Source organism: Rhinatrema bivittatum, chromosome 4 (assembly GCF_901001135.1).
Source record: "Rhinatrema bivittatum chromosome 4, aRhiBiv1.1, whole genome shotgun sequence".
NCBI classification, from domain to species: domain Eukaryota; kingdom Metazoa; phylum Chordata; class Amphibia; order Gymnophiona; family Rhinatrematidae; genus Rhinatrema; species Rhinatrema bivittatum.
Window position 1 is genome coordinate 41,729,523 of NC_042618.1, and position 135,556 is coordinate 41,865,078.

General features: G+C 48.8%; 1 protein-coding gene across 2 annotated transcripts; it reads right to left on the reverse strand.

Annotated features, from left to right (window-relative positions):
• Window positions 1-10,068: 10,068 nt before the first annotated feature.
• CKB (creatine kinase B) lies at window positions 10,069-109,497 on the reverse strand. Of its 2 annotated transcripts, none has more exons than XM_029598017.1 (8): window positions 109,411-109,497; window positions 107,759-107,972; window positions 78,250-78,404; window positions 77,787-77,919; window positions 43,125-43,296; window positions 18,895-19,018; window positions 11,030-11,219; window positions 10,069-10,431 (listed from the first exon to the last, which is right to left on the reverse strand). In XM_029598017.1, exons 2-8 carry the CDS (start codon window positions 107,949-107,951, stop codon window positions 10,253-10,255), a joined length of 1,146 nt encoding a protein of 381 aa, XP_029453877.1. In that variant the 5' UTR covers window positions 107,952-107,972; window positions 109,411-109,497; the 3' UTR covers window positions 10,069-10,252. The 2 variants fall into 2 exon arrangements, with proteins under 2 accessions (XP_029453877.1, XP_029453878.1); XM_029598018.1 differs by lacking the exon at window positions 109,411-109,497 and adding an exon at window positions 109,027-109,047.
• Window positions 109,498-135,556: the final 26,059 nt, after the last annotated feature.

Sequence of the window (135,556 nt, forward strand, 5' to 3'; positions counted from 1 at the left end):
CGACGACTGCAAGGCATTTCGTAAATAGCTGGGGTGCGGAAGCTAGTCCAAATGGTAGCACCTGGTACTGGTAATGATGGTGGCCTACTGCAACCCTTAGATATTTCTGATGAGGAGAGTATATGGCGATGTAGGCAAAGGCCTCCTGAAGATCTAGAAAGCAGAGCTAGTCGCCCTGTTGTAGGAGAGGAAGCATGGTGCCCAGGGTTACCATTCTGAACTATTCCTTGCAGAAATGCTTGTTTAGGGCATGGAGATCTAGAATGGGAAGAATGCCTCCTGATTTTTTTTGGTATTAGAAAAGAGACTAGAACCCCTGACCCCACTGCAGTCGAGGCACCGGTTCTATGGCATTTGAATGCAGAAGAGTCAAGAGCTCAGTCTGTCTCGAGAAGCAGAGAGTGAGTGATGGAAGCTACCACCGGACAAGGAGAGGTGTTCGGTGGTAGGGTGAGAAAGTTTAAACAATAACCCTGGTTGACCACAGAAAGGACCCATTGGGTCTGTAGTAATTGTGTACCATATGTTGTGGAAAAAGCACAAGCAGCCTCCTACAGGAATGGTTGAAATTGAAGGTTGGCTTCTGCTCTGTAGGAAAGAGTCAGAAACCCGATGCTGGCCGCACCTGTGGGGCTGGGCACTCTTGGGAGGTCCTGTTTGCCAAGCATGGGACAGGAGGAGGATAGTACCAATGTGGTTTATAGTAAAAATTGCTAAGATCACATCTGAAAGACCTCTTGGCAGTAGCTGGAAATTCCAAAGGAAGAGAGGAGAGCTGACGTAATGTGTCATGGTTGTCTCTTGTTTATTTTATTTATTTATGTTTTTTATATACCGGCATTCATGATAAGATCACATCATGCCGGTTTACATTTGAACAAGGAGTGCAGGATAATAAAACTGAAAACTAGTGCATTGGAAATGAAGTTACAATGAACAGGGGTAATGGAAATAGGAGAAGAGAGAGAAAGACATGAGTAGGTTAACATCATAGTTAATTATTTACAGTGCCGGAGTGGAAACATTCTTTGAGTAGATGAGGTGAGATTTAAGAGTGTTCTGGGAAGACTTGTTTAAATAGCCAGGTTTTAAGTCTTTTTCGGAATGTAAGGAGGCAAGGTTCATGGCGAATTGTGTAACAGTCTCCTGGATTTTGTCGCCAAACAAATTATCTCTGGTACATGGAAAATCTGATAGCCTCTCTTGGACCTCCTGGTGTAGAGCCAATGACTTAAGTCATGCCCAGCACCTGGCACTTATCCCTGCTGCTGACTCTCTTGAGGCAGTGTCAAAGACATTACATGCTGCCCTTACTTCATGCTTTCCAGTATCTAATCCTTTCTGAAGGATGGAATTAAGGCCTTCTTGATACTCATCTGGTAGGCTTTCAGAAAATTCCTGGACTTTTTCCAAAGATTCCTGGAATATTACATCATATAAAGCTGATAAGCTACAATCCATGCCATCAGCATGAAGCCATGGAAGACTCTGCATCCAAAGACTTTTGTTCTTTAGCTGGAGGAGCAGAATTAAGAGGTCTAGATCTTTTGAACCTTTTCTGAGCAGACTCAGATTGGTGGGGAAGTTGGCTTTTTTGAAATCCAGGAGCTGCTTGGACTCTGTAAGTGACATCAGTTTTTCTATTTACTGGTGGAACTATGGCAGGGTGTTCCCAGTTGCATGATAGCACATCAAGGAGCACCTTATATTGGAACTGCCATAATCGCTTTAGGTGCAGCCATATTGTAATACTTCTAACATTGTGCCTTGCATCCTCCTCCGTTTAACTTAAAAGGGATGGTTTCAGCCATCTCCTTGATGAAGTTTGCAAATGTAAGATCTTAAAGAGGGGAGCAGTGGCATTCTTCTGGGCGTGAAGGCTCTGACAGGATCTCATCTGAGTTTTGAGTGTCTGAGGAATCATCACCCTATGGATCATAAGGTGCAGCTCCAGCACCTTGGAGGTTATTTAGATGGAGGTATTAGTCCAAAACTGGTCAGATCTGGAGGTGGCACCGATGGAGGCACCACTGGAAGTAGTAAAGGCATCAATGGCATCTGTGCTTTCGATGGATGCCAGGGGGATAGAGACTCCATAGTCCTGGAATCTGCTCCAGCATTGGTAAATTCTGTTCGTTGTTGGATAAGTATTGTATCTGTGTCTTCAGAGGTGCCGATGGCAGAGCACCAATCAGGACATCGAGAGGGTCAAGCAGTGGAGCCAGCATGGTAGGCATTGCATCAGGTGCTGGTGGAGATTGGAAGCCTTAAAGTGCCTGGAGAACTGCCTTTTGGACAATGCTGTCCAATTTGTCCCGAGAAGCTGGTATCTGTGGCACAGCTATTGGGGGTGAAGGCTCAGAAGGTGTTGCCAGAGGGTCCATATGTATTAATAGTCTCTGCTCCCAGCACCGATACCAATGGGGGAATGCCTCAATGGACCGAGGAGATGAGGCCCCCTTCTCCCAGGGACTTCTTAGATGGTGGTTCCTTCGATGCCGATGGCTTGCTGGTGGAGGAATCAACCAAAACGTCGCAACAGTGACTGTGCTTCTCGATGCTCTGTCCATATCTCCTCTGGCATGGAGGAAGAAGATGTCGATGTCTTCGAACGAACCGCTGACAGTGAAGGACGGTCATCGTTGACTTGATGTCAGACTTCGAGGACAACGATAAGGACTTACAACTGCATTGCTTTAGCTGGATTAGATGGAGCTTCTCTTTAAACAAGTATCTCCATCTTTTCCAAGCAGGTCCTGCAGCCTTTATGCGTCATTTGGGCAGTTAGTGCACTGTTGGACATTGTGAACAGGGCCTAAACATAAAACACACACGTCGTGAGGGTCCGTAATGGACATTATCCTCAGGCACTCGGGGCACTTACAGAACCCGGTTGCCATAATTGTTTTAAAAATATAGGTGGCGGGTGGTCAGTGGCAGTCTGGCACCAATGAAAAAAAACTACCACCGGGAACCGACCACGAGAGAAGGTAAACTTACTGGCGTTAACTGGTATTGGTTGTGATAGGGGACCCTGGGATGGGGTAAAGGTTTTAAATTTTTAAAGTTAATTTCTGTGAGGAAAACGTGAGAAATTCTCAGAGCTCCAAGATCCGCAAGGCTTCTGCTGCGTGGAAAAAAAAAATTAAGAGGGACCCCTGCTGGAAGCAGGGTATGCTCTGTATGTCAGTCTTCTGTGATTGGACTCCATCCTGATGTCACTCACATGTGAGGACTACTATCCTGCTTGTCCTGGGAGGAAAAAAAACAAACAAACCCAAACTCATCCAAATAGCTTAACCAAGATTAGAGCAAGAAAAAAAATTAAGCAATCAGAGCTGAGTGGGTGACTTTCCACTCAAGACTGGCTAGGTTCTGGACTGATCCATGGTAATACAGGAATGAAAATTAGTAGGTAAGAACCAAAATTCTTTCCCTGTGTATACCAGGATCAGTCCAGACTCCTGGGATGTACCAAAGCTCCCAACTTAGGATGGGACCTGGAGGATCCTGGTTGCAAGACACTCACCAAGAGACCAAGACTGGCTCCCTGACATCTAGGCAGTAGTGTCTCACAAAAGTACTCACAAAACTTCCAGGTCGCTGCCTTACAAAGCTCCTAGGTGAAACCAACTGGGTGCCTCTGCCCACCAGGCAGCTTGAGACTGAGTAGAGTGAATCCTCAAACCTTCAGGCACCTGATTGCCTTTGAGCATGTATAGCAACCCAGTAGCCTCCTTAACCTGCCTCAATGGTAGCTTTGAAAGCCTGGGTACCTTTCTTTGCACCACTCCACAACTTGAATAGGTGGTCCAATCTCCTAAAATCATTAGTTACCTTGAGATACCTTATTCAAGGGTTGGACGTCCAAACACCTAAGCTCCCATGCATGAGGCACAGAAGCATCCAACTCCAGAAAAGATGGAAGCTCCACCATCTGATTAATATGAAAAGCTAAGATCGCCTTATGAAAGAAAGAGGGAACCATCCATAAGGACACACCTGAATCTGAAGGAATGGATTATGACAAGCTAAAGCCTGCAATTCAGATTCTTTTCTTGGCAACAGTAATCATATGATCAAATTTGAATTAATGAGTGGAAGGGGGACAGTAGACAAATCCATGGCTCTAGTGCTAAACTTTCACAAAGGAAATTTTGTAGCTGCTCCTTTCAGTTTTTTTCTATTTCTCTCATTTTATCAAAGGTAAAAAGTGTGCAAGAGGTGTGGACATTATTAAAAAATATCCTAGAAACAGTCCAGCTGTATACCACACATTAAGAAGGGTGGAAGGAAGGCAAAACGATTATTGGCATGGTTAAAAAGTGAGATGAAAGGCTATTTTATCCAAAAAATCTTCATTCAAAAATTGGAAGAAGGATCCAAAAGAAGAAAATAGGATAATGCATAAGCATTGGCAAGTTAAATGTAAGACATAAGACAGGCTAAGAGAGAGTTTGAAAAGTTGGCTGTTGAGGCAAAAACTCACACTAAAAACTTTAATATATCCAAAGCAGAAAGCCTGTGAGGGGGTCAGTTAGATGATCGAGGGGTTAAAGGGGCACTTACAGAAGATAAGGCCATCGTGGTGTTTACTGAAGAATATGTTGGAGATACCCATGAAAACCTTCTCCGGAATGGGTAATGATTCAGATGGACTGAAACAAATCACTGTGAACCTAGAAGATGTGGTAGGCCTAATTGACAAACTGAGTAGTAAAATGACCTGGACCAGATGGTATACAGCCCAGGGTTCTGAAGGAACTAAAAAATGAAATTTTTGATCTATTAGTAAAACTTTGTAACCTATCATTAAAATCATCCATTGTACCTGAAGGCTGAGGGTGGCTAATGTAACCCCAATATTTAAAAGGGGCAATCTGGGAAACTATAGACCAGACAGCCTGACTTCAGTGCCAGGAAAAATAGTGGAAAGTGTTCTAAATATCAAAATCACAGAATATAGAAAGACATGGCTTAACCCAAGGAAAGTCTTGCCTCACAAATCTGCTTCACTTTTTTGAAGGAGTTAATAAACGTAGATAAAGGTGAACCAGTAGATGTGTATTTGGATTTTCAGAAGGCGTTTGACAAAGTTCCTCATGAGAGGCTTCTAGGAAAAGTAAAAAGTCATGGGATAGATGGTGATGTCCTTTCATGTATTACAAACTGGCTAAAAGACAGGAAACAGAGTAGGATTAAATGGACAACTCTCAGTGGAAGGGAGTGGGCAGTGGAATGCCTCAGGGATCTGTATTGAAACCCATGCTTTTCAATATATTTAGAAATGATCTGGAAAGGAATACGAGGAGTAAGGTAATCAAATTTGCAGATGATACAAAATTATTCAGACTAGTTCAATCACAAGCAGATTGTGGATAAATTACAGGAAGACTTTGTGAGACTGGAAAATTGGGCATCCAAATGGCAGAAAACGGAAAATGTCATGCCTCTGTATCCATCCATGGTGAGACTGCACCTTGAATACTGTGTACAATTCTGGTCACATCTCAAAAAAAATAGTTGCAATGGAGAAGGTACAGAGAAGGTGACTAAAGTGATAAAGGGGATGGAACAGCTCCCCTATGAAGAAAGACTAAAGAGGTGTTCAGCTTGGAGAAGAGACGGCTGAGGGGGGATATGATAGAGGTGTTTAAAATGAGGTATAGAACAGGTAAATGTGAATTGGTTATTTACTCTTTCGGATAATAGAAGGACTAGGGGGGTACGCCATGAAGTTAGCCCATGTTGCATATTTAAAACTAATCTGAGTTCTTTTTCACTCAATGCACAATTAAACTCTGGAATTTGTTGCCAGGGGATGTGGTTAGTGCAGCTGGGTTTAAAAAAAGGATTGGATAAGCTCTTGGAGAAGTCCATTACCTATTAAGCTGACTTAGAAAATAGCCACTGCTATTACTAACAGTAACATGGGAGAGACTGTTTTTGGGTACTTGCCATGTTCTTATGACCTGGATTGGCCACTGTTGGAGACAGGATGCTGGGCTTGATGGACCCCTGGTCTGACCTAGTATGGCATGTTCTTATGTAGAACAAATGGCTATCAAGAAAACCACCTTCAAGGTCAAATCCTTAAGAGTCACCCTGCAGAAAGGCTCAAAGGATGGCTCTCAAAACTCTGACAAGATTAAGATTCCAGGATGGACAGTCTCTCCTCAGCTGAGGGTGCAAATTCTTAATCCCTTGGAGAAACCCAATCATATCTGGGTGAGAGGACAATGTCCCACTGTAAACTGTCCCACAAAGAAGCAAGAGCTTTGAACTCAGAGTTAAAAGCTACCTTTGCTTAAACAGTCTTAAAGGAAAGAAAATCAGATACCGAAGATTGTAAAGCCTGATTACCTTTAGTTATACACCATGCCTCAAAGACCTTCCGTACCCAGATGTAAGACAATGTAGATGTCTGCCTAACTTGTAGAGGGGTGGTTATAACCACCTCTGGGTACCCTCTGCACCTCAGATGCCACCTCTCAAAAAGCCAAGCTGCTAGACAAAAGTGATCTGCCTGGTCTGAAAATATGGGGCCCTGATGAAGCAGCAGAGGAAGATGACTGAATCGTAATGGACCGCCCACTGCCAAGTTGACCAGATCTATGAATTATGGTTGATGCAGCCACTCTGGGGCTACCAACACCACACCCCCTGGGTGCCTCTATCTGGTGGCAAGATCTTACCTACCAGAGACCTGGGGGGGGGGGGGGAAATACGTAAAGTAGGGCAGGCCAAGGAATTAGTGTTGACTCCCTGAGCCCCGTATTCTTGCCTGCAGCTGAAAGCTAGATGCCTTTGCATTGAGAAAAAAAGTCACCATTAGAGCCACATGGTGACAACCCCACCTCTCACGAATGAGAGGAGAGGTGGTATTCCCACCTCAGCTCATTTGTAAATTCCCACTCATCTGGATCTAGATGTCTGAGACTTAGAAAATCCACCTGGACATTTGACCCCTGCGATATTAGATGCTATCTGGACCAAGTGTCCTTCTGCCCAAAGAACTAACTCCTGAGCCTCCTGCACCATCATGCAATTCTTGGTTCCGTCCTGCCACATGATATATGCTACGGTTGTCACATTGTCTAACAAGACCCACACTGAGCAACCCTGGACCACAAGTAGAAAGGCCAGCAACGCTAACCTCACTGCCCTGGTTGCAATTGATGGTTGGAGGAGGAACACCCCTGGTCTAAGTGCCCTGGGCCAACTGTTGCTGGCATACTGCTCTCCAATCAGAGAGACTGGCATTGGTAGTGAGAATTACCCAATCTGGGACCTTCAGATAGACACCCCGAACTAGATTGGACATCTGCAGCCACCAGGACAGGCTGTCCTGTGTAGGAACAGAGAGATATCTGTTGATGAAAGGCTTCAGATATCTGATTCCATTGTGCCAAAAGAGCTCTAATTGTCTCATATATGCACGGGCCCAGGGAACCAACTCAAGAGTTGAAGCCATCGAATCCAGAACCTGCAAAAAAATCCCAGGTTCTGGGCACTTGCAACCTCAACAAGTGCTTAACCTGCATTTGTAACTTGCACACACTCCCCTCCATCAGGAACACCTTGCCTATACTCATATCAAATTGAGCACCCAAATACTTGAGATTCTGAGACTGAATTGGATGACTCTTTGCCAAATTCACTCCCCATCCCAGATAGTCCAGAATATGAATCACCTTCTGGACTGTGGTGTGACAACTGGCATCCGACTTTGCCCTTATGAGCCAGTCATCAAGATAAGGATGCACCAATACTCCCTCACACCACAAGGCTGCAGTCACTACCACCATGATCTTGGTGAAGGTCTGGTAGCCCTGTAGCCAGCCTGAACAGAAGGACCTGAAACTGAAAATGCTGACCCAACACCATAAATTTCTGAAAATGCTGGTGATCCCAATGAATGGGAAATGTGTAGGTATGCCTCAAGACCAATGAAGCTAGGAACTTCCCAAGTGCATACCGCTGCAATTGACAAAGGTCTCCATGTGAAATCTTGGAACCTTTAGCACTGCATTTACCCGGTCAAGTCCAGAATTTGATGAAAGGTACCCCCTTTCTTCAGAGCCACAAAGTAAATGGAATACCAACCTTTGCCCCTTTCCTCCAAAGGGACCGGAACCATAACCCCTAAGCTCCGCAACCTGTCTAAAGTCTCATTTTTCCAATGACCCGCAGGGGAAACTAGAAAGAGGTCGCAAACTGGGCATGCAAATTCTAAAGCATAACCGCGTCTTATGACAGAGTACCCACTGATTCTGTGTTCTTAACCAACTCCCTGTACAAATGAGCCAAATAGCCCCTTATAAAAGGAACGATGGAGTGGGCCAGCCTCTTCTCAGGAGAGTTTTGCCTCTGAAGCTCCCCCTATTGTGGATGCTCTGAAGGGCCTGCGACCTCATCGAAAGGTCTGCTCCCAGGACTGACCATGGCCTGCAAACTGATTCTGTGAGGTTGGGGCACCCCTTGTATGACTAGGCAGTCTGCCTTCCCAAAAACACAACTGGGACAGAAAGGATTGCTTAGTCTTAGACCTATCCCTCTAGCAACTTGTGGACCTTGTCACCCAATTGTTTGATCAACTACTCTAGGTCCTCTCCAAACAAAAAGATGTCCCTTGAAAGGGAGGGAACCCAATTGGTATTTGGATGAAATATCCACAGACCAGTGAGGCAACCATAACAACCACTGAGCAGACAGCAGAAGCCATAAGATGAGACCAAGTCTGCACCAAATCATACAAAGCATCTGCTACATAAACAACCAAAGCCTCCAAGCATTCCACACTATTCCCATCAACACTGGACTTGAGTGATCAACCTGAAGCTGTTGCACCCAATGCAGACATGCATGTTGCATGAGACTGGAACAAATGGCTCCATGTAAACAAAGCAGATACTTCAAAGATCCTCTTGAGATGGACCTCCAGCTTGCAATTCTGAACATCCTTCAATATCGTGGCATCCGCCACAGGAATAGTTGTCTTTTTAGTGACCGCAGACAGCATCATGTCCACTTTCGGAATAGAAAAAAGCTCCAAGGTCTGTTCCGAGACATGTAGAATTTGCACCACACTCGCAGCAGACACCCTGATGTGAACCATCACCACGCAACAGGACCCAGTATTCACTGCCGATCACAAAGACCACTGCAAAAAACACTCCAGTGAGAGAAAGGCTGCCAAGAGAGCCCTAAAAATCTCCATCTGCTGCTTTTTATATAAAACTTTAACAGACTAACAGTAAGGAGCTCCCTTCTCCTAAAGCTGAGGGGAGTTGTCCAGCACAGCCCAGCCTGAAATGAAAAGGAAAGGCAGAGTCCAAAAGCAGCTGACCAGAGCCAAAAAGCCACCTAAGCAGCTGCTGAAAGGGAGGGATCTGGACCACCAGATTTACACCTCATTGACTACACTGAATCGAGTGTACAAAGGTCACCGATCTCCATCTCTTCCACCGCAACCAAACAGGGAAGGGTTCCTTCCAGAACCCCCCTGAAGGCTCTTAAAAGGAAAGAAAAATGAGCAAAACTACAGAACTGCAGGTATATGCACCAGCCATCTGCTGGAGACAAATATTGAGGAACTGCAGGTGGCACCAGGGATTATGAAACAGTGTCATTTAAAACAGTCTCCGTCTGCTGGCAAGGATGCATAAGCCAGGATTCTGGACTGTACAGGAACAGTTTGTTTAAATAAATTCTCTCACTGGAGAAAGCTATCTGTAGTGGACAGTGAATTTGTGGAGGTGTTTAAGTGTCTTTGGCTCAGTTTGAGCCCTGCAATTTATCTGCCCCCACCCCATAATCCAAATGAGACTGATTTTCTCACTTTGTGTGAGCTACCCCAGGCTCCCCAAAGCTGAGGTGGTGACCCTCAATGAGACCAAAGAAAGTAATTATTCCCTGGAATATATGGCCACATTGGCCAATTACATAGTTACAGCACTCATGCCAATTAGCATGGAGTCAAGCAATACTCCATGCTAATTGATGGAACTAAAACTATTGCATTTATCTAATGTTGAGAAGGCTAATGTATCTCTCACTGATGACACATTTTTCAGGCCAATGAAAGTTTATTTCTGCATTTCAAACAGTTCAGCCATCAAAAAAATAAACTCTAAGCACAGATGGAAGACTTCTACAGTGTTACTAAGGTGGGTTTCTAGACCCTGGGTCTCAAGTTTGGAGTGTTCCATTTTTCATACAATAAGTTAAAGTGCATGGGATTAAAAGTGCTTTATTTTTTAGCTGGCATGAGTTCCTCAATGGACTGGCCTTTTTCCAGACGCTTTTCCATTTCAACCAGCAGCTTCACACCATCAACCACCATCTGCACCAGCTCTACTTCTGAGAAACCCAGGCGATCAGCATTGGAAACATCAAACACGCCACCCACTGCAGCAGTGTCAACACCACCTGGGGAGACAAAAGGGAAGGGAGGAAAAATACCTCAGGCTAGAGCAGACAAGGAATAACTGCATCATGTTTAGCATAACCTATCCCTAGAACCCCAATCCCCCTCCCCTCATGCTTATAAGGGGTATGTTCCATATTGACATGGCAAGTTAATCTGGGTTAAAGGAATGAGGGTATGTTGCTAATCCAAGACTTAATGGCTGCCATCTGAGAAATAGGAATGTTGACACCATCTTATTTGCACATACAAAAAAAAAAAGTGTTAAGAGCTGAATTAGTTGTTCTATCCCACCATAAAGTAATGCTACGCACTTCTCTGAACAGAGCTGTTTATGTCATATGAAGATTTGAGATTGCATGTACATAGTTTAATGATGCATCATGCAGATAATTCCTAATGTCATCAGGAATGAAAAAAGTAGACTAAAAATTTAAAAAAAATGGATTTGAGAGTCTCCATGTAAACAGCAAGAAAGACCAACCATTCCATCTTCTCATCTGTCTGTGTAATGCTGTCCCAATTCTCATTGATTTGGTACTGCTACATCAGCATTCCAAAGTGTTTGGTTTTAGAAAATGCCTTGATCTGGATTCCTACCTGTGCCTCGTTTCTGAAGCCGAAGCCTTTTAAGAATCTCTCCAAACTTGTCATGTTTGCCAAGATGTGGCAGTTTGACGTGAACCCCCCCACGCAAACCTGTCCCAAGATTTGAAGGGCAGGTTAGGATATAACCAAGGTGCTGGCTCCACATGAACTGGAAACCCTTCTGCTTGAAGAGTTTTTCAATCTGGAATTAAAAAAAAATAAATGAAAAAAAAAAGTTTAAACATTTGTACAGATTCCACTGTATGCACAGCTTATATGTGAAGCAGCTAATTGAGAAACTGTAGTTCTAGCAACTCAATGTAAGGGTGGGAAGAGGGCCTGTGACTAATTCTAGTCAACTGAGGTTATCACTTTATTCTTTGCTGCTATGGACAGTATGGCATATGAACTGCCTGTCATAGGGTTAATAAAAAACAAAAAACCAACCCCCCCCCCCCCCCACCACAATAGCCAAAAGACAGGCTGTCCCAACCAAATATAATAGTAGAAGGTAGTAGTTTCATACAAAGTCCAATATCAGTACCATCCAGTTACTGTGGACAGCCACCCTAATCAACATCCACCTAACCATCTAAAATTTGTCATGACAGTCCCAAATAGATTTTTTTTTTGTGCAGTTATTAAAAGTGTGCACAAAACATCAAAAGTAGTACTTCCATCCTTATGTCCATAAAAATGTAAATAATTTCTCACTGCAATAGCTGAACTAATAATGGAACTTTTCAGCATGGGGTAATTATAACAGAAGTACTACTTTTGATGTTTTGTGCACATTTTTGATTAATAACTTTGCATAAAAATTTTCAAAAAAATTCAATTTGAGACTGTCTCGACAATAAATTTTTTTAGGTGGCAAGGACAATAATGGTGGTTGTGCAAGTAACCTGGATGGTACTGATATTGGACTTTGTATGAAACTACTACCTTCTACTATTATATTTGGTTGGGACAGCCTGTTTTTTTGGCCATTGTGGGTTAGGGGTAGGGTGTATTTATATAGTTCATTTTCACTCTACAATGGACTTTCTATTCAACATAGGGCTAAGACACAGCCAGTTGTGCTAAACTTTTGACCCCATAGACAAAAACCCTTCAGTACATCTAATCCTGTCAAAGATTTGAAAGTTGCAATCAATTATAACAGCTTACTCACCAAAAGAAAATTGGTTCTTGCCTGATAAGTTTTGTTCCTGTAGTACCACGGATCAGTCCAGACTCCTGGGTTTTGCCCCCCCTCCCTCTAGCAGATAGAGACAGAAGTTTACAAACCAAAACTCTGCCTATATCTAGGCTGGTGCCACTTTCAGTCTGGCAGTATTACTTAATGTCAAAGCAGAATAACTCAAACCAACATCTCCAACTAACTACATAGATACCGATTTTACAACTCCCCAACTGGGAACAGAACCAGAGATACCAAAACCGAAAATACATCGCATTTCTGACTGAAAAACACACAAACACTCATACAGCGCTGCCTCTTCCGGCATCATCACCACCACGGGGCGGGACTCTGGACTGATCCGTGGTACTACAGGAACGAAAGTTATCAGGTAAGAACCAATTTTCTTTTCCCTGTACGTACCCGGATCAGTTGAGACTCCTGGGATGTACCAGAGCTTACCTTACTAGGGATGGGAGCCGGAGAGGCCCGCTCTGAGCACTCCTTCTCCAAATCTCGCCGATCCTGGAGCCTTGACATCCAGACGATAGTGCCTGGCAAACATGCAAAGATTTCCAGGTGGCCACCCTACAAATCTCTTCTGTAGAAATATGGTGACATTCTGCCCAGGAAGTGGCCTGGGAGCGAGTAGATTGGGCTCTGAGCCCCAAGGGTAGCGACCACCCCTGCAAAAGATATGCTGAACGGATGGCCTCCTTCAACCAACGAGCAATGGTAGCCTTGGAAGCCGCATTACCCAGTCTAGGTCCACTCCAGAGAACGAACAGATGGTCAGAAACCCAGAACACATTGGTCACTTCCAGATAGTGTAGCAGCGTCCATGGCACATCCAATTTACGGAGATCTTTGGCCAGGGGATCCGAACCATCCAACTGCAAAAATGACGGCAGCTAGATCATCTGGTTCACATGGAACGAAGAAACCACCTTGGGTAAAAAGGAGGGAGCCGTATGCAAAGATACTCCCGACTCAGAAATCCTTGACACGATAGCGCCTGAAGCTCGGAAATCCGCCGCGCCGAGGCAATAGCCACCAAAAACACCACCTTCAGAGTTAAATCCTTTAAAGTGACTTTGCGAATAGGCTCGAAAGGAGTGCCACACAACACCTTAAGGACTACATTCAAATTCCAGGACGGACAGGGCTGTCGAAACTGGATACGTAAATGCTTCGCCCCCCTAAGAAAACGCACCACATCCGGGTGCGCCGCCGAGGCCCCTTGAATCCGTCCGTGCAAGGAACCTAGTGCCGCTACTTGTACTCTTAAGAACTACACGACAGACCCTTAGTCAAACCGTCTTGCAGGAAAAGAAGGATATTGACACGGCCGCTTGAGTAGGAACCACGTCGCGAATGAGACACCATGATTCAAACACCTTCCAGACCCGCACGTAAGAACGTTGTAGACACCTTTCGGGAACGCAAAAGAGTGGACACCACTGTCTCTGCATACCCCTTGGATCTCAACCTTTGCCTCTCAAAAGCCATGCCGCTAGACAAAAGTGATCTACCTGGTCGAAACAAACGGGACCCTGGTGCAGAAGCTCCGGGAAACGAAGGGATCCCATGACTGCCAGATTCAGAAGATCCGCAAACCACAGGCGCCGTGGCCATTCGGGAGCGACTACCACGTCTGCCGGGTGTACCTCGATTCGCCGCAACATCCTGCCTATGAGTGGCCACGGAGGAAACAAAGCAACACATCGGTTGGCCATGGCAATGCCAGAGCGTCCACTCCCTCTGCCGCTGTTTCCTGGCACAGAGCAAAAAAAACAGAGGAGCTTTTGCATTCTTGAAGGTTGCCATTAAGTCGACTGTTGGTGTGCCCCACCGAGCACAAATGAGCTGAAACGTGTTCCCCGCGAGCTCCCACTCTCCTGGGTCCAGCCAGTTACAACAGAAAATCCTCCTGAACATTCGACCCTGGCTATGTGAGAGGCTGCTATGCTGCACAGATGTTTCTCCGCCCATGCTATCAACCGTCGCGCTTCGGTCGCCAAGGCCTGACTCCTGGTTCCCCCCTGCCAATTGATATAAACTACCATGGTCGCATTGTCTGATAGGACCCTGACAGCCCGACCGCGGATGAGAGATAGGAAATCCAGCAAAGCCAGCCAGACTGCTCTGGTCTCCAGGCGATTGATGGACCAAGACGCCTCCTGTGGGGACCATTGCCCCTGTATAGACTGTCGCAGACAGACCGCTCCCCAACCGTACAGGCTGGCGTCCGTGGTAATCACCTTCCATGATGGAATCTCCAGAGGGACGCCTCGACTCAAGTTGGCCGGACACAACCACCAATCCATGCTGGCCCTGGCCGCCTGAGTCAGTGGCAATGGGAGCCGAAATTCTTCCGATACCAGGTTCCAGCGGGACAGTAATGCTGACTGTAAGGGATGCATATGCGCGAAGGCCCAGGGAACCAATTCCAGTGTGGAAGTCATGGACCACAACACCTGTGAATAGTCTCATACGATTGGAACCTGCTTGGATAATAATCTTCGAACTTGCGCTTGCAATTTGAACATTCGCTTCTGCGCAAGAGACACCGTTCCCTGGCGCATGTCGAACAAAGCTCCCAAAAACTCCAGCAACGGTACCAGGTGACTCTTGGATACATTGACTATCCAACCTAGGGTGCGTAACAAGTGGAGCACTCTCTGAACTGCTGCTCGACAGTGTCTCCGACTTGGCCCGAATCAGCCAATCGTCCAAATACGGATGCACCAACAGACCTTCCCCTTCGTAGCTGCGCGGCCACTACGACCACGATCTTGGTGAACGTTCGAGGCGCTGTCGCAAGACCGAACAGAAGCGCCTGAAACTGAAAGTGCTGCCCCAGCACTGCAAACCTGAGAAACTGCTGGTGCTCCGCCCGAATACTTATGTGAACATATGCTTCCGTGAGGTCCAGGGCGGCCAGAAACTCCCCCTGCCTTACGGACGGAGAAGGGAAACTTCCTGCTCCAGGAGGAGAGTGATCGGTTACTCTCCACACTTGTAGAGGTGGAGAGTCCGGAAGAGCAAAAAAGGTTTAGGTGGTAACCCTGAGCAATGATTGTTAGCACCCATTGGTCGGTTGTGATTGCCACATGCCGTGAAAGTGGCACAATCGACCTCCCACTGGTATGCTTGGCAGAGGAATCAGGCTGCTGCTCTCCAAGGGAAAGTCAAAAACCTGAAGCAGGCCCCGGCTGGGGAGCTGTTTGATAGGGCCTTGTAATTCGGGACCTTGGTGGAGGATAATACTTCCTTGAGTGGAAGAATGACTTCTTAGAGTCCTTCTTGAAGGGCTGTCTAGAGGGGAAGTCAGAAGGTATCAATGAGAGCTGTTTGAGGGTCTCATGATGGTCCTTTAATTCAGCCACTATTTGCTGAATCTGTTCACCGAATAGATTATATCTTATACAGGGCAGGTCGGAGAGCCTGTCAAGTACTTCTGGGTGAAGGTCAGAAGACTTGAGCCAGGCCCAGAGTCTTGCTGAAATGGCAGTTGCAGACACTCTAGTGGAGGTGTCGAAGATATCGTAAGCTGTTTTTATCTCATGCTTTCCTGCCTCAAATCCCTTGTTGACAAGGACTTGAAGCTGATCTTTGAATTGGTTAGGCAGGGTTTCAGAGAAGTCCTGTATTTGCTTGAAAATGACCCTGTTATATTGGGTCATGTACAGCTGGTAAGAAGCAATTCTGGAGATGAGCATGGCCCCTTGGAACACTCGTCGACCATTATTGTCTAGGAACTTGTGCTCCTTAACAGGAGGGGTAGAGGAGCGAGGCTTTGTCCTTTTTGCTTTCTTTTGAGCCGATTCTACCACAACTGAGTGGTGGTTGAGCTGAGATTTTTGAAAGCCAGGGGCTGACTGTACTAGATAGGTAGTGTCAGCCTGTGTACTGGGACAATGGATCCAGGGTTTTCCCAGTTCTTTTTGAAGAGGTCAAGAACTTGATAAATGGGAATAGAAGTACTTTAGGGGCATCCAGGAACTGGAGAAGCTCCATCATCTGGTGCCTATCATCCTGTTCCGTCTGAAGCTGAAAAGGAACCAATTCCGACATTTCCTTCACAAAATTAATGAAAGAGGTCCTCTGGAGGAGAACGCTTTTTACTTTCAGTAGGAGAGGGAGGTGAAGGTAAGTCATCGGTGTCTGTGGAAGTATCATCACCCCAGGTGTCATAAGGATCAGTAGTCTGACCTGTAGGACGAGAAGGGGGTTGGATATCTGAAGGGCCCGGCTGAGAAAATCGGAGGAATCACCTGGGGCACCGTGGATCCCCTAGGGGTATCTGTGCTGGCATCGAAGGCGCGGATGTGCTTATCGCCCCCGATGAATGAATCGGTGGCGAGGGACGACATGGCATCGATGGCTGAGGCAATACCCCCGAAGGAGGAATGCGGAACCATGTTTCTCCTCCCGATGAAGCTGTCAACGGGGTGCGCACCAGAGCCATCGGAGACCCGGGCATCACCGGTGGAAGGGCGGTCATGAGTGTCTCCATCCGGGATAGCAGCGGTGTCAGCGCTGCTGGAATCTGTCGTGACCAGTTCCACTCTCGGTGCCGATGCAACCTGGAGTCATTGCATCGCCTTGTCAATGGCCTCTTGGACCAGCCGGTCCAGTTCTTCCCGGAGACCTGGGGCAAGCAGCCCCGGCTCCCTGTAAAGGTTCTACCTGTAAAGGTGGTCCCTCAGACTGTGCGCCCAGAGGCACAGTCTGAGGGACCACCTTTACAGGTAGAATTGAGACTCCCAAACCCCGATCGGGTGAGGGTGGCCTCGATGTCCTGGTCGCAGGAATGGTCTGCCCCGTTCCTGGACGGGGCTTCGATGGTGGCTCGGATGGTGGCTCGGTCGATGATTTTGCTCCCTCGACGGTCCGAGACTTACGATGCCGATGTTTCTCCCTACGATCCCCTCGATCTTGAGGGGGAGAGACGGGAGTCGATGGCCGTGAAGACGTTGATGGCGGGCAGTCACCGGACGGTGGTCGATGCTGGTGCGACTTCGACGGTGCCGATGACTATGCGTCGGTGTGTGAGCACGGCGTCGGGGTGTGAGCACGGAAAAGGAGTCCCATCTTCTCCATTCTGGCTTTGCGACCTTTTGGTGTCATGAGGGAACATTTGGTGCAAGTCAGGACATCATGCTCACGGCCTAAGCACAGTACACAGACTCTATGAGGGTCTGTGATAGACATGGTGCGAGTACAGTCCGGGCACCAACGAAACCCCGATGCCATGGCCATAGGAAAAAAATCGAGCCGTGGTACGGTCGACGGCCAGTAGGCCGCGAGGGCCAAACTCTACGGTAATAGACAAAACTGTGAGAAACTTACCGGAGTACCGCGGCCTGAGAAAAGTTAGAGGGACGGACCCCTGTGGGGCAGTTTAAATTTATTTAACCGAGGAAAATTCCTGTCAGGAATCTCTTCAGAGCTCCTAAACCGCGAGGCTACTGCTGAAGGGGGACCCCTGCTGGCTGCAGGGTTAGTGCCATGCTGGGCATGCCCAGTAGGGGCCAAAGTTCTGGAAACTTTGACAGAAGTTTTCCGTGATTGGGCTCCATCCTGATGTCACCCATGTGAGGACTACCATCCTGCTTGTCCTGTGAGAAATCTGGGACCTCTCCCATACCTTGGAGTATAGGAATCTTGGGAAGAGGAGGAGCTGCTGGATCTTGTGAGAGGGTTGCTAAATATGCACTGTGCATGAGCAAAATAAACTGTGCTGAAAAGGGTCCTGGGGAGGGGGGCAGCAGGAGGAACCCCAGTAGGCTGCCCCTCGCTTAGATTATGAGGGGCAGGACTCATCTGCATCAAAATTGGCAGGGGGAAGAACCGGAGTCCTCCGGTAAATCGGGAGACGTTTGAGCAGTCAGCTTCGAATCCAAGATGGCCACCGCTCCTTCAGCACTGGTCAGAGCCGGCCTCTTTGAGGGCAGGAGCGCAGAAGCGCGTGAAAACGAAGGGCCCACTAAGGTGGATGAACCTTCCCCGCCGGGGAGGCAGTCCAAACAGAGGCCTTCGCGGGAGAGTTGGCCCGACTCCCCGCAGGCTGAACATCGGGCAGAGCGTGGCATGGGAGAGGGCAAATCGCTCTCCCGAAGTTAACAGCAGCAAGCTCTAGCGAGCTATGCAGAGGAATGGCGCTTCTCTGCTCAGGAGGGCCCGAGGAAAAAACGGCTTCTCAGGGCTGGCTGCTGTGGGGGGGAAGAGGTTGGAGCCACCATTCATCCTAACTAGTGCTGCAAAAAGGAAAATACAGGAAATAAAAACTTACCCCCAAGAGCAGACAGTGGAAGAAGAAAAAGAGACTATCAGGTTCTGCCTGCAAGTCCCAAAGAACTGGGGAAGTGCCTGGAAGTTTTAAATCTGTTAATTCATTTATTTTTTTAAAGTTGCTCCATACGCAGATCAACAAAGTAAAAAATAGTGAGGAGTGCAGGGGAGCTGAAGGTGTCCCCTGCCATCTGCTGGAGTCAGAGAAAAGTACTGAAGGGACACAGAGGGCACTCCAACCTTTAAGGGGCCATCCTTTCAGTTTTTTGCTCTGATTCCATCTGCTGGAAGGGGGACATAACCCACTGTCTGGACTGATCTGGGTATGTACAGGGAAATCTAAATTCCTCTTATGATTGTTAAAATGCTTTAATCTGATAGTGACATGCAAAATTACCGTTGTGAGCCCATTACAGAAACGGGTGAACACTTCTTTCATCTTTCCACCTTTTTGCATAGAAATAACTCTAAGATGATCTTCCTCATTGACCCAGACGAGGAAAGTTTTGTCGTTATTATGCCTAGAAGAACAAGAAAAGTGATTTATAGAAAACTTTGTCCAGTTAGAACAGTTGCTAGTGCAATTGCTCTAAAGCAAATCAATCTATACATAGTACTGACAAAGATCAATTTGACCAGTCTGTCAGTTGGGTTTAAGTACTGGAACTAGTTTGTCTAACCAATCAGCTTTTTCCTCCCCAAGGTCTTTTACTCCATCTCTCAACCCTGCTCCTACTGGTCTCAAGCATGCTCACTATCAGTATTATAACAAAGTTGCTTCCTGCATGTTACCCCAGCCTCCCTGGAAATCTTCTGCAGCTATACCAGATCTTGGCATTGTAAATAAAAAATCCAACCGGCTAGTGAAATACTTAAACTAGTACCCAAAAGAATTTAATCAATTTAATCTACTGTTGATGTGTAAAATATCTAAGACTACATCTTCAGAGAAAGCCACTATACCTTGTAATCATAGTCCCTTATTTTTAAGACTTCAGCTACCATGACACCCAGCTATTGTATAAAAACAAATTGCCATCTGGGATTCTTTCAAATAAGTGGTGACTGTGCAAAAGTCTATTATAAAAAAAAGTGTTATATTCAGCAGATAAAGTTAGGGGAAGAGACTGAGTCCATTGTAAATACTATACTCAAATTTCTGTTTGAAAGGATTCCAGATGGCACTTTTTTTTTTTTTTTAAACACATTTGGGTGTTGTAGAAGTTGAAGTCTTAAAAATAATGGTCTATGATTAAGAACCTCTGGGCTCAAAAACAAAAACTGCTCAAACCAGAGAACTGCAGGTTCAGCACCATCTACTGGAGACAAATACTGAGGAACTGCAGGAGGCACTAGGGTTTATCAAGCAGTGTCAGGGAAACTCTCAGTCTCCATCTGCTGGCAGGGATGCATATACCCAAGAGTATAGACTGATCGGGGTATGTACAGGGAATTAGATGTTGTAGTTGAAGTCTTAAAAATAATGGACCATGATTTTGAGAACCACTGTTCTGTAGTGTAGTCTTCAGAGTTTTCCCCACATATGATTAATAAACTTATACACTGAAGAGGGACAATGTAGAACCCAAAATTTTGGGGTAAGCATCGTAAATGTCAGTTTGGAAAGTGGTTGCAGTTATACCATCCCCTCACTAACCATTGGCTTGTGTTCTCTGTTTGGCCTTCTAAAAGTTTCCTATAAATGAGCAAGCAAGCAGCACCCTCCATTTCTACTCGTTACCACACATCTGCCCATACCACTTTGTTCTGTCTTAAGCATATTTAAATTGTCACTTTTGGCTGCAACTGTCTGAAATAGCTATACCAGGAATCTAATTCTCAAGTAGTGATCATGTTTCCATTTAATCTTCCTCCCTGCAAAGAAATCAGTCCCATGTTAAGTCACCATATCAAAAAGAAAATTAAGTTCTTACCTTTTGCTAATTTTCGTTCCTGTAGTACCGAGGATCAGTCTAGACTCCTGGGTTTTGCCCCCCTCTAGCAGATGGAGACAGAAGTTTACAAAACAAAACTCCGCCTATATCTAGGCTGGTGCCACCTACAGTCTGCCAGTATTACTTAATGTCAAAGCAGGACAACCTCCAACATATAAACCTTAGAACGCTTAAAATTACCTCAAAAACTATGCAAAAACTAAGCTTAACTCCACCCAACTGGGTACCGAACTTGAGGTAACCAACAATAATTCTTCCTGATTTAGTAACACACACACAGACCACACATCCTCTCCCGGCAGAAAATCCCAACACTGGGCGGGACTCTGGACTGATCCTCGGTACTACAGGAACGAAAATTAGCAAAAGGTAATAACCTAATTTTCTTTTCCCTGTACGTACCAGGATGTCCTGACTCCTGGGATGTACCAGAGCTTACCTTATTTAGGGTGGGAGCCGGAGAGGCCTGCTCTAAGCACCCCTTCTCCAAACCCCGTCGACCCTGGCGCTTTCACATCCAAACGATAGTGCCGGGCAAAAGTGTGGATCGATTTCCAGGTGGCCGCCCTACAGATTCTCCTCCGTAGGAATATGGTGGCATTCCGCCCAGGAAGCAGCCTGTGCGCGAGTAGAGTGGGCTCGTGCCCCACGGGCAATGACCTCCCCTGTAACATATGCCGACTGAATGGTTTCTTTCAACCACCGAGCAATCGTAGTCTTGGAGGCTGCCTTACCCCGCCTTGAACCACCATAGAGCACGAATAGGTGGTCGGATTCCCTAAAGGCATTGGTGACTTCCAAATAATGTAGCAGCGTGCGTCGCACATCTAACTTACGAAGATCCTTAGCCATAGGGTCCGAAGACAGTACCTGCCCAAAAGATGGCAACTCTACCGTCTGATTCACGTGAAACGAGGAAACCACCTTGGGTAAAAAAGACTGAACCGTCCGCAACAAGATTCCGGAATCCGAAATCCGTAAAAAAGGTTCCCGACACGACAGAGCCTGAAGCTCCGAAATCCGTTGCGCCGATACCATGGCCACCAAGAATACCACCTTTAGAGTTAAATCCTTGAGCGTGACTCTGCGAAGGGGCTCAAAAGGTGCCGCACACAATGCTTTAAGGACAAGATTCAAATTCCAAGACGGACAAGGCTGTTGAAACGGGGGTTGCAAATGCCTTGCCCCCCCGAAGAAAATGCACTACATCCGGATGTGCTGCTACTGAGCTTCCATGAACTAGACCTCGCAAGAAACCTAATGCCGCTACTTGCACTCAAGGAACTACAAGAAAGACCCTTGGACAAACCATCCTGGAGAAACAGAAGTATGTCCGGAATAGCCGCTCGGGTAGGCACCACGCTGCGCTCCAGACACCAAGACTCAAAAACTCTCCACACACGCACATAAGACATGGACGTAGACTTCTTTCGGGAACGCAAAAGTGTAGATACTACCGTCTCCGCGTACCCCTTAAATCTCAACCGCTGCCTCTCAAAAGCCATGCCGCTAGACAAAAGCGATGCACCAGGTCGAAACAAACGGGCCCCTGGTGTAGGAGGTCCGGAACATACGGAAAACGAAGCGGCTCCTCGACCGCTAGATTCAGTAGATCCGCGAACCACGGCCTCCTTGGCCATTCTGGGGCGACGATGATCACGTCCGCCGGGTGCTGTTCTATCCGACGCAGCACCCGTCCTATGAGAGGCCATGGAGGAAACACAGAGCAACACATCCGGCCACGGCACCACCAGCGCGTCTACTCCTTCCGCTGACGTCTCCCGCCGGCGAGCAAAGAACCGGGGAGCTTTCGCATTCTTGAACATAGCCATCAGGTCTACCGCTGGCGTGCCCCACCTAGCGCAGATGAGTCTGAATGCTTCCTCCGCGAGCTCCCACTCTCCGGGATCCAACCAGTGGCGACTGAGAAAATCCGCCTGGACGTTTTCTACCCCGGCTATGTGGGAGGCCGCAATACTGCTCAAGTGGGCCTCCACCCATATCAACAACCGAGCTTCGGCCGCCACCGGCTGACTTTTGGTTCCCCCCTGTCGATTGATGTAAGCTACCGTGGTCGCATTGTCCGACAGAATCCTGACCGACCGACAGCGGAAGGAACCTCAGAGCCAGCCGCACCGCTCGAGTTTCCAACCGATTGATGGACCACGATGCCTCCCGAACAGACCAAGTCCCCTGAACTGCCTGCCCGAGACAGATCGCTCCCCAACCGAGCAGACTGGCGTCCGTGGTAACCACCATCCACGATGGAGTCTCCAATGAAACCCTGCAACTCAAGTTGGTCTGGCAGAGCCACCACGGCAAGCTGTGTCTGGCTTCCTGGGTCAATGGCAGGCCAAGGAAGTATTCCTCCGAGATAGTGTTGCTCTCCCGCTGGCGCCCAAACTGCAACGGACGCATATGAGCGAACGCCCAAGGGACCAACTCCAGTGTGGAGTTCATAGAGCCCAATACTTGTAAGTAATCCCATACTATTGGTAGTGGCCTGCAAATCTGAGCTTGCAACTTCAGTATCCGATCCTGCGTGAGCGACACCGTGCCCTGACATGTATCGAACAAAGCTCCCAAATATTCCAGGGATTGAGACGGTATGAGATGGCTTTTGGCTACATTGACCACCCAGCCCAGCGAGCGTAACAGTTGTAGAACCCACTGAATCGCCAGATGACAAAGTTCTCTTGACTTGGCCCGAATCAGCCAATCGTCCAAGTATGGATGTACCAACAGCCCCTCTTCGCAGTCTCTCGCTGCCACCACCACCATAATCTTGGTGAACGTGCGAGGAGCCGTTGCCAGACCAAAAGGCAACGCCTGAAACTGGCAATGCTGCCCCATTACCGCAAACCGGAGAAACCGTTGGTGCTCCTGTTGAATGCCAATGTGAAGGTATGCCTCCGTGAGATCCAGAGAGGCCAGAAACTCCCCCTTCCTCACAGACGCAATTACGGACCGCAAAGTTTCCATCCGAAACCGCGGAATCCTTAGACACTTGACACTCTTCAGGTCGAGAATGGGACGAAACGTTCCCTCCTTCTTGGGTACTACAAAATAAATGGAATAACAGCCCTCTCGGAGCTCGTCGGGAGGGACAGGCACTATGGCCCCGAGATCTCGTAGCCGAGCCAGAGTCGCCCGCACCGCTCGACGTTTTTCTGAAAAACCGCAAGGGGACACCAGGAAACACCGGGACAGGCGGTGCGAAAAATCTAACGCGTAGCCATGTCTTATCACCTCTAGTACCCACTGATCCAACGTGATTCTGGTCCATTCCTCGTAAAACCGGCATAACCGGCCGCCAATCTTGGGAATGGGGGAATGGACAGGCCTCACATTGCGCAGGCTTCCCTGCCTGCACATCTTGACCGGCTCCCGGACGGCCGAAACGGCGCCCACGAAAGGACTGAGAATACGATTGCTGACGGGTAGCACTGTGACGAAATGAAGAGTTCGATCCTCGAGACGTCCGTGGCCTACGACCGCCGCGAAACCGCGGACGAGAGGCTGGAGCCCCCCAGTAACGTGGTCTATCCTCCGGGAGGCGGTGCACCTTATTCTCCCCCAAGGATTGAATCAGGTCCTCCAGCTCCTTGCCAAACAGCAACTTCCCCTTAAAGGGGAGGGAACCCAACCGAGCCTTGGAGGTGCCATCCGCTGCCCAATGATGGAGCCATAGCAGCCGCCGCGCCGCCACTGAGACCATAGTTCTTGCGGAAGTGCGCAGATCATAAAAAGCATCCGCACTATAGGCGATGACAGCTTCTAACCGACTTGCTTGCCGTACCTCGTCCGATGACAGGGACTCATTGACCAAAAGCTGTTGCGCCCAGCGAAGACCTGCTCAACGAAAAATTACTGCAAATAGCTGCACGGATACCCAACGCCGAAACCTCAAAGATACGCTTCAGCTGAACTTCCTATCCTGTATATCCTTAAGCGCCGTACCTCCCGTCACCGAGATGGTAGTCTTTTTTGTTACCGCTGCATCAATTCTCAGACGCAAAAGCTCCAGAACGTCCTCTGGCAGTGGATATAACTTATCCATGGCTTTTGCCACTTTCAGTCCCAAATCCGGAGTATCCCACTCCTTAAAAAGTAAATCAGAGGCCGAGAAGTGCAACGGGAAAGCCGAAAAAGGACCCCGGAGCCCCAGGACGACTGGATCTGTCTGTCCAAGACGAGACAACCTGTGGAAGCGGAATTCCCAGCTCCCCCAGGATCTCCGGAATTAGGGGACCTAACTCATCTTTCCGGAATAACCTGACTACCTTCGGATCATCCCCCTCGGCTCCATGGAGTGCTCCGGGACCTTTAGCTCCCGGCTCTCCGTCCCCCCTCAACCCCCCCCCCCCTTGGGGGTTGGGACGGAAACTCCAGATCCTCCGCCGGCTCCTCTGACTCAGACGAGGAGTCCAGATGACCTTCCGCCCCCCGGGAACGAAGGGGTCTGGTCCGAGCCGGTCCACCATCCCCTGGACCGGGTTTCGGTGTTTTCTCCGCCGGAACCCCAGTCTCAGAGGATCCGGAGCCGGCTGGGGGGAGTGATCCGGCCGCCCCCGGTGGTGCCGAAGACGACCGCTCCGAAAAAGCCGAAACTGCCATGGAGGACCCAGCGCGCGACTGCTTACCCCTCCGGGCCCCTGACGCCGATCCTCCCTCTCCGCCGCCCACACATCCAGAGCACAGGCTGTCTCGCGACTGCCGCGGACCCACAGGCCCTGCAAGCAGCCTGCCTGGGCATGATGTCACCGCGGAGTGGGAAGGAGAAGCCCGCGAAGAAGAAACACACTACCCCCCCCCCCCCCCCGAGTCCTCCCCGGATCGCCGTGCCACCAGTCACCGCAAGGGAGAGAGAAGAGACGACCGAACACCAGCAGACACACACACAAAACAGGTTCACTTTTTTTTTTTTTTTTTTTTTTTTTTTAAAAGAAAAACTTTACCTCCCGGAGCCGGCTGGGGGGAGTGATCCGGGAACCCCGGTGTCACCCCCAGACCTGTCAGTGCCGGTATATGGGGCTCCCCCACTCCTCGGCAGCCTCTACCAGGGGGAACGGTCCCCCTGGGAGGTGGGGACTGGGACCAGCAGGCAAGCCTCTGCGGTCCTTCCCCTCCTGAAACACAACACCTACCTGAGATTAACCTTACTTTTTTTTTTTTTTTTAAACTCCTAAAATTAGGCTGTATACAGACAGTAGGTTTTTCACCCTCTCCACCTGCTAGGAGACAGAAGAATACTGGCAGACTGTAGGTGGCACCAGCCTAGATATAGGCGGAGTTTTGTTTTGTAAACTTCTGTCTCCATCTGCTAGAGGGGGGGGGGGGGCAAAACCCAGGAGTCTGGACTGATCCTGGTACGTACAGGGAATATATTTTAATCATTCCAGTTTGAAGAAAGATGTCATTCAGGTAAGTCCTGGGTTATGTATTAGCTAGACTGCCCATAGGTTAATAAAAGCTACATATGGTCTCGTGTCATTCATATTTTTCTCAGCCAAGCAAATCAATCTTAATGACAAATCAACTTCCCCGTTTCCAAATGTTTAGCGTTATTCACCTAAAATCTGTATTCAAGCTTTAGTTAATTGGGAAAACGTCAATAGTGGCATTTCAATCAAAAAATTCTCTTAAGAATCCTGAATTAGCAGAGCCTACTGCACATACGTCAAACAAAAACAAAACAAAAACTGTGATGTGTGGCAGAGTAGTACAGTCTGAACTACTCTTACAATGGAGAAATTACTCACCTGATAATTTTGCTTTCCTTAGTGTAGACAGATGGGACCTCAGGACCAGTGGGTTTATTATGCTCCCCTGCCAGCAGATGGAGACTGAGCAAGCTGAAGTATTCTCTTCAAAAGCAACTGTGGACTAGCAAAAAACTTGATTAAAAGCAGATAACCAAAACTGTACTCAACCAGCCATAAACACTGAATTCATATAAGATTCTAGGTACTCCAAGCTAGGGACTGGATGAACACTTATTACAAATCCCTTGGGACCCTGAACCCCACAGGAGGGCTACTGACACTCATACAGCAGCTGAGGGCAGGAAGCTGAGTCCATCTGTCTACACTAAGGAAAATGAAATTCAAGTAATTTCTCCATTTCCTAGCATGTAGACAGATGGATTCAGGACCAGTGGGATGTACCAAAGCTACTCCCCAAAAAGGGTGGGAGGCCACCTATGGCCCAGTCAACACCACATGTGCAAAGGCTGCACCCTCTCGGGCCTGTACATCCAGACAATAAAGCCTGGAAAAAAAAGTGGGAGGACCATCACGTCGCAGCTCAGCAGATAGACGGGAAACAGACCATCCCACGACACTGCCCGAGCCCTAACCAGAGTAGGCAACGGCTTTCCAGTATCCACATATGCAGCCAAGACCACCTCCTTAATCCAATCAGCTATGGTAGCCCGCGAGGCTGGAGTACCCTGCTTACATCCACCATGGTGAAAGCAGAGTTGCTTCCCTGTAACAGGTGTTCTCCCAGAACAGTAGAATGTAGTCCTCACATATGGGTGACATCATTAGGCAGAGCCCTATTACGGAATACTTTTGTCAAAGTTTCTAGAAACTGACTGGCATACTGAGCATGCCATGATCCCTGTGTCCACAGGAGTCTGCCTTCAGTCTTGTTTGTAGCAAAAAAGTGCTAGCGAAAAATAAGACGCAAGCGGACCCAATTCCACGGGGTGGTGGGTGGGTTTCGTGAGGACTACATCCTGCTGTCCTGGGAGAACACCTGTTACAGGTAAGCAAATCTGCTTTCTCTCAGGACAAGCAGGATGGTAGCCCTCACATATGGGTGATTAGCAAGCTACAGGCTGACTCATAACAGGCCAATAGCAGACAACTCGTGTGACAGGTACAATAATTGGGGTGCTATTGGCAATGAGGCAGCCTGAAATCACAGCAGGTGGTTGTGGAAGGAGTCTGGCATTATACTGGAAAAAAAAACCTTTTCAAGACAGATTGTCCAAAGGCAGAGTCTTGACAGCCTTCCTTATCTAAGCAGTAGTGGGCTGCGAATGTGGGTTCAGAAAAGGTTTGGATAAGTTCTTGCAGGAGAAGTCCATTAACTGCTATCAATCAAGTTTATTTAGCTAATAGCCACTGCTATTAATTGCATCAGTAGCATGGGATCTTCTTGGTGTTTGGGTACTTGCCAGGTTCTTGTGACCTGGTTTGACCTCTGTTGGAAACAGGATGCTGGGATTGATGGACCCTTGGTCTGACCCAGTATGGCAGTTTATGTTCTTAATGTGTGATGAGAGCTCCATGTTGCAGCCTAGCAGATGTCTGCAATTGGTACTGAACGATAGTGTGCTACCGACATTGCCATGGCCCTTACAAAAAAGAAAATTAGGTCTTACCTTTGATAATTTTCATTCCTGTAGTACCACGGATCAGTCCAGACTCCTGGGTTTTGCCCCCCTTCTAGCAGATGGAAACTGATGTTTATTAACAAAAACTCTGCCTATATATAGGATGGTGCCACCTACAGTCTGGCAGTATTACATAATGTCAAAGCAGAATGGATCCAACAAAGAACCCTAACAACCGGAGAACCGGCTCATGAACCCCCATAGGAGAACAGAACCCGAAGTAAGCTGGCGATACCAATAAGGAAACACACTGCGCGGACTCTCCATTACCTTCAGATGTAGCATGGGCAGAACTCTGGACTGATCTGTGGTACTACAGGAACGAAAATTATCAAAGGTAAGACCTAATTTTCTTTTCCCTGTACGTACCCGGATCAGTCCAGACTCCTAGGATGTACGAGAGCTGTGCTTACTTGGGATGGGTTTAGGAGAGGCCCGCTCTAAGCACACCTTCTCCAAAACCAGCTGTCCCGGCATCCCGGACATCCAGCCGATAATGCCTGGCAAAAGTATGCAATGATTTCCAAGTAGCTGCCCTACAAATTTCCTCAGTGGAAATCAAGTGACATTCCGCCCAGGAAGCTGTTTGAGTACGAGTCGAATGAGCCCGAAGGCCCTCTGGCAAAGAGCGGCCGCTCAACAGATAGGCCGAATTGATGATCTCCTTGAGCCACCTAGCAACAGTAGTCTTAGAGGCCATGTTGCCCATGCGGGGCCCACTCCAGAGAACAAAGAGGTGATCGAAACTCTAAACCCGTTGGTAACCTCCAGATAGCATAAACGCCCTGTGCACATCCAACTTACGTAAATCCTTTGATAAGGGATCCCCCCTATCCAAGTTGGAAAAAGACTGTAGCTCTACCGACTGATTAAGATGGAATGAGGAAGCCACTTTGGGCAGAAAGGAAGGCACCATACGCAGAGACACCCCAGAGTCCGAAATCCACAAAGAGGGCTCCCTACACGATAAAGCCTGAAGCTCCGACAACCGGCGAGCAGAAGCAATCGCCACCAGGAACACTATCTTTAAGGTAAGGTCTTTCAACGTCACTCTATGGAGAGGCTCAAAGGGAGCTGCACACAAAGCCTTAAGAACTAAATTGAGGTTCCAAGAGGGACACGGCTGTCGCACCGGACGCAGTTACTTAGCCCCCCCCCCCCCCGAAGAAAACGAACATCGGGATGTGCCGCCAAACTCACCCCTTGAACATTACCTCATAAGGAACAGAGGGCGGCCACCTGCACCCGCAAGGAACTACATGACAACCCTTTCGCCAGACTGGCCTGAAGAAAACTCAAAATGTCCGATATCCCTGCCCGAGTAGGGAGAAGACCCCAGTCAACTCACGTTTCGAAAACCTTCCACGCTCTTTCATAAGAAAGACATAGAAGTCTTCCGGGAACACAAAAGTGTAGTAACCACGGCATCCGAGTATCCTCGGGACTTCAACTGCTTCCTCTCAAAAGCCATGCCGCTAGACAAAAGCGCTCTACCTGGTTGAAACAAACAGGACCCTGATGCAGCAGGTTCGGCCAATCTGGAAACCGGAAGGGGCCGTCGACTGTCAAATTAATCAGATCCGCAAACCAAGGACGTCTCAACCACTCTGGAGCAATCAGGATCACTTCCGAGGGATGTAACTTGATGTGACGAAGGATCCGGCCAATAAGAAGCCAAGGAGGAAACACATACAGAAGTACGTCGGTGGGCCAAGGAAGAACCAGAGCATCCACGCCCTCTGCCCCTGTGTTCCGACAACGAACGAAGAAGCGTGGAGCCTTGGAGTTCTTGTACGTTGCCAGATCCACACTTTGTGTACCCCATCGGGCGCAGAGAGTCCAAAACGTCTCAAAGCTCCCATTCCCTGGGATCCAGAGAATGACTGAGAAAAATTGGCATGTACGTTGTCTACTCCGGCGATGTGAGAAGCTGCGATGCTGATTAAATGCCGTTCCGCCCACGATAAAGAGATAAGCCTCTAACGCCACTGGGAGACTCCGGGTGCCCCCCCTAGCGATTGATGTAAGCTACTGTGGTCGAATTGTCAGATAGGACTCGAACTGATTTGCCCCTGAGAATCGGAAGAAATGCCTGAAGAGCCAGGCGCACTTGTCCTGGTCTCCAAGCGATTGATGGACCATTGCGCTTCCTCTGGGGACCACAGCCCCTGTACCTACTTCCTCAGGCAAACAGCTCCCCAAACCGTGTAGGCTGGCATCCGTGGTGACCACAGTCCAGTCAGGGACCACTAAAGGAACACCCCCCCCCCCGCTGTAAATTGTCCGGAAACAACCACCAGTCTAGGCTGGCCCTGGTAGACTCCGGCATCAGTAGAGGGAAATGGAATTCTTCCGAAACTGGGTTCCATCGGGAGAGCAATGCGGATTGTAAAGGTCACAGATGCACAAATGCCCATGGGACTAATGCGAGAGTTGAGGCCATTGAATCTAGGACCTGTAAGTAATCCCACACCATCGGAACTGGTTTGACCGCTAAGGAGCGCACCTGACCTTGGAGCTTGAGCATCCTTTCCTCCGTGAGAAAAAAAACTCGACCCTGACAAGTGTTGAACCGAGCTCCCAAAAATTCCAACAACTGAGACGGCACTAGGTGACTCTTGGACAAGTTGACCACCCAGCCGAGAGATTGCAACAGCTGAAGAATGTGATCTATCGCCTTCCGGCAAAGCAACTACGACTTCGCCCGAATTAATCAGTCGTCCAGGAATGGGTGTACTAGGAACCCCTCCTTCCTGAGTTGTGCCGCCACCACCACAACCTTGGTAAAGGTACGAGGCACAGTGGCTAGCCCGAATGGAAGGGCTTCGTTTTGGTAGTGCCGACCCAAAACGGTGAACCTCAGAAACCTCTGATGATCGGGCCGAATCCCGATGTGTAGATATGCAAGAAACTCCCCTTGCCGGATGGATGCGATCACTGACCATAGTGTTTTCCATTTGGAAACGAGGAATTCGCAGGCACCCGTTGAGCTTGAGGTCGAGAATGGGTCTAAAGATTCCCTCTTTCTTCGGTACCACGAAGTAAATGGAATACTGACCCCCTCCGAAGTTCCGGCTGAGGCACCAGCACTACAGCGCCTGGGTCGATTAGCCGCCGTAGGGTGTCTTTTACTGCGCAGCGCTTGGTGGCATGACCACACGGAAGGACCAGAAATTGCGGACGGACCCGGCGTGCAAAATCTAACGCGTAGCAGTGTCTTATCACAGACAGTACCCACTGATCCGATGTGATTTTTGCCCATTCCTGGTAAAACAGACAATCTGCCTCCCACCCTGGGGACCAAGGAACAGGCCGGCCGCCCATCATTGTGAAGGCTTTCCCCCAGGCATTCCCTGGCCTGAGACAGGTCTGCCGAAGCGGCGGCCCCGAAAGGACTGGGAATATGTTTGCTGTCGAGTGGCGTGACAAAAGGAAGGGGCTGACCCCCGAGAGGTCTTAGCCCTCCCCGAAACAGAGCCCTGGAGGAAAATGTACCCCTCGACTTCAGTCTATCCTCTGGCAACCGATGAACCTGATTCTCGCCTAAGGACTGAATTAGGTCCTCGAGCTCCTTTCCAAAAAAGAAACTTTCCTTTAAACGATAAGGAACTCAACTGAGATTTGGAGGACACATTCGCTGCCCAATGACAGCCATAGCAGGCGCCTGGTGAAAACAGCTGACACCTTGGCCCTAGCCGATGTGCGGGGCAAATCATGAAAAGCATCTGCACTATAGGTAATCACTGCCTCTAAACGTCCCACTTGAAGAGATTCCTCCTGAGATAGCGATTCATTAGTCAACAGCTGTTGGACCCAACGCAGGCCCACCCGCAATGAAAAATTACTACACAATCGCTGCCCGGATGCCCAGGGCGGAAACCTCAAAAATCTTTTTAAGTTGAACCACTTATCTTGCGGTCCTGAAGATCCTTAAGGGCCGTTCCCCCTGTGACCAGAATGGTGGTCTTTTTTTGTGACTGCCGCCACCGCTGAGCCCACCTTAGGTATCTTTAAGAGGTCCAAAGCCTCCTCAGGTAGTGGACAGAGTTTATCCATGGCCTTAGCCACCTTAAGACCCAAATATGGAGTGTCCCACTCCTTGAAAAGCAAGTCCGTAGCCAAGAAATGAAATGGGAAGGAGGACGGCAGACCTCTAAGACCCAAGACCACTGGATCCGTCGCCCCCAGCCGGGATTCCACCTGAGGAAGGGGGATGCCCAATTCCCCTAAAATCACTGGAATTAGTGGTCCTAACTCATCCTTACGAAACAGGCGGACGACCTTTGGGTCGTCACCCTCAGTCCCATGAGACCCCCAGGCCCCAGTTGTAAATGGCTCAGATTCCCCCTCTACCCCCCTCAGGGGCTGAACAGGAGACTCCAGGCTACCAGGGTCATCAGTATCCGTATCCACCTGTGTGGCTCTCAAGTGGGTGGACCGGGGACCTGATGAAGGCCCTGGAGTCCCTGCAATCCGGGCCCTCGGATCTCTTTCCCTGCCTTACGGGCCTTATGCTTCAAAAGAACGAACTCAGAAAAAAAAGATGTCAGATATGGTAGGATCGTCACCACCTGTAGGCACCTCCCCGGTGCCAGGTTAGTAGGACCAGCGGCCCTGTCCCCCTCAGGGACTCTCCACTGCGACGACAGATTCGGCGGGAGGGATCCCCCTGTCTGCGCCATCTGAATTGCCAATGCCGCTGTCAACAATGGGCCCAAAATGGCACCCGTTCCGGCAGACCCGAGAGGATTCAAAATGGCGGCCGTTCCCGGGAACAGACCCGAAATAGATGGGGGTAGCTCCCCGAATGCCCCCGACATGGACTGCACCCTTAAAACGACCCCCGAGGCACCGTGGAAGCCCCTCTCCCCCAGAAACACAAGCGAAGCAAAGGCTATCCCGCTACAATTGCGCATGCACGGCACATGCCCACAAGCTGCTCGGCACTAGGAAGAGAAATCAAAGGAACCCCCGAAAACGTGGTGAAAACGCCTCAGAATGCCACCCCCCCCCCCCGAATAGGAAGGGAAGGGAGAGAGGCCACAACAAAATGCAGTCCAAAAACATTTTTTTTTTTTTCACTTTTATACTTGCCGCTAGCCCTCCGGGACCTGGCCCTACTGGGAGGAATGAGCCGGGCTCCCTGGTATCACTCCCAGTAGTGAATAGCTGGAACAATGAAGGATCTCTCCTAGTACCTCAGCTGCTGCCTACAACCAGGGAGGATGGTCTTCTCAGGATCTCACAACCCCCTGGGAGGCAGGAAAAACACTGACCTGCAGGCACCTACTGTGGTCACAGTCCAAGAAGAAAGCTGTCTTCTATTTTAAGAAAATTTCTTTTTTAACTAAACCTGTCACTAATTTAGGTCCTATTACAGACTGTAGGATTTGCACCCCTTCCATCTGCTGGAGACAGAAGAATACTGCCAGATTGTAGGTGGCACTATCCTATATATAGGCAGAGTTTTTGTTGTTAAACTTCTGTCTCCATCTGCTAGAAGGGGGGGGGGGGCAGCAAAACCCAGGAGTCTGGACTGATCCGGGTACGTACAGGGAATGTGCCTTCACTCACCCCTGGAGAGGAAGGCCTGCTTCCTTATAGCAGAATTCGATACAGTCTGCTAGCTGGTTGGAGAGAGAGTTTGCTTGCCCACTGCAACTCCCAGTTTGTTTTTGTCAAAAGAAACAAAAAGTTGAATGGATTTCCTATGGACTGCAGTTCGGTCTAGATAGAATGCAAGTGCACGCTTACAGTCCAAGGTGTGTAAAAACCTCTTGCCCTGGTGAGAGTGAGGCCTTGGGAAAAGAGTGGACAGACTATAGACTGAGTAAGGGGAGAGACTGTCCACCTTAGGAAGAAATTTAGGGTGAGTACGGAGAACCACTGTCATGGAGGAACCTAGTGTAGGGTGAGTATGCAACAAGGGCTTGTAACTCACTGACCCTTTGAGCAGATGTAATGGCTACGAGAAAAAGAATTTTCCCATGTTAGAATTTTAGTGTCATAGGAATGCAAACGCTCAAATGGGGAATGCATGAGCTTTGTGAGCACTACATTTAGGTCCCAATCTGTAACTGGTGATTGTAGAGGCTTAAGTTGTAGAAAGCCCATAAGCCAACTCATAAGGGGTTGAGTTATCAGGGCATCCCCTACTCCCTGGTGGTAAGCTGAAATGGCACTGAGGTATACTTACGGAGAGGATGTCTGGAGACCAGAATCCGAAAGGTACCTATATAGCCCAATAGAAATGGAGTGGGGCAGGAAAAGGGGCCAATACCTTTTTGTGTACACCATTTGTTAAATCGTGAAGCTACAAGTACCTGAAAAACATTAGTGAAAAGATTTGAAGGTTCGAATGGTATAAATGCCGTGATTTTGTGTTATGAGATTGAGCTGTGGACAGGTGAATTGGTTCCTGGATTGATAGGTCAAGAAGTATGGGGAAGCATACTTAGAGGCTAGTACGGGGGTATGAAAATCATTAAACCCCTGTCCTGCTGTAGCTTCACGAGAGTTTTTTGGCTATGAGCAGTATTCAAAGACTATGTATATAGGCCTTTGTTCCAGGGGTGAGCAAAGGCGTCCATGGCTAATGTATGTCGTTGCCTGTATAGGGAGCAGAATCTATCTACTTTGTGGTTCACTTCGGATGCAAAGAGGTCGATGGTTGATCTCATCGCTAGAGGATTTTGCTTGCTACATATGGGTTCAGAGACCACTCGTGGGGATGGAGACTTCGATTGAGATGGTTTGCTAGTATGTTCAGTATGCCTGTAGATAAGTGGCCCAGAGATGCATGGAGTGTGCAAGGGCCCAGGCCTAGATCTGCCCGGCTTCCTGGCAGCGCCAATAAGAGCCTGTGCGTCCCTGCTTATTCGAGTTCCACATTGCCACTATGTTGTCTGTATCCACACAGTTGTGTGAGAGGCAGTGTTTGAAGGCATAAAGAGTATAACATGGCTCAAAGCTCCAGGAAGTTGATCTGAGACTGTTCATTGAGCGGAGTCTACACATCTTGGGTTTGGAGGTTAATACGAGCTCCCCAACCCAAGTTGGATGCAACTGTGGCCAAGGTCACCTGAGGAATTGGTTACTGATAGGTGACATGGATCAGGGATGAAAGCGGTTAAATGGCTTAGAGCCACTGAAATTTTGAAGTCCACAGTTTTTCCCATGGCTAGTCTGGCCATAGGAGTGACGTGGACCGTGGAAGCCATGTTACCCATCAATGGGAAGAATTGATGGGCTGAGGCTATATTGCATGCATGCAGAGATGTGGACAGTTTGATAGGATGTCTGCATGGTTGTTGGGCCAGTGCCCAGATCTGGTCCGTGGAGGCAAGGAGATGAGACTGATCCATATAGGATTTATGGTAGTTAATCAGAAATCCCAGCATATTTAGTAGATTTATAGTGAGTCAGATAATTTAGAGCTCCTTTTTTGGACTGACTCCTTATCAGGCAGTCATCCAGGAAACATGTGAAAGCTGTTTTTTGTGGATGAGCAGCAATCACTGCTAGGCATTTGGTGTAATACATGAGGTGTCTAAGCTAGTTCAAATGGCAGAACTTGGAATTGAAAATACTGTTGACTCACTATGAAGCGTATTGAAGTTCCAGAGAATAGAGTCAGCCTCCTTGTTGCCGAGAGACACCATACTGAACTTTTCTTTCTGAAGAAATTAGAGGTCCAGCATGGGTGGAGGTCACCTGTTTTCCTTGGAAGTAGGAAACAGTGGGATTAAGATCCTCTGCCTTGCTGTGTCCGGGGAATGGTGTCCTGAGCCCTCGTCCTCAGTAGGATGGACCGTTCTGTTCTCTGGCAAGGTTTCAAAATCCAGAAGCCTGCTTGCTGGCGGAGCTCGTGTGATCTGGATATCAGTTGTTTATGTGTATGTGCTTTTTGAAGTGAAGTGGACTTGTTGGTCTCACGTAGGAGCTGGATAATACTCATGTGAGTGGTAAGAGGTCCTAGCATCCCTCTTCGCTTGTTTTCTAGCCAAGGAGGGAGGACCTGCAAGAAACGTAGAGAGCTGTTCAGGGTCTCGCAGTGGTCTTGCAATTGAGGCACTGTCTGCTGGACTTTGTGCATGAAGAGATGATCTGCGGTGCATGGCAGATCAGCTAGTTTATCTTGGACTTTGGGCCATAAGCAGGTTCACCATCTAGTACTGAGTCCTGTTGCTGGCAATGGGAGGATGTTTTGAAGCAATCACATGTTCGAACTTCATATTGATGGCAGTGAGGTTCTCTCGGTGTTGCATCAAACATAGTTGGTAAACAGCAATATGTGTCATCAACATGGATCCCCGGAAGATTTTATGACCTACAACCCCCCACCCCCCCGAAAACGTCTGGTCCTCTAGTGACCAGGTCGAAAACAAGGGGCCAAGCCCTCCTAGGTCCCCCAAGAGCAAGGAGGCAGAAACTGTCTCCTAAGAGGAAAACACAGGGTCCAATTTCTGTCTTTTTTTTTTTTTAAACAGTGAAGAACAATACTTGCTTGACCCTGTATAAGAAGAGAGAGAACCCACAAGTAAGGGCTAAGGAATGAACACAGGGAACTGAAGGGTGAGCTGTCGCATCTGCTGGAGACAGACGAATACTGAAGGGTTTCAGGGTAGGCTCTGTCCTGTTATAGGATACCTTACAGTTTTGGTCTGTCTCCATCTACTGGACAGGAGGCTCAACCCATGGTCTGGACTGATCTGGGTATGTACAGGGAAAGGGATGGTTTCAGACATTTCCTTTACAAAAGCGGCAAAGAAGATGTCATTTGGAGGGACTGTCTCCACTCTTCTAGTGGAGAAGGCTCCGAGAAGAGGTTGGTTTAGGTCTCTATGCCGAAGCAGGATTAGAGTCCCCATCGCCCTTCAAGGATCCCGGGATAGGTATAAGGGCCCGTGGAGGCTCAGAAGATGACTTAGGCTGCCGTTGGGAGGGTACTGACGAGGGCAGCGAGACTGTTGCAATGGTGCGAATATCGATGGCTCCAGTGTTGGTGCCAGTATGGGGGCCTGCATAGACTGAGGTTGTAGACTCTGGAAGGCACAGAGGACAGCCTGGCGGACAAGAATGTCCAGCTCCTCCCTGGAAGTTGGTATAGGTAATGCAGCTACAGGGGGAGGCAGGCTAGGCTTTACTGGCACTTCCATATGATCTGTGGTGGCTCAGTACCCAGCACCAGTGGGGAATGCCTCAGGTGCAGAGGAGCATGGAGACTCTTGTACCCAGGCCCGCTTCGCAACTGGCTCGATGGACAGATGCCAATGTGGCATCGGTGCCGGCACCAAACACGGAACCCTGTTGGTGCTAGTGACTGTTTCCCCTCTGTGCTCGGCTAGTCATTCTCCAGCACCGAGGAAGCTGCCACAGATGTCCAGGACAGTGTTGGTGACAGACTTGTTACCATGGCGGAGACAATGTTTCCCTCTGTGCTCGCCTCTATCATTCTCCAGCAGAGGAAGATGCCATTGTGACGGACTGTCACAGTGCCTCTACTGCTCCTGGCGTTTTTTCACCCAAGGATTACACAGGGGCTCTGGCTGAGATCCCGAAGTATGGAGCATTTTCGTTAGTTGAGAGCACTGAGGCATCGATGGTGACTTCGACAGTATTTTGAATTCGGGCATTGAGCATCGCTAATTGAAAGGACCTTTTTGCGAAGTCATCAAGAGACTTGTTATCCTTAGTCTGCGGTGTGTTAGAATGAATTCGACTTGCGAGCTTTTTGCATCACCAACTCAACTACAATTGACTGATGCGGAAGCTGAACTGCAGAATGAAAAGATAAATCTTTCGTTCTATATTTGAGATCCACTTTCCAAGATGTTGAAGGGATGGACAAAGGAATGTCCCACAACTTTTCCATTAATGTTGTCAATACTGGGTGTTGGGTAGGGCTACCGCTTCATTGGGCGTGTCAAAAGTTTTTAGTATGCCCAACATTTGTCGGGGGTCCGGAATAGGAAAATTAGTTTACCTGATAATTTTTGTTCCTGTAGTACCAAGGATCAGTCCAGACTTTTGTGTTATGCCTCCCCTCCAGCAGATGGAGTCAGAGAAAAGCTGAAAAGCACCACCTAGATATACTGGTGTGCCGCCTGTGATCCCTCAGTATATGAGATATCAAAGCAGAAGGAACTAAACAAACACTTCCGCCGACAACCCTTTTTTTTCTCTTTTAAACCACTGACCAGATCAAGTAGCAACATCTTTGAAAGACAGAAAAGAACCCTGTCATCCTATAGTAGACTAGAACCCAACTCAAAATAACTTACTGTTTAAACTGCCTAAACGCTTGTAAGTATAACCTGTAAGGGTAGATCACTGCCACAGAACGAACCAGTAGAAAACACAAGCGGACTCTCATAAAACACTTGGGCAGGCGCCTGGACTGATCCTTGGTACTACAGGAACGAACATTATCAGTTAAGAAACTAATTTTCCTTTCCCTGTACGTACCAGGATCAGTCCAGACTGCTGGGATGTACCCGAGCTGCCTTAGATGGGGTGGGACCCCGAGAGTCCGGCTCAAATTACGCTGCTTCCAAAGGACTCAAGTCGACGGACCACGAACATCCAAGCGATAATGCCTCGCAAAAGTATGCAAGGATTTCCAAGTGGCCGCCCTGCAAATCTCCTGGCAAGAAACAAACTGGCTTTCAGCCCACGAAGTCGCCTGAGAACGAAGAGAGTGAGCCTTCAGCCCATCAGGAACAGCCTTACTGCAACCAAATGTATGTGGATGCGATTGCGGTCTTCAACCACCGAGCGATAGTTATCTTGGATGCCTGAAGGCCCTTTTTGGGGCCGTTCCACAAACTCAAACAGGTGATCTGATCTCCGAAAGTCATTAGTCACCTCCAAATACCTCAGAAGCACACGGACATCCAAACACCTCAAGTCCCGACCTTGAGAAGACTGGAGGAGCTCCTCCTCCGAAAAAGAAGGCAATTCCACCGTCTGATTAACGTGAAAGGCCGAAACCACCTTTGGCAAGAAGGAAGGTACTGTGCGTAAGGAGACTCCCGACTCAGAAATACGTAAGAACGGTTCCCTGCATGAAAGAGCCTGCAGTTCCGAAACACGACACGCTGACGAAAGGGCCACTAGGGATACAGTCTTGAGAGTTAAACCCTTCAACGAGGCCCTAATAGGCTCAAAAGGGGCCGCGCATAGACCATGGAGTACCAAGTTCAAGTTCCAGGAAGGACAGGGAACACTCACGTTCCTAACTCCACGCAAAAAACGAGTAACATCCGGGTGATATGCAAGAGAGAAACCTTCAACCTTAGCTCAAGCAACCCAGAGCTGCTACCTGAACTCTAAGCAAACTGTAGGCCAAACCCTTCTTCAAACCATCCTGCAAAAGCGTAAGGATATGTCCCACAGAAGACTGTCGTGGCGAGATCTTTAAGTCACCACACCATGAGTCAAAGACCTTCCCATACTCTAGCATAAGTAAGCGTAGTCTAAGATCTGCGAGCCCAAAGGAGAGTGGAAATGACTGCGTCCGGATAACCTTTCTTCCTCAACTGCCTCCGCTCATAAGCCAAGCCGCCAGACAAAAGAGATCCGCCAGATCGAAAAATACCGGACCCTGTCGAAGGAGATTCAGAAGATGACCTAGCCGCAATGGCCCGTCCACCACCAGATTGAAGAGATCTGCGAACCACGAGAATCACTAACCCCCGATTCTATGCGCCTTAACACCTTTCCCACTAGGGGTCACGGAGGAAACATATAGGAGGATGTGAAGAGGCCACGGAAGCACCAGTGCATCCACGCCTTCCAATCCGTGCTCTCTCCTTCGGCTGAAGAAACGCGCCGCCTTTGCATTTAGCCGAGTCGCCATCAAATCTAAGTATGGAACCCCCCCAACGCTGGGTTATGAGATACATTGCCTCGGCTGACAGCTCCCACTCCCCTGGGTCTAGGTGTTGCCGACAGAATCCGCCTGAACGTTGTCCACGCCTGCAATATGGGTGGCCGCTATGCGGGATAAATGACTTTCCGCCCAGGCCATCAACAATGACGCCTCGGTTGCCACCGGACAACTTCTTGTGCCTCCTTGCCGATTTATACACGCCACTGTGGTCACATTGTCAGACAGAACTCGCACCGCTCGACCGTGTAACATCGGGAGGAGGTGACGCAAAGCCAGACGTACCGCTCTGGTCTCCAGACGGTTGATGGACCAAGTGGCCTGGTGAGTAGACCATGTCCCCTGCACCGCTCGGGACTGACAAACCACCCCCCAGCCGGATAGACTGGCATCAGTCGTTACTACTATCCAAGACGAAGGTTCTAAGTCCACTCCTTGCAGAAGATGGTCCGGGGTTAGCCACCAAGTGAGACTGAAATGGGCCGGCTCCAGCAATGGTAACACCAGGTCGTAATCCTCGGACCTGGGATCCCAACGAGAAAGCAGCGCTCTTTGTAAAGGCCGCATATGCACAAAAGCCCACGGTACCATCCCCAGAGCAGACACCATATGTCCAATGACCTGTAAATAATCCCAGACCGTAGGTAACGGGAGATCCATCAGGTTCTGCACCTGCGTCATGAGATTGACTATTCGTTGACGTGGCAGAAATACCTTGCCCACCAAAGTATCGAATTGGGCGCCCAAGAACTCCAACTGTTGGGTCGGTTCTAGCTGGCTCTTCGCGAAGTTGACTACCCAACCTAACGACTGCAGTTGCTGCACCACCAACCGAACCGCCCGCACAATGCTTCAGATTTCGCTCGGATGAGCCAATCGTCGAGATAGGGCTGGACCAGTATTCCTTGACGGCGTAGGAAAGCTGCTATGACCACAAGAACCTTGGTGAACACCCTTGGAGCGGTCACTAACCCGAACGGAAGGGCACAAAACTGGTAATGGTTCCCTAACACCATGAACCTCAGGTATCTGATGACCCTCTCTGATTCCAATGTGAAGAAACGCCTCTGTCAGATCCAAAGCCGCCAAAAATTCTCCCTTGTAGACGGCCGCAATAACAGACTGCAGCGTCTCCATGCAAAAACGAGAAACGCGGAAAGCCTTGTTTACCCGTTTTAAATCCAAGATTGGCCTGAACGTGCCTTCCTTCTTTGGAACCACGAAATATATGGAATACCGACCAGTCCTGTGCTCGGCCGGTGGAACCGGCAATACCGCCCCCAGTGTCCACAATCAGTCCAAGGTTTGGGCGATAACGCGTTGCTTTTCCGGAGGACCGCCTGGCAATGTCAAAAAGATCCCGGAGGGGACAAGCAAAATCCAACTCGTAACCGTGCCGAACCACGTTGAGAACCCATTGATCCGAAGTTATCTTGACCCATTCCTCCCAAAACCGGGACAACCGACCCCCGATGAACGGAAAGGAGGAATGGGTCTGCGCACCTTCATTGAGCAGTCTTGTTGGGGGCAAAACCTTGCGAGGATCCCAAACGCTGAGGCCACCTGCCGCGAAAGGAAGGAGTCCAGGACTGGGATCTTGTCGCCTGCTGTTTTTGGGAAAGGGAACCACCCCTCCCCATACGGAACAGTTGCTGACCCTGAAAACGAGCTCTGGAATTCCCGAAGGATCGAGACTGACAAGGCTTATCCTCAGGCAACTTATAAACTTTGTCCCCCAGGTCCTTAATGAGCTGATCCAGCTCATCTCCAAACAACTTACCCTTTAAGGGAAAAGAACCTAAACGTGCCTTAGAGGAAGCATCCGCCGACCAGCGATGGAGCCAAAGCAGCTGTCTGGCGGAAACTGCAGAAGACAATGTGAGCCGAGGTCCGCAGCAAATCATATAAAGCATCCGCTGTATAGGCAACCGCAGCCTCCACGCAGTTGGCCTGTTCCGCTTCGCCCGGTGGAAGCTCCTGTGCTGTAAGCAGTTGCTGGACCCAACGAAGATTGGCCCTCTGTACGAGACTGCTACAAGCCGCCGCCCGGACCCCTAATGTCGCAACCTCAAAGATGCGCTTCAATAAGATCTCCAACTTCCGATCCTTCAATACTATCCCCCCGTGACCTTCTCTATAAATTGCGAGTATGACATGTCTTCAGGAGGTGAAGGCGGCTCTGGAGGCACTTCCGATGGGGCAGATGGGTAACCAGTTGAGGAATTTGAGGAAGATTCGGAAGATTTGGAATCAGAAATTTCCTCTGAGATGTGAAGGTGAAGCAGATTGTTCAGGCATGGGTGGTATAGTGGACCATAGAACATCCGCTTGTGTTTGGCCCAGCGCATGTGCACCCATTGAGGTTAAGGAAATAGATGATGCTCCAGGTGATGAAGGAGACGTGTCTGAGATGTGGTAGTGAGACTTCTGGTTCAGATTCAAGTAGTAAGGGTGGAGACACCTCTCTGCGTCTCGTATGGTGTTTTGGTTGCTTCTGCGTCGAGACAGGAACGGGTGTGTCTGAACCAGGCTGCGTCGCAGTGTCTTCCCTGCGTCGATAAGTTGATTGTGCGCCGGGCTGATGACTTCAACACAGCATCATCTTTGCTTCGGTACTCAGACGCTTCACAACGGCTCTGGCTCGTGTCTGAGTGTCAATGAAACATGTGGCCACGATGCCACTGACGCATCCCTCCGCACATGGTCTGTGTTCGGACCTGGGGGTGAGGGGGGGGGGGGGGGGGTCGACAGAGGAGACCCTCTTTCTCAGTTTTGGACCTGGAGAAGAGCGAACAGAGGCTTCTGAAGGGGCATAAGAGCCCGAGGCCCTGGATTGCAGCTCCTGAATCTTTGCAGCCAGTTGTGTCTGGTCTTGTGGGGACATGTGTCCGGAGTCCACACAATTTCTCCGATCATGCTGGGGTCCAAGGCATAAATAACAGGAAATACGGCCATCTGTGGCTGACAATTTAGCCACAGAAGCAAATTTTAAACCCTGGACAAGGCATGCTGACTCAGACCCTGGTAGATGTTTAATCCTGGTTTTTTGTAAGCTTCTGTAAGCTTTTCCTCACAGAATAGAAATCTTCTCTGGAGAGAAGAGCTCCGCGTGGCTAACCGTCATGTGGGAAAAAACTGAGGAGCCTGAGGCAATCCTGACAGGATGCAGGAGGGAGCACCTAGCTGAAAGACTTTAGACTTAGAGAGCTCCGCCACCTAGTGGCACGGAAGATGTACCCAGACAGCATGGCTAATTCAGCTGCTTATCTACGTGAAAATATTTTTACACATCTGATCATTCAGCAAGGTGGCAGAGGTATTAAGTATTTGATGTACCATGTTAAGATTGGTCTTAAAATTCATTATATTCAACTTACCAGATGCCCCTAGCATCAGGCCAATCTCGTGCCATACCAGAAGCCAGCAAGAGAGGAGAGACAGGTTTGTCAAACAGGAAGTGGTCATCAATCAGCTGCTGCTGCTCTTGTTCAGTCATGTTCTTCAGAGCATAATACTTACCTTTAAAGTTCCCATCCAGGCTAGCCAAAGCTAAAAAACAGATTTAAACAAAATAAATACATAATGTTGGGATTACTACCTGATAATCCCCTTTTCCTTAGTGTAGACAGATGGACTTAGTACAAATGGGATAGTATCCGCGTGCTAGCAGTTGGAGACGGATCTGACGTCAGCACGGGGTATATAGCCCCACAGGAAGCGTAGCTATTCAGTAATCTTCCTTGCAAAAGCTGTTAGAGATGTGTGTACTGACGCTAAGTGAAAACAGGATTCCCCATACCGATTGATAGGAGCTGGAGACCGCCAGCAGTCCTAATCGGAATGCGTTGACACCTGGTAGAGTGTACTCTCGTATAGCCAGAGATGACTTGGCTTACCTTGCATCGGGGAAACCCATGTACGCAGGCAGCTGGGTGGGATGCTGAGTCCATCTGTCTACACTAAGGAAAAGGGGATTATCAGGTAGTAATCCCAACATTTCCTGGCGTGTAGCCAGATGGACTCAGTACAAATGGGATGTACCAAAGCTTTACTTCCCACCTGGGCAGGAGGCTGCCTGAGGCCCATGTAACACCGCCCTGGCAAATGCCGAGTCCTCCCTGGCCTGGACATCCAGACGGTAGAATCTGGAAAAGGTATGGAGGGAGGACCATGTCGCAGCTTTACATATTTCAGCAGGCGATAGCATCCTGGATTCCGCCCAGGATGCCGCTTGAGCTCTGGTAGAATGAGCCTTAATTTGTAGAGGCGGGGACTTTCCAGCCTCAACGTAAGCTGCCCGGATAACTTCTTTAATCCAGCGGGCGATGGTGGGCTGAGAGACCGCTTCACCTTGCTTCTTCCCGCTGTGCAGGACGAACAGATGGTCCGTCTTTCGTAGGTCTTGTGTAAGTTCCAAATATCTGGGCAGCAATCTGCCAATGTCGAGATGGCGCAATAAACGCCCTTCTTCAGATTTCTTCAGCCCCGCCGTGGTAGGCAGGGATATAGTCAGATTAAGATGAAACTGTGAAACTACCTTAGGTAGAAAGGAGGGAACCGTACGAAGATGGATAGCCTCTGGAGTGAGTCTGAGAAAGGGATCACGGCAGGACAGTGCCTGTAACTGAGATGCGGCGTGCCGAACACACCGCCAGCAAGAATACCATCTGCAAGGTTAGAGAACGGAGAGACAGGCCCCGAAGGGGTCTGAAGGTGGACCCCGCGAGAATTCAAAACAAGGTTGAGGTTCCACAAAGACAAAGGCCACTTCAGTGGCGGACGAATATGCTTGACTCCTTGCAGGAAGCGAGAAACATCTGGGTGCTTGGCGATGGTCTTGCCATCCCTCCTGGGACCATAGCAAGATAGCGCAGCCATCTGAACTTTCATGGAGCTGAGGGACAGACCCTTCTGAAGGCCATCCTGCAGGAAATTCAACACAATAGGGATTGTGGTGGCATGTGGATTGGTGCCGTGAGTGTCGCACCATGCTTCAAATACTCTCCAGATCCGGATGTATGCGAGGGATGTGGAAAACTTGCGAGCTCGGAGGAGGGTATTAATCACGGGCTCCGAGTAACCCCTCTTCTTCAAATCGAGCCCTCTCAAGGGTCATACTGTAAGAGAGAATTGAGCTGGATCCTCGTGAAGAATGGGACCTTGATGTAGAAGGTCCCGGAGAGGAGGCAGGGGAAGAGGCTCCCCCGCCAGCAGTCTTCTCATGTCTGCATACCAGGGTCTTCTTGGCCAGTCTGGCGCCACTAGAAGAACTAGCCCCCGGTGTCTCTGAATCTTGCGGACGACAGCAGCTAGCAGAGGCCACGGAGGAAAGGCGTACAGTAGAGTCCCTGGAGGCCATGGCTGAACCAGGGCATCGATTCCGTGTGAGAACAGGTCGCGCTTGCGGCTGAAGTATCTGGGTACTTGAGCGTTGGACTTGTCCGCCAGCAAATCCATGTCCGGAATCCCCCAATGATCCACAATCATCTGGAAGGCCGTGGGTGAGAGCTGCCACTCTCCCGGATTTAGGCTCTCTCTGCTGAGGAAGTCTGCTGTGGTATTGTCCTTCCCGGCAATGTGGACGGCGGAGATGTCCTGAAGATGCACCTCTGCCCAAGTCAGAGGGGCGATCTCCAGGGATACCTGTCTGCTTCTGGTACCGCCCTGACGGTTGATGTATGCCACCGTGGTGGCGTTGTCTGACATCACTCTGACTGCAGTGTTCTTCAGTCTGTGAGCAAATTGAAGGCATGCCAATCGGACTGCCCGGGTCTCTAGCCGATTGATGTTCCACGCTGACTCTTCCCTGTTCCACCGCCCTTGTGCGGTGAGTTCTTCGCAGTGGGCTCCCCAGCCGCTCAGGCTGGCATCTGTGGTGAGCAAGATCCACGTGGGTGAGGACATCTTCGACCCCCTGCTCAAGTGGTTGGCCTACAACCACCACCGCAACTGAGTCCGCACTCTGGCTGGCAGAGGTAGGTGCGTGGAATAGTTCTATAGACGGGGGCTCCAGCAAGAGAGCAGGGCGTGTTGTAGAGGTCTCATATGGGCCCTTGCCCAAGGTACCACTTCCAGGGTGGATGCCATGAGACCAAGAACCTGTAGATAATCCCAGGCTATGGGCCGACTGGCTCCCATCAAATACTGGATACGCTGCCGCAGTTTCAACTTTCTCTTGGTTGTGAGACTGACCGTGTCTGCCTGGGTGTCGAACTGTACTCCCAGGTATTCCAGTGACTGGGAAAGGCTGTAAGCAGCTCTTGCTGAGGTTGATTACCCAGCCCAAGCTTTCCAGAAGGGCGATCACTCTGTCGGTTGTCCGAAGGCTCTCTTCTCGGGATTTCACCCTGATCAACCAGTCGTCTAGGTAGGGATGGACCAGAATTCCTTCCCGCCTGAGTGCCGCCGCTACCACTACTACCACCTTGGTGAATGTCCGTGGTGACGTTGCCAACCCGAAGGGCAAAGCCCGAAACTGGAAGTGGCGGCCTAGAACCTTGAAGCGTAGGTAGCGCTGATGATCCGGATGGATCGGGATATGCAGGTATGCTTCTGACAGGTCTAATGCCGTGAGGAATTCTCCTGGCTGTACTGCGGCTTTGACTGAACGCAGAGTTTGCATGCGAAACCTCGGTACCCGTAAGTATTGATTGACTGACTTGAGGTCCAGGACAGGCCGAAAGGTACCCCCCTTTCTTGGGGACCATGAAATAAATGGAATAATGTCCAGAATTCACTTCCCAGGCAAATACTGGGATGATGGCTTTCAAGGACAGGAGCCTCACCAGGGTAGCTTCCAATGCTGCCTTCTTGTGTATGGGACATGAAGACTCCACAAACCTATCCGGAGGGAGATGATGAAAGTCCAGATAATATCCCTCCCGGATAACGGCGAGGACCCACCGGTCCGACGTAATCTCGACCCATCTGGGGTAGAAGAGAGTTAACCTGCCCCCTATGGCTCCGTCCCCCAGATGAATCGGCGGATTCTCATTGGGAGGCGCGGCCGGGACCCGAGCCCGGGCCCGCTCCCCTTTAGCGCTGCTTGGTCCGAAAGGACTGATTCCTGGCCTAAGAACGTGGTGCCTGATATCGACTCCTGTAAGGAACAAAGCGCTGTGAACTCCTGCCCCTGGAGGGCCTTGGAAAGGAGCGCTGGCCCCTTCTGAACCGATCTTCCGGCGGTCTAGGCACTGGAGAGGCGCCCCAAGTACTGGCCAGTCTATCCAGGTCACTGCCAAACAGCAAGGAGCCCTGAAAGGGCAATCTGGTGAGGTGCGTCTGAAGGCGCATCAGCCGACCACTTTCGGATCCAGAGTTGCCTCCTGGTGGCTACGGAGGATGAAATTCCCTTAGCTGTTGTCCAGACCAAATCTGATGCCGCATACGTAAGAAACGAAAGAGTGGACTCCATGTCCGGCGCCGGAGCGTTGTTTCGGACTTGTGACAAACAAGCACGTGTCCCCCCTGTGCAGCAGGACGCAATCCGCAATGATAAAGCCGCTACCTCAAAATTCTGTTTTAGAATGGCGTCCATCCGCCGGTCATGAGGTTCCTTGAGGGCCGTCCCCCCTTCCACAGGAATGGTAGTGCGCTTGACCACAGCGCTAATCAAGGCGTCCACCTGAGGGCACGCCAGCAGGTCCTGAAGAGCTGGTGCCAATGGATACATGCCCCTCAGGGCCCGGCCCCCTTTGAAGGAAGTCGCTGGAGCGGCCCATTCCAAATCGATCAGTTGTTTTGCCGCTAGCAAGAATGGAAAGTGGCGGGCTGTAGGGCGAAGCCCTTCCAGCAGGGGGTTCTGCGCAGAGGGCACCGAAACGCTGGGACCTGTAATATCCAACTCCGCCAGGCACTGAGACACGAGGTCGGAGAGATCCTCCTTAGGGAAGAACCGCCTCATGGTTCTATATGGCGCAATCCCAGGGGGGAGGTCCCCCTCGTCCGGGAGCTCAGACTCGTCCGGTGAAACATCCTGGTCTGATTGATCTGGACTATCCAGCAGCGGGAGGTCCTGCTCCCGATAAGCGTGAAGGACCAGGAACAGGATCCGTGGGAGCCGCCACCGTCGCAGCCACCGCAGAGACCACGGGAACCGCAGAAGCCGCAGGGCCTGGAAGGGAGGCTGTTTGCATCTGTACGAAGGCATGAATCCCCTTAAAGAGATCCACCCAGGAAATGGAAGCCGCCTTGAATCGCCGGGGTACCAGTTCCCCCGGGATTCCTGAATGGTCGAGATTGCCCCCTAAATCCGGGGTAGCACCTGGGGAACTGTCAATAAATCGTGGCTGAGACCGGTCCTGGCCAGAGGGGCGCACGGTCTCTTCACATTGGGCACATAGGGAGTCTGGCTCATCAGTGCGCGTGGCCCGAAGCTGGCATGCGAGCAGAGGCCAAGGGCGGTAATGCCTGAAGCAGGCGGCGCCGCCGCTGAAGATGCTGCTGCGTTCTGATCCATCGGAAATTATGCGCTGAAGACAACCGGCGCACAATAAGAAGAATATGCGGCAGCAATAGGCGCTCAATACAATAGGCGCTCAAAGAGAAGAAGCAGCAGGAAGATGTGCACTATGCACTCAGCAATAAGCAGTTAGCAATACACGCTCAATACCATTCAATAGGCTTATAGTAATAAGCGATTAGCAATATACGCTCAATGGCATTCAATAGGCTTTCAGCAATAAGCAGTGAGCAATATACGCTCAATGGCATGCTATAGGCTTTCAGCAATAAGCGGTTAGCAAGATACGCTTAATTGGTATTCAAGAGGCACTCAGCCCTCTGCGGCTAGCAATACACGCTCAGTGGCAATCAATAGGCATTCAGGAATTCACAGAAACCAAGCCATATACTCACAAGGAGGAAGAAAGCCGCGCCTATTACGGGCGCAGAGTACCTGAACAAGGGCCCAAAAATGGCGTCCTCCATGGCTTGCCATGCCGCCGATCCTCTGCGCTTCGGAGACCCGGGGGAAGAGATGTACTCCTTACCCGCTTCGGCGCTTCCCGGCTGGAACTCTGGCGGTCTCCGGCTGCGGGGGAGGGGACCACCTCACTGCTGCAATTGAGGATATGCACCCGCTACCTCGTCCACGCCGGACCGAGGGCCTCGTATGCCTCCCCGAACCTCGCCCGGGGGCTGTGTCACTGCCGCGCTTCGGCAGGACCGAGGACTTCCACCGCCGGGGGAGCACAGCAATCACCCCGGGAACTCAACTGCGGGAGGAACCTTCGGGTATCTACCGCAGGAGCGCGGGGCTCTAAAGTTGAATAGACAGGAAAACAAAGTAGAATCTAGAATGAGAAGAAAAGAGAAAAATTAAAGTAGTCTTGGAAAGCACGCTCAACTAGTGTGCAGGCACTCCAAACTGCTTTGGAGACGGAAATTACTGAATAGCTACGCTTCCTGTGGGGCTATATACCCCGTGCTGACGTCAGATCCGTCTCCAACTGCTAGCACGCGGATACTATCCCATTTGTACTGAGTCCATCTGGCTACATGCCAGGAAATTTTGCTTTTCAAACCAGTTCCATATATTAAGATGGATTTTACTCATTTTGACTTTTCATGCTAAAGAGTGTGGCTACACCTTGCTCATTTATATGGGCCCCAACAATGCTAGTGTATATCCAGTCATGAATCAACCCTAACTGCAGCAGTCTGAAACCAGAAGTCATTTTCATGCTCAGTTTACTAGCCTAAGTAAAGCAGAGTTGCTTACCTGTAACAGGTGTTCTCCTAGGACAGCAGGATATTGGTCACCCATGTGCGAGGACATTGGATGGAGCCTGGCATGGAAAATACCTTGTCAAAGTTTCTAGAGTTTTGACTGGTGCATACTGAGCAAGCCTAGCATGCCATACCCCACATGTCCATAAGGGGTCCCTCTTCAGTCTCATATCATAGAATTACGATAAAATAAATTAACAAAAATAGGAGAAACCTAACTCCATGGGGTGGTGGGAGGATTTTCTGAGGACTAACATCCTGCTGTTCTAGGAGAAAGTTTCTTACCTGTAACTGCTTTTCTCCTAGAACAAAAAGAATGGTAGTCCTCACACATGGGTTAGTCTCTAGCTACAGGCTGCTCCAACACAAAAAGGGGACCAGACACCAACCAGGTACCAACGGGCACAACCACAGTGCTGTTAGTAACAGAGGAGACAGCATGAACCAAAACAATGGGCCCTAGGCAGGGAGAGTTGAGTTCTACACCTCAAAGATTCCGGGGACAAAATTAGACTAGCTGAGCCTACTTTCATGTTGACCATCCCTATCCAGACTAATGCAATGTGAATGTGTGGAGAGAACTCTACATCGCAGCCCTGCAGATCACCTCCACAGGAACTGCTCGCAAATGGGCCACCAACACTGCCATGGCTCTGACAGAATAAGCATTGACATGACCCCTCCCCCCCCAAAGATGCAGTCCTGCTTGGGCATTATAAGAGGAGATGCAATCTGCTAGCCAAATGGACATTGTGTGGCAACAGCAACTCCCAATCTAGTCCTATCAAAAGAAATGAAGAGTTGGGTGGACTATCTATGGGCTTCTGTCCACTTCAGGTAGAAGGCTAAGGCTCTTACAATCCGAATTGTGCAGTACATGTACACCTTGATGTGAATGGGGCCTAGAAAGAATTTTGGAAGGACGAAAGGCTGGTTAAGATGGAAATCCATCACCACCTTAGGGTGTGTATGTAAGACTTCACTGTCATGATAAAACTTGGTATAAGTTGGATAAGTCACTAAGACCTGGAGCTCACTGACCCTGCATGCTGAAGTGACCACAACCAAAAAAAGAAAATTTCCTTACCTGCTAAATTTTCATTCCTGTAGTACCAAGGATCAGTCCAGATGGTGGGTTATGTCCCCTGTCCAGCAGATGGAGTCAGAGCAAACTTTGGAGGGTGCTGGCATATTAACCCGTGCGCCCTCCCTAAATCCTCAGTATTGAGAATATCAAAGCTAGAACAATAAACTGGAAAGGATGGATCAAGTATAACAGAACTGTAACTGATGAAACTAGCAATGGACTTGCAAATAGAATTGTCGAACAGGACAGGGAGACCCAAGATGGCCGCCACACGGTGAACACGGAGGCTGCTGAGCTCCGCGTTTTTTCCTTCACTAACCTTGCTTGAAGTCATTTTTAGAATTTTCTTCGGTTTTCCTCATGCCTCACACAAAACGCAAGGCTAGAATCAGAGAGGTTATGGCCTCTACACCAGTTTTGCCTGCTCGACAGACGCGGATTGAAGATGTGCTTCCAGGTTTGCTGATAGAGCTGGTGAGGGGAGCCGCTGGCGTTGATGGTGGTGAGCGGACGCCACACGCCTTGGCTGAAGAGATCTCAGAGTCCCGGCGAGCTGACTACCCCTTCTCTTTCTTGCAATCCCCCGGTTTTTGAAGGGGGAGAACAACTGCAAGAAACCTCATTGAACCAGCTGGTAAGAACATCGGAGGAGCCCCAGAGAAGCGGCATGGATATCATGCAGGCTTCGGTGAGCCTAGAGAGTACAGGCTCTGGGGGAGGAGAGACTGGCTCAAAATGAGAGGAGGAAAATCTTCAGGATACAGGAGGTGAGGAAAATGCAATACACGTAGTATTGAAACATCCTTTAATAATACCAAAAAAGAACTTCTGAAGAAATATGGAAGGCTTTAACTGAATAAATCTATAGTAGATTTAACTAACGTTGTGAAACAGAACTTAGAGAAATCTAATAACTTGGAAAAGAAAGTCCAGAAAATTGATTCGCATATGTTACAGTTGGAGAAGGATATTAAAGACATGAAAGAAGTTAATACTAACTTAATAAAGTCGGATTCATATGTGAATGGAAAGATAGATTTTTTGGAGAATCAGTTGCGAAGAAATAACTTAAGAATATTGAACTTTCCAAAAACAAAATGGATGCCACTAAGGGATCTAATTAAGAGCTACTTTAAAAACATCTTAATGTTCTTGGAAGAATTACCAACAGTGACAAGAGTGTATTACATCCCAGGAGGGAAAATGAAAGAGAGAATTTCAAGAAGCACAACCGGATAAAGATATTTCCCCTGATAACTGATTTCCTTGAAAAATCATATGAAGCAAAGATTACAGAGCGAGCAACAATCTATCTGACTTTCCTCCAAATGTCTGAGAGACGAAGTGTTAAGGAGATCCTTTAAAAAGCAGGCTGAGTTGTTCTATGGCTATCAAGTTAGAGGTTTCCCTGATGTTACTAAAAGAATTCAAGAAAAAAGGAAAGCCTTCCTAGCTTTGAGGAATGAAATTGTGACCAGAGGTGCAAAATTTTATTTGAAATATCCATGTCGCTGTATACTGGTCTACAATAATAATAAGTATGTATTTACTGAATTGGAACAACTACGTGTATATTTGGATTCACACTCCGATTAAGGTCCAGAAGTATCGGCTTGAAATAGAATGTATCGGCAAATAACCGTGTGATTATACAACTTTGTATAGATTTCTTATGTTACCGCTTACTTTCCTCGGGTCTCCCAATTTGCTTATAATGTTGGAAGATATTTTGCTTTTGAAAGTTGAATTACTTTAAGAATGGGATATATATATTTCTGTATTTTCTTCCCATTTACTTTTGATGTAGTTTCAATTGATTGAAATGTGAAAATTTGATAAATAAAAAATTAAAAAAAAAAAAAAAGAACTGTCGAACAGCCTCAAGAAAAGGAACGGAGGACAGGCTCCTTGTCCAGAGATCAGGAAATGGAGAGAGATTGAGCAGTAGAAACCCCAGAGTCCCAACAGTATCCGGGTGGGCGTCTGGACTGATCCTTGGTACTACAGGAACGAAAATTAGCAGGTAAGGAAATAATTTTCTTTTCCCTGTATGTACCAGGATCAGTCCAGACGGTGGGATGTACCAAAGCTTCCCTAACTCGGGTGGGCCCCTGAAAGCCCTGCTTGGATCACCCTGTTGCCAAAAGATCCGGAGTCTGAGACCAGCAAGTGAAGCAGATAATGTCGTGAAAAGGTGTGCAGGGACTTCAAAGTCTATGCCCGACAGATTTCCTGAGATGAGACTGACTGATTCCGCCCAGGAGGTCAACTTAGCGCGGAGTGAATGAGTCTTGACCCCCACTGGAGGGATCTGGCCCATGCCGATGTACGCCGTCACCACGGCTTCCTTAAGCCACCTCGCAATCGTGGTCTTCGTGGCCTGAGAGCCTTTCCTTGCTCCGGACCAGAGGATAACAAATGGTCGGAGACCCTGAACTCGTTGGTAACCTCCAGGTAGCAGAGTAAGGTGCACTTGACGTCCAAATGCCAGAGAGACCTGGGAGCGTCGATGGGAAAGGACAGAAGCTCCACTGTCTGATTCACATGAAACGTGGAGACGACCTTGGGCAGAAAAGAAGGCACCGAATGCAGTGAAACTCCGGAGTCCGTGAAACGTAGGAAAGGTTCCCTGCAGGAGAGTGCTTGAAGCTCAGAGATGCGACGTGCAGAACCTATGGCCACCAAGAAAAACAAACAGTCTTGAGAGAGTGAGATCCTTGATGGTGGCGCAACGCAAAGGTTCGAAGGGAGGCCCTGCGAGGACCCGGAGGACCAGGTTAAGGTTCCAAGATGGGTAGGGATTCTGTACCGGAGGTCACAGGTGTTTCGCCCCCTTGAGAAGCCTCACGATGTCCGGATGTGCCAGGAGAGCCGGTTGTCCCGTGGTTCGAACAAACGAGCCCAGAGTTGAAACTTGGACTCGCAGGGAGTTGTAGGCGAGCCCCTTCTCCAGGCCGTCCTGAAGAAAAGAAAGAACCTGAGGGACCGAAGCCCTGCCAGCATGCGTACCATAGTCAGAGCACCATGCCTCGAACACCTTCCAGACCCATACATAAGCAACCGAAGTAGAGGTTTGTGCCTTGAGGAGAGTAGCGACTACTGCAGCAGAGTAGCCCTTGCGCTCGAGTCGCCGCCTTTCAAAAGCCAGGCCGCAAGACAGAAGTGTTCTGCCTAGTCGGAAAATACGGGGCCCTGATGAAGCAGGCGAGGAAGATGGGCGCGACGTAAGGGGCCATCCACCGCGATACTGAGCAGGTCCGCAAACCACTGGCGCCGGGGTCACCAGGATGACTGACCCCTGATGGGTCTCTATTCGCCTTAGAACCTTGCCCACTAGAGGCCATGGTGGAAAGACGTAGAGGAGCCAGGTCGGCCAGGGGAGTACCAGGGCGTCCACCCCCTCTGCGCTGTGCTCAAGCCTTCGACTGAAGAATCGTGGAGCCTTGGCATTGAGGAGCGTTGCCATGAGGTCCATCGAAGGTGTCCCCCAGCGACGGATGATGAGTTGCATCGCCTCGGAGAGGGTCCATTCCCCGGGATCCAGAGTCTGCCGACTCAGGTAGTTTGCCTGGATGTTGTCTACGCCTGCGATATGAGAGGCTGCCAAGCGTGTTAGGAAACTCTCTGCCCATGACATCAGGTGGGCGGTTTCGAGAGCCACCTGCCGGCTTCTCGTGCCGCCTTGGCGGTTGATATAGGCTACTGTGGTCGCGTTGTCCGACAGAACTCGTACCACCCGATTCCTTAGGAGGGGAAGAAAATGAATGAGCGCCAGATGGACCGCTCGTCTCCAGACAATTGATTGACCAGGAGGCTTGTTCCTTTGTCCACTGCCCCTGCGTAGAGCTCTGTTGACATACTGCTCCCCAGCTGGTCAGGCTGGCATCGGTGGTGACCACCACCCAATCCGGAATCTCGAGAGAGGAGCCTTGAGCCAGATGCTGTGGGTCTAACCACCAGCGCAAGCTGTTCCTGGCGATCGGGGGGGGAAGAGAGGGAGAACGACTTGATAGTCCTGTGACACTGGCTTCCAACGAGAGAGTAGGGCTGTTTGTAAGGGACGCAGATACGCAAACGCCCGAGGTACCAGATCTATTGCAAAGGCCATGGATCCCAATATCTTTATTTTTATTTAAAAACTTTTCTATACCGTCATTAAGTTAAATACCATCATAACAGTTTACAGGAAGGCACCAATATTAATATTGGTGCCTTCCTGCAGATAATCCCAAGACGTGGGCTCTGGAAGTGCTGTGAAATGCTGGATCTGCTCCCGAAGGACTTGCGCTTTGTAAGAAGATTTTGCCCGAGCCGGGTCGAAGCGTGCTCCCAAGAAGTCCAAGCACAGAGAGTCGGAGACTGCTCTTGGTGAAATTCACCACCCAGCCGAGGGACTAGAGGAGTTGGACGACCCTGTCGACCACCGCCTGACCCTGGGAGAAGGTCTTCGCCCGATGAGCCAGTCGTCCAGGTAGGGATGAACTAAGATTCCCTCCCATCTTAGTGTGGCCACCACTACCACCATGATCTTCGTGAAGGTCTTGGGGGAGGTCGCCAAGCCGAAGGGAAGGGCCTGGAACTGGAAATGTTGATTCTGGAGCCTGTCAAGGGTCTGCTGCACCGCTAGACGCTTGTGACTCGAACCGCAAGGCGAGAAGATGAACCTGTCTCTTGGTATGCAAGCAAACGCCAATGCGTAGCCATGTCTTAGAATATCCAGGACCCACTGATCCGTGGTGGTTGGCCCACTCCCCATAAAAAAGTGAGATGCGGCCCCCTATCCGGGGCACCGTGGAGTGGGTGAGCCTGGGCGACACCCCGTGTCGATCCCTCCCTAGTTGTTCTGCGGTCACGACTGATCTGGAGGAAGGTGTCCGTGGCCCCTGCTGTCTGGAGCCACGATAGCGGCGCTGGGTACAGGGACGACTTCTGAAGGAAGAGGACTGTCGTTAAGTCTGCTGTCGGTCCTCGGGAAGCCGATGTACTGCATTTTTCCCCCCAGAGACTTGATCTGGTCGAGGTCGCCGCCAAAGAGGAACCTACCCTTGAATGTGAGAGAGCCTAGGCTGGATTTGGAAGAGGAGTCTGCCGCCCAGTTGTGAAGCCATAGGAGACGCCTAGCTGAGACCGCAGAGACCATGGTCCTCGCCAAAAAACTCGCAGCAGGTCGTGGAGCGCATCAGCCCCGTACGCAATCACGGCCTCCAGCCGGTCTGCTTGGGCCGCTTCCTCCGGCAGCAATTGCTGGGAGGTGAGGAGCTGCTGGACCCAACAGTCCTGCCCTCTGGGTGAGCGAACCACAGATGGCTGCGCGGACTCCCAGTGCCGAAACCTCAAACACCCTTTTGAGGTAAACTCCCAGCTTCCTATCTTGGAGGTCTCTGAGAGCCGTGCCCCCTGTGACTGGGATCGTGGTCCTTTTAGTGATCGCTGAGTCCACCTTTGCCACCTTGAGGAGGTCTAGGAAATCCTCTGGGAGGGGATAGAGCTTGTCCATCGCCCGGCCGACCCCGAGGGAAGCCTCCGGGGTATCCCACTCCCTTGCCAGAAGTTGCAGGAAGGAAGAATGGATTGGAAAAGCCCGAGACAGGGGACGCAGGCCCACCAGTACTGGATCCCCCTTCTTGCTAGAAGATACGACGGTAGGGGCTGGGGGCCCTGGTGGATCGATGGGAGGCTCGAAGTCCAGCTCCAGCAGTACATGGGGAATTAAATCGTCCAGCTCTTCCCTCTTAAAAATATGGAGAACATGTGGGTAGTCGCAGTCCAGATGAGACACCAGGAGAGGGTCGTCCATGTGAGGGGATGCCCGGTTCCCCCCCCCCCCAGGGGGGGGGAGGGCAAAATGCACCCTGGGGCCCCCCCGAGGGTCCAAGGACTGCCACCACTGTCCGCCAAGCGAGGAACTTTGCAGGAGGGTGAATCCGGGGCCCAGCCCCTCAGATGCTCCAGGCACTGCAAATAGGCATTGTGCATAAGCACAATGAATTCGGCCGAAAAAACGGGGGGGGGGGGGGGGGCAACAATCGGCGGTGGCATATCGGGAAATTCCTCCTGTTCCCCTTCTGTCTCTAGAAACACGCTCTCCTCCAGTTCCAAGATGGCTGCCATTCCCGCCGAAAGCGGAGACTGGGCCGGCCCCTGTGGCTCACGGCGCTCCGAGAAGTGCGAAGAAGTCTGCGGGGGCGCGGAGGTGCTCTCCCCACCAGGGAGGCACCTAAGGCAAAGCCCCTCCCGTGATCCTCTCGACCCTGGGCTGCCACAGGACGGGCACCGAGCGGAACGCGGCATGGTTGAAAGGCCTGGGGTAGGGACCAGCCAAACACGGGGAGCCGGTTGCAGGGCAGCGCCACGGGAGGAGCAGGAAAAGGCCGCCTCCGCTCACTCTTTACCCCCGGTGAGAGCAGCAGGGGAATGAGCCCTCCCTGCTGCATCGGCCCTGGGGAATGTCACATCTCGGGGCCGAGAAAAACTGCGGTGAGGGGGGAGAGACTGACCCCACCAGCATCCACCACCCTAATCCTGATGAGAATACATAAGAACATAAGAAAATGCCATACTGGGTCAGACCAAGGGTCCATCAAGCCCAGCATCCTGTTTCCAACAGTGGCCAATCCAGGCCATAAGAACCTGGCAAGTACCCAAAAACTAAGTCTATTCCATGTAACCATTGCTAATGGCAGTGGCTATTCTCTAAGTGAACTTAATAGCAGGTAATGGACTTCTCCTCCAAGAACTTATCCAATCCTTTTTTAAACACAGCTATACTAACTGCACTAACCACATTCTCTGGCAACAAATTCCAGAGTTTAATTGTGCGTTGAGTAAAAAAACTCAGATTAGTTTTAAATGTGCCCCATGCTAACTTCATGGAGTGCCCCCTAGTCTTTCTACTATCCAAAAGAGTAAATACCTAAGACTGAAAAGAAAAAACAAAACAGCCCAATAACTTACCCCCAATAGCAGACAGACAAGAGGAGCAAAATTGTCTACACAGCACTGCTTGCAAGGGGAGAGACTCCAAGGAGCCAGTGGGGGAAAAAAAAAAAAAAAAAAAAAAGTGGACACTTCTAACTAACTTTTTGAAACTAAAGGAAAATTAGGTTCTTACCTGATAATTTTCGTTCCTGTAGTACCAAGGATCAGTCCAGACTGCTGGGTTATGCCTCCCCTCCAGCAGATGGAGTCAGAGAGAAAACTGAAAGCACCCCCTAGATATACTGGTGTGCCACCTGCCATCCTTCAGTATAATTGATATCAAAGCAGAAGAAATGGATCATCCTTCCGCCAAAAACAGCCAAAAATTAACTATGGCCACTGGCTAGATCAAGTAGTAAAACTCTGCAAAAGTAAGCATTAACATCGCTCAAATACTACTGAGCCAACCAAGCAAACAAAGCCGAAAGGCAACGAAATGAATAATCACTTACCGTATCAAGTTATCGATACCTGAAAGAGTGGAAAAGATACTGATACGAGCGGACTCTCCTGAAACACCATTACTGGGCGGGCGTCTGGACTGATCCTTGGTACTACAGGAACGAAAATTATCAGGTAAGAACCTAATTTTCCTTTCCCTGTACGTACCAGGATCAGTCCAGACTGCTGGGATGTACCCGAGCTGACTTAAATGGGGTGGGACCCCGAGAGTCCCGCTCGAAGTATGCTGCTTCCAAAGGAAGTAGGTGACGGCCCTCGAACGTCAACCTGATAATGTCGAGCGAAAGTATGCAACGACTTCCAAGTGGCCGCCCTGCAAATCTCTTGGCTCGAAACCAGGTGACTTTCTGCCCACGAAGTCACTTGAGAACGGAGAGAATGGGCCTTGAGCCCCTCAGAAACCGCCTTACTGCCACCAATGTACGTGGCAGCGATTGAGCCCTTCAACCAATGGGCAATAGTTACTTTGGACACCTGAAGCCCCTTCCTGGGGCCATGCCACAAGACAAACAGATGATCAGACCGTCGAAAATCATTGGTAACTTCTAAATATCGCATGAGCACTCGACAAACATCCAAACGTCTCAAATCTGACCCTTGAGAAGACTGTAGTTCTGTCGCCGAGAAGGAAGGCAATTCCACCGTCTGATTTACATGAAAGGCCGATACCACCTTAGGTAAGAAAGAAGGTACCGTATGCAACGACACACCTGAGTCCGAAATACGCAAGAACGGTTCTCTACATGAAAGAGCTTGCAACTCAGAGACCCTACGAGCGGACGCGATCGCCACGAGAAACACAGTCTTGAGTTAAATCCTTTAAGGAGGCCCGCCTGAGAGGCTCAAAGGGGGCCGCATTGAGGCCTTTGAGAACCAAGTTCAAATTCCAAGACGGGCAAGGAGGCCGCAGCGGAGGACGCAAGTTCCGAACACCACGTAAAAAGTGTGCTACGTCTGGGTGACAGGCGAGAGAGGACCCTTCAACTTCTCCTCTCAAACACCCCAGAGCTGCTACCTGAACCCTCAGAGAACTGTAAGCCAAACCCTTCAAGCCGTCCTGCAAAAACATAAGGATTTGAGCTACAGAAGCCCGGCGTGGCGCAATCTTCGAGACACCGCACCAGGAGTCAAACACCTTCCACACTCTAGCATAAGTAAGCGTAGTAGAGGGCCTCCGTGCCCGAAGCATTGTGGAAATGACAGGCTCAGAATAACCCTTTTTCCTTAATTGTCTCCTTTCATAAGCCAAGCCGCCAGACAAAAGCGATCCGCCAGATCTAAAAATACTGGCCCTTGCCGAAGGAGGTTCGGAATATGACAGACGTAAAGGCCCGTCCGTCGCAAGATGAACCAGATCCGCGAACCATGGTCTTCTTGGCCACTCCGGGGCCACTAAAATCACCCGACCACGATGTGATTCTATGCGTCTTAACACCTTGCCGATCAGAGGCCATGGAGGAAATACATAGAGGAGGACGTGATGAGGCCATGGAAGCACGAGTGCATCCACTCCTTCCGACCCGTGCTCTCGCCTTCGGCTGAAGAAACGCGCCGCCTTTGCATTGTGCCGAGTCGCCATCAGGTCTAGGTGCGGAATCCCCCATCGTAGGGTGATAAGACTCATTGCCTCGGCCGAGAGCTCCCACTCTCCGGGGTCCAAGTGTTGTCGACTGAGATAATCCGCCTGAACGTTGTGTCTACGCCTGCAATGTGGGTGGCCGCGATGCGGGACAGATAACGCTCCGCCCAGGTCATCAACAACGCTGCTTCGGTCGCCACCAGTCGACTTCTTGTACCGCCCTGGCGATTTATATATGCTACCGTGGTTGCGTTGTCCGAGAGGACTCGAACCGCCCGACCGCGTACCAGGGGCAGAAGGTGGCGCAAGGCTAGACGTACCGCTCTTGTCTCCAGACGGTTGATGGACCAAGAGGCCTGGCGAGGGGACCACGTTCCCTGTACCGCTCTTGATTGACAGACCGCTCCCCAGCCCGTTAGACTGGCATCCGTCGTCACTACCACCCACTGAGGAGAATCGAGATCTACCCCCTGCAAGAGGTGGTCCGGGATCAACCACCAAGCTAGACTGGACAGAGCCGGTTCCATCAGCGGCAACTGGGCACCGTAATCCCAGGTTTTCTGGTCCCAGCGAGAAAGAAGAGCGGTTTGCAAAGGACGCATATGCGCAAAAGCCCACGGCACCATTTCCAGAGTAGAAACCATATGTCCAATGACCTGCAAATAATCCCATGCCATAGGTAAGGGGAGATCCAGTAGGTTCTGTACCTGAAGCATCAGGTTCTCCAGTCTCTGCTGAGTCAGGTATACCTTGCCCACCAAGGTATCGAAACGTGCTCCCAAAAATTCCAAACACTGACTCTGAACCAGCTGGCTCTTTGCAAAGTTGACTACCCAACCTAGCGACTGCAGTTGCTGAACCACCACCTGGACTGCTCGCTTGCACGAGTCCTCAGACTTCGCCCGGATAAGCCAATCATCGAGGTAGGGATGCACCAATACTCAGTCGGTGCAGGAAGGCTGTGACTACGACGAGAACCTTGGTAAACACTCTCGGAGCTGTGGCTAACCCGAACGGGAGGGCGCAAAACTGAAAGTGTTCCCCGAGCACCATGAACCTCAGGTACCTCTGATGGCGCTCCCTGATCCCAATGTGAAGATACGCCTCGGCCAGATCCAAAGAAGCCAAAATTTCTCCCCTGTGGACGGCCGCAACAGATCGAAGAGTTTCCATGCGAAAACGGGGAACGCGCAAGGCCCTGTTTACTCTTCAAATCCAAAATTGGCCGGAACGTACCTTCCTTCTTTGGAACCAGGAAGTAAATGGAATACCGACCTGTTCTGGTCTCGTCCGGCGGAACAGGCACCACTGCCCCCAGGGATCGTAACCGAGCCACGGTTTGGCCTATTACCAGTTGCTTTTCCGGAGGACCGCAAGGAGATATCATAAAAAGATCCCAGAGGGGCCGAGCAAAATCCAACTCGTAACCGTGACGCACCACGTCGAGGACCCACTGGTCTGAAGTGATCTTGACCCATTCCTCCCAAAACTGGGATAACTGGCCTCCGATGTGTGGGAAGGAGGAATGGGCCCGCCCGCCTTCATTGCGCAGGTTTGCCTGTGGCCAAACCCTGCGAGGAACCCATTCGTTGTGGTCGTCTGCCTCGAAAGGAAGGAGTCCAAGACTGAGACCTGGGGCCCTGCTGCCTTTGGGGAAAAGATCCACCCCTTCCCGTGCGAAACCGGCGTTGCGCTCGAAATCGGGACCGCGTGTTTCCGAAAGACCGCAATTGTCGGGGCTTGTCCTCCGGCAACTTATACACCTTATTGTCTCCCAAGTCTTTGATGAGTTGATCCAACTCCTCACCAAACAACAACTTCCCCTTAAAGGGAAAAGAAGCTAGTCACGACTTAGAAGAGGCATCTGCCGACCAACGACGGAGCCACAATAGTCGTCTGGCCGCAACAGCCGAGGACATAGTGCGGGCCGAGGTCCTTAGCAAATCATACAGGGCATCCGCTGTATAAGCAACCGCCGCTTCCACACAATTGGCCTGCTCCGCCTCTTCCGGCGGGAGTTCTTGGGTGATTAGTAATTGTTGCACCCAGCGCAGTGTGGCCCTCTGGACCATACTGCTACAAGCTGCAGCCCGGACTCCTAAAGCCGCTATCTCAAAAATGCGCTTTAAAAGGACCTCTAACTTCCGGTCCTGGAGGAGATCTTTCAAGGCTACCCCTCCCGTGACGGGAATGGTAGTATGCTTAACCACCGCAGTGACTGCAGAGTCCACCGAAGGGACCTTAAAAATCTCTAACGAATCCGAGGGCAGAGGATATAATTTATTCATTGCCCTGCTAACGCGCAGGGATGCCTCTGGAACCTCCCATTCCTTAGATACGATCTGTAATACCTTAGAGTGCAAGGGAAAGGTTTGCGGGGGGGCTCTCAGACCCGCCATAGCTACGTCCCCAGTGGAAGTATCCGTGTCCTGCTGTGGCGCTGGGATCTCCAGCTCCTTCAAAACATGAAGAATCAAATAGTTCAGCTCGTCCCTGCCAAACAGGCGTAAAACCAGGGGGTCGTCCCCTTCGAGAGACCCCTGAGCGTCGGAGATGTCGGCCCCTGCCCCATCCGGTGAGCCCTGGGTGAGATCCGGGAACCCCGGATCGTCGGCACCCCCAAGGGAACAAGCTCCTGATTTGCCTGGAGCTTCAGCCTTTTCCTGGTCTCCCGATTTGTCCTGCATCGAGGACACCTTAGGCACTTTTAGAGGGGGGGGGTTCGTCTGGCTCCCAGCCTGCTTCTGCCTCCAAAAAAGCCTGGTGCATCAACAGCACATACTTGGAGGAGAAAGGCACCTTCCTTTTAATTGATCCCCCCACGGGACGCACCGGAGGGGGGGGGGGGCGCTTGGGGCATCAAATTCAGAGCCACTATGAGGACTCAAAGCCGGCGGTGAAAGCGGAGGAAAATCCTCCTCCTCAGAGGCAGAATCAACATGCTGCCTCGTGGACAAGATGGCCGCCGGCTCCCCCTCACTGGGAGGCGGGGCCGACGATCGCGGCGCCGACAGCCTCCTCAGCCGCGCCGAGGACGGATCCACGCCGCTGCGGGCTGCGCTTGGCCCCCGGGAGGGTCCCTCGCCCCCAGGAATGCAGCGGGAGCAGAGACCCTCCCGGGAGAGTCGCGCCCCTGCCCTACCGCAGGCCGAAGAACATGGCATCGAGGAGGCAGAAGAAAAGCGTGCCAAAAATAGGAGCCCTGTGCAAGCGCCTCTAACGCCGGGTGAAAACCTCCACCCCCTCCGGAGTCCCTGGTCAGGCTAATTACCAGCGTGGCAGGCTAGGGCTGGAAATGGATCACTGCCTGCTACCAACAGGGCTTATGTGTCTTTTTTTTTTTTTCAAGTAAAGCCCTCTTCAGATCAAAGTCTGGAATCACTGTACTTCGGGGGGGGGGGGGGGGGGAGGGTGACCGGCCCACCGGTAAACTTTTCCCCAAGACCAAAAGGGACACTAATCCGGGTAAAACAATGAGAGCCAAGCTCTCAGTGCCTGCCTGTACGCTGCGCTAGCAAAACCAACAAACTACTGCTACAAAAATATCAACTTTTTTTTTTTTTTTTTACACTAAGCAAGGAAGAGAATAAAACCAGTTGATCTAGCCAGCAGAGTTATAAAAAATCATAAAGAACACCTGAAAGATTGTTTTAGTCAGAACAGACAGGACCACAGGTTATGCCTCAATCTGCTGGAGTCAGAGGAAATACTGAAGGATGGCAGGTGGCACACCAGTATATCTAGGGGGTGCTTTCAGTTTTCTCTCTGACTCCATCTGCTGGAGGGGAGGCATAACCCAGCAGTCTGGACTGATCCTGGTACGTACAGGGAACTTGATCCAACCTGATAGATAAAGAAAAGAAAATGTGGAGAGATGTCCAGACAGGGGATGCACCAGGTTCCCCTACTCCCATGTGCTGGAGTCAGAGAGATACTGAGGATTTAGGGAGGGCGCAGGGGTTAATATGCCAGCACCCTCCAAAGTTTGCTCTGACTCCATCTGCTGGATGGAGGACATAACCCACTGTCTGGACTGATCCTAGTATGTACAGGGAATATGACCTTCCAAGCTCAGGTATTTTAGGTCACAGTGTGCAGCAGCTCAAAAAGGAGCTTTCATCAGCTGAATGAGCACCATGCTGAGGTCCCAGGACACAGCAGGAGGCCTCAGGGTGGGGCTTCAACTGAAGCAGGTCCTACATGAACTATATGACTATAGGCTATACAGAGATGGGCAAACTATCTACACCATGGTGGTATGTGCCAATTGCACTCAACTAAACTCAAAATGGAGCTGGTTTTTAAACCAGCTTCTGATAGGTGCAGAAGATAATCAAGCAGTTTTTGTGTGGGGCAGGAGAAAGGATGTAGAGACCTCTGCTCACACAAACCAGTCGGGTTTTCAGGATACCCCTAATGAATATGCATGAAATAGATTTGCATACAACTGAGGCAGTGTGTATGCAGGTGTCTCTCATGCATAATTCATTAAGGATATCCTGAAAAACAGACTGGTTTACAGCCCACCAGGACCGACTTGCCCACCCCTGTTCTAGTGGAAGGCTTTTTAGAAGCTACCAGGACAAGATATATCCTCAGAAAGATCAAGCAGCTGCAGAATCAACCTCTCAACACCCCGGCTGCGAGAGACAGGTCCTAGAGGTTGGGATGCTACAGCTTGCCCTGATCTTGGTGATGAGATCGGGGGGAAAGCCCCAGTCTGATCAGTTCCCAGAGTGACAATTCCCAAAGGAATGAAACTAGACCTGTCTCAGCTAAAGGAAAATTAGTTCTTACCTGATAATTTTCGTTCCTGTAGTACCAAGGATCAGTCCAGACAGTGGGTTATGTCCCCTGTCCAGCAGGTGGAGACAGACCAAAATTGTGAGGATGTCCCTTTAAGGGGAGAACTTGTACACTAACCCCTTCAGTATAACGACTGTCAAAGCATAAAAACAAAGAACCCAAACTAGGATCAAGCAAGTAACTGTAAAGCTCAATGGAGCAACAATAGAACCCATGGAACCTATACGCTCTTGAATATACTTGGTATGGGCAGATGACCAAGACTTCCGGTGTAATTGCTCAGTAATCTTACTCCATGCCCATTTGAAAAACTGAGAACCTGCAAGAAAAGCTTCGAGAGGACAGACAAAATGACAAACAGGGAAGGGAGTCTGGACTGATCCTTGGTACTACAGGAACGAAAATTCAGGTAAGAACTAATTTTCCTTTCCCTGTACGTACCAGGATCAGTCCAGACAGTAGGGTGTACCAAAGCTTCCCTAAACCGGGTGGGACAGAGACAGTCCCGCTCGAAGCACTTGCTGCCTGAAGGAACCGAACACCGGAGCGTGAACATCCAGACGGTAGTGTTGAGCAAAGGTATGCAAGGACGTCCAAGTGGCAGCCCTGCAAATCTGTGACTCCAACTTACGGTCCTGCGGATCCTTGAGGGATCGTGGTGTGCTTAGTGAACGCGGAGACAAAAGAATCAACCGCGAGGTACCTTAACAGATCCAAGCCTCTCTCAGGAAGGGGATACAGCTTCTCCATGGCGCACCCCACTCGGAGAGCCCCCTCAGGAGCCTCCCACTCCCGTAAAATCAAAAGCTTCAGCATAGGGTGAAAGGGAAATGCCAGGGCCCTAAGTCCCCCTAGGACTGGATCCATATTCTTGGGCAGGGAGTCCATCAGGTTATCTACAGAGGGACCCTCCAGACCCAATTCTTGTAGGACGAAGGGATAAGGGACCCCAGCTCCTCCCTACGGAACAAGGGTCATCTCCCTCCAACGGAGAGGTAGCCATAGCATCTGGGGAGGTATCAGGGTCCGAGGTACCCGGAGGATCAGGTAGAGGAGCCACCCTGGGGACCACCCGCACCCTAACCGGCCCCTGGGGTTCCGCAGCCGGGCTAGTAGTCAACTGCGAGGAACGGGGCATGGGAAGGGGGGGTTCCTGCTCCTCATGCAAGCTTGCTAAATAAGATTTATGCATGAGGAGAACAAATTCAGCTGAAAAAGGGACCCTGGAAAAACAGGACGGGGGGGGTCAGTACTCACCTCCTGGGGGCCCACTGGGCTCAAATCGGGGGGGTAAATCAAAAAACTCTGGCCCCCCAGCCCCAGGGAGCTCCGAAATCGGAGCCGTTAAAATCCAAAATGGCCACAGTTGTGGAGCTTTACCGGCTCAAACGGCCTGGCCAAAGCAGGGGGAGTCTATCCCCGGGCTGAATTTGCCCTCCCAGCCAAGGAGGGACCTTCCCCACATGGCAGGCAGGGCAAAGACCGTGCCGTGAAAAACGGGAGTAAAAAAGCCCACAGGCAAGGCAAACTGCCTGCCGAGGCATGGCCCAAGCTGTGCTGGGGGAAAAAAAAAGTAAAAAGTCTTAAAGTGACAGACTCAGCACCAAGGAGAGAGAAGGGAAACCCTGCTAACTCCTGCCTGTCTGACTGCTGGATTAAAGCCTGAGGACCAGAAAAGGGCCAAAAAAGATAAAGTAAGAAATATTCTGGTCAACTACTGCAGAGATATTTGAGTACCTGCGACTTCAGAACTTTGGTACCTTTTAAATTGATCTTTTTTTAAATCAGTTGTTACTGAGCGCAGCAGCGGGTCTAAAACCCTCTCGGCAGCCAGAAAAAGGGGAGAGAGTCCCAGAGGGAGATTGTCCCACACCTGGAAGTTAACCCGGACTCAGACTATGCAGCGCAAAAGGGGCAATTAGCCCCGTGAGTCCGGCAAGAGCGAGGAGACGAAGTAGTCTCCCAAAGAAAAAGAAAAAATACTAGGGACCAAAAAACCCCAGAAATAGAGAATAGAAACAGAAATAAATTTTCTGAAGTACTTGCTTGAACCTAAGAAGAAATGGAAAAGGCTGACTAGCCAGAGAGCCGAAGGGGAGCTGTTGCACCTGCTGGAGACAGTCGAATACTGTAGGGGTTAGTGTACAGGTTCTCCCCTTAAAGGGACATCCTCACAATTTTGGTCTGTCTCCACCTGCTGGACAGGGGACATAACCCACTGTCTGGACTGATCCTGGTACGTACAGGGAATGAGGGGCTATGAGACTCCTAGTCCCTTAGTCCTATCAAAGCTTTAGGAGAGTCTTTGACTAACTGAATTGGAAAATGTGTTTACAGAAGGCCCTTGCCCTAAAGGTGGGCAGGGAGCAGAACAGAGTCACCTTCTGTTGCAGGGGGAAGCAAACAAGTCCCCATCAGAGCTTCTCTGTAAGTTTAGAGGTGCAAGGACCTATCTGCTACAGGACAATTTGCCCTCCCACCTTACCTTCAAGATCCTAAGCTCAGGAAAGAGACACATTCTCCTCAGAAATAGATTTGGCAGGATTTAGCATTTAGAAAGTTGTCTAATATCCTGGCCACTAAGCACCAATTTACCATAAATAGTTTCAAACATGCCATAAACCTTAACCTGCTTAGTATATTAACACTTATGGCTAATTTACCCCTGCTCCTAACTTCAGGTGATATCCCTCTGTTCACCTCTGAAGCAAACACTGGCTGGAGAACTGAAGAATGACAAGGAAGCAGACTTGCTAGGCTGCCTGGGGCTTGCTCTTTGAACCTGAGCAGGGTATCTCCTCTTTTTGGTCTCCTGGCCACACCTAGTCTTCTTCCTTCTCCTTATTTGCCCCCATCATACTTTCCAGCTGATAAATATGCATAAGCATGTGGTGGATGGAGGGTCTTTGGTGGCATTGCAGGTCTTTCCCCCCTTCCCATTTCTTCAGGGGGGAGTACTGCTATGTCCATATGCCAAGCTGTATGCCAGAGTCAGTGTTCCTTATTCTCAGACCTCCCCCCTTCTTCCAAGAGTGAGGGTCCTTCTGACCTCTGGACTCCTTTGGCTGGTCCATGATTCCTACTTATGAGCTTAGTTGTTGCATTGTCTGTCTTATTTACACAGGAACATACAAACAGGCAGATCTTGATAAAGTATCCTTCAATTTAATGTTCTCATCTGGGCAAGGTCTCTTCTTTCACTGTGACAGTGTCTTAGCCTGTCAGTATACTGGTCTGCATATTTCTTGGTTATGATTCATATTTGGTGCTTTCAGTTGTAAAACATGAGATATCTCCCTACATCCCCAGAACTGGAAGATCTGATTCGCCACTCACTGGACCAGGGACCACTCCTAGGGTCTGAAGGCTCAACTCAGTCTGTCCACTATCATGTTCTTTGTCCCAGCCAGATACATGGCCCGGAGTACCACCCCATGGGACAAAGCCCAGGATCAGATTTGGACAGCTTTCTGACAGGAGGTACAATCCCCTGCCTGCTTGTTGACATACCACATTGCTCATTGGTTGTCTATCTGGATCAGGACAATTTTGTTGGACAACCAATCTCTGAAAGCACACAGAGCATACCTGATCACCTAGAGCTCCATGAAGTTGATCTGATATTGTGCTACCTGGGCAGACCACAAGCCCTGCATGTGGATCCTATCTACATAAGTACCCCACCCCAGGGTGGACACATCCATAAGTAAGGACAATTTGGGAAAAGGGAGTTTGGAAGGATATTCCCTGCTCCAAAATATGCGAGAACCTGTCACCAGGACAAGGAGTCCTGGAGACTAGAGTAATCTGGGTGTGAACCTGGAGGCCCTGGCGCCACTGCGACCTTAAGGTTCATTGGGCTCTGCGCACATGTAAGCGTGCTAAGGGAGTAACATGGGCCACAACAACATGTGCCATGCTGATACCTGCTGGCTGTTGAATCACCTCCACCATGGACAGTGGCAAGAGCACCCTGGAGCGCTGCAGAAAAGAAAATTAGGTCTTACCTTTGATAATTTTCGTTCCTGTAGTACCAAGAATCAGTCCAGACTGCTGGGTTATGCCTCCCTTCCAGCAGATGTGGTCAGAGAGAAACTGAAAAGCACCTCCCACATAACCTGGGGTGCCACCTGCGATCCCTCAGTATCATCGATATCAAAGCAGAATGAATGGCCATTGTGACCAAAAAATATATTGTACTCTAGACCATGATGCGTAAACACGCTTTGCAAACCAATGACTAGATCAAGTTAAAAACTAAATCTGTGCAACATGAAAGAACGAACAAAAACTGGCATGAAAAACAACGTGACCTAGAAAGGTTCTGTTAAGAAGGCACTTGCGTTACCACCTGTTAAGGAAAGAATATGAACAGCTGAGTGGATTATGTACGGGCAAGCATCTGGACTGATCCTTGGTACTACAGGAACGAAAATTAAAGGTAAGACCTAATTTTCCTTTCCCTGTACGTAACAGGATCAGTCCAGACTGCTGGGGATGTACCAGAGCTGTCCTAAATGGGGTGGGACCTGGAGAGTCCCGCACGAAGCACAATGACGCCAAAGGAATCCACAGCCGGATCCCTTACATCCAACTGGTAATGCTTAGCAAACGATGCAAGGACTTCCACGTGGCCGCCCGACAAATCTCTTGTGGGGAGACACTCTGGCTTTCTGCCCAAGAAGCCGCCTGAGAACTAAGAATGTGCCTTAATACCATCCGGTACTGGACGCCCACAACATATAGGCAGAATCGATTGCGCCCTTCAACCAGCGGGCAATAGTAGCTTTGGAAGCCTGGGCCCCCTTCTTGGGGCCGCCCCACAACATGAAAAGGTGATCAGACCTACGAAAGGTATTAGTAACCTCCAACTATTGCAACAGGACCCAGACATCTAACTTTCTCAGATCCTTGTCCGCATTAGACAATGCCAGTAACTCGACTGACTGGTTGACATGAAAAGCTGATACCACCTTGGGCAGAAAGGAAGGCACCGTATGAAGAGAGATACCAGAGTCCGAAATACGCAGGAAAGGCTCACGACAGGACAAGGCTTGGAGTTCTGACACCCGCCGAGCCAAAGTAATAGCAACGAGAAACACCGTTTTAAGCGTCAAGTCTTGAAGCGTTGCTCGCTTCAATGGTTCAAACGGGGGCACACTCAGGGAACGGAGAACCATATTTAAACTCCAAGATGGACAAACCGATCGCACTTGTGGTTTCAAATGCTTGGCCCCCTTCAAAAACCGCCTCATGTCCGGGTGAGCCGCAATGGTAATACAGTCAATTCTACCCCGGAGGTTGCCCAAGGCAGAGACCTGAACCCGGAGCGAGCTGTATGACAGACCCTTTCGTAAGCCGTCCTGCAAAAAAGACAGGATATGAGCGATCGTGGCTCGCCGTGGAGACAGATCAAGTCTGTGGCACCAGGAATCAAAGACCTTCCAAACCCGAACGTAGGTAAGAGATGTAGAAGTTTTTCTGGCTCGCAAAAGAGTAGAGAACAGCTTCCGAATAACCTTTAACCACCTCCTTTCATAAGCCAGGCCGCTAGACAGAATCGATCTGCCTGTTCTAAAAATACTGGACCCTGCCGTAGCAGGTTGGGCAGATGACTGAGACGCAGCAGACCGTCCACTGCCAGGTTGATCAGATCAGCAAACCATGGCCTTCGAGCCCACTCAGAAGCCACTAGGATCACCGGGCTCTGGTGAGACTATGCGACGCAATACTTTTCAGACCAGCGGCCATGGAGGAAACAGAGGAGAACGTGTAATGGCCAAGGAAGAACCAAGGCATCCACTCCTTCGGTCCCGTGGTCCCGTCTGAGACTGAAGACGCGAGCCGCCTTTGTGTTCCGACGAGTCGCCATCAGGTCGAGATGGGGGGGGTCCCCCACCGTCTCGATATACTTATTGCTTCCTCCGACTGTTCCCATTCCCCAGGATCCAATTGTTGTCGACTGAGGAAGTCCGCCTGAACGTTGTAGACTCCGGCGATGTGAGACGCCGCGATATGGTCGAGGTGGTGCTCCGCCCACCTCATCAGCTGGTCAGCCTCTAATACGGGACGACTTCTGGTGCCTCCTTGTCTGTTTATGTATGTCATCGTGGTCGCATTGTCTGACAGAATCCGTACCACCTTGTTGTGTAACATGGGGAAGAAGTGCTGTAGAGCTAGCCAGACCGCTCTGGTCTCCAGTCTATTGATGGACCAGTGCGCTTGAGATGGAGTCCAAAGACCCTGAGCCGACCTCGACTGGCACCACTCCAACCGGAGAGGCTGGCATCGGTCGTTACCACTATCCATTTGGGGCTCTCGAGGTCCACCCCTTTCAGTAGGTGCTCTGGGATGAGCCACCATGCCAGGCTGGACCTGGCCAGTTCGAGTAGAGGCAAAGGGATCTGGTACTCTTCTGACCTGGGATCCCAACGCGAGAGTAGCACCCTCTGCAACGGTCTCAAGTGCGTGAAGGCCCAAGGTACTAGCTCCAGGGTAGATGCCATATATCCAAGAACCTGCAAATAATCCCACACCACTGGGGATGGGAGAGACAGCTGCCGAACTTGAAACATCAACCTGTCCATGCATTCGGGTGGCAAGGAAACTTTGCCTGCCAGTGTAGCGAAGCGAGCCCCCAGAAACTCTATCACCTGGGTTGGGGTCAGCTGGCACTTTGCATAGTTGACCACCCAGCCCAGCAACTGACACCACAGACCGGACCGCCGCCCGGCAAAGCTCTTCAGATTTCGCTCAAATAAGCCAATTGTCTAGGTAGGGATGAACCAAAATTCCTTCCCGACGTAAGCTCGCTGCTACTACCAAGAGCATCTTGGTGAATACTCTAGGTGCAGTTGCCATTCCAAAGGGAAGGGCACAAACCTGATAGTGTTGATCCAGGATCATAAACCTGAGAAAACACTGATGGCTTTCCTGGATCCCTATGTGAAGATACGCCTCAGTCAGATCCAAAGCAGCCGGAAATTCTCCCTTGTGGACCGCCGCAATGACAGACCGTAAGGTTTCCATATGGAAGCAAGGCACCCGCAAGGCCCTGTTGACCTGCTTGAGATCCAAAATTGGACGAAAGGACCCATCTTTCTTTGGCACCACGAAATAGATGGAATAGCAACCTGTCTGGTGTTCCGACGGAGGAACTGGCATAATTGCTCCTAGCGCCTCCAAACGACAGAGTCTGAAGGACCACCTGCTGCTTTTGCGGTGGCCTGCAAGGTGACATCAGGAAAAGATCCCAGAGGGGATGAGCAAAATCCAAAGCGTAACCGCGACTTGTATCTAGGACCCACCAATCTGATGTAACAGGGATAGCCGACCCCCTATCTTCGGGATGGAGGAATGGGTCGGCGTCTCTTCATTGGGCAGGCTTGTTGCTGGAAGCAAACGCATGGGTTCCGGCATGCTGAGGCCGCCTGCCCCGAAAGGAATAAGTCCACGTCTGTACTCTGGAGGCCTGTTGCCTAGGGTTAGACCCACCCCAACCATGCCAAAAGCGATGCTGTCCCCGATAACGGCCCCAATAGGCACCCTGAGAGCGGCCTGTCCTGGGCTTGTCCTCCGGTAGCTTATAAACTGTTGTCACTCACCCAAGGCCTTTATGAGTTGTTCCAGCTCATCCCCAAAGCCTTTGAGTTGTTCCAGCTCATCCCCAAACAGTAACTTACCCCGAAAAGGGAAGGACCCCAGCTGAGATTTTGACGAAGCGTCCGCGGACCAGTTCCGTAACCATAACAAGCGCCGCGCAGACACCACTGAAAACATAGTCCGTGCTGAGGTACGCAAGAGGTCATAAAGTGCAACCGCTGTATATGCCACTGCGGACTCCATACAGGCCGCCTGTTCAGCTTCCCCTGGGGGGGGGGGGGGGGGGGGGGTCCTGGGCTGTCAACCTCTGCTGCACCCAGTGCAACAAAGCCCTCTGCATCAAGCTGCTGCATGCCGCAGCCCGTATCCGTAAGGCGGATGCCTCAAAAATGTGCTTGAGCAGTACCTCCAACTTCCTATCCTGAAGGTCCTTAAGCGCTGTGCCGCCAGTCACCGGGATAGTAGTGTGTTTGGCTAAGGCTGTGACCGCAGAGTCCACCTTCGGAACTTTAAGGAGGTCAAGCAAGTCAATGGTAAGAGGATACAACTTCCATGGCCCTAGTGACCCTCAAGGAGTCCTCCAGGCTCTCCCACTCACGGGACACAATTTGCAAAAGCTTCGGATGGAAAGGAAAAGTCTGGCGGGTTGCGGAGCCCCGCTAGGGCCGAATCCCCCATAGACACCTCCGCCGCATCTTGGGACAGAGGAAGCTCCAGCTCCTGGAGCACATGCAAAATCAAAGGGTCTAATTCCTCCTGCCTGAACAGACGGAGGGCTAGGGGGTCATCCCCTTCCACCTGTGAGGCACTGTCCCCCTTATCGGGACCTGTCAAATCCTGTAAACCTGGAGCCCCCAGGTCAGCTGGGTCAGGTGACCTACCCTCCCGGGGAAATTGGAGGAAGACAGGAATCCACCCTAACCTGGTCCCTATGGTCCTTTGGCACCTTAACCGGGCTAGGAGACTGAGTATCCCACTCAGTCTCTGCTTCCAGATAAGCCCTATGCATGAAGAGTACAAATTTAGAGGAAAAAGGCTGCCTTCTCTTTAAGGGCCGGGCTGCGAGTCACGCGGTCTATGCTGCGGGGAGAGGGGAGGAGGAAGATCCTCTTCCTCCTCCGAATCAGCATCTCCCTCCGAGGCCGACAAAATGGCTGCTGCTCCTGCGCGAATCGGGAGCAGGCCAGGCCTCTGCCCCTCGACCTCGTGTGCGTCACGCAAATTCTTGCGCAGAGTCTTGGCCGCAACCACCCCCCGGCCGAAACTGATGTTTGCGAAGGCCCCTCACCCCCCGGGGAGACACCAGGAGCAGAGGCCTTCGCGGGAGAGCCAGGGCTCCGGCTCTCCGCAGGACTGACATGCCATCCCCCTAGGCATTTTGCAGCTGGGTGAAAAGTCTACCCCCTCTGGAGGCCTGGGAGATCGTCAGCAGGCACGGCTAAGGTAGGGAACCAAATCAATAAAGAAAAAAGGCTGCAATATGAAATTGTGTCTGTCTTTGCCCTTTTTCTCCCACCCCCCACTCTGCCTACAGTAGGATGGTGTTGGGGGAAGGCTCAGAGGAAAAAATACAACTTCGGAGGGACTGGGCTCCGGCTCTCCGCAGGACTGACATGCCATCCCCCTAGGCATTTTGCAGCTGGGTGAAAAGTCTACCCCCTCTGGAGGCCTGGGAGATCGTCAGCAGGCACGGCTAAGGTAGGGAACCAAATCAATAAAGAAAAAAGGCTGCAATATGAAATTGTGTCTGTCTTTGCCCTTTTTCTCCCACCCCCCACTCTGCCTACAGTAGGATGGTGTTGGGGGAAGGCTCAGAGGAAAAAATACAACTTCGGAGGGACTGGGCTCCGGCTCTCCGCAGGACTGACATGCCATCCCCCTAGGCATTTTGCAGCTGGGTGAAAAGTCTACCCCCTCCGGAGGCCTGGGAGATCGTCAGCAGGCACGGCTGAGGTAGGGAACCAAATCAATAAAGAAAAAAGGCTGCAATATGAAATTGTGTCTGTCTTTGCCCTTTTTCCCCCACCCCCCACTCTGCCTACAGTAGGACGGTGTTGGGGGAAGGCTCAGAGGAAAAAATACAACTTCTGAGGGAGGGGGGAGAGTGACCAGCCCACCGGTAAATCCTCCCTCTTCTCACCAGGCTAGGGGTGCCAAAGTCTCCGGGAACTGGCTATAGGGCAATGCCCTGCCTTGCCTGCCCCAAAGTTCCTTTGTTTATTATTATTATTATTATTATTTTTTAAATGACCCAGTCAAAATGGCTGATTAAAAATAAATGGTCTCAGAATTTCTCCCCCCCCCCCCCCCTCCTGGAGGAGCAAGGCTCCAGAAATTTAGAGATCAGGACCACAGGTTATGCCTCTCAATCTGCTGGAGTCAGAGAAGATACTGAGGGATCGCAGGTGGCGCCCCGGGTTATATGGGAGGTGCTTTTCAGTTTCTCTGACTCCATCTGCTGGAAGGGAGGCATAACCCAGCAGTCTGGACTGATCCTGGTACATTCAGGGAAAGGCTTTTGCCTGAGCTGTGTCTAGCAGGGCTTCTATAAGTCCAATTGAGGCAACGGGCTGAGATGTTACTTTGGGTAGTTGATGACTAACCCTAGAGACTCCAAGTGCAGGGACTGAATCGCCCCCTGCCTGAGAGGTGCTCTTGACCAGCCAATCAGCCAGATAGGGGAAAAACATGCACTCCCAGCCTGTGGCAGTGCACCCCCCACTTTGGCCAGGCACTTTGTAAAGACACATGGGGCCAATGCAAGCCTGAACGTTAACACTGTACTGGAAGTGCTGTTTTCCCACCACAATTCTGAGATCTTTCCCGGTCACAGAAGCATAACTGATGTGTGCGTCCTTTAAATCAAGGGAGCATAGCCAGACCCATTTTTGCTTAAGGGGAGTCAGGATGCCTAGGGAAGCCATCTTAAACTTTTTTTTTTTTTTTTAAACTTGTTTGAGGCCCTTAGTCTAGGATGGGATGGAGTCCCCCTGATTTCTTTGGAATAGGAAGTACCAGGAGTAAAATTCCTGCCCCATTGCCTTGGTGGGACAGGCTCAACCGCTCTGGCCATTAAGAGGGTGGAGAGTTCCCTTAACAGTACCTTCTGATGCACTAATAGCCCCCAAATCTGGCACAGAGGAGAATTTAGCAGGACACCCAATAGATTAAATCAGTACCCTTGATGGATGGATAGAACCCATTGGTCTGAGGTTATACCAGGCCACAGATTCACAAAGAACCATAGCCTGCCCCTGACCTGGGGTCCAGCATCTCAGGTATGGGCAGCTGACTTATGCTCCCCACGATCCAGTCAAAAGCTCGCCCTGGGATTTGGCTGGTGTGTCGGCTGGGGCTTGGGACAGGTGTGGGAATTCACCCTCTGCAAAAGGAGCGAGGGGCCAGAGAATACTTCCTCTGGCTGAGGGCAGGTCTGAAGCACTGGTGAAGAGATACTAGAGAGTTATGATGGTCCTGCAATTGGGCCACCATGTCCCTCACCTTATCTTCAAAGAGATTCTCCCCTGTGCACAGCAGGTCAACAAGTCCTTTCCTGCACCTCTGGTCGGAGCTCTGAGGCCTGCAGTCATGCCATTCTGCGTGCGCCAATTCCTACTGCAGACACTAGCTGCCCTCTCGAAAACATCGTAGGTGGATCACACCTCATGTTTACTGCACTCCATGCCCTGATGTACTGGTGACAGAAAGGTGTCTTGCTGCTGTTGAGGCAGCTGCCTCCTGCATCTGCTTCCACAGGTTGCAAGAGTATTGGCTCATGCAGAGCTGATAGGAGGTAGTGCAAGCATTAAGCATCACCCCTGAAATACCTTCATCTCAAGAGTATCCATCGCTCTGTGATCCCTCTCCGGGGTTGCTTAGGCATGGGTTGGAGAGCACTTGGCCTTGAGAGCAGGTTAGACTATTACCGATTAGTGCGTCAGCTGATGCTTTTCGAATACAGCAGCCTGTTGGATGAGGTAAACCCCCATCCGCCTTCCTATTCACTCGAAGTACCATAAGGGGGTGCTCCCAAGTCCAACAGTAACTTCTTAAACATCTTCTGCACTGGGACCACCACAATATCTTTAGGAGCCTCCACAAACTGGAGAATTTCTAGCATCTTGTGCCTGGTGTCCTCCATAATTAAGCGAAATGGGATGACCTCCGCCATCTCCCTTACAAAGCCTGCGAATGTCAGGTCTTCAGGAGGAGACCTCCTTTCCTCTGGAGGAGTGGTTCTGAGAGGAGACCTTCGGAGTCATCTGAGGATTCTGTAGTGTCCTCCTCCCAGGGGTCATAAGGGGGCCTCATCCTGACTGAAATCCACAGGGGATGGTTCCCTGGGTGCTCGGCCTTCATCTAGAGGCCTAGGCAATGGTGCTGGCCCCAGCAAAGCTAGACAGGGGGCATCAGGCCTTGGTGTCAGCACTGTCCTCAGCTTCCTTGGAGGAGAAATTGGCAACGAGCATTGCATCGGACAGGGGAAGCATCGGTGCCCTGCCAGGCATCAATGGCCTCCCGGGAACTGGCACCAGCTGTTGGTAACAGATGAGCACACTGACTGTCCAGCAGTGGTTCCAGCAGAGAGAATGAGGGCATCTGTACCAGCAGTGCCACTGGCTCAATGTGCCTGGTTTACTGCCAGCTGGACTCTACGCTGTAACTCCTCAAAAGTTGCTGATGCAAAAATAGACTGGGAGGCAGGAATGGTGGCCAGATCTTCATTGGATCCCTGAGGTAGATCGGCAACTGAAACCAAGACCAATGGAGACAGTCGCAGACCCCCCCAGCATCAATGGAGGAGAGGCACTCCTTGCCATGTGGTTGCTTCAGGAGCCTTGTGGCAAGTGCCGGTACTAATCATAGCCTAGCACCTTGCATCGAAGGTGACCGTGCCAATACCTCCTCAGCTTTCCCTGGTGCCAAGGTAGATGATGAACCTGATGTCCTCTAACCTGGAGGAGACTGACAGGAGTCAGACCCCGGGCACCTCTATCCGCTGGCACTGACAGATCAGATGGCCCCGCCGTTGTCAATGGCTTGGTGACCATCGATACAGTTCCATGGTCCTTCAGTGTCGATGCTACCGATGCCTATGTCAATGGCTTGGATTTCCTTGCCCCAAAGAGCTTCTCCATCTTGAGGTGAGCACTACATCCCTTCAAGTTCATTTGGTCGCACAGGTGGCACCCCTGTGCGATGCCCCCAGGCAGAGGACACACATTGTGAGAGTCTGTAATGGACATAGATCTCAGGCTCCAAGGGGATCGACGAAAACCTGACGAGGCCATGACGAAGAACTGAAAGGGGTGAAAAACGACAACTCAGGCAGCAGGCGACCAATGCCAGCAGGCACAGAGGCACCACTGCTATGAGGAACGGAAGTGAAAGAACTTACTGAACCGCCAAAAAGCTTGACTAACATGAGAGTTGCACGCAAGAAAAAACCCAAAAACTAATCAGTGAGAATTTTCCCAGCAAATTAAGAGCACGAGCAAGGCAAAGGCTTTGCAGGGGGAAAAACAAACAAAAAAATCTGATGAAGGACCTGTGTGGTATAGGACATGCTCAGTGTTCTAGAAACTGACAAGTTTCTGTGCTGGGCGCCATCCAATGTCACCCAGGTGTGAGGACTACCAATCCTGCTTGTCCAAGGAGAACATGCTATGACCACATTTCTGACAAGACACACTGCCTCCACAAGCCCCAATGTTCTAGTGTTAGTCTGGCAGTAAATCAATTCACTTGGCTAGTTATATTTTACAAGGATTCTGGAGCTGTATTCAGATACTTCACCTTCTACAGTAAGCTTTTCAATAGCCCGCCTCTCTCCTCTGCTACAGTGAGGCGGGAGGCAAAATCCACGGATGCTCCTACCAGTTCTAACACGTGAACTTAACACATAATTTGGGTCCAGGTCATCACCACCCTAAAAAAAAAAAAAAAAGGGGGAGAAAATTTTAAGCAAGCAGTACAAAGGAAAGACACTTTAGCATAAGATTTCACTAGTTGAAGTACATAATTTCAGAAGCATTTCATGTTAAATTGCATTTTGTAATGTTTCAAAAAGCCATCTTGCTTATTTATGTATCAGAAAAACATTTGAAATAACCAGTTGCTGACAGTCACTAGATGTGAAAAACCCCATCCTGCTAGACAAATTCCCAATATCATTAAAATGAATTGAAATGAGGAACTTTTCAGCTTTTCTATGCTCCTGCTGTACAACTAGCAAAATGTATAACCAGGGTGACTTCACCTTCAGATTCTCTGGGTTCAAATCAGTCTTATGTTGGTCAGTTGGCTTGTATCCTCCATGTCTGTCTTCAATGACTGGATCAAAGACCTCCTTAAAAACATCATATGATTCTTCATCACCAGCTACACATCCCACTGTCTTAATGTAGGGATGACCTACAAGTACACAGAAGTATGAACATAGGTTAGATATTGTAAGGTACACTTGCTCTGCAGAAAAAAAGTAGAAAACCTGGCATTCTATTTAGCAATATGGAATCAAACAAGGTAAATAAGTACTCTGAAGACTGAGAATCACATTTGGTAGTTTCATTATAGTTACTATGTTATGTACATGTAGTCATTAAGCAGTGAGGTTCCTTAAACAGGAATTTGTTTGCATGCCTTCTCTCTCAAGATGCATTAAGGGACATTAGAGTGCTGTGTATGTCATGTATCACTATAGAAAGGTTAAGTATTAGTAGTAATTGGAGAAATTACTTACCTGATAATTTCATTTTCCTTAGTGTAGACAGATGAACAAGACCAGTAGGTTTATGCTCCCCTTCCAGCAGATAGAGATCTATCTAGCAGATATCTGGGGTCATCTAGCAGGTTATCCTGCAGTGACCCCAGTCTGCCATTATTCTCTACAAAAGCAATTGTGGACAGACTAGCAAAAAACTGGATTAAAAACAGATAACCAGAACAGCAAAATTGCTTACCTTGTAATAGGTGTTATCCCAGGACAGCAGGATGTAGTCCTCACATATGGGTGACGTCACTAACTGAGCCCTAGTGCAGGAAAAACTTGTCAAAGTTTCTAGAAACTTTTGACTGGCACTGAGGCCACTGAGCATGCCATGATATTCTCTGCCACAGGGGTCTCACTCTAGTCTCGAATGTAGCAATAAGCTTTAGCAAAAAATAAAATAATAAAAGGTAACATACCCAACTCCATGGGGTGGTGGGTGGGTTCTGTGAGGACTACATCCTGCTGTCCTGGGATAACACCTATTACAAGGTAAGCAATTTTGGTTTATCCCAGGACAAGCAGGATGCTAGTCCTCACATATGGGTGATTAGCAAGCTAGAGGCAGAGTCATTTTGAAGTGAAGTAACACAAGCATTATTGTTGAAAATTAGTCAGCCAAAGATTACAGCAGGTTGGATATGGAAGGAGTTGGGATTAAACTGGAAACAAGTTCTTTAAGACAGATTGTCCATAGGCTGAATCTTGTCGTCCTTTGTCCAAACAGTAATGAACTGCAAAGGTGTGAAGAGAACTCCATGTTGCTGCTTTACAAATGTCAAGGATTGGCACCGAGTGATAGTGTGCTACTGATGTTGACATTGCTCTTACTGAATATGCTTTTACTTGCCCTTGGAGAGGAAGGCCTGCTTTTTCATAGCAAAACTGTATGCAATCTGCTAGCCAGTTGGATAGAGTATGTTTTCCCCACTGCTTTACCCGGTTTGTTTGGGTCATAGGAAACAAAGTTGATTGGATTTCCTGTGGACTGCAGTGCGGATTAAAAACAATGCACACTTACAGTCCAAGGAATGTAAGGCCCGTTCTCTTTGGTGAGAATGAGGCCTTGGGAAGAATGTGGGTAAAACTATGGATTGGTTCAAGTGGAATTCTGTAACTACCTTGGGAAGGAATTTTGGATGTGTTCGGAGAACCACTCTGTCATGTAGGAATTTCGAGTAGGGTGAGTACGTGACAAGTGCTTGTAACTCACTAACCCGTCTAGCTGATGTAATGGCTATGAGGAAGATAGACTTCCATGTGAGAAATTTAAGATCACAGGAATCTATGCGTTCAAAAGGAGAATGCATGAGCCTTGTCAATACCAAATTCAGATCCCATTCTGTGACTGGAGGCCGAATTGGTGGTTTGAGTTGAGTTAAGCCTCTCAAACCTGCTGATAAGAGGTTGTGTGGAGATTGGTGCATCTGCTATCTTGTTATGGTAAGCAGAAATTGCACTTAAATGTACCCTTACAGATGAAGTCCGGAGACCAGATTCTGAAAGATGGTATAAGTAGTCTAGAAGAGAAGTCGTGGGGCAGGTGAAGGGATCAATATTCGTTTGTTGGCACCACAAAGTAAATCTCTTCCATTTGGAAGCGTAGTTTTTTCGTGTGGAAGGTTTACGTGAAGCTATAAGCACTTGAGAGTTATGGGTTGAAAGATTGAGTGGTTGTAAGATCAAGCTTTCAACATCCATGCTGTCAGGGATAGGGATTGGCGGTTGGGATGGTGCAACCAACCCTGATCCTGAGTTATGAGAGTGGGGGACCATACTTGTCAAGGCCAATATGGGACTATAAGTATCATGGACCCCTTGTCCTGTTGTAGCTTCACTAGAGTTTTGGTTATGAGCGGTATTGGAGGATACGCGTATAGTAGGCCTGAGTTCCACAGGCAAGCAAAGGCGTCCTTGGCTGGCTGATTCTTCTGTTTGTGTAGAGAAGAAAGTTTGTCCACTTTGTGATTCAGGTGTGATGCAAAGAGGTCTATTGTTGGTTGTCCCCAAAGTTGAAAGATCCTGGTCGCTACCGAGGGATCCAGGGACCATTCATGTGGTTGGAACTGACGACTGAGTCTGCCACTAAATTGTGGATGCCTGCCAGATAAGTGGCCCGGAGAAACATTGAATGGTTTAGGGCCCAGTCCCAAATCTGTGCAGCTTCTTGACAAAGGAGATACGAGCCCATACCTACCTGTTTGTTGATGTACCACATGGCAACTGTGTTGTCTGTTTGGATGAGAACAGTCTTGTGTGAAAGGCAATCCTTGAATGCATGTAGCGCATAACGTATAGCTCGAAGCTCTAGAAAATTGATTTGAAATGTTGCTTCGAGCTTTGTCCAAGTTCCTTGAGTTTGGAGATGGTCTATGTGAGCACCCCAACCCAAGGTGGATGCATCTGTAGTTAAAGTTATCTGTGGGACTGGTTGTTGGAAGGGTAGGCCCTTGCGCAAATTGTCCTTGTTCGTCCACCAAAGTAGAGATGAACGTAGCTGGTGGGTTATTTGAATTGAAGAATGTAGTGGATGAATGGCTTGGATCCATTGTGATCTTAAAGTCCAGTGGGTAACTCATGGCGAGCCTTGCCATAGGAGTGGCATGAACTGTGGAGGCCATGTGGCCTAGTAAGGTTAGAAACTGATGAGCTGTTGCTTGTTTCTGTGAGTGAATTGAGTTTGCCAGTAAAGAAAGTGTTTCTGCTCGATCTTCGGGTAGAAAAGCCCTTGAGAGGATGGTGTTCAATTCTGCTCCTATGAATTGAAGCAGGTGTGACAGTGTGAGATGGGACTTTTGATAACTGATGAGAAAGTCCATGGAGTGAAGTAGAGCAATTGTTCGGTTGAGGGAAGCTATTGCTCCTTGTTGAGATTGACTTCTGATGAGCGAGTCTAGATATGGGAAGACATGGAAACTTTCCTTGTGTAAGTGTGCTGCTACTACTGCCAGACATTTGGTGAATACTCTGGGAGCAGAGGCAAGTCCAAATGGCAGTACCCCAATTTGGAAATGTTGATGGCCTACTATGAAGCGCAGGTACTTGCGATGAGGAGGGAATATTGGAATGTGAGCATAAGCATCTTGAAGATCCAGAGAACAAAGCCAATCCCCTTTTTGAAGAAGTGGAAGCATAATGCCCAGAGAAACCATCCTGAACTTTTCTTTGAGAAATTTGTTGAGATTTCTGAGGTCTAGGATGGGGCGTAGGCCTCTGGTTTTCTTTGGAATGAGGAAATAACGGGAGTAGAATCCTCTGCCCTGCTGAGACCGTGGCATCGGTTCTACAGCCCTTGATTTCAGAAGGGTGGATAATTCTACTTGTAACTGAAACATGAATTTTGTTGAGGTGACAGTGAGTCTGTGGAAATTCTGTGGGCTTGAGAGGAAATTGAGTTGGTATCCTCTAGATATCATGGACAGAACCCATTGATCCATTATCCAATTGTTGTAAAATTTGGATAATCTGCCTCCTACTGGGCGTTCTGGTCGAGGATTTATGGAAAGGCTGAGTTCTCTGGATATAGTTTCAAAAACCCACCGCAGGACCTGTTTGTGTAGCAGGCTGGGGCCTAGGTGCTCTTTGTTGGGTTCTGGATTGTCTGGGCCTAGTTGCAGGAGGATAAAATCTTTGACGATAATAGGGTCTTCTCACATCCCTCCTTTGAGTTCTGCGGGTGGCATGTGCAGTGGGGTCCTGAGGGAGGGAGGACAGCTATCATAAGGTCTCATTCTTTTAATTAAGACACCGCTTCTTGTACTTTTGTACCAAATAAATTGTCCCCTGTACAGGGGAGGTCCACCAATTTATCTTGGACCTCTGGCCTAAGGTCTGAAGCCTTAAGCCAGGCCCACCTCCTGGCACTTATGCCTGAAGCTGCAACTCTTGATGCTGTTTCGAAAGAATCATATGCAGCTCTTATCTCGTGTTTACCAGCTTCAAAAGCTTTATTTATGATGTTTTGTACAGGTTCTCTATATTCTTGTGGAACAGATGGGATAAAGTCCTCCATTTGCTTCCAGGTTTCTCTGGTATTGGGTGATGTATAATTGATAGGAGGCTATCCTAGAATTGAGCACTGCACCCTGAAACACCTTGCATCCTAGAGAATCTAGAAATCTGTTGTCCTTTCCAGGAGGATTGGAGGAGTGAACTTTTGTCCTCTTAGCCTTTTTCTGTGCAGATTCTACAACTACTGAAGTATGTGGTAATTGGGATTTCTGATATCCAGGTGTGGCTTGAACCAAGTATGTCGAGTCCATCCTTTTGTTGACTGAGGAACAGAACAGGGATGTTCCCACAGTGTGTTGGAGCTGTAGGAGGACATCATGTATAGGTATTGCCATGATTTGTTTAGGAGGGTCGACAAATTGTAGCACTTCAAGTGTTTGATGGCGGAGATCCTGTTCTGACTAACTTAAAAGGGATAGAGTCAGCCATGTCTTGTACAAAAGTAGAGAAGGTAAGATCCTCTGGAGGGGATTGTTTCCTAGGGTGTGGTGGGGAAGGATCAGACAAAGGTTTCAGAAGTATCTGATGCAGTATCACTCCATGTGTCATAATCTGGAGTGTCCTGTAGTGTCTTCCCAGTTGTTGGTGGAGGAGGCAATCCAGAGGGCCCTGGTAGGGGGTTCTGAGGAGAAGAGTCGTCCTTCCTGTGGATTTGAGGGCAAAGAGTCCAGTAAATCCTGGTATTTTTGAATTACTGAATACAATGCTGCTTCAGATGACACGGGGGGTCCAGGAGGAAGCGGCATAGTCTGTTGTGTGCGGCATCGATGGTATTGAAGATTTCGATGCTATCGTTGATATTCCAGTTCTATGTGACTGTGCAGTAGTAGCAATAGGCGCCAATATTTGAACAGAGGATGTAATCTCTGAAGAGAGAGAAGGTATCGACATCGGTATCTATGGAATGTTTGATGTTCTTGGCATCAGGAAGGTTCCCGGCATCTGCGCCGTCATCTGCAGTATATCGGTTATCGGCACTGGTTGTACCGGCATTGGTGACGTCGTAGGTAAAGGAGACATCACCGGCATCGGTGTAGTCACCGGTAGGTGCTCTTTTATGGCCTGCAGTACTGCTTCCTTGATAAATGTCAAGTCTTGCGGTACCACGGAAGCAATAGACATCGGTGGAGGCGGAGACATCACTACCTGCAGTGTAACTAATTTCTAATGAGGTAGGCCTAGTAGGCAGAGGTGTCCTTGTGCTTAGGCAGTTTTTCGCTCAGTTCTTCGTGGGAAGATACGTCGGTGATGTTGAGGCATGCCGATGACTGTGTTTATGTCTAGGCCTTACCTCCGTAGCCGAACATGTCGTTGCCGATTGTGTGGGCGAGAATCTGTCTCCCGAACTGTCCGGTCGGCACTTTAATAAAACTTTCTTGGAAGCTCCTACCGGTGACTGATGAAATCTATGGTGAAGGAATCAACTGTAGACGGAAAAGTTGTTCTATTTTTTCCTGTCGCAATTTTCGTCCTTTGGATATCATCTCTTGGCATTGCTGGCAAGAGATGTGTTTTTCACCCAAGCAGCATACGCATTCTAGATTTGGATCTGTAATAGACAGTGCGATTACAGGTCTGGCATTTTTTGAATCCTGACGCCAGTGTCACCGACTGCCATCGATGACTGAGAGAAATCGAAAAAGCGTTAATAAAAATAAACGCTAGATTACCTCACCAGCCGGTGAAGAGAATAGAGAGATCCTGTGAGGAAGAGATTGTGGAAAAATGATTTTTTTAGTCAAAAACAGTAATCTCAGAGGGCTACGGTAACTGTGATGCTGACAGCAGCACGGAAAAACAAAGACTAGAGTGAGACCCCTGTGGCAGAGAATATCATGGCATGCTCAGTGGCCTCACAGTGCCAGTCAAAAGTTTCTAGAACTTTGACAAATTTTTCCCGCACTAGGGCTCTGTTAGTGACGTCACCCATATGTGAGGACTAGCATCCTGCTTGTCCTGGGATAATGTACTCAACCAAACAATGAACTCACAGAAGATTCTAGGTACCCCAAGCTAGGGACTGCATGAACACTTGCTAGTAATCCCTTGGGACTCAGAGCCCCGCAGGACGACTATTGACACTAATGCGGTAGATGAGGGTAGGAAGCAGAGTCCATGTGTCTACACTAAGGAAAATGAAATTGTCAGGTAAGTAATTTCTTCGTTTCTAGCATATAGGCAGATGGACTCAGGACCAGTGGGATGTACCAAAGCTACTCTGCAACAGGGTGGGAGGATGGCCATGGTCCAAGTCAATACCGCATATGTAAAGGTTGATCCTCCCGGGCCTGCACATCCAGACTATACACACTTTCCAGGTTATAAGGAGGACCATGTTGCTGCTCGGCAGATATCAATGGGAGACAGACTAACCTCTGCCCATGACACTGCCTGAGCTCTAGTGGAATAGACAACAGCTTTATAGCATCCACGTACATGGCCAGGACCACCTCCTTAATCAAATGAGCTATGGGAGCCCGCGAAGCTGGAGCACCCTGCTTACTTTCACTATGGAGAACAGGCGATCCATCTTTAAAAAAGGACTGACCTCCAGATACCACAAGATGCTCAACATCCAAGAAGCAAAAAAGGCAAAACTCCTCCACATCCCTGACCTTATCCAGGGATAGCAAGGAGATAAGATTGATTCAAATGAAAGTCTGAGACTACCTTGGGCAAGAAGGATGGAACAGTATGCAGCTGTAATGCCTCCAGAGTCACTCGAAGGAACAGCTCCCAGCAAGACAAGGCCTGCAGCTCAGAAATCCAACAAGTGGAACATACAGCCATCAGGAATAGTCTTCAAAGTCAACACTAGTAAGGAAAGGAAAGGCTATGCAGTAGGTGGAACATAGGGCCCACCAAAAGGTCCAGCACCAAATTAAGACTCCATGATGGAACAGGTAACGTCAAGGGAGGCCTAAGGTGCTTCATGCCCTTCCAAAAAAAAAAAAAAAAAAAACACAGGCCACATCAGGATGAGACAAGGAAACACCATTCACCAGGTTTCTGAAACCAGCAAGAGCCACAACCCACAAAGGAATTAAGGGCCAAGCCTTTATTCAACCATCCTACAAAAATCCAGAATGAGAGGGATCTTAACAGATAACACCCTGCTCCTCACACCAGTCCTCAAAAAACGCTCCAAACCCACGCATAAGCCAAGGAAGTGGAGAACTTGTGAGCACGGATTAAAGTGGCAATCACTGCAGAGGAATAACCACGCTTTAACATTTGAGATATCTCAAGGGCCAAACAGTAAGACAGAAAAGAGTTGGATCCTCGTGAAGAGCTGGTCCCTGCTGAAGCAGATCCATGTGAGGCAGAAGACGAAGGCGAGCCTCTACCAGGAGTCATCACAAATCTATATACCACAGACACTGGGGCCAGTCCGGCACCACCAGGAGTATTAGCCCCCCTGTGGCCTTCGATCTTGCGAGTTATCCTGCCCAGCAAGGGCCACGGAGAAAAGGCATAAAGCAATCTGTCTTCCAGCCAGACCTGTACAAGCATGTTTATTCTCAGGGACCACTCTCCTGTGACTGTAGAAGTGAGGAACCTTTGCATTGAGAAGTTGCCACTAGGTCTAGGAACAGAAGGCCCCAGCAAGCCACAATCAGCTGAAACACCTTTGATGAGAGAGAGAGACATACTCTCCTGGGTCCAGACTCTCCCTGTTAAGTCCACTCATGTCTTTTCCTGCAATGTGAAAGAGGCAGAGATCTGCAGATGACATTCCACCCATTCCATCAGCTGGTCTATTTCCTGTGACTCTTGCTGGCTCTTTGTTCCTCTCTGGAGATTGTTATAGGCAGTTATTGTGTTGTCAGACATCATGCAAACCTCAATTCTGCAACCTGTGGCTAAACTGCAAGCATAATCAAAAGCAATGGTTTACTGGTATTCTTTATAACACACCTAACTGCCATCAAATTTGTTGGACCCTTAAATCCAGAGTCAGTATTAACAGCAGACTCGTTTATATCGGGTCACTTTACCTTTTTTTTTTTTTTTTTTTTTAGTAACACTTATATTTTGTTCATTTTTTTGTTTTCAATAAAAACCAATATCTTGGGTATGCTGACGAATTTTAGGTCTTCCAACAAACTGTCTTCCCAAGTAATGCTAAGAAAACCAAGAATATCCGGTCACAATCCCAGAATATTTTTAACGATGATAACTTACCAAAGAAAGCGTCAAAGTCCCAACACGACCATGTTTCGGACCAAAGGTCCTGCTTCAGGGGAATGACTTCTAAACTTCTAAAGCTATTACGGATGCCACCTTGTGGCAGCTCAAGATCAGGTAGCTGTTACCCTAAGTGGGCAGAGGCATCCGTAATAGCTAAAATAATGTATTAGATTTTATGCATAAACTGGAAGGGATTCTCTAATAATGCCGTAGGTAAAGTGGTGGACCGGACGTGATAGAGGACTTCCCAAATGAGGTGGTAGAATTGTGAAGACAGAGGGATGTATACCTTTATGCTGGACGTGATGGAAGACTTTCTTAGGATCAATGTGTTGAGAAGGACTTGATTGAGGACTGAGGGTGTTGCCGTGTTTCCGGTGAGGGGCTCAAAGGTTCCGGTTTGTCGCCATTTTGAAGAAAATATTTGCACAGGAATAGCTGATTGGAGATGCTGATGGAATGGTGTATGGATTTGGACTGTCAAGAAGTTTAGAAGTCATTCCCCTGAAGCAGGACCTTTGGTCCGAAACATGGTCGTGTCAGGACTTTGACGCTTTCTTTGGTGGTAAGTTATCGTTAAAAACATTTTCTGGGTTTGTGACCGGATATTCTTGGTTTTCTTAGCATTACTTGGAAAGACAGTTTGTTGGAAGACCTAAAATTAGTCACTCTCTTAATTGGAATGCCATGGCAAACAAGTCTGTTTACAATATGTAGCAAAAGACCACCCTACCCTCACAAGCTCTGTTGAATTCTTTAGAACTGTTCTAGTTCTTGGTTAATATTGTCCTCAAGAGCCATGCTGTAAGTGAGAATGGAGATGGGTTTCCTATTACTATTGGTCAGCTGGTAATGGAACCCACAAAGGAGGGGGTGATATGGGGCCTGGGGCTTACCAACAAGGACAGAATTTCTGATGTTGTAGTAGATCTGGGAACCAGTGACCACCAGATAGTGTGGTTCAATATTAGGACAAGAGATTAAGGTTCCTATATTTCAGGAAAACTCAAAGGGGGGGGAGTAGAAGGGTAGTGAGCAAAACTAAAAAGGGCGGATAACTAATTTGTTAGGAAGGTAAATAAAGAGAAGAGGAATAAGAGACCATTATGGTTTTCTAAAGTAGCAGCTGAAAAGGTAAGATTGCATCACGAGGAAGTCAGATGAGAATATCTGGAAAAATTGAGAAGCTAAGAAATAGGAATGTAGAAATTCAAATAGAAGCAAAAAATTTTAGATACAGTAAAACAGGGGTGGGGACAAGACTAAGATCTGTTAGCAATACAATGAAGTACAAGAGTGGTATTGTGAGCCTCAAAGGTGAAGGGGGAGAACTATGTAGAGGTTGATGAGGAAAGTAAAATTACATTTTGTTCAGTATTCATTGTGGAAGTGCCTGTCTCAAGACCACAGACAGATTGAAGCGAGGTAAACCTCAAATCGATTTTCAGAATAGTGTGCTTATGAGGAGCTAGCTAAACTTAAAGTAGGGAAGGCAATGGGGCTGCATATGACATATCCTAAGGTACTTAGGGAACCTAGAGATGTCCTGGCAGCTCTGCTGGCTGACCTATTCAATGCTTTACAGCAGTGTCATCCCACTGCCCCATTTATGTTCCTTCTCCAACCCCCACGGGCCAATTGGAAGCCTTTCTTCCTACCCCCACTGCCCAATGGGAAGCCTTCATTCTGCCTCCCCCGCACAGGCCAATCGGAAGCCTCCTCCCTTCTACTGGGAGTTGGAAGAAGGGAGGAAGCCTTTGATTGGCCGGTGAGGCAGGCATCGCATAGCCCGGGGATGGGATGGGAGGAATGGCAGTGTCTAACCCTGATGAAGCAAGGCCACCACAGGAACCCATCCCCATGGTGGCGAAGAGGAAAACCCGACCAAGGCCACCATGGGACCTATTGCTGTGGTGGCGAAAAAAAGGCCTTGAGTAAAGCCGTGGCGGAACTGGAACCCATCCCTGCAGTGAAGAGGAGGCTTTTTGGTCTGGTCGTGGGGTCTAACTGGGGGGATGTGTGTGTCTGGTTGTGGGTGCTAAGGAAGAGGACTGAGGTCAGAGCTTCAGCAGCCTTTGCTTCTGGTGAGTGCTATTGGCTTGGAAGGGAAAGGGGTAGAAGAGTTGCTGGAGAGGGTAAGTAAAGGTGGATTATATTTATTTTTCTTGATTGACTGCCATTTTAATTATTGGGTATTATGCAGTCTGCTGTTTTGAAATATTTTGATATTTGGACATGTTTTAATAATTTTTATGAGTTTTTAATTGTTGGATATTATTCTGTTCAGCAGCTGTTATGTAACTTTTTAGTATAGCTTTACAATTATTTGTGTGGGGCTCTATAGTAGCTTGGCTTATTCTGTTTTCCCTGTAGGAAATGTATTCGGGTTTAGGGCCTGGTTTAATAGTTGTATTTCTTAGTTAGGGTTGTTTTCATGTAGATAAGCAGCTGAATTAGCCATGCTGTATGGGTACGTCCTCTATGCCACTAGGTGGTGGAGCTCTAAGACTAGCGAAGTCTTTTAGCTAGGTGCTCCCTCCCCTCTGTACCCTGACAGGATTACCTCAGGCTCCTCAGTCAAAATTTTTCCACGCAACAAAGTGCGCAGAGCTCTCTTCTCCTCACAATCCACTCAAAAATCTAACACTAACACAAAAATAGAAGAAAAGAAAATAATAAATCTACTTGACACGACCTGCCCTCACAGGCCCGTTAAAACATCTTGGGGCACTCCCCCCCACCAGCAATCCGGGTACCTACACTCCAATCTCCTCGGCCTCCCTGGTTTGCTGGGCCAGTACCGAGTGGAGTCAGGAGGAAGGGCACACATGGTGTGTATCTACTCACCGGCATATGTCCTCAAGGACCCCCACTGGCCATTGCCCTTTCTTTTTCTGCCTCCTCGGTAGGCTCCTGTTTTTCTGTGGGTTCGGCACAGAGCTGAGCCCCTGGGACATCGCTGCAGGGGGCAGGAAGTGCTCTACTGCGCCAAAGGAGTGTCTGTACTGATGCAGGCGCCCCGAGCTGTCAACTAAGCCTATCAATGCAGGGGTCAGCACGCCGAGCCATAAATGCGGGCGCGATCGCACTGGGCCCATCTGCGCACGCAGGTCAGATGCTGGCGCACTGGACCATAGACACGTCGGGCCATAGATGGTGCCAAGAAATTTGGGCGATTAATCAGCGTTACCAACGCGCCGTGGCCTACCTGCAGGCTTCAGCCACCTCACAGAACTGAATGTGGCCACGCGCGCAGGATGACATAGGTACTGGGCACCCCAACCACTGGTGTGGTGCCTGATGCGCCACTGCATAAGACCTGGCATGGGATGCACTATGGCATCGACGTGGGCGCCGGTCAAGCCTAGGCATCGGCGCAAGCGCAGAACGCACAAAGAGCATATGCAAAGGCACTGGGGCACGCATACTGTTCTGAGCACCAACCACCTTAAAAAAAGCACAGATGGAGCCATGAATGCACCGCAGTGCCCATGCAACTGATTGTGTCGCAGCTACAAGCAAGGCCATCTGAAGGAGGAGCGCGTGCCTACTCACTGCTTGCAAATGTGCAGTAACACTCTCGGCAGCTGATTGCAGACACTGGACCACTTAATGTTCCACGTCGGTGGAATACTACTGGGTATTCAGGGGCTTTGTTGCCATGCCTACTAAAACAGTGGCCCTACTATACAAAACCCAGTTGACAGCCTTGCCTTTGGTGTCCTATGATGCTCCTTGTGGGCTTTTCTCCAACATTTCTTAGCATCGGCTTGGAGTACAATGAGGGATTCTCCTTTCCATCGCTCCGTAGTGGTTCAGTCGGCAGTGTAGACTGCTCATACATCCAAGCCACACCACCTACTGACGATGAGTCACTGGATGATTTTTTTTTTTTTGGAAAAAACAGGCCATTTAGTCTGCAATACTCAAGGCCTCCCGTTGCACCATCGTGCATACCTTTCCATAATCTACGGGGGCCACATCTCCAGCAAGCTTTGACAGTCACTTTCCTCCTCCATACCATTCCCTCGAGGAAGGATGAAGGCACTTCCTGTGGTCCATTTCCAAATGTTTGCTGTCTGATACTTCAGAAATTGCCTAGACATCCAGATGTCTTTCATGGTTGCGTTCTACCGCCATAAGAGACTAGGTTCCCGACCTATGGAAACCTTTACCAAGTAGTCCAGGAATTTTACTCCCGCATTAGTTCAATGATCCATTCACAAGGCTTAAGCCTCGGCTCACTGCTGAGGATCAAAAACAAAAAACAAAAACAAAAACCAAAACCAAAAATAAAAACACACCACAACTTAAGCCTCATTCCTAATGTAAGCCTCCATCTTGCCAGTCATCGAGAAAAACTAAACAGGCATCACGTCAGTCTGTTTTTCTTTACAATCATAGGACCAACATTTTAACATCTCAGATAAATATTGCCCACTTGTCTTCAAGCCTAGAATCACAATGCATCGACTCCCACTTGTCACCTAGGGACATCTATAAGAACTAAAAAAAAAGAAAAAAAAAAAAAAAAAAGGAGGGCATATGCTCACATGTCCATGCACCCTAGTTCCTAAGGTTTCCCTTGTTTTTTCTAGGCAGACAACCATCCCTTCCAATACAAGGTCATCCATTCAAACTTACTTCTGCCCAGGAGTTTCAACAGAGGCAGAACAGTAACAAAGGCACATCCTCGTCGACAAGGGCTACAAATATTTCCTATCTCGACGACTCGTCCTGCTAGCCCTCCAATCCAACACGATTTCTTGATTAGACAGTGAGAATACTGATCACCTTCGAAAGCTAGAAGCTGGAACCATTCCAAGCTTTGCATTTCATGAGAGCCTACATCGCCACAACCCAAGACAGGGCCTCCTACCTCAGCTCTCCTGCCTCGCGCTCTCTATACTATTTATAAAACTGTCATAGTGCCACAATACCAGCTCACCAAGTCCTACATATTCTAGGACACATGTTGGCAGCAATTGCGTAATTCTACATATGTGCCTACATGTGCACTGCCTACAAAGGGGTATCAAAACACCAATGAACTCCTCTTCATTGACCATGCCCATTCCTTCACCAGCAACAGACAGGGACCTACAATGGTAGCTACTCCCATTCACACTATTGACAGGCTTGCTGCTCACCACAGATGCACCCCCCATGGAATGGGTAGTTCATTTGAATGAATTACAAACACAAGCTCCATGCACTTCGTGCATGTGTACACTACACCAAACCTTCTGAACCAGGAGGTACACATGCCTTTTCGAGCCTACAAGACTTCCCACAGATAACTATACACCAGAAAGGAAAATCCAGTGCATGAAACCTCTGCTGTGAGGCATCTCTCTACAAGCCACTTATTTCCCTGAGATTTTCAATTCAAAAGTGAACCTTAGAATTCTTTGCCCCCATGAATGACACCCGACTCTAAAAGGTAACTCAAGTAGTTTCTCAGTTTGGAGTCTACCTACAGTCTCTTTGCAACAGAGAACGAGAATAAACTTTTTTACTCTGTTTCTCCGAGCCCGCTGAACTCGCTCCAGATGCCTCTCTCATCAATGGGTCACACAAACTACTCTTTGCATCCCCTCCAATACCACTCATCTCTCACTCAATCCAGAGATGCATACAAGACTAAGCAGCTCTGCACCTCATCCTGCCATATGGCCACGACAATAATAGTGTTTACCCACTACACCTAATGATCCACAGCCCACTTCCTCAGTCTGCCAGCCCACCGCTTCTTACCCAGGACAGGAGAACACTGCTGCCTCCTCTCCACTCCTCCCTGCATTTCTCTCCACTCCTCCCTGCATTTCACAGTGTGGAGTTTGAGGAATTGCTTGCCAGTACTTGCACAGGTCTTCTGCCCTTCAAGGCATATAATTCTCAAAAGGAAAAAAAAAAAAAAAAAAAAAAAAAGGTCAACTAGCCTCAGTTTTTCAGACAAAGTGGTCGCGCTACACTTCCTGGTGTACATCAAGGTGTCTGCCTCAACAGCTCTGTCACCAAACGGGGAGCCTGTTTCATGTCCTTCCTTAGTATCCAGATTCATAAAAGGAGTATCACAACTACGTCCAACTTGGCATAAGCCACGGGTTCCGTGACACATTTATGTACTTCTCGATCAACTAATGCTTTCACCTTTGGAACAGTTGCCAGCCCAAAATGCAGAGCACTGAACTGAATGCTGCACAATATAAAACAAACATTTCTGAAAGCCCTCCCTCATTTTAATTTAGAAGTATGCCTCCTTTATTATTTTATACACATCGGTTTACATTCAGGTACTGTATGTATTTCTCTATCCCCAGAGGGCTTACAATCTAAGTTTTTGTACCTTAGGCAATGGAGGGTAAAGTGACTTGCCCAAGGTCACAAGGAATGACAGTGGGACTCTAACCCTGGTCTCCTGGTTTGTAGCCCACTGCTCTAACCACTAGGCTATTCCTCCCTGGTAGATTGAGCAAAGTTAGAAACTTGCCCTCTCTTACTAGAGACATTACAGAACAAAGGCTTTCCATATGAAAGAGAGGGATGCATAAGGAGAAATTACTACTTCCCTGATAATTTCCTTTTCTTTAGTACAGACAGATGGATCCAGAACCAGTGAGTTATGCACCTCTACCAGCAGATGGAGACAGAAAAACTAAGTCACTGTATATACACCCCTGTAATGACATCAGCCTGCCAATATTCTCTACAAAAGCCAACTGTGGACAAACAAAAACGATTAACAACCAACCACTCCAGTACTCAGCCAATAGGAAACACGGAGGTCAGACAACGAGTGCATTAACAGTAGTCTAGGGCAGTGGTCCCCAACCTTTTTTGCACCAGGGACCGGCTTCAAGCAAGATCATTTTTCCATGGCCCGGCAGGGCGGGGGTTGGATTTTAGTGCATACTTAATTATGACATTTATAATGTGAATGTGACTCAACTCACCATAGGTTCAGAATGAGTGGGAGCACCGGGCTTGTTTCCCAAACTTCACACCTCTCCTCCACCTGATGCCTTCCCTCTTATGACCTCCCCTGGCTGTGAGCACCAAACCAAGCTCCCAGTTAGTCATTCTCACACTGAACCCCAGGCAGGCTCCCATTCATTTTCACACCACTCCCTCCCCATCCGCCAGGCATGCACACATTCATTCTCACACACCCTCAGGCAGGCACCCATGCATTCACACACACACACCCCCAGGCAGACTCCCATTCATACACATGCACAAACTAAAGGCAGAGACCCCCTCTCTCTTTTGCCAGCAACCTCAGAGCCTCTCATTCCTCTGCTGCTGCGTGGCTATTGGGGAGGTGCTGATTGCTGCTACTGGCACTGAAGCCCAATCTGCTGCCTGTGCAGGCCCCGTGGGCTTCCAGTTCCTCCATGCTGATCTCGTACATTGTGAGATCCGCATAAAGAGCTACTCTTGCACATTCCCAAAGATTACGTGTCAAATCAGTAAAAAGTAAATTTATTTTTACATTTGCTGTCTGATCTTAGTTTTCTAATTGGTTGGTCACAGGCTTTTTTTTTTCACCCTTTCTTATTTTTTGCCAGTTCCTTTTATATTATCTTTTTTCTATTTCTTTTCTCTCCATCTGTCTTCTTCCCTCAGTCAGGTTCTCATTCTCACACTCTCACATGCTCTCATACAATCATTCATACACACAGTCTCACTGGCACATGCTGTCTGACACAGGCTCTCTCACTCCCACATGCTGTCTTGCTCAAGCACAGGCTCTCACTGTCACATGCTGTCTTTCACACAGAGGCTCTTCACATGCTTTTTCTGCAAACATTCAGGTCTTCACTCCCACACACAGTCTCAACTCACTCAATCTCTCATCTCATACACGCACACATTCACACTCTACAGGCCCTCAGCCTCTCACCTCTGGGCCTTTTCTTTACGGGTCACCACAGGATGGGCTCTGCAGCAGCCCTGGTCTTCTCGGGCCGCGCTGCTCCTCTTCTGCACATGGCTGAGGCTCCTCCTCCTTTCTGCCCGTGCAGCTCCGGCAACATTTTTCTTACGGGGCCGCGCGGGCAGGAAGGAGGAGGAGCACCTGCATGTTTAGACGCGACCTTTTTCTTCAGCCCATGGTGGCGTGAGCTCCACCACAGCCCTGCTGATCTTCTTACTGTGTGTTTCCGGTACAGCACAGCAGTAGTTAACCGCTCAGCGGTCAGTGGGATGAGGCCCACCAGCAGCAGCTTGGCGCCTCCTAATGCTGTGCTTCCACCGGCCCTGGGCAGCATCCACCCCACAAAGTGTGCTCTGAGCCGCCACAAAGCAGAGCACACTATCAGTGTTTAGTGCTGGTCTGTGGCAGCACCGCGGACCGGCAAAACACCCAACGGCCCGGTCCTGGTCCGTGGACCGGTGGTTGGGGACCCCTGGTCTAGGGAGCAGATTGACACCAATACTCCCTGGAACATGCATCCACACAGGTAGACCACAGCAAAACCATTTGCGGCCAAGGGAGAGAAAGTGGATCCACCTGTCTATACTAAAGGAAAAGGAAATTATCAGGCAAGTAGTAATTTCTCTTCTTAGTGTTCAGACAGGTGGATCCAGAACCAGTGGGATGTACCAAAGCTACTTCCAACCAGGACAGGCGGCTGCCTGCAGTCCAATCAAAACCACACTTGAAGGCTGTCCCCTCCTGGGCCTGCACATTCAGGCAATAATGCCTGGGAAGAATATGTTAAGGAGGACTACATCACAGCTTGGCCAATCTCAATGAGAGACATTCTAATCTGTCCATGACACTGCCTGAGCCCTTCTGGAATGAGTCCTAACCTGACTAGGCAACGGCTGCTCAGTCTCAGATGCAGCCACAACTACCACCTTAATCCAGCAGGCTATTGTAGCCCATGAAGCTGGCTCTGTTTACTCCAGCCAGACAGTCTTCCTGAGAGGTTCACAAACCTCTGAATACCTCAAGATATGCTTCTTGACATCCAAGAACTGTAAGGCAATATTCATCCACATCTCTCCCTGTCCAGAGTCCGCAGAAAAAAAAAAAAGATTCAAACAAACAGAGACCATCTCTGGTAAAAAAAAAAGAAAAAAATCTGGAACAGTATGCCACTCTTGCTGGCTCTTGGTTCCTCCCTGATTGATGTAAGCCACTGTGATGGCATTGTCAGACATTATCTGGACTGCTCGACCCTGAAATCTGTCCAAAAATCATAAGCACACCAACCTGACAGCCCAGGCTTTCAGGCCATTGATGCTCCAGAAAGACTTCTGGTACTCCAGTGCCCTTGCGCCATCAACTCCAAGCAGTGGGCCCCCAACCCTGGAGGCTCGCATCTGTTGAGTACTAGTCAGTCTGGTGATCGTAGGTAAACCCCTTTCCTTAGACTGCTTGCAACCACCATGGCAACTACATGCTGATTTTCACTGGAAAGTGAAGATGAATCAAATAGTCTGGAGACTGAGGACTCAACATGCCAGCAGGGAGTGCTGAAGTGGATGCATATGCACCCTTGCCCATGGAACCACCTCTAGGGTGGCCGCCTTCAATCCAAGCACCTATAGATAAGATCAGTTTGGTGCATTGATTCTGTCAATCGCACCTGCACCATTAGTGTTTGAATGCAGCACTCCAGCAGAACACCCTGCCTTGCTTCATCTTTGGTATGGCTGCAGCAAGCTCTTGGCCAAGTTCACCACCCAGCCTAGTTCCTGCATAAGGAGATCACCTTGTGAGAGACCTGAAAGCTCTCTTCCAGGCTCTTGGCACAAATTAGCCAGTCTAAGTATGGGCGAACCAGAATACCATCCTTTAACACTGCTGCAACCACCATAACTTTGGAAAAAGCTCTGGGCATGGTGGGCCAGACTGAAATGTAGTGTTCAGAACTGATAGTGTCGCCCCCAACACAGCAAAACAAAACTTACTGATGCTCTAGTCAGATGGGAATATGAAGGTATGCTTCTGACAAATCCAGTGATATCAGGAATTCCAAACTACACTGCCATTATCACTGAGCATAAGGTTTCCATGGGCAATCAAACCACCCACAAATGACAGTGGACTCCCTTGAGATGTAGGATGGTGTGATAAGAGCCCTCCTCCTTTGGCAAAATGAAGTAAATGGAATATCTGCCAATATTTTCTTGAGACCTGGGCACTGGGACTACAGCCTGCAGGCTAAGTCTTGATAACACTCCACTGCTTGTCTTCTGCAGAGAGTTGCATGGAGACACTATGAAGACATCCCGAGGAACACAGAAACTCCAGAGCGTAATCTCTTATCACCTCCAGCACCCATTGGTCTGATGTCCAACTATTAGATGCCCTGAAGCACACTAAGCACCTTCAGGCACACTACTAAGCACTCCAGAAGGCACCCTATGAACCATGCGCCCATATGCACACAACTGGGCATCCAGCACAAACAGACATCCTGGAGAGGGCAGATTTACGTGTCGTGGAAAAGCATGCAAAAACACACAGCGAAGTTCTGAGCCTGATAGCAGGGCCAAGCCCAAAGGACTGCTCAATCCACCAGGCTGCCCAAGTTCAACTCCCCCGGAGGCAGGAACAGATGCCAGACTGATGAGCCAAGCACAAGAAGCTTTTTTTTTTTTTTTCTTTTTTTTTTTTTTAACTCTTTACCTGAGCTCAGCCTGTCCAGGCTGAGAATGGAGTGTCTCCAACTGCAGGAAGGTGGGGGGGGGGGGTAGGGAGGGTGTTACATTCATCGCAGCGCTCTGCTTCCTGCACCCAATTGCCTTTCAGTTTAAAAAAAAAAAAAAAGACACAGCTAAGTCCACACCAGAAAAACCAGCTACCGGACCAAGGCACTCATTTGAAAGAGAATTCACCGAAGTCACCCCAGTAAATTTCTGAGCGAGGAACCATAAGGTATCACCACAGGAGTGGGGCAATAAACTTCTCTATTAAATTTCAATGCAATCCCCAATAGGGAGATGCACATCTATCATCTGCTGGTGACAGAATACTGGCAGGCTGATGTCAGTCAGGGGTATATGTATACCATGACATCGGCTTTGTTCCGTCTCCCATCTGCTGGTAGAGGTACATAAGCCACTAGTTCTGGATCCACCTGTCTGAAAGCTAAGAAAACTGTTTACCCATTTTAGATCCAAAATTGCCCTGAAAGCACCATCCTTCTTTGGGAAACCCAAATATATTGAACATTCTCCTCTTTGCTGTTCCTTCATGGGAACAGAGTGCCTGCAAAAATTATCAATTTGTTTAATGTTGCATAAATTGCCATCACCCTGTTTAAGGAACAGGCAGGAGAAACCACAAAATATTTCCTTAGCGGAAATCTCAACGCCAGAGCATATCAGTTCTGAATAATGTCCAAGATCGGTCTGATGTAATATGGACCCATTCCCTGAAAAAATTTCCGAAGGCTTGCCAGAGTGCCTTTTAGAAGAGGAAGAAGATCATGTCTCCAGGAACTCATTGCAGCAACCAGAACATGAAGCCTTTGCTGAGAGAGGAACGTGCTTATTACCACAAACTGCAACGATTTTTTTTAAATTTAAAACTTTATTAAGTGTTAACAAAACTGGTACTACAAATATAGCAAACATGAGATAACATTGGGAGTACTGTTAAAATATAAGAGTAAGAAAACACAGTAAAAACTAACCCATCATGTGTGAGAAACCAATACATCTGATCTTGCAACCTTAGTGACACTCAGATTAGACTCAGTATCCCCTCAATTCCCTCCCCCCCCCCCTTCCCTGCTGTTGTACTTGTGGAGGAAGTATAAAAGTATCAGTAAAATAAGAAAATTATTCCTTACCTGCTAATTTTCGTTCCTGTAGTACCATGGATCAGTCCAGACAGTGGGTTATATCCCCCGACCAGCAGATGGAGTCAGAACAGAGTTTGAGAGCATCAGCATATAGAGTAGTGCACCCTCTGCTGGAGCTCAGTATTACGCATAGCAAAGCCCAAAAGCAACACACAACATTTTGGATCCAGATCAGTCCACAAAAAGGAACAGAGAAAGATATAAGTAAACAAACGGTCAACGGGACCACCAACAGTCAACTTGTGAGGAGCTGTGAACAGTAACAATAATCAGAGACAAACAGAATGAAAGTTACCTGTAAGAATCCGAGCAGGACCTAATGAAACCCCTAGTGGCGGGCGTCTGAACTGATCCATGGTACTACAGGAACGAAAATTAGCAGGTAAGGAATAATTTTCTTTTCCCTGTACGTACCTGGATCAGTCCAGACAGTGGGATGTACCCAAGCTTCCCTAAACCGGGTGGGGTCCTGAGAGACCTGCTCGGAGAACTTGATCGCCAAAAGAACCCGTGTACTGAGGCGCCAGGTGTAGTCTGTAATGTCTGGAAAAAGTGTGCAACGACTTCCACGTCGCCGCACGGCAGATTTCCTGGGAGGAAACTGAGCGAGATTCCGCCCAGGACGCCGCTTGGGATCGCGTGGAATGAGCAGACACGCTGCGAGGCGGTACCCGCCCCGCCGCAATGTAAGCCGATGAGATGGCATCCTTTATCCAGCGCGCAATAGTCGTCTTGGATGCCTGAGAACCTCTCCTCGGTCCTGACCAGAGGACAAACAAATGATCGGATACCCGGAAGTCATTGGTAACCTCCAGGTAACTGAGCAGCACATGCTTGACGTCCAGGAGCCGGAGAGACCGGGGTTCCTCTGGAGCGAACGCTGGAAGCTCCACCGTTTGAATGACGTGGAAGGCCGAGACCACCTTTGGTAGGAAGGATGGCACCATACGAAGGGAAACCCCGGAGTCGGAGAAACACAGATAAGGGTCCCGGCAGGACAAGGCTTGGAGCTCTGAGATCTGGCGAGCAGAAGAGATGGCTACCAGGAAAACCGTCTTGAGGGTCAGGTCCTTGAGGGAGGACCTCCTCAGGGGTTCAAAAGGAGGGCCCGACAGCGTTCGCAGCACCAAGTTGAGGCTCCAAGAAGGGAAAGTATCCCTGACCGGTGGCCATAGGTGTTTGGCACCCTTCAGAAAACGTGCGATATCCAGCTGAAGGGGTAGAGAGCAGTCCTTCTGTACCAAGACATTCAAGGCCGCCACCTGAACCCGGAGCGAATTATAGGCGAGACCCTTACCCAGACCATCCTGTAGGAAATGAAGGATCAGCGGGACAATCGCCTCCATGGTTTGGACACCACGGTCGGAGCACCAGGCTTCGAAGACCTTCCAAACTCGAACGTAAGCGACGGAGGTCGAAGGCTTGCGGGAACGAAGCATCGTTGAGATCACTGTCTCCGGGTAGCCTCTGTGGCGGAGACTGCGCCGTTCAAAAGCCAGGCCGCAAGACAGAAGAGTTCTGCCTGCTCGAAAAATACCGGCCCCTGACGCAGAAGATGAGGAAGATGGGACAGGCGAAGTGGGCCGTCCACAGTCATCTGAAGTAGATCTGCGAACCATGGCCGACGGGGGCCATTCCGGGGCGACGAGAATTACAGTCCCTCGATGTTCCAACCTGCGGAGAACCTTGCCGACCAGAGGCCAAGGAGGAAACACAGAGCAGTTGATCCGACGGCCACAGAAGGGCGAGGGCATCCACCCCTCCGCGCCGCGCTCTCTTCTGCGGCTGAAGAAGCGTGGAGCCATGGCGTTGAGAAAGGTCGCCATTAGATCGAGGCGTGGAGTCCCCCAACGACGGACGATGAGATGCATTGCCTCGGAGACAGCCCACTCGCCGGGGTCTAGCTGTTGACGACTCAGGAAGTCCGCCTGAATGTTGTCCACCCCGGCGATGTGAGAGGCCGCTATCTGGACGAGATTACTCCCCTGATGGAGTGGGCGGAGAGCAGACTCGAGGGAGACATGCTTGCTTCTTGTCCCCCCTTGACAATTGATGTAGGCCACAGTGGTGGCGTTGTCCGAGAGGATCCTCACCTCTGTCGCACCAGGGGAAGAAAATGCTGGAGAGCGAAACGCACGGCTCTCGTTTCCAGGCGATTGATCAGCCACTTTGCCTCCTCTGGCGTCCAAGTCCCTTGAGTGGCGCTTCTTTCGCAGACTGCACCCCATCCTGCGAGGCTGGCATCGGTGGTCACCACCACCCAATTGGGAACCTCGAGCGAGACTCCCCGAGCCAGATGCGAGGGGACAAGCCACCAATCCAGGCTTTTCCTGGCTAATGGTGGAAGCGGCAGGATCACCTGATACTCCTGGGAGACTGGTTTCCAATGGGATAGCAGGGACGCCTGCAGTGGACGCAGGTGTGCAAACACCCAGGGTACCATGTCGATGGTGGAGGCCATTACTTCCAGGAGCTGCAGATAATTCCAGGCGGTTGGTTCTTCCAAAGCCGAAAACCGAGACACGTGCTCCCTCAGGGCTTGCGCCTTGTCCTGGCGCAGGAACACCATACCCCGCCGGGTATCGAAGCTCGCGCCTAAGAAATCCAGGTGTTGCGAGGGCACAAGGGAACTCTTTGGAAGGTTCACCACCCAGCCCAGAGAGCGTAGGAATTGTACTACTCTGGCCACTGAGGTCTGACCATGTGAGAAGGACTTCGCTCGAATCAGCCAGTCTAGGTACGGATGTACTAGGATACCCTCCTTGCGGAGGGCCGCCGCCACCACTACCATGATCTTTGTGAAGGTCCGAGGTGCGGTCGCCAAACCGAAGGGAAGCGCCTTGAACTGAAAGTGTTGACCGAGAATCTTGAAGCGAAGATACCGCCGGTGAGCTGGCAGGATGGGAATGTGCAAGCATGCTTCCGAGAAATCCAGTGAAGAGAGGAATTCTCCCTTGTGCACTGCGGCAATCACTGATCGAAGAGTCTCCATGTGGAACCGGCTGACCCTGAGGGCCTTGTTTACCTCCTTCAAGTCCAGGATGGGCCGAAAGGATCCGTCCTTTTTGGGAACGATGAAGTAAATGGAATAGTGGCCCACGCCCACCTCAAAGGGGACGGGAACGATGGCCCCTATTTCCTGCAGTCGGTCTAGTATTTGTTGAACCGCTATCCTCTTGAGATCCGAACCGCAGGGGGAGAAGATGAACCGGTCCCTCGGGGGGCGGACAAACTCCAAGGAGTAATCGTCTCTTATGGTGTCCAGCACCCACTGGTCCGTGGAGATAACTGCCCACTCCTCGCAGAAGTCCATGAGGCGTCCTCCGATCCGGGGAGGTGAGAAGTGGGCTCCTTTGGCATCATTGGGAGGACTTTGTGGGCGGATTTCCCTGCCCTGGACCCTCTCTCGCGGGCCTCCGCCCACAAAAGGAACGAGACCAAGGCTGGGATCTTGTCGGCTGTATCCGGGAACTGGACTGCCGGTAAGACCTATAACGTCGCTGTGCCCTGGCCCCGATTCTACCGGAAGAAAAAGACCTGAAGGAACGCTGTCTATCCTCCGGCAGCCGATGCACCGAATTTTCCCCCAGTGACTTGATGATCTGATCCAGGTCCTCTCCAAATAAAAACTTTCCCCGAAAGGGGAGGGAGCCAAGGCTTGACTTGGAGGAAGCATCCGCCGCCCAGTTGCGAAGCCACAAGAGCCGTCGGGCTGCTACAACCGAAACCATGGACCGCGCCATTACGCGAAAGATCATACAAGGCGTCCGCCCCGTATGCTATGGCAGATTCCAGACGGTCCGCCTGGGCGGCCTCTTCGGGGGGCAACTCCTGAGAGGTGAGAAGCTGCTGTACCCAGAGTAAGCTGGCCCTTTGCGCGAGCGAACTGCACATCACGGCCCGCATACCTAGGGCGGAGACTTCGAAGACCCTTTTGAGGAAGGTTTCTAGTTTACGGTCCTGCGTATCCCGCAGGGCCGTTCCACCCGTGACCGGGATGGTCGTCCTCTTGGTCACTGCCGACACCGCTGAGTCCACCTTGGGCACCTTGATATGATCCAAAAAATCCTCAGGGAGCGGGTATAGCTTTTCCATGGCACGTGTGACTTTCAAGAACGCCTCGGGAGTGTCCCACTCTCTGGTGAGAAGCTGTAGGAAGGACTCATGGATAGGGAAAGCCCTTGCCCTAGGACGGAGGGCGGCAAGTACTGGATCCCCTTTGCGAGAAGAGGTGGCGACGGCAGGAGCCACAGGGATCGGCGGATCTGGAGGTGGGTCGAGGTCCAGCTCCTGAATAATATGGTGGATGAGTTCATCCAGCTCTTCTTTTTGAAAAATCCGTAGGGCTCGAGGGTCGTCCCCCTCCGTATGTCCATCCGGAAGCGCCTCCGGGGATTCCAGGGAGTCATCTCTCACCGGTGAAGCCGCCCCCATGGTACGCCGGGGTGGCACGGGAGGGGGACCCGGCAGGGATCCAGGCGTAACGGTGAGACCAACAGCAAGTTTAGGAACCTTGGGGGGGGGAGGGGCCCCCAGGGGATTCAGCGCCTGCGCTCCTATACCCTGCAAATAAGCCATGTGCATTGCTGGAATAAAATCAGGTGAGAAAAACGGGGAGTTGATTGGAATCCCTGGGGGGGACCGTCCTGGGAGTCCTGGTCGGGCAAACCCCCCGCCGGGGGCAAAGCCTGTTGAGAGCCAGTGCAACCAATCCTGTCTGCATCTGGGAGCGAGTCCGTCTCACGCTATCCCCCTAAAATGGCCGCCGTTCCCGCCAAAGGCGGCGTCGTGGCCGGCCCGCGCCGCCCAGGCTGAGGAGGAGGCAGGTCCGAAATCGCACCGGAGGACTGCAGGGTGCCTTCCCCATCGGGGAAGCACCGCTCACAAAGCCCCTCCCTCAGAAATTGATTCCCCGGTTCGCCGCAGGCCTCACACCTCGAGGACCGCGGCATGTCAGCACCGGGAAAAAAGCCTCGGGGGGGCCAAAAACGAGCTAGTGCCGCGGAGGGGCCTGGAATGGCCCTAACAACCCGCCGAAGGGGTCCAGGAACTGCGGGGGAAAACCCCCGTTTCAGTTGAGCACACACCTGCAGGCGGAGCTTGCGAACCACGGGACCCACAAACGACACGTGGAGCAGCCGGAACCACCGGCATCCACGGGGCACCACCAAAAAGAAGCAAACCTGTGGAGAGAAACTCAAAAAACTTCCACTTACCCCAACGGAAGAGGAAAGGAGTACAGAATAGAGAAGGCAGAGCCACAGACACACGCCTCCTCAAAAATTGAAAAGTCTTTTTTTTAATTTTAAGGATCCAAAATGAAGAGAAACATAAGACAGGGAAATACTGTGGAGAAAAAGAAAGAAATAACCAAAAATGAAGAAAACCCTGTCAATCTGGGGGAGCTAGTGGATCCCCCTGCTCACATCTGCTGGAGTCAGAAGAATACTGAGCTCCAGCAGAGGGTGCACTACTCTATATGCCGACGCTCTCAAACTCTGTTCTGACTCCATCTGCTGGTCGGGGAATATAACCCACTGTCTGGACTGATCCAGGTACGTACAGGGAACTCAGATTAGTGGTCAGTTAGTAGAATCCTAGTAGACAGTGTGAAATAGTTTGGTAAAATAAATGGCCTACGCATTACCACCCCCTTGACAGTCAGCCGAGTTCATATCATGATTCTTCCATGTCTCATACGCTGCCAGTTTGACTGAAATTTAGACTGTCATGTTCATGTGCCGAAATCTTTGTTACAGACTCAACCCTGTGTTGTATTTCTGTAATACTTGGAATAATCTGTTGCCCATTTTTTTGCAATTTCACAGCGTGTGGCAGTACATACATATTTAACCAAGGTGTTGGTGCTGCTAGGTAGATTTGAAATCGAGGCTCCCAGTAATGCTTGTTTAATGGACAATGGATCCCATGTTATCCCATCACTAGAAGCCAGGTCAGTAATCTCACTCCATAGTGTGTGTGTACTGCAGGGCACTCCCACCACATGTGGAGAAAGGATCCTATGGCCTTGCACTTCCACCAACATAAGGGGCTTATAGTCCTATTCATAACATTCAGCTTTTGAGGAAATAAGTACCAGTGATAAAGAAGTTTAAAGGCATTTTCCACTAAGTTTGCAGCTATAAAACCCCTGCCCATGGAGCCATATATCGTCTTCCATTCTCTGAGGGATATCTAGTCCTAGATCTGACTCCCATACTTTAATGTGGGAAGCCTTGGTCTGTTCCTTTTCACAGAGCTTGGTATATATCAAGGATACTACCTTTGTGGCTCTGTCTGCCCTAGCGTATAGTTTTTCAAAGTCAGATTCCTCCCGTTGGAGAGGATCCCTGAGTGACGCTTTAGCTTAGAAATGAGCTAATTGGGTATAGGGGAAGATCACCGAATCAGATAGGCCAAATTAATTACAAACTCTGAAAGGGCTTAAGCCTGTCTGGCCCCCATGTCTGGATCCCTTTACTTCTCCATTCCTGGAAGGCCTGGCTGACGAACCCAGGAGTAAACGTGTTGGCATACAGAGGTACTATGGTGATATTCTTTATGCCCCCGTAGGCTCTCACCCTTTTGGAGCCATAAATCTAGAATGTATTGCATAAAGGGTGGTAATATAGCCGAAGGGTTTTATAAGCCATGTTTTCTTAGGTTGCCAAATACAACGATTTTTATCTGCCATGTAGCCAGGCAGTAACAAAGAATCAGCTGTAAGGCAAAGAGGTGGCTCCAAATTGTATGCAAAGTCACCTTAAGGTTGGAGCTTATCAAACCTCTCTGCAGGTAAGGCTCTACCAGAACAGGGAACAAAAAGGCAGACTAGGCACAATACACTATTGAGAACATTAGCAGGAGCTTGGCCCCGATACAAAAGCCAGCAGCTTTCAGCCCACAACAGCATAAAGGCTATCCTCTGAATAAAGAATCCTCAGTGAAGATGAGTTCACTAACTGTCCTTCCAGTGGTAGAGGTAGGTAACACTGGCTATGAATATTCCATACAAGACATACATAGAGGTGATGTCCAAAAAAAGACTGCCTCCACTGCTGAATGAGAGAATATAATCCATAGGTTCTGGACTGGTGGAGTAAGAGGAATGAAAAATTAATATCCAATATTCCAGGCCATTATAACCTATGCTGTTTCTACTAAGTATATCAGAGTCTAGTTTAACTGACTAATCTGATTTGAGAGCATGCTTGGCTTCTCCCCTTTTACAGGGGTAGTGTGAATGTTTCCTGATCTTTCTAAATATGCTCAGATTCAGAGGAAATATTTTTCGCATTAACAGCACAGGTATTGGGGTTAGGAAATTAAGTTCCCCTGTAAATGTGTTGTGGTTTACCAGGGGAATGTGTGTTTTGTGAGGCAATACAGCTGAAGAGATTCCTTAAGTGATAAAACGTCCAAGAAATATTCTTAGAATCCACATGCATATGTTCTGAATTTCAGAGATGATTGGTATCTATGTACATGAAATTATTGCTCAATCCTTTGATATTCAAAAGATCTGATGAACATCAAATAATTAAAAACTTTATGAATTCAAATACCAACAAATTATTTTTTAACAGTATATACACCTATTTAAAGCTAATAAATATTTAAAAATACCATTCTACCTGGGAACATTTGATTTTTCACTCTGAAATTGTGCATTAGCTAGCACACAAACTATCCTTTCACTCACTCACACCAGTCCTTTGCCTTGGCCATGCCTATGCTGTTTCCCCCTCCCACACTATAGTCTCCCTGCCCATTAAGCCTGCACCTACTGAGCTGCAAAGCCCATTGACCCCATCCCACTAACAAGCCACCTCACTGACGTCTCAAATGGATTACAGGATTAATGGGTGTCTTAAGGAATAGGGAGACTGTGAGGGTCTGGGATCTAGGACTCAGGGGTAGCAAGGACTTCAAAGAGGACTACCTCCAATTCAATGGTTAGAGAAGCTAGTTAAATTTTACTACCATTTTTATTTCAGTAGTTAGAACTGAAGTTACCACCATTTTACCATGCTTTCTAGGGGGTTTTTTTTTACTAGATGCAGTGCGTGTCATATTACACGAGTGGTTTTTTTTTTTAGTATAGTAAGCATTAAAAATTAATGCACTTTTTTTTTACATTAGAGCACAAGAAATGCAGAAAAGTTAGTGGTGGTCAAGCAGTGAACTGGAGGAAGTCTCAAATGCCTCTTCCCAGCTGTTAGCCGACCAGCTCCCTCCAATTCAGGAAGCAAGTGCTGGGGCTGTGGGAGAACCTGCTGGAACAATTTTTTTTATAAAAAAAAAAACCAAACAAACTTAAAATGGAACTAGTTTGTCCTGTGTGTGTGTTCGGGGGGGGGGGGGGGGGGGGGGAGAGATACATCTTCAGTAGTTTGGTTTATAATGATATACCACAATTAGAACTTAGAATCAGAAGCATTAAACAAAGCTAAATTAGTGAGCCAGTGTTATGAAAATGTTGCCTTGAGATTTTTAATTTTAAATGTCAACTGCATAACTATTTACAATACACTGTTATATGCATTGTATTGCATCTTTATAATTTTATGCTTGGAGGAAGGAACAGTAGAATAGCAACCTTTGTCACCGATTTGGATGTGGCAGCATATAAAAAAAAAAAAAAAGACTTTAGTGGTATATTTACCACCCCAGGATAGAGTCAGGGCCAGATTTAAGACCATGGCACCCATAAACAGAGGACTGGGGAGGGGGTTGACCCTAGGAATCAAAGAGCAGAAGTGTGAGGGGGAGGGAAGTCCCAGGTTTGGGTTTTTTTTTTTTGGTGCCTTCAGAATTTAGGGTGCTAGGCACATGCCTGGATTGCCTACGCCTAGATCTGGCCATGGATAATTAAAAAAAAACAACCTGGAAATCAAGGAACTTTTGATGTTAATAAAAGGCATTTCCAGTAATAACGGATAACAGAGATAGCAAAACATTGTTTTTTTTACCTGGGTTGTCCACCCCAGTCTGAATGGCATCATCCAAGGTAAATCCACTGGGAGTCTGTTTATCCCTCAGTTTCTTGTACAGGTCCATGGTCAGCACCTTGGCCATGTGATTGTTGTGTGCACTGAGGTCTGGAAACTCCTCTTCCACGGAGAATTTCATCTTTAGTAAGTTGTGTGTGTTGCCGAAGGGCATGATGGCGACTTACCGCAAGGTCTAGGGGGGAGGAAGAAGAAACCGCGAAATGTATCATCTGCATCAGGCCTCTGTGAGGTCGCTTACGTAGCAGCCCTGCTGCGCTGACTAGCTGTCACAATGGGATTATTTCCAGCTGTGCTTAGGGCGCCCTACCCACGAGTTGGAAAGGGGGAGGGTCACCATTTAAGAGGTTGATCAGAGGTCGGAAACGTTACTAGACTAACCGAAAGCCTCTGCAGCCGCCCCCCCCCCCCCAGTTACCACGCAGCGACTGCTCCACGTTCATAGAGACCCATTCCTTTCCACTCTGGTCACGGAGGCGGGGGGAGGGCTTGTAAGGAGAGGCGGCTTGCCCTTGGCTGGTTTCAGAGTGAGATATTAGCCAAGGGGTGACCTTGCCATCGGGCTCCTGACTGAGAGCGCGCCCCCCTGCGGAGGAGGGAGCCCTCGGCTACAGAGTAGATAGATGTCGACAGGCTCGCAGCTAAGCTCCCCTCAACCCCCCCCCGCCCGCCAAGCAGAGCGGCGGCTTCAGCAGGTACAGCCATTGCCCCGCAGTAACTCCGGCGTTTAGGGAAAGCAGGAACGCGGTTTATAACGCGGGGATTAGCCGCAAGGTGACGGCATGTACTGCAGGCTCGATCAGCCTCCACCAGCTCTCCCTGCCTGCAGCCCCCCCGCCTGAGATTCTGCGATTGGTCCGGCAGAGATGAAAATCTCAGTAACAACCCCGCGGAAGAGGCAGCTCCCCACCCCCCCGCCTCCAGCATGAGGGTAACTGAGTGCAGCTCTCTGTAACAGTTTTATACCGATCACTGCTCGTTAACGGTTCCCCCATCCCAGTTCTATAGAAAAATACTGGACTGCCCCTGCACTGTCGCAGCTGCTTATAGAGTTGCTGGTTTGTGCAATCTTCGTCTCCATCGGGTCTGCCTCCGAGCAGTTTCCTCCCTACAGCCCTCCGATTTTACCTCACTCATTCAGCCACATACGCAGCAAGTCCGCGTTTGTAAATATTATGAAAATAAAATCTGTTTCCATCAATGACGCGGTCAGCCGTTGGCTTTATTACCTGAAAGCCAAGATAGATGTACCACACACTTTCGCGTTTCAGTTACGCACGAGCGCTCAAAAACGGTTACCAGAACGAGTACAGTAGGTTCGAGAACTTAACGCTCAGCACAGCGAGTCAAGTCAAAAAAAAAAAAAAAAACCGAAGACGACAACGATAACTCATAACTAAGATAAACACCGAGCAACCCCCCCCCCAGCGACAAAAAACAAACAAGAAAAAAAAAAAACCTGATAAAGCTCCTACAGATAAATATCAGCTCAGGAGAAAACGCAATACTAGCTACATACCTCCACATTCACACAAAAAAATAGTCTCCTGAAATCCACAAACTAGTCTTGTCTACTCATAAATGCCGGTATAAACCATTTACTTTTAACTTACCCTGTGGCTAATTTTTTTTTTTTTTAAGGAGAGAGAAGAAAAAGAACAGAGAGCCTACTTCCTCCCGAAAATCTAAACCGGAGACCGCGCTGGGGCGCTGCGCTCTCTTATATAGCTAGCCAGTTCCGCCTTCCCATTGGCTGCTCTTTTCATTCCATTCATTCGATTGGACAGTTTTAAAGAGGCAGTGCACAATTTCTAAGTCCATTATTGTACAGTGTGGTGCTGGTGGCGATGCTAGTCTGCTTAGAATGGTAGAAATAGAGGTCACCTACAGCTTGCTTGTTGACCTTTATTTCTAAGTATCTGTCTATTATAAATTAGTGTGCTTCTCTTGGGTTAATATGACCATGAGTTCTCAGCTCTTTTTTTTTTTTTTTTTGCCTGCCGCGGTTTTCTGTGTCCCGGATCTCTCAGGGTCATTCCTTTCATATAATTGCAGTCTGTGTAGGAAGCTTTGAGTCTGTTCAGCCTAGCTATTTAAACCCCAGGTCCTCTGCACTCTGAAGTTGACATCCTGCTTCCGCGATGCATAGTGTAGGTCGAACTAGAAGTCCCTAGACTACTTGGAGCTGAGCAATGAACAAAGGTTCCCAGCGGCAGGCAGAGCGCCGGCAATGCGTGGATGAGATGATGGTGCAAGGAAGAGGGCTTCAGTTTTTTAAGGGACTGGGGAACCTTTTGGGGAAGGGGGAGTCTTTTCCAAAGGCATGGGCTCCACCTTAACCAGGGTGGAACCAGGATACTGGCACTAACTTTTAAAAAGAGATAGAGCAGCTTTTAAAGTAGAATCAAGGGAAAAGCCGTCAGTCGCTCAGTAGTGCAATTTTCAGAGGGAAGTATCTTCAAAGGATACTAATGAAGCAGGAGAGTTAGGGCATCCCAACAGAGAAGTTTCAATAAAAGCAAAAGTAGACCATGTGCCTATAAGTAAAGAATCACCTGAGTTAAAAGACTACAAATTATCTCTGTCAACTGAAAAGCAGGCTGTTAATGCAAACCAAAAACACATTTTGAAATGTCTGTATGCCAATGCCAGAAGTCTAAAAAGTAAGATGGGAAAGTTAGTGTATAGCAGTGAATGATGAGATAGACTTAACTGGCATCAAAATACTTGGTGGAAGGATGAGAACCAATGGGATAGTGTTATACCAGGGTACAAATTATTTTGCAATGATAGGGAGGAGCAACTTGGTGAGGGAATGGCTCTTTATGTCCAGGATGGCATAAAGACTGTTCAATCTGTGGACCCATGAACCGAGGCGGGATTGGCTCAACCTTCAGGCAGGAGCCCTGCAGGTTCTCACCATTGGCAGGTAGACCCAGAAGAGACAGAGACCCATCAGGACCTTCACCTATACCAGCCCTCATTCCCCTCGGGTTGAGCCTTTGGGTACCAAGGCTAACAGGACTTAAATGGGGTCTCTGCTGGTAGCTGAAGTGAAGGTCAATAGTTAGATTGGGTCATAGAAAGGTGGCAATCAGGCATGTGCCAGGTCCCAGCAATGATCAGGGGCAAGCAGCAGTCAGAGGTGTCTGAGGTCCAGGCAATGGCCAAAGGCAGGCAGAAGTCAGTGGTGTCTGAGGTTCAGGTGATGGTCAGAGGCAGGCAGTGGTCAGTGGTGTCTGAGATCAAAACCAAATGTCTGTCTGAGGGAGGAGACAAGGGAAGGATAGGCAGGGCAGGAAAGCGAGGATAAGAAAAAGCAGATGCAAGGTTGGAGACAAAATGATGAGGACAGAAGACAAGATGAATGAGAACTGAAGACAAACTGGATGAAGACTGGAAACAGGCTGGACAAAGACTGAAGACAGGAACACTGGAAGCAACAAGCTCTACTCCGGAGCAGTGGGACCTGTTGCTGAAGCAGTGAAGTAATGTCAGCAAGGGCCTTTTATAGACCTAAGCGTGTGATGTCATCCAAGGGTGCCGCAGGGCTTTTTGCACTGTGGGCCCTTTAAATCTAGCAACATCAGGCGTGCACGTGCCAAAGGCAGAGCGCAGTCATTTGCAGTTAGTGGCGTCCTGCCACATGGGTCCCTGGCAACGTGTCGCTGCATCAGAGCATGGAGTTCCACTGCGAAGAAGGCAAGAGGGGCTCGGTCATGTCAGAAGTCAGTGGAGACCCAGCCAAGAGAGCGAGTGTGGGGGGTTCGTGGGGGCATCTTGCAGACCGCTAACTGTAAGCATCCAACAGGATAAAGATCCTGCAAGACTAAATGCACAATAAAATCTTTATGGGTAGAAATCCCTGTGTTTTGTGGAAGAGTATAGCGCTAGCAGTATACTGCTGTCCACCTAGCCAAAATGATGTGATAGATGATGATATGCTAAGAGAAATTTGGAAGCTAACCAGATTGGTAATGCAGTAATAATGGGAGATTCAATTACCCCAATATTGACTGGGTAAATGTAACATCAGGACATTCTAGTAGCTAGAGAGCTAAAGTTCCTGGATGGAAAAAAATGACAGCTTTACGCAGAAATTGGCTGAGGAACCAATGAGAGAGAAAGCTATTTTAGATCTAATTCTTAATGGAGTGCAGGATTTGGTGAGCAACTTCTCAGTGGTGGGGCTACTTGGCAATAGAGATCATAACGATCTAATTTGAATTAATGACTGGAAGGGGGACAATAAGAAAATCCACGGCTCTAGCACTAAACTTTCAAAAGGGAAACTTTGATAAAATGATTAAAATAGTTAGAAAAAACTGAAAGGTGCAGCTGTAAAGGTGAAAAGTGTAAAACAGGCATGGATTTTGTTTAAAAATACAATTTTAGAAGCGCAGTCCAGATGTAATCCACACATTATGAAAGGTGGAAGGAAGGCAAAATGATTACCAGCATGGTTAAAAGGTGAGGTGAAAGAGGCTATTTTAGCCAAAAAAAGCCCTTCAAAAATTGGAAGAAGGATCCATCTGAAGAAAATAGGAAAAAGCATAAGCAGTCAAGTTAAGTGTAAAACATTGATAAGGCAGGCTAACAGAGAGTTTGAAATGAAGTTGGTAATAGAAGCAAAAACTCATAATAAAAACTTTTAAAAATATATCCAAAACAAGAAACCTATGAGGGAGTTGGTTGGACCATTAGATGACCAAGGGGTTAAAGGGGCTCTCAGAAAAGATAAGGCCATTGCAGAAAGACTAAATGAATTCTTTGCTTCTGTGTTTACTAATGAGGATGTTGGGGAGATACCAGTTCCAGAGATGGTTTTCAAGGGTGATGAGTCAGATGAACTGAACCAAATCACTGTGAACCTGGAAGATGTAGTAGGCCAGATTGATAAAGTAAAGAGTAGCAAATCACCTGGACCAGATGGTATGCACTCCAGGGTTCTGAAGGATCTGAAAAATGAAATTTCAGATCTTTTAGTTAAAATTTGTATCCTATCATTAAAATCATCAATTGTACCTGAAGAATGGCGGGTGGCCAATGTAACCCCAATATTTAAAAAGGGCTCCAGGGGTGATCCAGGAAACTATAGACCAGTGAGCCTGACTTCAGTGCCGGGAAAAATTGTGGAAACTATTCTCAAGGTCAAAATCACAGAGCATATAGAAAGACTTGGTTTTATTGAACACAGTTAACATGGATTTGCCCAAGGGAAGTTTTGCCTAACAAATCTGCTTCATTTTTTTGAAGGGGTTAATAAACATGTGGATAAAGGTGAACCGGTAGATGTAGTGTATTTGGATTTTCAGAAGGCGTTTGACAAAGTCCCTCATGAGAGGCTTCTAAGAAAACTAAAATGTCATGGGATAGGCGGCGATGTCCTTTCGTGGATTACAAACTGGTTAAAAGACAAGAAAGAGAGAGTAGGTGTTAGGATTCGTGGGTTTATGGACCCTTGGCCCAAGGTGAGTGTTGTTACAGCCTGCGGGGATGAGCCCCACAGGTCCTCACCGTCGGAAGGCGTGGTCAGCAGTAGTAGAACTGTAGTATTTCATAGTAACAGAGTCCCTGGTATGATGATGTAGGGGCTGCCCTGCGGAACGGGGAGCAGGAGCAAAGTCACTTGAGTAGAGATGCAGGCCCTACCCCGAGGTACGGGGAGGAGTGGAGCAAGTCGCCGACGAGACGTAGGCACAACCCCGAGGAGCGGGGAGTACAAAGCAAGAGTCTCTGTAAGGTAGTTCCAGAACAACCCCGAGAAGTGGGGAGGCCAGCAGGCAGGAGCTCAGGAGAGGCACAGGGACCACCCCGAGGAGCAGGGAGGTCTGGAGACAAGTCTCCCAAGAAGCGCACATAGGCCCCCGAGGAACGGGTACCCGAGCCAGAGTCCAGGAACAGAGGTAGAGATCCGTGCAGGAACAAAAGTCCGGGCAGACAGGCACAAGCACCAGTAGTGAAGGAACTCATTGCCAAGTCGATAACAGGCGTCATAGTGGATAACACATTGAAATCGTCAGCTCAGTGTGCTGCAGCAGTCAAAAAAGCAAACAGAATGTTAGGAATTATTAGGAAGGGAATGGTGAATAAAATGGAAAATGTCATAATGCCTCTATATCGCTCCACGGTGAGACTGCACTTTGAGTACTGTGTATGATTCTGGTCGCCATATCTCAAAAAAGATATATTTATTTATGAGCTTTTATATACCGGCATTCGTAGGACGCATCATGCCAGTTTACAAGTAACTGAGAAGGAGGAAAATACAATGAACGATGATAGAGGGCTAGCTAAGAAGGGGAGGAGGGGGCCAAGGACGCGAACTTGGGAAAGGGAGGGAGGGAGGAAAGAGTGAAGCAAGGGAGATGAGTAACCAAAAATTACTAAAGTCAAAATCGAAAAACAGTGTCACAGCAAATTCACAGAGCATGTCACAACTGGGTTAACAGTATAAACTTATGAACAATCAAAGGCAAAGCAGTATAAATTATGTTCAGACAAGAGGCGAGTTGCAAGGGGTTGGGTGGGAATGTAGTACTGGGGTGGGAGTGCTGGGGGTGAGGGAGGCCGATTATGGAGCTAGGGTTGCAATGGAGAAGGCACAGAAAAGGGCGACCAAAATGATAACAGCTGCCCTATGAGGAAAGGCTGAAGAGGTTAGGGCTGTTCAGCTTGGAGAAGAGATGGCTGACGGAGGATAAGATAGAGGAATTTAAAATCATGAGAGCTCTAGAATGGGTAAATGTGAATTGGTTATTTACTCCTTCAAATAACAGAAGGATTAGGGGGCACTCCATGAAGTTAGCAAGTAGCACATTTAAAACTAATCAGAGAAATGTCTTTTTCACTCAATATACAATTAAGCTCTGGAATTTGTTGCCAGAGGATGTGGTTAGTGCAGTTAGTTTAGCTGGGTTTAAAAAAGGTTTGGATAAGTTCATGGAGAAGTCCATTAACTATTATTAATCAAGTTGTCTTAGAGAATAGCCAGTGCTATTACTGGCATCAGTAGCATGGGATCTACTTACTGTTTGGGTACTTGCCAGGTACTTGTAGCCTGAATTGGCCATTGTTGGAAACAGGATGCTGGACTTGATGGACCCTTGGTCTGACCCAGTATGGCATGTTCTTATGTTTAGTAGAATTTCTTTCCTCCTTTATGATTCTGTAACACCCACCTCCCCCTTTCCCCATCTTATCCAGGGCCAGATTTACATCTCATATGCTCCTAGGCACCGAATCTTCAACACCCCCACCCCATCTAGAGTCATCCTTCATACGTTCTGTAAAAAACGGATCCGATCCTCCCCTAGTCCCAACAGCAGGAAGAGAACAGCACATCTTACCTCCTGTAATGCCAGTGGGTCCCATGAGACTACAGGGGTCCTGTGTGGATCAGATTTCGGGATGAAGTCACAGAGGAGGAGGGAGACACAGGCAAGAAATGCTGCTCTCTGCTCTCCTCCTGCCAGCAGCAGTTCTATAATATTCCACATAGCATTTTACCAGGAATAAATACAGTAATTACTGGAACTGATATGGCAATATATTTAAAAACCAGTTTGTTTGCTAGAAAGATCTATTTTAACAGCCAGAAAGAGCATTTTAATGAACTATAGTTTCATTGGTTTCTCTTTGATCTTCTTATGCATTCTATATACATTTTATTTTGTTATCAATATGTATCCTAGCAAACAGTATTAAGATGATATAACTTATGTTCAAGTCCGACACACTTCTGCCAGCAGGCCCTCGTAGGCCTTCTATGATGCTATTGGTTCTGATGTCAGTTCTTGCACTCTTCTGTAGAAAGGGTAGCTTTTACCATGAGGAAGGACTGCCTCCATGGTGAGATGCTAGTCCAAACGACTGACAGTAACTGATGTCAGAATTGCATTTCTCAGCATCGGAGCTCCTCCATTTTGAATGAAGCTAGCTAGCTAGCTAGCTAGCTAGCTATTTATTTATTTATTTATTTATAGATAGGCTTTTATATACTGAAGATCATGTACTGGTACATATCGCTTCAGTTTACAGAGAACCAAAAATTGGAAATTACAGCAAACAAAATGAATGAATACATTGAACATGGAATACATAATAAGGATTAAAGAGAACCTCAAGAAAGGCAAAACATCCAAACATAATAACTTGCATAGTATCAACTCAAACACAGAGTATAAAGAGTATCATCTGGAACATGTAGATATTTGGGCCTTTGCCTTGGTCCATGGCTTGCTTTGTGCCAGTTTTTGCTGCTATGAGCAATCGATAATTGCCACATTTTATAATGGACCTCCATGTCTACCAGGCTCTTGCTTTAGCCTGTGCCTCTATGTGCATTTTTCATCTCCTTTTTGGAATCTTCTTTTTCCCTGCAGTTTTCAGCCTCCCTTCAGTAAGTAACAGAAGTTATTTGGGTTTTCTCAAATGGCAGTTGTGGTAAAAGAGTCTACTGTGGGGGTATTTGAGTCTGATTAAAAGATATTTTCTTTGGAATGAATACAGATATTTGGAGTGAGCAGGAGATGAAGCCACCTTAGACCCTCCATTACCCCCTTCTGCTGGGCCCTGAACTGACTCACAAAATGTTATTCACCTACAAACTGATAAAGAGTTTTACTTGCCTCCCAGAAGCCTCCATTCCAAATATATGTACTCCCTCCTATACCAGAAATGAGTTTGGCTGGGGCTTTCTTCTGCTGCACAGCTCCCATTAAGTTCTATAGGAGAAATCTGTGAACATTATTTCCTTTCCTTCCATGGAAAACTATGGGAGGTGGCTCATGCCACCACCTGTCATATTTTTTCAGATTCCATTCATACAGAATTTGAAAGGACAGATATCTTGAAAATATCATGTTGGCAGCCTATTGTTGCTGTTTTTAAAAAAGACGGTACCACTCTGCCACAGATGTTTGCATTTGTCTGATTAAATGTGCTTTGCAGACCCTACCCCACTACACCAACCAGCCTAATGTTTTCACTCAACACACAAGCTCCAATCTTTCATTAACACCTCATTTTCAGAGTCTCTTATGTACATACCGGTACCCACACTGTACACATGCCATCATACTCCTACACTCATACCCATGAATCATATTTACACCCTACTAAACCTATCAGAAAAGACACAGGAGACAAAATGTAAACAAACTACCGCTATTCAAATTTTACTGAAAATGTTTAGACATATTTTTGTGCTCTTTTTTGAATGGGGAGAGGTACCTCTTTCTTTGTACATGCCACGCTTCACTACACATCTGATGTGCATTATTCCTTTGACTGTAATATCAGGAGATTATAATCACTTCTTATCATACCAGTGTGCGTAATGGTTGTGCTGGACAAGGTCCTAAGGTCCTGGTAAGAGTGGCGAGTGGCATATATAAAGGTATAAACCTCTAGTATGAAGGCATGAATGCTGGGGACACCCTTTGTGGAATTCGGCAGGGTAAGTGTGACGGAGCTGAAGCCTTTCTGTCGGCAAAGCTAGGTTTCATTCCCTCTACCCCATCCTTACTGTTTTGCGCTGTTATGTTTAATATTGTTTTGAGTTGTGGGTCCAAATCCTGCTTCTCCCTCCGGCACTCCTTGTGACCTTGGGCAAATCACTTGATCTCCTGTTGCCTTGGATACTATGAAAAGGCAGATCAGGAGAGAATTTGAGGAGAAACTTGCCAAAAAGACATCTAATAATAAGAAGAGGTTCCACCCAGAAGTAATCCAGCCTACTTTCTGGGACATGAACACACTTACATCTGCAATCCACTTACGGGTACATTTTTAAAGCCCGTCGCGTGCAAATACCGGGAGATATGTGCGTGGCTGGGCCATGTGTGCGCCGAGCACTTTTTCGAAATGGCCCACCCATGCACGTATCTCCCGGTACATGCGGAAGTGCCGGGGTCTGTAAAAGGGGCGGGCCAGGGCGGTGCGCTGGCCGGGACAGCAGCCATTAGGCCCTGTCCCGAGAAAGTGAACTTACTACAGCTCAGGAGAATAAGTTCAAAAACAAAAAAATAGGTTAGTTAGGTGGGGGTTAGGAGTTGGGGAGGAGAGGGGAAAAGGGAGGAAGGGTAGGTAGAGGGATAGGGAAGTTCCCTCCCAGTCTGCTCTTTAACTGGAGCCGGCTAGGAGGGAACTGGGAATGGCCCGATTGTGTCGCCTCACTTTTTTTTTTTAGAAAATCACTCCTCCTTGTGCACGCAAGTCGCGATCCACCCGCACGAGTGCGCCGATATAAAATCAGGCGCACGGGTATCGTATTTTATAACATGCACGCGGCGACACGTGCATATTATAAAATCAGCGCGTCCATGTGCGTGCGCCGGGAATTGCGCGCACATGGACACGCATGTGTTTGAAAATGTACCCCATAAGATACATGTTTGGATCTGAAAGAACACCCCAGTCAGAATCCTTATATCAAGAGGGCATCAACCAGAAAAATTATTAGTGGACAGGTGGGGCACATAGCATTCTCACAAGCCTTCTTTCCCTTTGAAAAGTAAGTAAAACTCTTTTTGAACTACATGAAAAAGAAGCCTGCAAATGACTCAGTGGACCATTAGATGACAGGGAGGAGGGGGTGCAGTAAAAGGGGCACCCAGGGAGGCTAAGACCATAAAAGAAACATAGAAATGATGGCAGAAGAAGACCAAACGGCCCATCCAGTCTGCCCACAAGCTTTACACATTTTTTTTTCATGCTTATCTGTTACTCTTGGCTCTTAGTAACCTATTGGTTCTATTTCCCTTCCAACCCACCATTAATGGTGGGTTGGAAAATATGTGTGAAATATGTGTGAAATATGTGGAAAATATGTGTGAAGCTTGCTGGGCAGACTAGATGGGCCATTTGGTCTTCTTCTGCCGTCATTTCTATGTTTCTATGTAATGTAGAGAGCAGTGTTGGAGCTGCATCTAAGTGAAATATCTAGCTTAATTAGTTAGGGGTAGTAACCGCTGCAATAAGCAAGCTACACCCATGCTTATTTGTTTTCCCAGACTATGTAATTCAGTCCTTTTTGGTTGTAGTCTGTATATAGATCCTCTTTTCTTCATTCCCCCTGCCGTTGAAGCAGAGAGTTATGCTGGACATGCATTGAAAGTGAAGCATCAGACTTTCTCCCCTGCCGTTGAAGCAGAGAGCTTCAACGGCAGGGGAGAAAGTCTTCATTGCAGTGGATGCTGTGAAGATATCCATACTGGAACCGTTGTTTGTAGGTGAAGCAAATTATCATGGATCTGGAAGAGCGCTAGAGCAAACTCATAAATGAAATGGTAGCAAATCACCAGGACTTGAAGGAATGCAAACAGTGGCGTGCGGTGACATTAAAGGTAGGGGATTCAGTAAATGCACACCACCACCTTCCCCGTCCCCCCCAACCAGCTAGCATCGACACATTCCCTTACTCCCCCCCCCCCCCCCACATCACATTCCCTTACTCTCCCCAAACTTGGCTGGGCCACTGACCCAAAGCAAAACAGCTCCACATGCAATCTTGCTTTTCCACATGGAACCAATGCAGCCAGAGCTGGTGCAAAAATATTAGGTGCCTTAGCAAACCTTACAGTCTTATACCCTCGCTTCCCCCCACAAAATTTAAATTTATGCATTTAGAATAACAGATTTTACATGTGAAAGGACATTTTTCTGAGGCAAAAATATCACTTACAAGATATATATTGTATTTATATGCATTGTTGTGGTGCCAACCAAAAACCTACAAAAAGAAAAAAAGACACTTGGAACTGTATGGCATTACGCCTATTATAATGAACACTGGGTGCGAGCTTAGTCCTCAAAGCCCTGAGTAAACAATTACAATATAGTAGACCTCCCATACCAAAACAGCACCAACTGCCAACATTCAAATAGCTACAGTTCTACCTATGAAAAGGCAACACCACAAATATTACACCAGATCTTAAAACACCAATACACCTCCTATTAGGAAAACAGACAAAGCCAGGCTGCTGTAGATCTATACACAGAAACTATGTGCTAGCAGAATATCTCATCTCAGTCACATGCAGAACACAGACCCTCACCAAATACAGAACAATGAGACAATAAAGTATAAACAGAAACATGCAGACAAAACCGTACTGGAAACTTCAACAAGCTAGACTCTTTATCAAGAAATATAAAGCATTAATCATAATAGTAAATACATACCAACAAAAAGAATAAATACTTCAAAACTGATGAATAGAACATCCAATAATTAAAAACACATCAACATTTTTAAAAGTTTCCCAAAGACCAATAAAATATTTTGAAACAGCAGATTCCTCAAACACCACTCAATAATTAAAATAATAAAAAAAATCACCTACTCTTCATACCTGAAAAACAATTTTCATTTCAGTCACCCTTAGATTGTTGTGGATTAGTCAGGGGAGGAGGTATACACAAACTTTCTCCTCTCTCTCTTATATACACACACTAACACACATGTTCATTCTCACACACACACCCATATGCTCACTCATAAGTGCCTACTCTCTCTCGCACACACACATGCTCCCTTATACAGGCTCACTAATTCACACACAGACTTCCTCACACCCATGCTCACTGACTCACTCACACACATATTCCCTCACACACATGCTCACTGCTACATAGGCACTCTCTCTCCTCCACAGGTTTCCTGAAACAGGCTGACTCTGACACATGCTCGCTGACAAAAACAGGCGGTCTGGCTAACACATGGTCTTTCTTGTCCCCTACCCCCTCACCCCATAAGTAAATAAAAAATATTTTTCTTACATTGTGGTCAGGGGGAGATCCAGGCAGGGCCCCCAGGGTCTAGGTAGGCTGCCTGTTGCTGCTTCCCAAGGAAGGTGCACAAACTGTAATCTCACTGTCTCTACCCACACACACAGGGACTCCCTCACATACACAGGCACTTTCATACACACACACATATTCTCTGAACCTCTCACTCTTCTTCAGCTGCTGGCTGTAGGGGAAATGCCAGTGGCCTGCAGGGCGTCTTCTTTGGCCACTGGTGGCCCTGCAGGGGTTTTCCTTTTGCTGGCAGGAATGGGAACTCCACCAGCATGTCATCATTCTGCGCCACACTCTCACACACACATACATACAGGCAATCTTACACAGGCACTCCCTCTCACACAGGCAGTCACTTTTTCACACAGAGAAGCACTCTTGCACATATTCTTTCACACTCACAGATAATCTCTCACATAGTCTTTCACATACACAGGCACTCACACACACACACACACACACACACACACAGGCAGTCACTTTCTCACACAGAGACACTCTTTCACATACAGTCTCTCATGAATACACAGGCACAGCAGTCTCTTTCTCACACACAAAGGCACTCTCTCACATACTTTCTTTCATTTATATATACACACACAGGCACACGCTGGACCTATCATTCTTATTTGGCTGCTGGCAGCAGGGCTTTTGTCTTCTGCCGTGGGGGCCTTCTTAGTGCTGGCAGGGAGTAGGAACCCTGCTAGCACATCATCCCCTGGCAAGCTCAGCGGCGGGGTGAGAATTAAAAAGAGTGAGGCGGCTGCCACAAGGGGGTTTTTTTTGTAGGTGGAGGAGACACCTGCTGCTGCTCCCAAACTTTTGTTGCTTACGGGCAGGGGATTCACTGAATCCCTTGAAGGGCTTGACCGCATGCCACTGAATGCAAATATAAAATTGCAGACTTGCTGCTGATAATCTATAACCTATCATTAAAATGTGCCACTGTGCCTGATGACTGGAATGTAGCTACTGTCATTTAAAAAAAGGGCTCCAAGGGTGATCCAGGAAACTACAGATAAGTGAGCTTAACGTCATGCTGGATAAATTGGTGTAAACTATTGTTAAAAACAGACTTGCTGAGCATATTGATAAATATGACTTAAATGCAGAAGAGGCAGTATGGATTTAACAAAGGGACATTATGTCCTATTAATCTAATCTTTCTTTAAGTGTAAATAAGCATGTGGATAAGGTGAGCTGGTTGATATAGTGTATATAGCTTTCAGAAGGAATTGGATAAAGTCCATTATGACAGATTCCCAAGGAAGTTAAAAAGTTATGGGATAGGAAGCAATTGTGGACAGGTAATTTGTTAAAAGATAGGAAATAGAATAGGACTAAATGGTCAGTTTTCCTAATGGAGAGAGTTGAAAAGAGATCTTTACTGAGACTAGTGCTGTTTAACGTATTAATTAATGAGGTAATTTTGAAACTGCAGACAGGCCTGCAAGCTAATTTTCAAAGGAAAACTCCCTGCAGAGTTGGTGGGGGAAAGCATGTCCTTTGTACTGTGTACTTTGCACCCATGTGAAAGTATGCAAAGAGATTTCAAAATGAAATCCCTGTGTGTGTGCTTTCTGTCCTCTGACTTAGCTCTGCCTCTTTTTTCCACCACAGGTAAAAGTATGTCTGCTGTATATGGTGTATGCACTTTTACCTGCATTGAGGGGGCGGGGAACATTTTAAAAGGGCCTCTTTGTGTGGATAAATGCCTTTAACTTGTGTAAAAAAAAATAAATTAATATTAACCTCTAGACGAGATCTGGAAACAGGAGCAATGAATAAAGTGATCAAATGTGCAAATGACACAAAATTGTTAAAACACAAGCAGACTGTGAGAAATTGCAGGAGGAACTTGCAAGACCAAGGAACAGGGCAACCAAATGACAAAATTTAATGTGGATGAGGGCAACGTGATGCACATAGGGCTAAATAATCCCAGTTATATGAGCAACGCTGGTTTCCATATGCAGAGTTAACCATACAGGAACAGGACCTTGCAATTACCGTGGACTCTAAATTTAAATCCTCAGCTCAGTGTGCAGCAGTGGTCTAAAAAGCAAACAGAATGTTAGGAATCACATGGAATGGAATCCTACATAATGAAGCCCACTTTCAATCTGTCACGCACCCATAATGTGAGGATACATGGCCAACGTCACCTTCAGCCTGCAAGTAGCATTGTGAACTGTTTGGTCTATCTATCCAGTCCTCCTAGCTCTGCACCCCTCACTCCACCATCTTGTTTTCTGCCTATACATATATTTACATTCAGGCTTTTCATCCGTCAGTTGTCAGAGCTTGGTCCTACTTCCTGGTCCTCATATTCTGGCTTTATCCTTGTTGCCTGAATCTGGAAGACTTGTCTCCAGTTTCTGCCTTCCGTTTTCCTGCTTGACCTCATTCATGTTTATGGTGAATCCCTGAAGTGCTCCAGTTTCCTGCCCTGGTCCAGGCTTCCAGATCCTTATTTGTATTGTGGGCTAACCCTGTTTCTCATGCCTTGCCGACCACCAGCATCTGAGGGCTCAACCTGGGAGGAAGGCAGTTGGCATAGGCGAAAGACATTTTAACATCAGCTGTTTGGATTTGCCTCGCCAGATATTAGGCTGCTCGTTCCTGGGGCAACCCACAGGTTATTGATGTCGCACATAAAAGGACTATGGGGCATCACCCCTTCAGTCACTGATGAGCTGAGAGGAAGTGTGCACCTCCCCCATACTCCTCAAATCGTTTATTGATGGCATGGATGGTTTCCTACAGCATTGGCCACAGACAGCTCTGAGAAACATGGTAGCAGCAGCAGCAGCAGCAGCAGTGATACATCCTCCTTACACTCTCAGCAGCGCTTCTCCTCCTCTTGCTCCCTACCTCCCATTGCCAGGTTGCACTGATACTGCAACCTTGGTATGACAAGACAGTTGGTCAATCTCAAGACATTGGCTGCTCAGTGCTGAGTGACCAGGATGGTAGAGGTGGCAGCAGCAGTAGGTTCAGGTGACAGCTGCAGAGGAGTGTGAACAGCTGAGGAGCTAGAGGACAGCCATCTAGCCCACCCCCCCAAGGCTATCAAGGCTTATTTGAACTGTTAAATCCTGTCATTCTGACATGTATTTGATCTAGGTGAGAATAAAACTGAGAATATTGTAATGCCTCTGTATAAATTCATTGTGCAACCAACCACACTATGAGTTTCACATGCAGTTCTAGTTGCCCAAATCTCAAACAAAGACACAGCAGAATTAGAAAAGGTACAAAGAAAAGCAACAAAAATGATAAAGGAGATAAAACGACTCCGGTATAAAGAGAAGCTAAACAGGATGGAGCTCTTGAGCTTGGAGGAAATGGAATATGATAGAGGTTTATACAGTCATGAGTGGTGTGGGACGAGTTAACAGGAAATAAACATAGAAACATACATAGAAACATAGAAATGATGGCGGAATCCAGTCTGCCCGGCAAGCCTATGGTAGCATCAGCTGCACCATACAGGTCTCTCCTATAATGGAAGCATCAGGGGGTGGCATCTGCTGGGGCATACAAGTTACCGTAGAGAACACAATAGTGCAAGGAAACATCAGAGTTCCACAAGGAGTTCTTTTAGAAGTGTATATTTATTCAACAAGCTTTTTCACGGCAACTCCACTTTCAAATAGCAGACATCTTATAAAAGTCCCCCGACACGGACCCGTGTTTCGCCGTGGCTACGTCGGGAGGGACCATAGATATCAAGGAAATCTAAAAGGAAAAACATACAATTGTGGAACTAAAAGGAAAGGCTACCCAGTCAATTTATTAAATACTACAGTAAAGAAACATACCTTTGTAAATCCATTCCAAAAGTAGACAGGAAGCGCATACACCCTCATAAAAGACAGGCATTTAAACCTGAAAAAGGCGAGAAGAAGGGGATCCATCGCGAGACTCACCCGGTCCAATCACTTTGAACCAATCACGGTCACACGAACAAATGCCATTCAATCTCCCTGTTTAGTCCTGTTGGAATGACAGTACCTAGTGTATGAATCCACCTCTGTTCTCTTCGACCCAGGTGTTCTGCGAAGTCACCTCCCCTGGAGGGGCGTGTGACCACTTCCACCACAAAGAAGAAGAGATCAGAGATGGAGTGGGATGCCTGGGACCAGTGATCAACCAAGGGTTCATTTTCCCGCTGATTACGAATATTTGAACAGTGCTCAATCATGCGTGTCTTAACCATCCTAGTGGTTTTTCCCACATATAACAGTGAACAAGGACATCTAACAGCATATATTACACCTTGCGTGGTACAATCTGAATCCGAGCGAAGTTGAAAAACACGTTTCGAGGAAGATTCAAAAGACGATATTATATCTGTATGACTACACATCGCACAATGCCCACAGGGTCTATGTATACCTCCCGAGTGTGTCGATGCAATTTCTCTAGGAAACACTGCATGAACTAACCTATCACGTAAATTTCTACCCCTCCGAAAAGTGAACCGCAGAGAGCCCCGAAACAATCTTTGCAATGATAGAGCCCGCCAGTGCCTCCGAACAATATCCGAAACCGGCTTACTCAAAATTGAGAAGGGAAGAATACAATTGTTACAATCCTCATCTGACATAGACGGGGGGAGGAAAAGCCAGTCCCGGTTAGTGTACAAGGCACGTTTGTTTTTGGATTGCATACAAGTTACCCCCATACTTAGTTTCCCAAACCGGTGAAAGTCAGGGCCCTTGTTGGTTACTGTCTGAGTCCAATTCCCCATTATCTCATCTCTTGCCATTGAAGCAGAGAGCAATGATGGAGTTACAGTCGCATCAGCAAGTTACCCCCGTGCTTAGTTATTTTCCCAGACTGTAAAATTCAATATCTTTGTTAGCTGCTGTCCGAAACTAATTCCCCTTTTTCCCCTGCCGTTAAAACAGAGAGTAATAATGGAGTTGCATCAACAGCATAAAGGCTTATTGGTTAAGGGTAGTAACCGCCACACCAGCAAGTTACCCCCATGCGCTCTTTTCCTCATTTCCATTTTCTAGCCTTTAGGGATCCACAGTGTTTATCCCATGCCCCTTTGAAATCTTTCACCGTTTTTGTTTTCACCACCTCCTCCGGAAGGGCATTCCAGGCATCCAACACCCTTTCCGTGAAGAAATATTTCCTGACATTGGCTCTGAGTCGTATTCCCTCGAGTTTCATTTCGTGACCTCTAGTTCTACTGATTTCTTTCCAACTGAGGTTTGTTAAATGTGCATCATTAAAACCTTTCAGGTATCTGAAGGTCTATATCATATCTCTCCTGCACCTCCTCTCCTCCATGGTATACATATTTAGGTCCTTCAATTTCTCCTCAAAAGTCATTTGATGGAGATCTCCCACCATTTTTTTCACCCTTCTCTGGACTGCCTCCATCCTGCCTCTATCCTTTCTGAGATATGGTCTGAACTGAACTGAACACAATACTCCAGGTGAGGCCTTACCAAGGACCTGTACAATGGGATAATCACCTCCTTTTTCTTACTGGTTATTCCTCTCTCTATGCAGCCCAGCATTCTTCTAGCTTTAGCTATCCCCTTATCACATTTCTTATCATCCATAAGGGAATGGCCAAACAGAAATAATTAATCAGATCCTCAAGATCTTCCTTCACCTATATATCAACGAAAATCAAGATGATTGGTCCATTCTCTTACCCTGGGCTGAGGTTTCACACAGCAATCATGACAGTAGTGCCATCAGCTCTTCTCCATTCCAAGTTGTTTGTAGAAAACATCCACAGGTTCCTCTACCATTGCCTCTCTCTGTATTCAGTCTGGCAGCCTGCCTCACAGCCCAAGAGCTTCAGGATCTTTGGCTGCAAACCAACTGCTTGATCTCCAAGGCAGAAGCTCAGGCTAAAAAGCACACTGATAAGAGGTGTAGACCGGCGCCTCATTCCAGGTGGGAGACTTGGGGTGGTTAATCATGCGGAATTTGCGACTCTGTGTCCTTTCTTTTTGTTTCGCACCCAGATTTATAGGTCCTTTCCCAGTCTTGCATCAAATGGGTCCTGTGACTTATCAACGTAATCATCTGACTACATTAAGGATATATAATGTATTCCATGTTTCCTTGTTGAAACCACTGATCCTTTCCTGGCCCTCTCAATAGCCTCCCAAACCTGCGGAGATCTCTTCAGAAGAAGACTCCCACTACAAAGACCAGGAAATCCTGGACTCTCATAGACAGAATATCTGGAATATCTTATTGCATGGAAAGTTTATGGACCAGAAGAAAACTCCTAGGAACCAGAGACCAATCTCCATGCACCTGTGTTAATAAAAGAGTTCTATCGTCAGTTTCTCCAGAAGCCAAACCCAAGACCTTGAGGAGGGTTACTGTTATGTTTGGGGACTTTTGGGACATTCCTGCAAGCCACCACACTCATCTTCCAATGCCATGCACAGCTGGGCCTCCCCTTGCCAGCGGGACCCGCCAGAGCTTGCACGCCTGGCAGGACGCTGCCAGAACCACTGCCTCTGCGCTGCTCCCTAGGCGCAAGCATGCCCAACCTTACAGCATTTAAAGGGCCCACGGCACCTTTAGATGACATCACCATTGATTGCCTTATATAATGCTTCCCTGGATGTCTTCTCTTCGCCTCAGCAACGGGTCTCCTGCATTGGTTGTGTGTACTGTGTATTGCTGCTCCTGGTTCCTGTTCCTACTTCCTGCCTTCTCTCTCCAGCCCAGCCTTGGCTCGTCTCTCCAGCCCAGCCTGCCTTGTCTCTCCAGTTCCGCCTTGCCTCACCTCCTTGCTTTCCCTCAGATTGACTTCAAGACCTGACCCTTGCCTGGATATTGACCATTATTGTGTGCTGCCTTCCCTGACCCAAACCTGGCCCTCGCTACATGCCTATGTCATTTCCACAGATACTCTCACCTAAGACCTGCTGGCTTCCGGAACCCAAGGGCTCAACCCAAGGGGAAAGGGGTTATAGGTGAAGTTCCTATTCCATCACTCTCCTGTGTAACTCTGCCAGCTGTCGGTGAGGGCCTATGAAGCCTACCCTGTAAGCTGAGCCAATCTCACCACAGAAACAAGTATCCACAGATCTTACAGGGGCAGAAACAGGGAGCTCACACAGTAGCAAGCAGAAAAAAGCCTCTGCTCCATGCTCCATCTGCTCTCCTGCCCGTTCCCTATTCCCACCTGCTGCTTGGAGTGCAGATCTTTTCTCTGTGTGTTGTGCCTGCTTCAGCTGAGAAGGGAAGAGAGAGTCACCAGAGTTCCAGACAGGCAAGAATGATTTCTGGGGAGGGAAGGATGTAAATGCTGGTTGAGAGAGAGGTAGGAATGCTTGTGTGTCAGCGAGAGAAATGGTGAATGCTTGCGGGAGGGAGCAGAGGAAACTGATGCAATATTAGGCTCCTTCTGATAGGCCTGCAATCAACAGGAGACAGCGCAGTTGCTTACCTGTAACAGGTATTCTCCTAGGACAGCAGGATGTTAGTCCTCACATGTGGGTGACATCATCCAATGAAGCCCGGCACGGAAAACTTTTGTCAAGTTTCTAGAAGCTTTGACCAGCACACTGAATATGCCCAGCATGCCGCTATCTGATTTCCACGCGAGGTCCCCCTCATATAACCTAGAAAAATACGAGCGAAAAAAATAACAAACCAGAAGGAGAGCCCAACTCCATGGGGTGGTGGGCGGGATTCCTGAGGACTAACATCCTGCTGTCCTAGGAGAACTCCTGTTACACGTAAGCAACTGCGCTTTCTCCTAGGACAAGCAGGATGGTAGTTCTCACATGTGGGTGAATACCAAGCTCCAGGCTGTCTCCACAAACAGTGAGACCAACAGATGCCAAACAAAGTGCCAACAGGCACAACAATAATTGCAGCTCTGTTGTTCAGTAGGAGATTGCCTGGCTCCTACCAGGGGCACAAGGCCGGAAGGGTTGGGTTCAGATCTGGAAAAGATTGCGCAGGACGGCTTGACCAAAGGCACTGTCCTGATGCTCATCCTTGTCCGAGCAGTAGTCAGCCGCAAAAGTGTAAAGAGAACTCCATGTTGTGGCCCGGCAAATTTCAACAATGGGAACTGCCTGCAGATGAGCCACTGACGTCACCATGGCCCCCTCAGAGTGAGCTTTAACTCTGCTGGCGAGCGGAAAGCCCACTTGCGCATAGCAGAAGGTGATGCTATCCGCCAGCCAGTTGGATAAAGTCTGCTTACCCAGCGCCATTCTCAGCCTATTGGTATCGAAGAACACAAAGAGCTGGATGGAGTGTCTAGGACTGACTGTGCGATCTAAATAGAAAGCCAAAGCCCTCTTGCAGTCCAGAGTATGAAGAGCCCGTTCCCCTGGGTGGGAATGAAGCCTAGGACAGAAGGTGGTTAAAATGATGGACTGTGTAAGGTGGAAAGAACCTCGTATATGGTGGGTATGTAACCAAGGCTTGAAGAGCACTGACTCTACGAGCCAAAGTAATCGCCACCAGGAATACAACTTTCCAGTTGAGGAACTTCGGGTCGCAGGAACGCAGTGGCTCAAAGGGAGAACGCATTAGCCATACCAGGACAATGTTGAAGTCCCAGGACACAACAGGAGGCTGAAGAGAGGAGTTTCAACTAGAGCAAGCCCCTCATAAAGCGATCTATTAAAGGCTGCACTGATATGGGCGTGCCAGCAACACCTCAATGGTGCGCACTTACAGCACTAAGATGAACCCCAACTGAATTGGTTTGAAGCCCAGACTCAGAAAGGTGCCACAAGTAGTCCAATAGCTGGGGAAGGGGGCATGTGAATGGATCCAAGCCATGCCCCATACACCAGATGGAGAATCTTCTCCACTTCAAACTGTAGGACTTTCTGGTGGAAGTTTTCCAGGAAGCCACCAGCACCTGGGAGACACTATCCAAGAGGGCCAAGGGCTGAAGTACTAAGCGCTCAACATCCAAGCCATTAGGGCCAATGCCCAGAGGTTCAGATGGCGCTGTTACTGCTACCAGACAGATATAGTGGAACCACAGTTTAGACCGCTTACCTAATGCAGAAGTATTCGGAACTCTGGGGTTCAATGCGTGCACCGGAAGGCAGTCCGAGTCGGGACAGGCAGCAGGCAGAATAATCCAAGGCACAGTCCGGGTCGAGGCAGGTAGCAGGCAGAGTAATCCAAGGCACAGTCCGGGTCGAGGCAGGCAGCAAGCAGAGTAATCCAAGGCACAGTCCAGGTCGAGGCAGGCAGCAAGCAGGCAGGAACCACAGCAGAGATCCAAAGGGGCAGGCAGCAGACAGAGTAATCCAAGGCACAGTCCAGGTCGAGGCAGGCAGCAGCAGGCAGGAACCACAGCAGAGATCCAAAGGGGCAGGCAGCAGACAGAGTAATCCAAGGCACAGTCCGGGTCGAGGCAGGCAGCAAGCAGAGTAATCCAAGGCACAGTCCAGGTCGAGGCAGGCAGCAAGCAGGCAGGAACCACAGCAGAGATCCAAAGGGGCAGGCAGCAGACAGAGTAATCCAAGGCACAGTCCAGGTCGAGGCAGGCAGCAGCAGGCAGGAACCACAGCAGAAATCCAAAGGGGCAGGCAGCAGGCAGAAATAATCCAAGGCAAGGCACAGTCCGGGTCGAGTCAGGAAGGCAGCAAAACGAAATCCAGCAATCTTCTCAAGACAATCGTGGCCGAAGCAAGAAGCAGAGGAACTGCACTCCTTTAAATAGCCCTGATTTCTCGCGCAAAGGGACTGTATCGGCGTCTGACGTCAGAGGGCGTGTCCAGGATCTGAATCGCGCGAGACCTCCCTCTCCTACGTGCGAAACGGGCGAACCCAACATGGAGGAGGATCCCCTCAGCACTACGGAGCCCGCGCTGCCGATGCCGCTGCCCGAGTGCGCCCCGGACCCCGGACGGACCCTGCCTCGCGCCGTGCCGCTCCGGACCGCATGGTAACGGTAACAGGCGCAGGGTGCCCTGATTCTGCATGATCAAATCGGGCACGGTCCCCAGCCGGATGGGAGGAGGATTAGCCTAGTGGTTAGAGCAGTGGACTATGAACCAGGAGACCAAGGTTCAAGCCCTGCTGTCGCTCCTTGTGACCTTGGGCAAGTCACTTTACCCTACATTGCCTCAGGTACAAAAAAAAACAACTTAGATTGTAAGCCCTCTGGGGATAGAGAAATACCTACAGTACATAGCTCCCTGGAAGACCTTGCCGAAGGCATCAAGCTCCTTATGTTCTCACCCCGTGGAGGAAGAAGCATGGGTATGGGAGCACCTGGCTTTCTTTAGGGTGACTCCACAACCACCTACTGTATTTTATTTATTCGCTGTATTTTATTCCCCAGTTCCTTTTGATCCAAGTTTATCTCCCTTGTTCAATGTAATCGCATTCTTACGTGCTTGTCAATGTTATAATGTAAACCGAAGTGATATGTAACTTTGCTACATGAATTTCAGTATATAAAAATGTTAAATAAATAAATAATCCTTTTGCTGATTTAATTTTTAAAGTGTTACATAAACAGGACAGGTGAAATTATGCAACCATAAACACAGGACAAGAACTAATTTTCCAATTCATGATTAAAACTCTACTATTTATGCAATAGGCAAGATGTAAAAACTTAAATATCATGGAAACAGTGGCCAGTGGGCTGGTTTAATTGTCATATTTGAACTCAGCACATCAGTAATAAATGGCACATTTTATCCCTGTGGCAGACGACTTCTAAAAATGTGTATTGTTGGTTTCGTGGACCCTTGGGCCGATCGGAACCAAAGGATGAACTGCTGAGCGAGGTGGCAGCAGTGGTCCCGACTGGGAGGCGGCAAGGACGGAGTCGTGGATGGCCAGAGGAAGAACCAAGGAAGCCCTATGCGACCAAGGGCTTTGGCGAGGAAGAAGGAGACGGTGGAGCTGGCGTAGAGGTGAGAAGATCTTCGCCCTGGAAGCCGATCCTCCCCCGAGAGGAGCTCGTAGGAGTTCGGCCGCTGGGACTTAGGAGATTCACCCTGGAAGCCGGAGTCCCCCCAGGAGGAGCCCGTAGGGACCCAGCCGCTGGGACTTAGGAGGGCCCGCGGGGGCCGAGTCAGACGGGGTCCAAGATCGAGTGCCGGAGGGTCGTCGTCCGCCAGTCCAGAGTCGTGTACCAGAGAATCGTCGCTTGCCAGGCCAGAGTCAGGAACCAAGGGATCACCGTAAGCCAGTCCGGGGTCAGAAGCCAGGGAATCACCGTAAGCCAGTCCGGGGTCAGAAGCCAGGAAGAGACCAAGACGATACAGGAACGCAGCAACTGGAGTCAGGAAAACCTGGGAACCTCGTTGCAAGGCAAGGAGAAGATCTTGTTGCAGGGTTAAATACCCTGAGGGCGTCTGACGTCATCCTGGGGCAGTGCTGCAGTTTCCCGCGCTGGCCCCTTTAAGAGCCGGGACCTGCCGCGCACACGCGGCTAGGAGGCGGGGCCTGCCGCGAGAGAACGCCGGCAGCCAGCACGGCGTGGGAGCGCCGTTCTCGGGGCCTGCACGGCCCGACCGCGGCTCGGGGGAGCCTGGAACCGGGTCGGGGCAGGAGAAGGACCGCATCGGGGTGAGTGGCGATCCCGGGGACGGCCCGGGATCGCAACATGTATACCAGTGTCATGGATCAACTTTTGATTTACTGCTATTAAGTTCACTTAGAGAATAGCCACTGCCATTAGCAATGGTTACATGGAATAGACTTAGTTTTTGGGTACTTGCCAGGTTCTTATGGCCTGGATTGGCCACTGTTGGAAACAGGATGCTGGGCTTGATGGACCCTTGGTCTGACCCAGTATGGCATTTTCTTATGTTCTTACTGGTGGGGGAGGTGCCGCTTCTCGAACCCCATGGCGTGCTGCACCAAATAGGTGGCATCCGCCTTCCTATTAATGGGGGATATGGAGATCGGGTGTTCCCAACTCTGGAGGAGATATTTAAAGATGTCGTGGATGGGAACCGTCATGATTTCCTTAGGAGCGTTGATAAACTGAAGCACTTCCAGCAATTTATGTCGCGCATCCTTCTCCGTAAGGAGCTGGAAAGGAATAGCCTTGGCCATGGCCCTGACAAACCCTGTGAAGGAGAGATCCTCGGGAGGAGACCAACGCCTTTCCTCGGGTGGGGAAGGCTCAGAGAGGGGGGTCATCTGAATTTTAGGACGAGGACTCTGAGCAATCATCTTCCCAAGGGTCATAAGGCCCTTCCTCCTCACTAAGGCCAGCGTGGAGCGGGCGAGGCCTGTGAGGGATCCCAGGCCTGGGCTCCGATGGCTTCGGAGGCAATGAGGGCACCGTGGGAATCGAGGGTTCCCCTAGTATTGAGGGGTTTGAGGACTGCGGGAGGCCGGAAGGCCTGGGTAATGGCTTGGAGAACCGAGGCCTCGGGAACATGGCACAGGTCACGTCCTCCTCCTCAGAGGATCCGATGATAGGAATCGCTCCTGAGGCGGGCATCGGTGGCCGCTGGGGAACCGAAGGTCCCTCGGGCACCGGTTGTGTTGGTAGGGTGCCTAACAAGACGTCCAAACACTTGAGCAGAGGTGCCAAAATAGATGGCGGAGGCTCCGGCACCGGTATGGGGACTGGTGGCACGGGCAGCTCGACATTCTGAAGAGATCTGAGCACTGCGGTCTGCACCTTGCGATCCAACTCCTCATGAAAGTCTGGGGAAGCCAGGACTGAGGGAGGGGGACAAGACGTCACTGGCTCGTCCTCGGTTCTCCGAGGCAGCATGGTGCCCGACACCGATACCAGTGGGGAAAGCCTGGGACTTCTGGGTACGTCAGAGGATGGGGCCTCCTTCGGTGGCGGTACAGTACTTTAGTGGCGGTCAGTACTGCACCGGAACCAGAACTGCATGCCAACGGCGACCGGTGTCGATGCTTGCGGGACCTACCATGGTGCTCGGCCTGGTCTTTCCCCGATGCCGAGAAGGCGGAGGATCCTGACATCCTGGCATCGGGTAAGATCATGGAGGATTGGTCACTGTTTCCACGATCCTTTGCAGAAGTAGAGAGAGGAGTGGCAAGAGGCAGCATATCAAGGGGATCCCCTCAACCCTTCGGCATTGATGACTCCGACGCAGGTGTGGAGCAGATTTTTTAGGACCGAAAAGCTTGTCCATCTTCTCCAGGCATGCCCAACAGCCTTTGGGGGTCATCTGGTCACACAGCTAACACCCACGAACATTGTGCGAAGCCCCCACACAGAGGATATAAACCTCATGTGCATCCGTGATAGACATAATCCGCGGGCACTGGGGGCATCGAAGAAAGCAGGCACCATAGAAAAAAAGCCCGATGCATGGTCGATGAAGAAGTCGGAAAATAGGAGTTTTTACCTGAGGAAGCACCGACCGCGAAGGGGGACCCGACGATGGAAAACGGGAAAAAGACACTTTTCTCACAAGAAAACAAGAAAAAGAGCAGAGCTCCACGAACCGCGAGGCAACTGCACCACGGAAAAAGAGAGACTGAAGGGGACCTAGCATGGACACGCAGATAGCGGTATGCTGGGCATGCTCAGTGTGCTGGTCAAAGCTTCTAGAAACTTTGACAAAAGTTTTCTGTGTCAGGCTCTATCAGATGATGTCACTCACATGTGAGGACTACCATCCTGCTTGTCCTAGGAGAATCCTGCTTTTGTGGGCCATTTCCTACACTCCTGCTCAGGCAGCCCAAACTCCCATCCCATCCCTAGCATGGTGTGGTGTCATGTGGCCCTTCTGATCTTCTCTCTCTCTTCTCTTTCCTCCCATGACCCTCCCCTTCCCCCCTCAAGACTAGCAGGAGGAGAAAAGCAAGAATTTCTCCCATCACTGATGAGTGTACTTCTACATCTGTGCTGGCACTGCAAGTAAGTTCAAACAGGCAGGCACGTCCTGCTGCTGATTCACAAGATCAGCAACCTCACAAGATCAGCAGCAGAAGTGCCGACCCATGAGTTTTGAAATTGCTTGTAATGCTGGAACAAATACAGGAGCATGCTCAAAAGCAATGGATGGGATTCTCATCTCTAATTCAAGGTTAGGTGAAGGAAAGGCAAGAGGAATGGATATTAGGGTTGGAGTAGACAAAAAGCAGAGGGGAATTCAAAAAAGATATAGCTGCCCTGGAGAAGGTGCAGAGAACAGTGACAAAAATGATAAAGGAGATGGAACAGCTCCCCTGTGAGGAAAGGCTAAAGTGGTTAGGGCTGTTCAGCTTGGAGAAGAGATGGCTGAGGGGGGATATGATAGAGGTCTTTAAAATCAGGAGAGGTCTAGAACGGGTAGATTTATATCGGTTATTTAGTCTTTCAGATAACAGAAGGACTAGGGGGCACTCCATGAAGTTAGAAAGTAGACTAATCGGAGAAAATGTGTTTTCACTCAATGCAAAATTAAGCTCTGGAATTTGTTGCCAGAAGATGTGGTTAGTGCAGTTAGTGTAACTGGGTTTAAAAAAAGGTTTGGAGAAGTCCATTAACTGCTATTAATCAAGCTGACATAGGGATTAGCCGCTGATATTACTGGCATCAATAGCATGGGATCTACTTAGTGTTTGGGTACTGTTGTAGGAACGCTGGAAGCAGTCCCATCTCTGGGATTTCATGTACCCTTGGGCCACGACCCCGCCACAGAGGAGCTCCGGCAAGCGCAGTGGCAGGTGAGGAGTGTCCAAGCACGGGCTGAAGATTCAGGCACACTGAACCCTAGCCACTACTGAACCTGATCGCATAGAGAGAGACCCAACAACTCAATGTTGGTCTCTGGAGTAGCCCTCAGGCCACTCAATAGCCCTTTCGGACCTGCCGCACAGGAGCAGCAAATGCGACAGGATGGACAGTGGCTGAAGGGCGTAGACATCAGACGAAGACATAAAGTGAAGATGAAGACTCAGGATACGTGAGGGCTTCACAGAAACTTGAAGGGATGAGATGAGATTCAAGGTATTCCAAGTAAGAAGAAGACTTATAAG

What these genes read in the sequence shown, in the direction of transcription:
- CKB (XM_029598017.1), bottom strand. Translation starts at nt 107,951, where the DNA reads ATGCCCTTCGGCAACACACACAACTTACTAAAGATGAAATTCTCCGTG. An exon ending in TGAACCCAGAGAATCTGAAG is followed by an intron (nt 77,920 to 78,249) that starts GTGAAGTCACCC and finishes TTTTTTTTTTAG; the next exon opens with GGTGGTGATGACCTGGACCC. An exon ending in TGAAAAGCTTACTGTAGAAG is followed by an intron (nt 43,297 to 77,786) that starts GTGAAGTATCTG and finishes TCTGTTTTTTAG; the next exon opens with CTTTGGCTAGCCTGGATGGG.